Genomic DNA, 109,022 nt, shown 5'->3' with positions numbered 1-109,022 from the left:
GGTTTAGGGTTTCTTTTTGAAAGTGCTATATCTTGTAATATGTGTAACATAGAGGTTGAACAAGCTTTATTTTAAAAAATATTGGCCTATAATACATGTATAGCTCACTAGGCAAATGATCCTGAAAATATGTACTCTTAACATTCATTATTAGCTTAATAAGCAATCAGCTCTGGCTCATGTTTCAGTCAGTATATGGTTTTTAAAAACCGCTACTGTGAAATTAACAATAAATCACTCTATTCCACAATTTACTACTAAATAAAGCACAAGCAACAAGTACACAAAAATATATGTATTTAAAAAAAGACATACTAGAAGTTTAAAAGTTGCACAAAGAGTGGTGCATGATCAGCCAGCCTCCCTCCCTCCCCTCCCCTGAAAAAATAAAAATCAACTCGGTAACAAGAAAGTAGGGTTTAAAAACTGACATTTTAATAGTGGCCAATAATAATTCTGCCTAAAATATACTCTAAAGCACTAATGTGTTAATATTGCTTACAGTGTCAATCTGCTTCCACATATTCATACATCCTAGTTCAGTAGCAAACATACATCATGTAGCCACCAACTGAAGCCCTGACTGAATGAGGTTCAATATCTTGTCTGAGGTCCCTATTTCTGAAGTGAAATGTCAATCCCTTTTTACAAAGCTAAGGCACTACCATTAGTAGTAAAGATTCTGGTTATATACTAAGAAAAAGGATGCTGGCAAAAAAAAAAATTTCAATCAAGTCTAATCAGAACTAAAACTGATAAACAAATGGCACTTTTTCTAAATGCTAGATACACACCACTTCCATCCCCTTAAGTAATGGGATAGGTCTGTCAGAATGTTCTGTGTTGGCAGTTAAGATTAAACTAATTTGCAACACTAACAAGTGGCCTTCCCTGCTGCCAGACTAACAATTCACTGTAGTTCTGAAATTGGTGATATGCATATTCATTTTCCAACAGCTGCGTATATTGACAAACACAACCTAATGGAATTGTCTGTCTCGAATCGCCTTTTCTGGGTGACAAATGTGGCTATGAAGGGTATGATTCTGTGAGATTCTGTGCACCCAAAACTTTTCAGAAGTTGAAGATGCTCAGTTCCACATACAATATGGCCCATTAAGGGAATGGAATCCATTTATCTTCAGCTCAAACTGGTTAAACAAGATCCAGAATAAAGTAACTTCTTTCCACTTGCTTTTTATCTTATGCTTGCTGGTTTAAACTAGTATTAAAGTGTTTCTGTTCTGTTTATTTTGTGCTCTTTTCACACAATGTTTTTCTTTCCTTAAAATGCTTGGGGTGGAGGGAGGAGGAAGCAATACTGAACACATCATTCAACTAAAGATGTAGGTAAGCAATCTGTTTCATAGAAACTAAAGGAAGCAGTCATGAAGCAGAGCTAAAGTCCACTTTGAGATAATATGCTCCTAAACTCAACATCTAGGAGTAGTTTGCAGAATTTGAAAAGGTATTATCCTTATTAATACATCCTTATTTTAATGCCTTTGGAACACAAACACATTTATAAAAACATTATCTTTCAGTAATAAAATTTAAATACATATAAGTATAAAATAGTAAAACTACACCTGCATATTGCTCCTAGAGAAAAAAAAAGTAGGAGCTAATGATAAAATACTGGGAGCAAAAGCTCCTTCAATGGGAGCAACTTTTGTTTCTGTGAAGTATATTTATTTTAACCACTTAAAACCTTGTATGCATCCTCACTACTGAGTGATACTAATGTATTTCATTTTTATTTTTTAATTCCTTATCCAAAAATGACAAGGAAAATGAATATTAGTATTGCGTTAAAGCAAATCTAGCTTGCATTTACACATCACAGTTATTTCTCTTTTGGTTATTAGGGGTATATCAGATTAGGTAAAAGTGGTGTAAGCAATATGCTTTTACTTCACTCCTAAGAGTCCTGTCTTTAAACCTTGGCAATGGGCAAAAAGTCCCTAGCCAAGTACCCAGGTGTAGTAAGTGTGATTAACATTTAACTTGTCGCTTAGGAGGACATAACACACCACGTCACACAACTGAAAAGATCCACTCCACTTTAAAAAATGAAAATTGATATCTGCAAATTTACATTCACTCTCTGACTGCAGACTCACATTGAACTGACACTAGATATAAAACTTCTGGCTGGACTTGACCCACACTTTGGCTGTGGCAGCTGGGAAAGACTGATGCCTACAGATGTGAATATAAAATCTGAAGACTCCTATGCAGTACTTTTTCTATACTACTCAAAAGAAAAACAGCAAGTTAAGAATTAAATAAAAAATTGTGACAAAACATTCTGCACTACTAAATTACAAAACTCCTATATTTCAGGGTCAGCCATTAATTTTGCCTCTTTTCCCTTCACCAGAGTCACAAAAAACACAACAGTTCCAATTTTAACTTGACACATTGGCCAATTAAGCAAGAATAATTTTGTCGATGAGTAATTAAGTTAAATTGCTTCTTATCCAATCTTGATACAGGGAGCAACAATTTAAGCCAGAAAATAGTAAGTTCTTAATACCTTTCATAATGACTTTAAGTCAAAATGAAAAGTATGTACACATTTCCAACAAGGAAGTTTGAATTCTATACTAATTTAAAAAAAAATATTTCAGATTATGGACCAGATAAGATACCACCATTTAGTTCATTTGAAGATCTTCAGGAAGCTGTGTGTAAAATTAAAACCTAGGATTCTATTACAAAATGCACAAAATGTAAAACGGTCGAGCTACCATTTACTTGGCAAAACAGAATGACTGATACATTTGAAAAAAGTTTTAAACAAGGGGTGTGTGTGAAAGTTTAGTAGGAATTGCTTTCTATTTTTTTTATCAGTGTGTCAATTAGCAGTGAAAATTCAAACAATACATTGAGACTTTTTTAAAAAACCAAAGTAAACACAGTTGAGAATAAAACACTTTCAAAACATGTAAAAGTTAATTTAAATGTCTTACTGGCTTCATGAGATTGGTACTGTACAAAAGCAGAGGATTTGTAATGTCTTATAGTAGGCACTAAGTTAAAAATGATTACCTAAGGCATTTCTACAAATAGACAGTAATAAGCCAGCTTTGTACATCCTATTGGAAAGCTTGATGAAAACGTGGTAGGGTGGTGGTTGTGCTTAGACTACTTGCGAAAGCTGCTGACAATGAGTGCAGGGACCCAAGACCTATACTATTGCTAGGATCGTGAGGATCCTGTGTTTGTGGTGGAAGTTGAGCCATTGAAGAATGTGCCTCCTCCTGTGTATAACTCATTCCAAGATTTCCCACTGAAACAGAAGGGTTATAGGGAGGGCCATTTACTGGTATGAAGCTGAACAACTGAGAAAAGTCCAACGGTTGGGTATTTAGAGGTTCACTAATGGAAACAGAGCTTTTAGAAAGGGAAACCTCCCCAGATCCATCATCTAGTGGCCCTACTTGAGGATCCAACCCTAATTTAGATGAAGATGCTTGAGAATCCTGGGATGAAGAAGGTATACCACTTTGCAACTCCATTAAGTAACTTTCAATTTCCCCTTTCAATGGCTGTTCTTTTTCAGGCATAGAAATTGCATATGAGGTAGAACTGAGTGGATATTTCAAAGATAGCTGGTGAGATGGGTGGACAGACTCCATATCTATTGGACAAGGCATTCCCAAGGGTAATGATGTGGTGACCATTTGGTGTGCAGACGCAGAACTCTGCATGGACTGAATTTGAGTGTTGTAGAGATTCAATTGCAAAGTGTTTGTAAATGGCTTTGATGTCAGCTCACTGGAAGGTAAAGACATCACTGGAAGCAGCTCATCCTTTATAGGCACAGAAACATTGCAGGTAAAGGGATCTAGAAGGTCCATTGGCTCTGTTTTGACCTTCAAAAGTTCTTGGTTGTGACTTTTCTTCATATGGCGTGTTAGGTGATCTTTCCGCCCGAATCTCTGTGCACAATACTGACAGAGGAAGTCCTTTCTTCCAGTGTGCACTACCATGTGTCTACGGACATCCTTTCGGGTGTAGAACCGACGATCACAGTGTTCACACTGGTGCTTTTTCTCCTTTACTCCACCCGATGACTTGCCTGCATGAGTTTTTAGGTGCTCCAGCAGCACTCCCGTGCTTTCAAATGTCTGCAAACATACCTTACAGGTGAGGTCACCGCTTGTTGCAGCATGCAAAGCCAGGTGACGCTTAAACCCAAGCTTGGTATTGTAGTTCTTTCCACATTCTTCACACTTAAAGGCCTCTTTGTTGGGATTGTGTGTATGTAGGTGATTCTTTAGGTGATCTTTTCGGTGAAACATTTTCTCACAATAATTACACTTGTGGGTTTTCTCAGGAGAATGAGTAGCCATATGCCTTTAAACACAGATATATTCTGTAAGTAATTATTTTGATCAAAAAGTACAAGTGTTCATTTTTTTTAATGGCAGCTAAATACTACACTAACGTTTCTTCACAACAGAATCTTTTTTAGCTGACAGCAGGACACTACAAAGATAGTTTGACAAATTTAAATATAGCAAAACATGAACATTACATTTAAATTGACACTTTAGTTTTTGGTGGTTTTAGCTACTGGAACACGGATATGGGCAAGTATGAAAGTACTTGTGTAAATGTCCATAGCCAAAATTTTCTCAGTCCACACACTTTTCTTGTTGCAACTCCTAATACAAATGAAAATTCTATTCTCATGTATAAAAACAAACCCAAAGACATTAACTGGTAAACTTACATACTGTAATTTAGAATTCTAGAAACAAACCAATGTCTACTTTAATTAACATTTCCTCTCTGCAAATCAGCTGAAGAATGTGTACACAAATATATACTTTTACAAGGCTTAAAATGGCCAACATAAAATAGATAATATAATCTGAAAGATAAATAGAGTTTAATACCTTAGTAATTTGTACTTAGAAACAAAGGCCTTGGTGCAGTCTTGTTGTGTGCACTTGTAGGGCCTCTCTCCTGTGTGAGAGTATGAGTGAACCTTTAATTTCTCAACACTGTTAAAGGCCTTGTCACACAGTTGGCAAGGAAAGTTTTTTCTTGGTTTGGTTTCACCACGCTTACGTTTCCCTGAAGGGACTTTCTGGGTATCTCTTACTTCTGACAAATCACCAGGGATGACAGTGGCCATCGCAGCCTAAACCAGGCCTTCTTGTTGGACACTTGGGAATTGCCCAACTCCACTAAATGATTTAGCTTTAGATGGCTTCTCAAGTTTCATGTGGTCGTAAAAGAAAGCAAAAGGGGACTGGAAAAAAAAATAAGAAACAACTAGTTTGTAACTAAACTTAATTTTGAAGTTTACTTGCTATGTGATGCTTCTGAATAAAACTTAATAAAATTAGGTTCAGCTGGTCTAATGTAATACCTGTTGGCTTCTTTATGCTATTTGTCACAATTCTTAAAATGCATTGCTCAGGATGAACAGATCCACATGTGCCCTGACACTACACCTTGTAACTTTTCCTTAGGGCACTGATGGAGAATAGCAATGTTTCAGAAAGATTACAGAAGGCATCAAAAATAACTTTACTCAAAACTATACAGATAAAGCTGACTTTTGGCAGCTGCAGATTTTGCAAGGGATTAAACTGTACTTGTGTATATATAAATAAAGTATACACAATGTTCCAGTTAATGCCTAGTGAAATTTTCCTGCAACTGTATACTGTACTAAGTCAAAATTGATATGAATAAAGATATCTATAAATTAGGCTTTTTTCAGCTCAACACTGGAAATATCCATCCTCCCCAAACAATTCCTACATCATAAAATAGAGAAAATGTTGAGAGTTGGATTAGATCAAGATGGAAACACTTATTCATTCATTCTAGCAGGATCACAATCTAGCTTGCGGTATTAAGATCTATGAAATACATGAGAAACCCACTCAGGAGGAGGTCTATCCCATTGAAATTGTCTGTTGGAAAGAGTAGCTCTGAATTCTTAATCTGGTAATATACGGTAGCAACTGATTTTTGGTGATCTCACAGTGTTTTACAATCTTTTATTGCCAAAAGTACTACAGCACTATTTTAAACATCAAAACTCAACTGCGATTTGAAATACCAAAGGATCCAGTGTGACATAGATCAAAAGCTGGATCTACAACAGCATGGTAAAAGGCAGCATGAGAACACCAGAATGAATGACAGAGTTCAATATAAAAGGCAGGCAGGATTTGAAGGAGTTGAATTTGGCATTTCTATCGCAATGAGTAATTTCCAGTTTTTGAAAATCCAATGCACAAGTACCATCAGCTCAGGAATTCTGGCTGAGCAACTGTTCTAGATGCAATTTTGCCACAGACACCAGAGGTCGTTGTCAATAGCCTGAGCTGATGGTTTTGAAGTGCAGCTCTCTGTTGGCATTGGAGGGCACTATTCCCAAGCTTGCTGCCTCCTTCAGTATCTCAGCTCCCTGCTGTGTGCTTCGGCATGCTTGTAGCTTAAAAGAAGCAGCTGTTGGGACAGGTGGGGAAGAGCAGCCAGGAGTCAGGCAAAGAGCACCAGGCAACAGCTGCTCCAAGCTAATGCCCCCTCCCCTAGTGAACAAAATGAACTGTCCCTAGCTGGCGGTGAAGGGAGGATAGCTAGCTTCCAAGGCAGCCTGTCCCCTGGATCAGCTGTCCTCTCCTCCCCATTGCCACTGGGCTTCCGTTTAGGGGACAATGAGGTAGCAAACATTGCTTGGAAAAGGGACTTGAGAACAATCCCCAAGTGAAATGGGGTTTCAGCTTGAAGAGAAAAGCAGAGGGACCTTGCAAAAGTGTCCAGGACATACCACTTAGGAGAGCCAGAGAGAGCGTGAAGGAAATTGTCTCTCCTGTTGGTCAGGAGGAAAAGAAAGAAAGGGTCCTCCTTAAAACGTGTGTTCATTTTATGTACATTTCAGATTGAATTTTAAACCGAAAATGCATTGAGTGTGTCTGCATATGCCTCCTCTCTTAAAGGGCAAAAACATGAATTGACAGACCAAGAAGGTATTATTCTATTTTTTAAATCTCATGATATTTTTGCTGTTGTGCTTTTTTAATTTGAAGGATTAGCAACACTGCAACCTTAAACCATCAGACTGAAAATTTATTATAAAGCTGTATGAGTGGTTAACTACAGCATTATTTTTTTTAAGTTAACCAGTAACGGAAGAGAGGTGTCTTCAAGAATGGTGATTCTTCAAGAGTTGCCTCCATACATTCACACTCATGAGATGGGAGCATTGGGAACCAATTCCTGAGTGGGAACGTACCTAGACATCAAAGAAGAAGCTTAGTTTCAGCCCTCCTCCCCTATCAAATGATGAAATGAATCAGTCAATTGGAAACTTGAGGCCAAATTCTTCTTCACTTACATAAGGGTAAAAGCCCAGACCAATTTTTCCATGACTTAACTGAGTTATTTCTGATTTATACTGATATGAGAGAAGGATCTGGCCCAGCAACTTTAAAGTTTGGTAAATCTTTTTGTCCACAAATTTAACTTAAGTCCCTTTTCCCCCCTTCAAAGCCTCCAGTTCTCTAACCTCTGTCTCAAAAATAAAATCACAGAATGCTGAAAAGGATCAAGCAGAGTTAATAATGTTTAATTTTCCTATGATCCAAACGAATTAAGATGATTTTGAATTCATTGTGCTAAAAACGTACCCAATATGCATTGTTAAAACAAATTAAGAGTGGATTTGACCCTATGATTAGGATAGTGATTTGTTTAAAAATGTTGTTCTGATTGCTATTCCTAGGGTATTTTCAATAGTTAATGAAGAACTTCAGAATTATCTTTCAATATAAAAAAAATTTCACTTTTCACCTGTGGATGTATAGACTGAGCAATGAAGACAAAGTTTAAAAACACTGATGCTCAAATATTACATTTTCCGAAGACCAGCTGAACGAATTTTATATATGAGTAAAAACGCCTGTTTGTGACTCAACATATCACTTAAAATTCTCACTCTCATTGGTGCTTTCACAACTGTAGGATGAATGATGATATACACTATCAAAATCTACTGCATTACATACATCATACATTTTATACCATTTAAAAAGAAGTGCATACTTAAAAATGAATTATGGTAGCCTTTGTTTTAATGCACACCTGATGGTAGCCCAGTAAAGTCCTCAGATTTTGGTCTTAACCAGTTCCGCTGACTCTTCTTGGAGGAAACCAGAATCCAGTACTTCCCATTTTTGCTGGTCTGAAAAACAAGGAAGAAAGAATGAATAAGACTTTAGTGAAACCAATATATTCAGAAAGGCGGAGAGGCGGGAAGAGGGACGAAAAGGGAGCAGGTGGTACAGGAAGAGAAAATTAAGGAGGTAGAGAAATAGCCCAGGTATAGAATTGGATCTAATGCTGATTAAAATTCAATGGATTTATTGCATAACAACAAGTATCAATTAATGACTAAAATTTACATAAGTCCACTTATAGAATTTCAGTTAGTTCTGCATTTGGTAGTAACAATAAAAAGAAAAGACTACATATCAGCAAAGGATTTATCTAAAAAGTAAAAGACTACTATGTATGAATGATTTGGAAATTAAATAAATCCCTGAAATATTGGGCCTAGCCTTAAAGTCCTCACACAGTACTAATCTTAAAAAAAAAAAAAAAGGCTATCTAAGAAAGGACTTCTGGATGGGCCCAACATTGCAAGAACGTAACTCTTTCATCCTGCTTAATTATACAGGAAATATCTCCTTTGAAGTTAATCTGCAAAGGGAGGAAAAAAATAACTCATTCTTTTTTGCTTCTTTATGGTGTATATAAATAAGCCATGACATTTTTTTTCTAGGGATGTCAAGCAATTAAAAAAATTAATTGCAATTAAATGCACAATCTAATGCATTGTTCAACAATAATAGAATACCATTTTATTAAATATTTTTGGATGTTTTCTACATTTTCAAAGATATTTATTTCAATTAAAACACAGAATATAAAGTGTACAGCGCTCGTTTTATATTTAATTTTGATTACAAATATATGCTCTGTAAAAAACAAAAAAAATAGTATTTTTCAATTCATCTAATACAAGTACTGTAGTGCAGTCTCTTTATCATGAAAGTTGAACTTACAAATGTAGAATTATGTACCAGAAAAACTGCATTAAAAAATAAAACAATGTAAAACTTTAGTGCCTACAAGTCCAATCAGTCCTACTTCTTGTTCAGCCAATCACTCAAACAAGTTTGTTTACATTTGCAGAAGATAATGCTGCCTGCTTCTTTTTACAATGTCACCTGAGAACAGGTGTTTGCATGGCACGGTTGTAGCTGGCGTGACAAGATATTTACATGCCAGATGCGCTTAAGAGTCATGTCCCTTGATTTTTCAACCACCATGCCAGAGGACGTGTCCATGCTGATGATGGGTTCTGCTCAATAACGATCCAAAGCAGTGGGGTCCGACATATGTTAATTTTCTTCATCTGAGTCAGATGCCACCAGCAGAAGGTTGATTTTCTTTTTTGGTGGTTTCGGTTCTGTAGTTTCCACATCAGGGTATTGCTCTTTTAAGACTTCTGGAAGCATGCTCCACACCTTGTCCCTCTTAGGTTTCAGAAGGAACTTCAGATTCTTGAATCTTGCGTTGAGTGCTGTAGCTATCTTTAGAAATTTCACATTGATATCTTCTTTGCATTTTGTGAAATTTGCAGTGAAAGTGCTCTTAAAATGAACAACGTGCTGGGTCATATGAGACTGCTATAACATGAAATATATGGCGGAATGTGGGTAAAACAGGGCAGGAGACATACAATTCTCACCCAAGGAATTCAATCACAAATTTAACTAACATTTTTTTTTTAAATGAGCGTCATCAGCATGGAAGCATGTCCTCTGGAACGATGGCAGAAGCACGAAGAGGCATATGAATCTTTAGTACATCTGGCACGTAAATATCTTGCGATGCCAGCTACATCAGTGTCATGTGAACACCTGTTCTCACTTTCAGGTGACATAGGCAGCATTATCTCCCATAAATGTAAACAAACTTGTTTCTCTTAGCGATTGGCTGAATAAGAAGTAGGACTGAGAAGACTTGTAGGGTCTAAAGTTTTACATGGTTTTGTTTTTGAGTACAGTTATGTAACAAAAAAAATCTAAATTCATAAGTTGCACTTTCACGATAAAGAGATTGCACTATGGTACTTGAATGGGGTGAATTGAAAAATACTATTTCTTTTGCTTATCATTTTTACAGTGCAAATATTTGTAATAAAAATAAATACAAAGTGAGCCCTGTACACTTAGTATTCTGTGTTGTATTTGAAATCAATATATTTGAAAATGCAGAAAAAACATTCAAAAATATTTAATAAATTTCTATTGGTATTCTATTGTTTAACAGTGCAATTAATTTTTTTAATTGAGATTAATTTTAGTTAATCATCTGAATTAATTGTGATTAATCGACAGCCTTAGTTTTTTCCTTATAAATATCAAATCTCTCTTCCTGTTTCTTACTGCAAGGCTTCCTGAATGATAATGATGTACTGCAAGCTTACTCAATCCCTAACTGTAAGGACGAGGTGTCGAATCTCTCATCTGTTTTAGTTAAGTAGGTATGAAGCCCCATGTTTTCTGTGGCACACTGTCCCTGAAAATTCTGTGACAGGAACCCCAGGAATTATGTAGCACTGTCTCATACCAAACCTTCTCCCTCTGTACTACCTTGTCCACTCCAGTACAGTATTCTTTATTCGGGTATCCAATTCAACTTCACACAACCCCAACTTTCACTGTGCTGCAAAGTTTTGTATGGAAAATGCATAACTGCATTAAAAAGTACTTGGGGGAGGGGGGCGGAGGAGAGACTGAAGGTTGCTGACACCTGGAAAGGAATATTCGGGGCGTTTCATATCTAGGAAGGTGGGAGAAGCATTTTGGTATGAAAAGGGCAGCTGAAACTTTTGGTACAAAGGAGGGAATACAGCTCTTCTTTCCCACTCTTTCAAGCATAGGTTACTTTAAAGGTGGGGAACAAGATTTAAATTCCTCATTTCCAATCCACGTAGACCTTTACAACCAGCTACTCTAACTTTACCCTGTATTAACATCTGACATTACCAAGAACCAGGAAGAGAGTACGTTAAAGGGAGAGATAGCTCAGTGGTTTGAGCATTGGCCTGCTAAACCCAGAGTTGTGAGTTCAATCCTTGAGGGGGCCACATCAGGATCTGGGGCAAAAATCAGTACTTGGTTCTGCTAGTGGAGGCAGGGGGCTGGATTTGATGACCTTTCAAGGTCCCTTCTAGTTCTAGGAGATGGGTATATCTCCAATTATTATAAAAAATATATATAATCTACTAAAATGATCTGCAGTGAAATAGTTAACAGCTCTCTGCTATCAGAGCTATTGTATCAAGCTGTCTGCAGACAAAAGCAGATATAATTGCATAGATTTACAGAGAAAATAAAATGCACTTCTGAAAGTAGTGAATGCTATAGAGAAGGTAAGTCAGGTGCACTTATTTACCCACTCTCTAAAGAACAAGAACAAGGCAATGTTCCTCCAACAAGAGGAATTTTTAAAATTAGGGCTTTCAATTAATCAGTTAACTCACAAAAATGGATCACGATTAACTGCAGTTTTAATCGCACTGTTAAACAACAGAATACCAATTGAAATTTATTAAATATTTGGGATGTTTTTCTACATTTTCAAATATATTGATTTCAATTACAACACAGAATGCAAAGTTAGAGTACTCACTTTATATTATTTTTATTACAAATATTTGCACTGTAAAAATGATAAACAAAAGAAATAGTATTTTTCAATTCACCTCATTCAAGTACCATAGTGCAATCTCTTTATCATGAAAGCTTTGATTCTAGATCACAGTGACAAGGCAAAATCATGGAGAAGAACAATTATGCTGCAACATGCATAGCTGCACAGACACATTACAGTAAGGGCTTTGTCGGAGTGTTAAACAAAAATCCTGATAATAAAATTAACTGCACTCAAATTTACCAGTTTTTACTTTCTTGGCACTGTGATGCTATAATTCTACTAGTTCTCCAATTTTTGAGAATCTTCCCAGGCAGACAAGACTTGAATTTCTAATATTTGTATTTAAAAAAAAATGGTACAAATCCCTGTTTGCCCTTTACAGGTAACTTAACAGTTTGAAAACTAATTGCATTTTAAAAACATTTTTAAATGACTTGAACTCCAAAAATCTAGGCCAAGACAATTGAATTATTTGATTGAAGAACCAGACAAGATTCCTCAATAGGGCTTGCAGCCTAAATTATTATTTCCATAGGAATTTCAATTATGTTACAAATAATTAGTTTCACTACTTCTTTAAAAAAATATTTATTTATTTTAATATAATTAGTGAGGGTTAGGTCTCCTGAATTTATGAAGGAATCTAAAGGAGATGAAAGAACCTACCAGTTTGTAAACTAGACTTCAGCAGGGGAAAGATCCAGGAAACATTAATTAGAGGTATAATAAGGATGTAATTAATGATACAAATAATGGAATTATAGCAACGTGCCATATTTGAAATATTTTTAATGGTCTGAGGAACAAAAGAACCGCTAATTAATGAGGTTGACATATTTTACTTGAACATCAGGATTCCTAGATATGCTAAAACTACAATACAAAAGAACCCTGCTTTTGTGGATTAAATACTAGTTTATATATATATATATATATATATATATATATATATATATATGTGAAACTCCGGTAAAATGGCTACATATGGGTTGGAGAAAAGAAAACAAAATCCAAGCACATGGGGAGATGAGTGGTATTTGAAATTCATTGTAGAAAATCTGAGTGAAGAATGAAAATATATATTCAATGATCCTAAGAAACAAAAACAGGAGAATGACCTATAGACAGTGAGAGATCAAATTTATGCCTCAGGCAAACTACTTAATAGATAACATATTCCTCTTCCTATTAGGGAATATATAAACATAGGTATCAAAAGTAAAACAGAGAAAATCATTCTAGAATTATATCAGGAAGTAGTGAGAGCATGTTAGCAAGTACATTACTGGATGCATAATTATGGTTGTGCTATTGTTAGTATAATATCAAGTCAGAGTAAGTACAAAATACAGGGATTTTAGAATTTCATTAATTCAAAATTACAGAATTTAAGCTTTTATTACTTGGCAAAAGAGAGATTCACAGTAGACAGAAACAGGTTGAAGTGCACAAAATTTAGGAAGAATAGGAGCTGTGTCTCTTTCAAGCTAACGACAAACAAGTAGCAAGAGAGCACCTCTCTAAGCTGAGGAAAAAGCTGGATTCAAAGTGGCAAGTAGACATTTTTCCCCCCCCACTTCGCTGGTAACATGTAGCTCGGGCTACCAAAGTTAGAATAGAAATAATCTTACAACTAGTAGTTAAGCAAGCCTTTGCCTCCAAAATCCTAAAGTTTTCTATCCTAGCCATGAAAGTATTGGCAAGTTTAAAAAAAGATATTAAGCTTGTTAAACTACAGAGCACCATCTTTTTTATATTAGAAAACAACTCATTTTTACTCTACGTTATAGCAGCATAACAATGAATACTAGCACAATGGTGTACATCACCTTTTCTGAACACAAAGAACATAAAAATTTTGCTATGCATATCTTATTTAGTTTGTGGACATGTAAGAAACGAACTTACCAAACTACCATGAGCTAATATGTTATTATTTAAAAAGCCATAATATTGAAATCTCTTTGTGTGCTTTCAATGTTTAAAATGGACCTAAGTAATTTGAAATCTTCAGAGCTCAGTTTGGGTTACTAGATACCCCAAATTATATACTGAATTAAAGGAAATGAGTTGATTATGGTTAACCAATCTGATCCCTGCAGCGTGTTATGTGGTTTTTTTTGTTTGTTTCTAGGATTTCTCTGGCACCACAGGGATGCTTTTCTGAGAACTTTGCAAAGACTATGGTGCAAACAATTTTGGAGCTGTAAACAACTCCTGTCAATGTGCCTAAAGCCTGTATACAAGTGGATTTTTATATTTCAAGATAAAATTAAAAATAATTTGCACAAATTTATGTTTAATATGGTGGAACTTTAATTCGCTAACAAAGGCAAAGAAACTGCTACTGCAGCAGCAAAATGTTATTTGCATGTATGAAAATGTCACTTTATATACAGAACAAATGATAGGCAATGGTGAATTTTGTATATGCATAAATTAGCATAACCAGAGTGCACAGTAGTAATACCAGAATCAAATTCATTTATGTAATTGATATTTTCCATTTATTATCTTTCACAAAGTGTAATACAATCTTCTCAAAATCTCTTCAGCTTCTAATAGCCATAAGCTATTCATTTCAAAAGAAGTTTTATGTACCTGTTTGAAGTTTACTGTTTGACAAGTATAATTAGGTTGCAGAGCAAGGCAAAGTGGTATAATAGGTTAGCAATAACTTTTCACTTCTTGTGAAGGGGATTCTACTCCTGACCTGGTGCTGAATGCATTCAGTAGTCAATAAAGTCAAATGACATTTTGGTTGTCAGGTTCTAGTCCATTGGTAGAAAGTGAAAATGAAATTGATGAACTCATACTAATCTTTCATTCATGCACTTTATGGCATATAGCAATAGTGGTTTTTTGCTTTTTGTTTTGTTTTTATTAAATAATTTAGCACAACTGACATGTCTCTTCTAGAGGCACCCAGAGCTGGAATTGCATGGAAAAATGCAGCTCCCAGTCATATCACTTCTCTGTGTTCATTTGAGCTGCATTCATAACCATGTGCTGAAAAGTAGAACGTACCAATGATTTTAGCAATTTCACTTTGAAAGTCTGCTATGCAGGCAGCACAAAGGAACTGGCTGTGCTGGAAAAGCTAGCAGGATGCCAAAAGGCAGGGCCAGTTTTTAAGTAGCATGGTCTGAAGAATTAAGCATGGGACTGGGAATGAGGAAAGTCTTGAATTCTAATTGCAACTCTGCCAATGATTCACCATGTGGGCAAGTCATCTTTCTGTCTCAATTTCTCCAACTGTGAAATGGGGATAATATTTACCTTCCTGCCTAACAGGGACATTGTGAGGATTAGCTATTTAATGAGCACAAAGTACTATATAAATGCTAACTAGTAGTATTGAACAGGGCAAGTACAGTACAATGCCCTACACGGGAGAGGTAGACAGACTGCTACAGAAAAAGTTCCCATATATTTGGGACAACTGTACAATTCACAAGTGATAGAAATAACACTACAAACAGAAATTAGTTTTACAACCCATGTATTGAATGTACATGATACATATAAATACAACAGTCAAAAAAAGTGTACTAAGGGCCCAGTTCTGCCCTATGTCAGATGGCAACTGAATACTTCTCTGACTTCATTAAGACTTGGTGTGCACTTAAGACTTGATGTACACTTAAAACTTACACTGACGGTGCTACAGTGCTCAGACTGTGAAAAATCCACAGCCTGAGCACTCTAGCTATGCCCATTCAGAGTGCTGTAGCTACGCCAACACACACTCCGGCATAGACACAGATAGGCTGATGGAAGAATGGTTTGCTGACCTAGCTACTGGCCCTTTGGGAAGTGGAGTTCCTACAGCAATGGAAAAACCCCTTCCATTGCTGCTGTCTGCATCTACCCTACGGGGCTATGGCAGCATAGCTATGGAATTGAAGCTATGCCCCCATAGTGCAGACATGGCCTATGACTGCCTGGGGTGCAAACTGGGGCAGGATTTGGAGAATAGTCTTGTATTTTAGTATGTTTTCTCACTGAAGCTATTCTCATTAGAACACTGCGAGAGAAAGGGTGTATGCGTGTCTAAGATTTTCAGTTGCTATGCAGCAATAAATGTCCTAAAAAACACTCCACTCTCCAAGAACCTGCTATTCTACCCAAAAAGGAAATAACTTTATAGAAAATTGATGATTTATATTAAAGAAAAATTTTCACTTACATTTATTCAAGATGGCCATTGCTACTACTGCTGGAGCTCTGATGCTGGCTGAGTATATCAAGTGACCCTATGAGCTAAAATACAGAAGCCTTAGGAGAGCATAACTAAAGATGCAGCACACTTAGGACAACTCCCCACCCCCACCCTCACCCCACACATTTTTAAAGAGTTCTCATGGCTTTTGTTGCTTTAAGTCTCAAGTAATATTCAATTAATAGTTTAATTATTTTTTTCTATTAAACTTTCGTGGCTTGAATGGGGATTAAAGGGTAGGGTTTGTAAAGAGGCTCAGGTTTCTGTTGCATGCTAAATTGCCTTTTAAAAGGTGAACAAACCACAAAGCTGGTATCAGCAAGCCTTTCTGAACAACACAGAATATAGTAAATTTTTGGCGCAATTCAGTCAAACACGTAAGTAAACCATCATCCCTATTTTCAAGCAACCACCACCCTCTTCAGCTGCTACTTATATCACCTGTGCACCCATTTCGAAGTTTGTGAAGAAACAAAAAAACTACTAGTTGCCCTAGTGCATCTGAAGTGCCTGGGAATACTTATGATACTGCACTGCTGAGAAGAGAACACAAATTTGGGTTTTAAACAAACAAACAAACGAACGACAAATGAGGGATATTTTTCATGCACTGTTTCTTTCTTTGGGAAAAGCCTTCATCCCAGCACGCAACCTGAATATATGAACTGTGCTGTGGAAAAGCTATGTAGGAGGTGAAGGAAGTAGAGTAATTCACACTCCCAGACTTTTGGATCCACTTCATGACCACTGCTGCAGATTGAGGGCTACTGTAGCCATAGCTTCCTGCTGTGCTTCCTCTGTTCCACCAAGTTGGGAAGCGGGATGGTGGAGGGATCCACATATATTAACAGGTCCCTAGTCCCTGTCACAGCCCCACCTCCTAAATCCCTCCATGACTGAGCACAGGGAGCCATCACTAAGAAGTGCTGCATGGCACACAGTGGATGCTGGCTCCCTGCCCTTTCCTGAGGAGCTGCATCCAGTCTGGCTGCATCCAGGCTGCATCCTTGTTAGGAATCCATTCCTGCTGAAGCCTGAACCAGGAACCATGGGCTCCTAATGTGACATTGCTACCTATTTCAGCTATTACAAAATCTTCACTGTTCATCAGTAGCCATGGCACCGGTATGCTCTTCAAAGTTTTCCACCACTTTAATAGAGAGATCAATGCAATAGCCCTCAATCTTGAATTGCAAAAGCCTATTTCCAAGGCTAGAAGCCACTTGTACATCCACTATTATTTATTTTGTTTTATTTTGCTATTAGCTTTTATAACACTGGGATAAACACTGAAATTATAATGCTTTTATATAATTCAGTGGTGTGCCTTCACCTAAAATACAGTGTGCATTTATAGTCACCCCATCTCCAACAGGCTCTAGCAGAAACAGAAGAGACTGAAAGCCAGGCAATAGAATGAGGTGGTGCATAAAAAAACAAAAAACAGTTCATGTTAAGAGACTGAAAAGATTGGGACTGTTTATATTAGCTAGGAGACATAACAGTATACAAAATAACTAATAGTATAGACCAAAACCAAAGAGTCACTCAATGAAATTAAAATTCAGCAAATTTAAAATAATAATAAAAAAACCTTGTTCACACTAAACAAAATTAGCCTGTGAGTTTTATTACCACAAGATATCATTATGATCAAAAGCTTATTGGGATTAAAAAAAGATTGGACATTTACATAGATAACTAGACTACCCAGAATTATAACTAAGGATTATTTTAAAAACAAGTTTTTTTTAAAAGGGCTATAAACTCTCATGCTTCAGGGCATAAACCAAATAAATGTGGGTAGGGAGGGAACTTTCCCTTGGGAAGGTTATCCCGAAACAGCCTATTGCAGGGTTTCTTGTATCTTCCTCTGAAGCATCTGGAACTGGCCACTATCAAGATAGGATGCTAGACTAGATGAAACACCAGTCTGGATTCCTGTGTCATATAATATCAACAAGTCAAATTGATGGAGTAATACCATGTAAACGTATGCATGGAACCCCAAGTAGCAGCCTCGTATCTCCCTGGAGTTTCTTTTGAGACATGCAGTTGAACCTGCCTTGGATATAGTTGAATACGTTTTAAGACCTCAGGCACTGGGATACCTGCCAGATGACAACAAATATGTATACATAATTTCATCTATTTAATCTTTCAGTAGAAATACTCTGCACTCTAGATGTATCCCTGTAGGCTATGAACAGCACACGTGTTTTACAGAAGACTTACTCCTGTACAAGTAATAACTGAGAACTCTTCTCGCATCCGAACAATGCAAACTAGCTTCTCCCAAAATGAAGACTGAATGAAGATTGAAAATCTAGATAAATTACTTACTAAAAACACTTGAAGAGTTGCACAGAACCATCTTATCCTTATGGAACAGTCGGATGGGGGGGGCGCATAGGAGATTGGATCGTGCACTCTTCACGCTTATGTGATAACTATCAAGAATGCAGCCTTTTTAAAGCAATTGTAATGAAATTAATATAGGAAATCACAAACTGAATCAGACCAGTGGTCCACCTAGACCCATATCCTAGCCAACAGTGACCAGTACTGGGGAGGAAAGCATAAGACATTCTTGAGTGGACCATTGCGGGATAATACATAATGAGATGGTAATGTTTTTGCAGATAATAAAATTGCCTAGGATTAGAGAATACTGTGACGAAATGCAGAGGGATTTAACAAAATTAATTGAATAGGTGGCAAGATGGCAGATGAAATTCAGTGTCTATAAAATGCAAGGAAAGAAATAATCTGAACTATTCTCATACCCACTGATGAGTTCTATATTAACTTTAGCCAGAGTGACAAAGTTTCTCCTCTACCTTGGTGGGTCCTGCGCTTATTGGCGGATTTGTTCGCCTCACAGATTCACCCTGTGGGTCGGAAACAGCCCAGAGACCTTCCCTTCTGGTAGAAGCCACAGTCCAGGTCAATTCCTCCTGTGCTTGATCAGGAGTTGGGAGGTTTGGGGGGAACCTGGGCCTGCCCTCTACTCCGAGTTCCAGCCCAGGGCCCTGTGGACTGCAGCCGTCTGGAGTGCCTCCTGGTACAGTTGTGCGACAGCTACAACTCCCTGGGCTACTTCCCCATGGCCTCCTCCCAACACCTTCTTTGTCCTCACCACCAGACCTTCCTCCTGGTGTCTGATAACACTTGTACTTCTCAGTCCTCCAGCAGTGTGCCTACTCACTCTCAGCTTCTTGCACACCTCTTGCTCCCAGTTCCTCGCACGCACTTCCTCTCCTCTGGCTCCCTTTGGCCTGACTGGAGTGAGCCCTTGTATAGCATCAGAGGGGCCTTAATTAGAGTCAGGTGCTTAACAGCCTCACCTGACTCTTAGCAGGTTAATTGGAGTCAGGTGTTCTAATTAGCCTGGAGCAGCCCCTGCTCTGGTCACTCAGGGAACAGAAAACTGCTTATCCAGTGGCCAGTATATCTCCCTTCGACTACTCTGCTGTTCCCAACTGGCCTGGGTCTATCACACCAGTCAGAAGAAAAAACCCCAGGGTGCAATTGTGGACAGCTCAGTTAAAACATATGCTCAATATTCAGTGGCAGTCAGAAGAACAATCAATGTTAAAACGTACAAAGATTGTGAACAAAATAAGTCTATATAGAAATCTATAATGCAGCTTGCTTGTAATACTATTCCGTTATGGTCACTCCATCTCAAAAAGAAACATCAGAAATAGAAGGGGTCCAGAAACAAGCAGTGACAATTAGAAGAATACACAGATTTCTGGATAAAATATTCTCCATCAGCACTGCATTTCTGCCCCACACAGGTCCACCTAACTATTAAAGCCACCTAGAAAATTAAAACAACATACTTTTGTTCTGAAGTAAGGAACATTTAAGGCCTAAAAGTACATGCCCTCTTCTCCTTCAACCATAGGTATGTTACCATTACCACAACTGTAATACACACATTACAGACCACATGCTGCAAACTTAATTCTGCCCCCTACAGATACCAATCTTTAATCCAGTTAAGTTCCTTTCACCAACACAACCAATTACCGCATCAAACATCCACAACTATTGTGGAAAAAAACAATCTTATAAAGGGATGCATGCAAAAGAGGCAGAGATATGGTTATCAGAAGGAAATGGAAGAGAAAGTTCAGTGTTTATAGGAGGAAAAGAAACAGAGGTCTGATGATCTCAAGGTTATCTTTCTGAATGGTTTGTCTTCTCATTGTACATATGGGCCCTTAAATGAGACCCCAGAACACATCAGTCACATTGTTTACCTGCTGCATCCGCAGGTTCGGCCAATCGTGGTTCCCACAATCGCTGCTCCAGGCCAATGGGGGCGGCGGGAAGCAGCGGCCAGCACATCCCTCACCCCATGCTGCTTTCTGCAGCCCCCATTGGCCTGGAACGGCAAACCACGGCCTGTGGGAGCCACAATTGGCCAAACCTGCGGATGCAGCAGGTAAACAAACTGGCCCGGCCTGCCAGGGTGCTTACCCTGGGGAGCCGCGTGCCAGAGGTTGCCGATCCCTGGTATATGTAATATCTGTTCTTAGAGGCAGAGATGCCAATGAAAGTTCAGGCACAATAGGGGATCCAAATATAGGATGTGAATGGCATATTCAAAGGCCCTCTCAGGGATAGAATAGATGGGGTCTGTCCTCTTGGAAGTAGATATGACTTCGGCAGAGTTTAGTCAAAAATACTCTACAGGTTCTAAGATGCTTCCATTATCTGGAATGGCCACCTGCCTACATTGTCCTAGGTTACTGTGAGACTCTAGATCAAGCACCTTTGAAAGCTATCCCAAGATTTCCTCCTTGAAGCTTCTGACAGCATTAGGTGGAGAAGTTACACATTGCCTCATCCTGGATGGTTAAAGGTGGTGAACCCTCAGAAGACTCTTGCATTGCACCCCTCTCATCTTCAGCATCCCATAAATCTGATCAAAGCCTAGGGAAGAAAACACCTGGGAAGACAAATCTGGTGGAAGGCAACTCTTTCGGTGATGAGAATCTGGCTGAAGTCTCTTTTATGATTTCTCAGGAGGCCATTGTCTAAGGGCTGGTCCACACTAAGAAGCGGGGTCGAACTAGGGTACGCAAATTCAGCTACGTGAATAGCGTAGCTGAATTCGAAGTACCCTAGTTCGAACTACTCACCCGTCCAGACGCCGCGGAACCGAAGTCCATGGCTCCAAGGTCGACTCCGCCACCGCCGTTTGCAGTGGTGGAGTACCGGAGTCGACCACGGCGCTTCCGGAGTTCGAACTATCGCGTCCAGATTAGACGCGATAGTTCGAACTCCGAGAAGTCGAACTCACTGCATCGACCCGGCAGGTAAGTGTAGACTAGCGCTAAGCATCTGACCTCAGGATTATTGTGCTCACATTGACCAATATGGACAGCAGTCCCTGTTGACAAGGGAGATGAAAAACAGAGACCCTCCCGCCCCTCTCCAGGATCAGAAGATTGCTTCGCAGTTACGTGGGTCTATTGCAAGATCAGAATACAGACCATCATCCTGACCAGAGAGAGCAAGTCAGGAGGCATAAGCTGCACCTGGCATTTCCAGGTAGTAAAGGACCCTAGAAAGATCTTCAGTGTCTATCACCCAGGCAGTTCTTGACACAAAATCTAGTCTTCCTGCAGAAGAGGGCCCATAGTCAAAGTTTGGATTGCAGAAGTTTCCCTGTTCAGAGTAACAGAAGATGAGGAAGATAAGAGCCAGATACATTATATTAAGGAGAGTGTTGCTTCACCATCTGTTAGGACACCTCTGGGACAAGACCAGAAGGAAATATCAACGCCAAAGAAGCCAATGCTGAAGGCTGACACCTAGGCCTCAAGAATGGTTGAGTCCAAGGAGAGCAATACTGTGACATCTCCCACACTAATGAATTGGTTTTGGTCTTTTTTAATACTGTGGAGCAATCCAGCACTGACAGATATGGCATAGATGATCACTGGATCCTCTGCTCTCAGAATGGCAACAAAGCCAAAGAGGTTCCACATCTGATATCAAAGCTCTCTTTGCAAAAGTCCATGCTGAGGCAGCCTCAGTATAGACCTCCTGATCACCAGTACTGGACTTCAGCACAAAGCTGCTCATGACCAACTCACCTCCCCACCTTAACAACTGCTACTTAAACATCAAGAAATCCCTTAACACTGACGTCTCCAATCAGCACTACAGCTAGCCAACTAGGATTTAGGCCACATCTACACTACAAACTTACACCGGTATAACTACGGCTCTCAGGAGTGTGAAAAATCCACACCTCTGAGCAATGCAGTTATACCAATCTAATCCGCAGCATAGACAGCGCTCTGTTGACGGGAGGGCGTCTCCCATCGACATAGCTATCACCTCTCAGGGAAGTGGATTAAAGTACACCAATGAGAGAAGCTCTCCCACTGGCATAACAGCATCTTCATTGAAGTGCTGCAGCTGTACCGCATTTTAAGCAGCGTTTTAAGTGTAAACCTGCCCTTAGACTCTTTAGAATCCCTATATGTTGATCACATCAAGGGCTTAGCACTGGACTGGAATGAATGAGTCTTTAAAGCTTCCTCAAACAAGGGCTTCTTGAGGCACCTCTGTTTGGGGAGTTGTAAGGACCCACAGGGATTATATCCCTCACCACAGTAGATCAAGCACTGGATTTACTCACCTGTCACCAACATTATAGCTTCAGATGATGCACTGATCTTAGCAGTGGACATCCCAGCTGCTGAGAGCTAACCAACAGGGCCAAACTAAGTCCACATCAGCACAAAGTGTATGTTGTCTAAAATAAAAACAAAACAAAAAACGATAAACCACCTACATCAAATGCTACGCCTAGAAAACCCTACCAGATGCCCAAGAGATCAAGGCAACGGACAGTCCTCAGTTCCAGCTTGCTGCTTCTAAGGCTGTAAGAAAGGACCAAAAGCTTCTAAGCTTCTATACCGAAGGCAGACAACTACAGAGCATGGATCTCAATACAGGGAATTCTCAAAGGCATTAAGCTTTCATTAAAAATAAATAAAAATAATAATAATTTTAAAAGACATCTAGTTGAAGAAAAGCTTCCAAAACATGGAACCAAATGTAAAAAGATGCAGTAGTGTCTTCTTCTGTCTGCAGACAAATTAGGTCAGTGCCTTTACTGCTGCTCATAGTCTAGCCAAGTAGTAGCAATGCCATGAAATTAACAACTCTTGTCAGTTTCACACCTGTTACAGAAAGCCTAGGTGTTTGTGAAACTGTCAGTCACTTCAATTTCTTCTTGTTTCTGCAGACCACAGCAGATGTGCTAGAGTTATTCACAGGGGAAGGAGACCCAAAAACAGAGGCTTGGGAAGAGGAAGAATTCCCTGTAGCAGCTAGAAGTGTATGGCAAGTGGAGAAAACTCCTTGTTCCTTCCAGGAGCCAAAGGGATGAGTGATGTTTGAAGTTGGTCAAATATCTAATAACCAGAGTGATAGAAGAGACGGAGCTCCCAGGCAAGAATCAGGGACAGCACACTGTTAAAAAGCCAGCACTTTCTCCATTCACAAAAAAACATGGTAGCAGAGAAGGGAGACGGGGAGCTCATCAGTTATGATTCCTGAACTTCACTGATCCTGGAAACCACCACCTAATATTCCCCATCTTTTCTATCTACTTAAGCTAGGAGTTTGAAAAATATTTTTCTTTTAACATATTCATTGTTAGGACATTAACCAAGTAAAATTATATTCCATAGAAACAGTTCATTAGGACCAACTACAAAAAAGCAAAGCTCTTAAAAATAAACACCTTGAGGCTAAAAGTTACTAAAGTCTCAGCCTGATGATGGTAATCTGCTAATCAGTATACATCTTTCTCAAACTGACAAAATCTCACTGAAATAAATACCGAAAAAATTCAGAAATTAATACATTAAGAACTGCTTACTTATAACACTCAAACAATATCCAACACGAGAAAAGGCATAATGAACAATTTGAAAAAAATATTTTTAGTTAAACCCAAACAAAAAAAAGTTACCCACCACAAAAATCTTGTAAAGATCCAGTTTGTTCTACAACAGAGCCTTTATCCATAATTACAAACGTATTTGCATGGTGTCTGATTCAAGACAAACATTTTTGCATGATAAAAAAAAACAAACAAAAAAAACAGTGTTATTGTTTTTAATTAGCCTAAAGCTGGAAATAAAACTGAAGCCTTACAGCCAAATGACACAAATTCCTGACTTAAGCAATGAAAGATTTTTACACTGAGAATGTGTAGTTTAGTTATGCCTGGAAAATGTTTTATGTCCTATTTGTGCCTATAGGCTGCAAGGAGTTTTTCTGAAGAAATATCATTCAAAATGAACATCAATCTGCTGCTAACCTCCTCACAAGTTCTGTGATGGCAAAAAAGTGAAGGTGCTCTTCTGGGGTGGGAACAAGTGTCATTGGAAGCCTTTCCCATGCAGGTGGGTGTGATGAGAAGAATGCACTCTACTAGTGGTCTCCACACAAATATTAGGGCTGCAGGAGATGGAAACGGGTAGTTGGCAGTCTTCCCAAGTGAAGTGGACTAACAGTAGCCAGCCTGAGGTACATGAAATGGATAGCAAAGGGATTCAACATGTAGCCATCTCAGACACCAATGTTATCAAACCATATTAGGTCCCAAAATTCAAAGAAAACGGTTTTGATTTTTAAAAATTTCCTATTATAAGACATCCTAGTCTTTAATCAATCCAATAAAGAACAGTGGTGTGAAATGCACTGTGCTTCATCTTGCCTCCTAAGAGGACTGATAAGCCCTGACAAAATAGCTTGTTAAACTTTAACTAAAAGCAGGACAAAAGACAGTTACTCACCGTTGTAACTGTTGTTCTTCAAGATGTGTTGCTCATATCCATTCCAGTTAGGTGTGCGCGCGCCGCGTGCACACTCGTCGGAAGATTTTTACCCTAGCAACACTCGGTGGGTCGGCTGGGCGCCCCCTGGAGTGGCGCCGCTATAGCGCCAGATATATACCCCTGCCGACTCATCCGCTCCTCAGTTCCTTCTTGCCGGCTACTCCGACAGTGGGGAAGGAGGGCGGGTCTGGAATGGATATGAGCAACACATCTCGAAGAACAACAGTTACAACGGTGAGTAACCGTCTTTTTTTCTTCGAGTGATTGCTCATATGCATTCCAGTTAGGTGATTCCCAAGCCTTACCTAGGCGGTGGGGTCGGAGTGAGACGTGGCAGAATGTAAGATTGCTGAGCCGAAGGCTGCATCGTCTCTGGATTGTTGGACCAATGCGTAGTGGGAAGCAAAGGTGTGAACGGAAGACCAGGTAGCCGCCCGACAGATTTCCTGGATGCGAACATGGGCCAGGAAGGCGGCAGAAGAGGCCCGAGCCCTTGTAGAGTGAGCAGTGAGATGGCTAGCCTGAACCTGAGCCAGCTCGTAGCATGTCTTGATACAGGATGTCACCCAAGACGAGATCCGCTGGGAAGAGACTGGCATGCCCTTCATGCGGTCCGCTACTGCCACAAAGAGCTGGGGCGAATGCCGAAAGGGTTTCGTTCGCTCTATATAAAAAGCTAGAGTCCTACGGACGTCCAAGGTATGAAGCTGTTGTTCCCGGCGCGACGCGTGCGGTTTCAGGAAAAAAAACAGGGAGGAAGATGTCCTGGTTTACATGAAAAGCCGACACCACCTTCGGGAGAAAAGAGGGGTATGGCCGAAGGTGCACCTTGTCTTTGTGGAAGACCGTATAAGGTGGGTCAGCCGTCAGGGCGCGAAGCTCTGAGACTCGCCTCACCAAAGTGATAGCGACAAGGAAGGCCGTCTTCCAGGAAAGATATAAAAGGGAACACGTGGCCATAGGCTCGAAAGATGATCATAGATGATCATAATGGTCCCTTCTGATCTTAAGTTCTATGAAAGGGGGGCCCATAAGTTTGGCTAAGACCAGATTTAAGTCCCAGGTAGGGGCCGGGCACCGGATCTGTGGGTACAACCGTTCTAGCCCCTTAAGGAACCGGGAAACCATCTGGTTAGAAAAAATAGAACGGCCACCCTCGCTGGGTCGGAAGGCCGAAATGGCTGCACCTTTAAGGAGGAGACCGCGAGGCCCTGCTCCTTGAGGGACCAAAGGCAGTCCAATATCTTTGGAATAGACACCAGGTGAGGATCGAGGGCGCTCTGATCGCACCAATGGGTGAAACGCTTCCACTTGGCGAGGTAAGTTGACCTAGTGGAAGGTTTCCTGCTCCCCAGAAGCACCTGCTGTACCGCAGCAGAACAACTCCACTCCGCCTGAGTCAACCACGCAGGAGCCAAGCCGTGAGGTGAAGGGACTACAGGTCCGGGTGGTGAAGCCTGCCGAAGTCCTGCGTTATGAGATCCGGCCAGAGCGGCAGGGGAATTGGTTCCGCCACTGATAGGTCGAACAGCAGGGTGTACCAATGCTGCCTCGGCCATGCCGGAGCAATGAGAATAAGGTTGGCTCTGTCCCTCCGGAGCTTGAGCAGCACTCTGTGAATGAGGGGAAATGGTGGAAAGGCATACAGCAGGTGACTCGTCCACGGAAGGAGAAACGCATCTGAAAGGGAGCCCGGGGAGCGTCCCTGGTAGGAGCAGAACCTGTGGCATTTCCTGTTCTCCTTGGAGGCAAAGAGGTCTACTTGGGGAAAACCCCACCTCTGGAAAACTGTGTGAATGACATCGGGACGGATCGACCATTCGTGAGACAGGAATGACCTGCTAAGACGGTCTGCCAGCGTGTTCTGTACTCCCGGGAGAAAAGACGCTAGTAAGTGTATAGAGTGGGCTATGCAGAAGTCCCACAGTTGGATGGCTTCTTGGCAAAGCAGGGAGGAACGCGCCCCGCCCTGCTTGTTTATGTAGAACATTGTTGTTGTGTTGTCTGTGAAGACGGATACACAGCGTCCTTGTAGATGGACTCGGAACGTCTGGCACGCCAGGCGGACTGCCCTCAGTTCCCTGACGTTGATATGGAGGGCCAGTTCGTGGGGTGACCAGAGGCCCTGAGTGTGTAAGTTGCCGAGGTGGGCACCCCACCCCAAGGCCGAGGCGTCTGTGGTCAGCGCTATGGAGGGTTGGGGAGGGTGGAATAGGACTCCCGCGCACACTACCGCTGGGTCTAACCACCAGTTGAGGGAGTTGAGGACTGACCCCGGAATCGTGACCACCGTGTCTATATTGTCCCTGTGCGGGCGGTATATGGACGCGAGCCATGTTTGGAAACTCCGAAGCCTGAGCTTCGCGTACAGGGTCACGGAAGTGCACGAGGCCATGTGACCTAGTAGGCTGAGGCAGGTGCGCACCGACGTTGTCGGGAAGGACTGGAAGCTTTGAATGATTGAAGCCATGGCGTGGAACCGGGGCAGAGGGAGGCAGGCTCTGGCCAGATTGGAGTCCAGAACTGTGCCGATGAATTCTATCCTCTGCGTTGGAGTCAATGCAGACTTTTCGGCATTGACCATAAGGCCTAGCCTGTGGAAGAGGTGTGTGACCATGCTCATGTGCTGAGACACCTGGTGTTGGGAAGTCCCGCGGACCAGCCAGTCGTCGAGATACAGGTAGACGTGTATCCGACGACGGCGGAGGGCTGCAGCGACCACAGCCATGCACTTGGTGAAGACTCTCGGCGCCGTAGCGAGGCCGAAGGGGAGCACCATGAACTGGTAGTGCTGGTGATTGACGACAAAGCGAAGGTAGCGTCGATGAGGCGGGTAAATGGCGATATGGAAGTACGCGTCCTTCATATCGAGGGCGGCATACCAGTCTCCCAGATCCAGGGAAGGGATAATGGTCCCCAGGGTCACCATGCGGAACTTGAGCTTTACCATAAATCTGTTGAGCTCTCGCAGGTCTAGGATTGGTCGTAGACCTCCCTTCGCCTTCGGGATTAGGAAATAGCGGGAATAAAAACCCCTGCACCTCATGCCTTCTGGCACCTCCTCTATGGCACCCAAACTCAAGAGAGTCTCGATCTCTTGCAAGAGGAATTGCTCGTGAGAGGGGTCCCTGAAGAGGTACGGGTAGGGTGGGCGGGAGGGAGGGGGCGAAACAAATTGGAGGTGGTATCCCGCTTCCACCATGCGGAGGACCCAGCTGTCGGATGTTATCTGGGACCAAGCTGGGAGGAAATGGGAGAGGCGGTTGGAAAAAAAATGGGGAAGGATCCGGTAGCGAAACTGGTGGGCCGTCCTTGGGCGTCCCATCAAATGTTCTGCTTCGACTCCGAAGCAGGTTTCGAGGGCGGCTGGTTTTGGTTCCCCTGGTTGCCCGACTGTCTCCGCCGGTTCACCCTGCCACGACGCCTGGTGTCTGGTCGTGGCCTGGGCTGATTGTAGGGGCGGTACGGCTGGGGCCGGAAGGACCTACGTTGGGTCACCGGGGTGTGCATTCCCAACGAGCGCATCGTAATGCAGTTGTCCTTGAGACTCTGCAGCCTTGGGTCAGTTTTCTCCGAAAAGAGACCTTGAGCATCGAAGGGCAGATCCTGAATTGTTTGTTGTAATTCAGGTGGGAGAGTCGAGGCTTGTAGCCACGATATGCGCCTCATTGTTATACCAGAGGCTAAGGTCCTAGCTGCCGAGTCCGCTGAGTCCAAGGAGGCCTGGAGGGCCGTTCTGGCCACCTTCTTACCCTCTTCCAAGAGGGCTGTGAACTCCGGACGGGAGTCTTGTGGCAGAAGCTCGGTGAACTTGGCTACAGACACCCATGGATTAAAACTGTATCTGCTTAAAAGGGCCTGCTGGTTGGCCACCTTCAATTGAAGGCCGCCAGCCGAGTAGATCTTACGGCCTAAAAGGTCCATGTGCCTCGCCTCCTTTGATTTAGGCGCCAGCGCCTGCTGGCCATGCCGTTCACGTTCGTTGACGGACTGGACTACCAGCGAGCAGGGTGAGTGTACAGATACTCATAGCCCTTTGACGGGACCATGTACTTTCTTTCCACTCCCCGAGCAGTCGGTGGGATGGAGGCCGGTGACTGCCATATGGTATCTGCATTATTTTGAATAGTCCGAATAAACGGCAGGGCCACACGAAGGGGGGCATCCGCCGTCAATATGTCCACCACCGGGTCCTCAACTTCCACTACCTCCTCAACCGGCAGGTTCATATTTTGGGCTACCCTTCTCAATAAGTCCTGATGTGCCCGAAGGTCAATAGGAGGAGGGCCCGGGGAGGATGTTCCTGCAACTGCCTCATCAGGGGAGGAGGAGGAGGAAAGGCCCGGTACCAGAGGGTCCTGTGGTGGATCAGCGAGTGACGGAGGAGCCTCTGCAGCGAGAGGAGCTTCAGGTTCCTCAGATGCCAGTGGCGCCTCTTCCACTTCTGTGGGAGGAGGCCTGCTAACAGTGGCTTCTGGAGCTCGATGGTCAGAGGGCCTCGAGCGCTGAGCCGCAAATGGGGCACCTTGCGCCTCGTGGTACGCCCACGGGGTCCAGAAAGCCCATTGAGGAGGGCCTTGGTCCTGGCCTTGAGGTTCGGTCTGCTGGTAAGCAGCACTGTCGGCGTGGGAGGAGACGGATGGTTGTCTCAAAGGCCATGGTGGTGCCGAGAAGCTGTGCGACGGTGCCGCCGATCCAGCCGTTCGGTCCCAAGACGGTACCGGGGAACGGTGCCGGTCTTGTCGGTGCCGGGAATGAGATCGGGACCATCTACCGTGCCGGTGCCGGGAGGTCGACCGGGATCTCGAGTCTCGATGGTGAGAACGGCTGCGAGACGAGCGGTGCCGAGAGCGCTACCGAGAGCCGGACCGGTGCTGATATCGTCTGTCCGGTGACCGGGATCGGGAGCATCTCCGCGAGTACGACCGGTACCGCAATGGAGAGCGGTACCAGGACTGCGAGCGGTGCCGGGATCGAGATCGGTGTGAGTGGGAACGTCTCCGAGATCGAGATCTGGAGTGACGTTTCTCCTGATGGCCAGGGGAAGGAGGCCTCATTATGGCCGGCTTGCCCACTGATTTGACAACTCGCACCGGCGGTACAGGCTGCGTTGGCTCCGTCAACGCAATCAGCTCTCTTGCCGTCGAAAAGGTCTCAGGAGTTGACGGGAGAGCCAGCTCGACCGTGGTGTGCACCGGGAGCAGAGCGGAACCGGACTCGACGGCCCTTGCGGTGCCGGAGTCGATGGTACCGCGCTAGGAGCTTGGACTTGCGGTGCCGGAGTTGGTGGTGCCGACGTAGGTGCCGAAGTTCGGCCTACAGGCCTGGATGTAGGGTCCTTTTTGGACGACATCGGCGCCGCCTTGCGTTTCCCCGAAGGGGAGAGGGAACGGTCCCGGAGAGCCGGTGCCAGCTGTTGTCGATGCCGGGCGTCGGTACCGGAGTGAGTTGGTGCCGAAGGCGCGCTCCTCACCGATGCAGATTGCAGGGCGGTCGGTGCCGGCGCCGCAGGGCTAAGTGCCGACTCCATTAGGAGCTGCTTTAAGCGAAAGTCCCGCTCCTTTTTTGTTCTAGGCTTGAATGACTTGCAAATGCGGCACTTGTCAGGAAGGTGAGACTCTCCTAAGCGCTTCAGGCAAGATTCATGAGGGTCTCCAACCGGCATCGGCTTCTGGCAGGCCGAGCACGGCTTAAACCCCGGTTCCTTGGGCATGAGCCCGCACCGGGTCGGGGGGAGGAAAAAGGGGCTAGTCCCCCAATTCCCCAGTAAACTATACACTAACTACAACTAAACTAGTAAACTAACTAACTAACTATATACAACAACAAGGTAGAAACAAGAGCGAGAAGCTAGGGTTGTGGAGGACAGCGATGCCGCACTCCACTGTTCCAACGACCGTCATGGGCGGTAAGAAGGAACTGAGGAGCGGATGGGTCGGCAGGGGTATATATCTGGCGCTATAGCGGCGCCACTCCAGGGGGCGCCCAGCCGACCCACCGAGTGTTGCTAGGGTAAAAATCTTCCGACGAGCGTGCACGCAGCGCACGCACACCTAACTGGAATGCATATGAGCAATCACTCGAAGAAGAATAATTCTTATACACCTCTATCCCGATATAACACTGTCCTCAGGAGCCAAAAAAAATCTTACCATGTTATAGGAGACATTGCGTTATAGCGAACTTGCTTTGATCCGCCAGAGTGCGCAGCCCACTCACCCTCTCCCGGAGCGCTGCTTTACCGCATTATATCCGAATTTGGGTTATATTGGGGGAGAAGTGTACTATCTTACACAGGATTTCACACTCAATAATATTGATTCCACCTGCCAAAGGCTCAGAAATATCAACCCACTCTATTATAGGCTTATTAAGTTGACTGGCACTTCCCATTATAAGACCCTATTTTCAGTTTCTTTTAACTGTTAAACTATATGGTTGAAATCTTCCAAAAAATTAAGCCTGAAGGCATACACCCAGCATGGCCAATTTCAGCCAAAACAGTTCAGACATTTCCAAGAATGAGGCTACAGAAAAAAAATGTTAAAATTCTGGTGCCTTTTCTTTGAAAAGCTCTTAGCATACCTATGCTTTGGTGTACGGAATTGAAATTCGGGAGGGCGTGGTCTTTGCACCAGTGATGTAATGTGATATAACCCCCTGGAAATATGCCCAATTTGATCTAGTGATAAGCCTTTCAAAAGTTACAGTTCACCGATGATCAGTAGAGACTTCTTAGATTTTAAGATCTGAATTCCCTGAAGATTCTGTCTGCCCTCAGGATGTTCCAGCCTGGGGATGAGCAGGACTTTCCCAGCAATTGCAGGTGTCTGCTATAGGTAGGGCCCTACCATATTCACGGCCCATTCTGGTCTATTTCACAGTCGTAGGATTTTTAAAAATCATAAATTTCATTTCAGCTATTTAAATCTGAAATTTCATGGTGTTGTAATTGTAGGGGACCTACAAAAAGGAGTTGTGGGGAGGTTGCAAGGTTATTGGGGGGGGGTTGTTGTACTGCTACCCTTATTTCTGTGCTGCTGCTGGCAACAGCTCTGCCTTCAGAGTTCGGCAGCTGGAAAGCAGTGGCTGGGAACCCAGCTTTGAAGGCAGAGCCACCACCACCAGCAGCACAGAAGTAAGGATGGCATAGTATAGCATTGCCACCTTTATTTCTGCACTGCTGCCTGCAGATCTGGGCCCTCAGTCAGCAGCCGCCATTCTCTGGTCGCCAGCTCTGAAGACAGCAGCACAGAAGTAAGGGTGGCAGGGTATGGCATTGCCACCCTTACTTCTGTGCTGCTGCTGGTGGGGTGCTGCCTTCAGAGCTGCACTAAGCCAACATCCACCACTCTCCAGCAACCCAGCTCTGATAGTAGCGCAGAAGGGAGGCTGGCAATACCACAACCCCCGCCTAATAACCTTGTGACCCCTCTGCAACTCCCTTTTGGGTTAGGACCCCCAATTTGAGAAATGCTGGTCTTCCCCCATGAAATCTGTATAATATAAGGTAAAAGCACACGACCAGATTTCATGGGGGAGACCAGACTTCATGGCCCGTGACACGTTTTTCATGGCCATGAATTTGGTAGGGCCCTAGCTCTGGGCCATGGCAAGCCTGAGCTCACAAAATGAGAGCTGGGACACACCCCAGAGTGATGCAAGTTTCAGAGCTGTAAAGTGGCAGTGTAGACAGTACACCAGCACGAGGAGCGGTAGCTACTCCCCTCATGGAGGTGGTTTTTTTATAGCACTGTGAGAGCTCTCCCCCAGCACTGGTGCCGCGACTACACAGCCATGTTAAAGCGCTGCCGAGGCAGCACTTTAACACTGGTAGTGAAGACATACCCTAAGTGACTGAGCACTCCTCAACTCCTAATGACTTTAGTGGGAGCCACTTTCCAGATAAAGCCCTTACCACTGTATTCTTAAAAACAAAATGTTTCCAGCCAGAAACCTGAAAGAATGAAACCAACTAGGAACATATATTCATAAAAGCAAAGGGGGTGTGTGTTAAAATACAGAAGACTAGTGTTGATATCAAGAATCATAATGGACAAAAAACAGACATTTACTTTAGGACTTTTCTTTTGTTTAAAGATCCTTTATTTTATTCAGAATTCAGTTAACTGGTTTTAGATGTTTTCTTTTTGATTCTTGATTTAAGTTGTTTAATATCTTGTCCTAACAGGTAACAATGTCTAAAGTTCACTGGCAAACAATAATGGTAACAATAGCTTTAATTCCTATGCCCCAATTTATCGTGGGTGATTATATAATTTGTGTTAAATCTTTATAACTAGACATTAATAAAATTTGCATCACTAACTAAATCAAGTTAGTTCCACCAGTGCAAACTCTTAATGCAGATGAACTGCTCTTGCACAGAGGGGGGCATATACCACCACCACTTAATCTGGCAGTCAATTATGTAGCTCCACAAGTGCAATTAAAAAAATATTTTAAGGCCTAACTTCTACATGCTTTGGTGATGTAGGCTATAGAAATTAAGAGTTAACAGATAAATTTGCCATGAACTTAAGTGATAAAATTATAACGCAAATGTACATTTTAAAAATAAAAAATAAAGTCTCAAAACAGTATTTGCTTTTCCATGATAGAGAAACTGAAAATGTCTGAATTCAGTAATAGAGCCTGGAGGTGATCTGCTTTGCCTTCATTCCGCACTTAGAGAAGCCATTATCAAAGGCCACTGAAGGTCTTTGTAGACCAGGGATTGGCAACCTGTGGCCCGTCAGCAAAAGCTGCTGGTGAGCCAGAACGGTTTACCTGCAGCGTCTGCAGGTTCAACCGATCGCAGCTCCCACTGGCCGTGGTTCGCCGTCCTAGGCCAATGTGGGCTGCTGGTTGCCCTTCCTGCGGCCCCATTGGCCTGGGATGGCAAACTGCGCCAGTGGGAACTGCGATTGGCTGAACCTGCAGACGCTGCAGGTAAACAAACCATCCCGGCCCGCCAGTAGATTTCCCTGACGGGCCGCATGCCAAAGGTTGCCGATCCCTGCTGCAGACCATATTTTACCCACTGGTGGCATTTTTAGTTCAGCCATATCCAAGCTAGTCAGTCTGCCTCTGAATGGAACAGAGTGCTGGTCTCTCACTCTTTGGGGGTGAGAAGCAGGACAGAAGAGGAAGAAAAGGGGGAGATGCTACTAGTTAGATTACCTCAGCATTTCCCTAACTGCTAGATGTGCCCCCCCACCAAATGGTGTACAAAAGATAAGCTGGGGTATTCTTAAAATATATAAATTAAGACAGGTAGACCTTTAACAACACATGGCACAGTTGGGGGAAAAGGGGAGGATTGTGTGTGGAATTTGTTTCATTTTCCTGAAGAGAGGCTCAGCTTTCAAAACATTTGGAAAACACTGCCTTGTTTGAAGCAGCTTGGTTGACTGAATATTTCAGTCCCTGTTCTTTTCTAATATTCACCAACACGTGAGAGGTGAGGTATAGCATATCATGCACAGAGTTATATGTTGCAAAAAATAATTTAAAAAGTAAAGTCATAATATGGTGGATTTGCATACAACACAAAAACAGCTCCTTCCTTGGGAACACTTTCTCTGGGGATTTCTTCTTGACCCTCCATAAAACTGGGTTGCCTTCTGATAGAAAGATATTCCTAGCATCCCTTTCTGGGAATAACCCTTACATTTAGAAGGCATAGCTGCAGCTTGAAAGCAGCCTTTTGGCAACTACCTGTTTGTTTCACTTCACCCTCTTCCAGTTGATAAGTACTCTTGAAGAAATGACATTTTTTGAGAATGCGCCACATAGAAAAAAAAATTATTTTTCTTCAAAATGCTCCTAGATTTGTTGAACTTATGGGCCCAGTCATCCTGTCAGTTGACCTCAACAGTTGCTGTTCAAGCATAACTGATGGAATTATCAGATCCCTTAATTAAAAAATTCCTGTCAAAATGTAATAGAAATTTGATTCCTAAAAATCAGAAGTGCCATTCACTTGAACCTTCAGGCTCAGTCTTGTCCTGCTCTGTGCACATGCACTAGGATGTTTTATAAGAGGGTAGGATGCAGAGAGCCCAGGGGAAAGGACAGACAATCAAGCTAGCTGGTGAACCAAAGCTCCAAGGAAATATGTTCTGTTGCCTAATGGGAACAGTGAAATCCCCAGCCAACTACTGCACAAGCTCCGATCTGCAGCACACCCTTGATGGGATTCAGGCTGTTTCAAGAATCATCTGTTCACACCCTACTGTATATCTTCCCTCATAGCCTGGGGTTTGACAACTTGGATGTTATCTTTTTTCTAGAAGTGACTGAATTCTCACTTCTGACGTTACTTGTCTCAGCAGACCATTCTAGTTCTTCACAACAAAGTTTCCCTCCAGAAATTTTTTTGTTCAGAATCCTGTCCTGGTGTCAGATGGGAGGAATGATGGTTTAGCTGTGTATTAGTCAGGGATAGCTGATTTTATTTATTTATTAATTTTTTGGTAGTTTCAGTAATTGTCAAGCAGTACAATTACTACAAAAGTACTGTAAGTACTTTATTTTATTACCCTTATCTTTCTTCCCCATGTTTGTTGCATCTAGTCTCACGATTACACTGTAGTGTGACGTGTGTGTGTGTTTTTGTACAGCGTCTGGCACAATGGATCCTGATGGCGGCCTGCAGGCACTATCACATTAAAAATAATAAAGGATTCAAGCCATAAAGCAAAGGAGAATAGGTGTATCCATATTTATCACACCCACCAATGTGGTATTTGAGTGTCACTTGAATGGTGTTCTCCAGTGTGAGACTATTTAGTCCAAAAAAGAGGATACCTCCTTCTGATTAAGAAACCTGAAGTTTCAAAAGTATTATTAAATTAGTCATTTGAGAGTAAACAATGAGTTAGGAAGTTATTTTTCCCAATTTTAGTGGGAATTTCCATATGAATGTGCAACAGGGATCACCACACACTATTTATCTGATTGTTTGCATGGTGTTCTTGGCAATTACTCTATACAGTAAATTGGGTGGAATATTAGCTCAGCAGGCTCACAGGACTTGGAACTAGGTGGAATGATTTTGTGGCCCACACTCATAACAAATGGCAGTAAAAAGTCCAGACAGCAAGCAAATAAAATAAGAATGCTTATTACCTCCAGGCACAAATGATGAAGCACACGCAAGGCTAAAAATTAACACTGATGTACAGGCACTTCACACTTTTCTCAGCCATGATGTGCACAAGGTGACACGGGCAGCCCATGGGGTGGAGGGAGTGGCACAGGGGGAAAAAAAAAAGACAGCTGTTGCTCTCGAATTAATGCTGCAACACCCTTGTGCAAGCTCATTGTGACAGAAGCACTATCACTTCCAAAAGCCAAACAGGATTTTCCTGGTCTCCATATCTGGATTCAGAGCTGAAAAATATTCTCTCCAGTGGCACTCTCTGGACATGCTGCGACCAATAGCAACCAGGTGATCACTTTACATTTGCTGTAATCAAAATGTCAAACCATGATTGGGAACAGCTTGCTGGTGTCCGCTTCACTGCTGCTATCAGTAGCTAGACTAAATGGTGAACGCTTTCTACTAGATGGTTTACATCATCATTTGCCATCTCTTTGATGATGGCTGTTTTTGTGTGTACACATTCATATTTTCTGGCAATTTCAAAATCAGGAAATGCAATCATATCTCAGATTTTCTGAAAACTGCTCACCACAACTGGCAAGTTATGCCTGATGAGGAATCCTGTTACCAACATTCTAGTATAGAGCATGCTGTTGTCAACTTCCATGGTGAAGAACTGCTTTATTATATCTGTGCTCTCCTAGCCGCTGTTTTTGCAGTTTCTACATGCTTTTTCATGCCAACGTGAATTTTCGCATAGTTATGACCGGCATGTACAACAGTTTGTCCATGGGACAAAGCTGACAGTATACATATAATCACTGCCCTTTCTTGACGGCTTAATCACATTTGGTTGTATAGTTCATTTTCGAACTTCTGAAACCTTTTTGAGTGTTTTTTTGGCATATTTGGCTCATTTTTATCACCCACCCAGTCGTTTTGATAAACAGCGGTGGTTAAGCTTTGGGGCAAGTAGGGTGTAGAAAGAAAATCGTGCCTACTTGCCCACATGGCACGACTCTCATCCGAATTTTCCCCATTGCACTCCTCACCCCAAACAGGGCGAAGGGGAGGATTGGTCTCAGGACAGCTGCCTTGCTAGGACGTCTGGTGGAATCTCCAGTGAGGTTTTTAAGAACAGGTTAGACAAACACCCATCAGGGATGATCTAGTTATTACTTATTCTGCCTTGAGTGCAGAGGGCTGGACTAGATCAGTGGTTCTCAACCTGGGGCCAGGGGTCCCCTGGGGGGCTGCAAGCAGGTTTCAGGGGGGCTGCCAAGCAGGGCCAGCATTAGATTTGCTGGGGCCCAGGACAGAAAGCTGAAGCCCCACTGCATGGGGCTGAAGCTAAACCCTGAACAACTTAGCTTCACGGGACCCTATGTGGCATGGGACCCTGGGTAACTGCCCTGCTTGCTACCCCCTAACGCTGGCCCTGGCTTTTATATGCAGCGAAACAGTGGTGTGGAAGAAGTGGGCCATGGAGTTTTTACAGCATGTGGGGCGGGGGGACGGGACACTCACAGAGAAAAAGGTTGAGAACCCCCGGACTAGATGACCTACTGAGGTCCCTTATAGTTCTACACATCTATGATTCTAAGGAGGGAGCCTGAGAGGCGTGTGTATGTGTATGGGGCCCCCCCAACCTTCCTAAGGCCAAGCCCCCCCATTGCACCCTGAACCCCAAACTGAAAGAAGGGGAGGATCGGTCCTAGGAAAGCCGCCCTGCTATGCTACCTAGGTTCCTTAATTACCTTGGCCAGCCCCAGGCCCAGACCTGCTTCCTGGGATGATGCTCTTCTCCTCCCTCCAGTGTCCCATTCCCTCTCTCCTCCTCTACCACAACTGCCTCCTTCTGCCCTTCTGGCTTTTCCTCCCACACAGACTGCACAGCAGTAGATCTAATAGTAGGCAAGCCACAATGATTCTGAATTGAGTTTGAGGCATGGGATTCACCACCCAAGTCACAGGTGGCGTGCTGTGCTCTAACTGTCCAGCGTGGATCCTGCCGGCATGCTCTACAAGGTATCTAGAGCACATTAACATAATCCAACAAGTGCACACGGCAGCTAAAGTGCATCACCCAGCCTAGGTGATGGATCTGGCACATCAAACCCCATTCAAAACCGCCACTGCTTGCCTCCTGTCAGACCTGTCACTGCGCAGTCTGTGCATCTGCCATAGGGCTGGTGGTGAAGAAGGTCCCTGCAACACTATTTGCTGTGCTCATCGGACCCGGGTCATGGGGAATGATGCAAAAGTCATGAATTCAGGCCGTAAATCTATAATTACATGTAAAAATTGGGAAGATGACAGAAAATTCAACAGGGCTGGTATCTCCACTATTCCTAACCTACCGCCTCCTATCCATACTAAAGTCTTAGCCTGTCTCTCTGACATCTCCTTGTGGAGGTCTAGCTGTTAGCTCAAGCTCAGCATGACTAAAACAGAGCTCTTAATTTCCCCAACTAGCCATTCCTCATTCACTGTGAACCTCATCATCTTTCTACCTATCACTCTGGTCCATAACTTTGGCATCATCTTGGACTCTGACCTAGTTCTCACATCCAGACTCTGGATTCTTTATGCATAGAATTGCTAAAATATGGCCTCTCCTCTCCACATAGCTAAAACTCTCACCCAGGCTCTCATCTCATATCTTGATTATTGCAACATCCTTTTCTCTAGCCTTGACAAATGCAATCTTGCCCTGTTCATATCCTTTCAGAATGCTGCTGCAGATATTTTCCTAGCACATCACTTTGAACATGTCACCCCTCTCTCTGCATTCCTCCAGTGGCTCCCTCTTCTCTATTGCATCAAATATAAGTTGCTTGTCTTCACTTTCAGGGCCCCTTCGTGACCGATCATCCATCATTCATTATCAAGATATCTACTCCCACTTTGATTGGCCCATGATTAACTCACGCGATTAACTAAAAAAATTAACTGCGATTTAAAAAATTAATCGCTTTTAATCACACTGTTAAACAATAGAATACCAACTGAAATGTACTAAATATTTTTGATGTTTTTCTACATTTTCAAATATATTGATTTCTATTACAACACAGAATAAAGTCTACAGTGCTCACTTTATTTTTATTACAAATATTTGCACTGATAAAATTGATAAACAAAAGAAAATATTTTTCAATTCATCTCATACAAGTACTGTAGTGCAATCTCTTTATTGTGAAAGTGTAACTTACAAATGTAGATATTTGTGTTACATAACTGCACTCAAAAACAAAACAATGTAAAACTTTAGAGCCTACAAGTCCACTCAGTCCTACTTCTTGTTCAGCCAATTACTACGACAAATAAGTTTGTTTACATTTATAGGAGACACTGCTGACGACTTATTTAGAATGTCACCTGAAAGTCAGAACAGGTGTTTGCATGGCGCTTTTGTAGCCAGTATTGCAAGGTATTTACGTACCAGATATGTTAAACAATCATATGCCCCTTCATGCTTCGGGCACCATTCCAGAGGACATGCTTCCATGCTGATGTTTGTTTAAAAAAAAAATAATGAATTAAATTTGTGACCTAACTCTTTGGGGGAGAATTGTATGTCTTCTGTTGTGTTTTATCCACATTCTGCCACATATTTCATGTTATAGCAGTCTTGGATGATGACCCAGCACATGTTCATTTTAAGAATACTTTCACCGCAGATTTGACAAAATTCAAAGACGGTACCAATGTGAGATTTCTAAGGATAGATACAGCACTCGACTCAAGGTTTAAGAATCTGAAGTGCCTTCCAAAATCTGAGAGGAATGAGGTATGGAGCATGCTTTCAGATATCTTAAAAGAGCAACACTCTGATGTAGAAACTACAGAACCTGAACCACCAAAAGAGAAAATCAACCTTCTGCTGATGGCATCTGACTCAGATGATGAAAATGAACATGCTTCGGTCCGCTCTGCTTTGGATCATTATCAAGCAGAACCCGTCGTCAGCTTGGACGCATGTCTTCTGGAATGGTGGTTGAAGCATGAAGAGATATGTGAATCTTTAGCGCATCCGGCACATAAATATCTTGGCGTTCGCATGGTACTGTTGTAGCCAGCATCGCTGTTCTGACTTTCAGGTCACATTGTAAACAAGACGTGGGCAGCATTATCTCCCGCAAATTGTAACCAAACTTGTTTATCTGAGCAATTGGCTGAAGTAGAACTGAGTGGATTGTAGGTTCTAAAACTTTTACATTGTTTTATTTTTGAATGCAGTTATTTTTTGTACATAACTCTACATTTGTAAGTTAAACTTTCATTATAAAGAGATTGCACTGCAGTACTTGTATTATGTGAATTGAAATATACTATTTATTTTGTTTTTACAGTGCAAATATTTGCAATCAAAAATAAATAACGTGGGCACTGTACACTTTGTATTCTGTGTTGTAATTGAAATCAATATGTTTGAAAATGTAGAAAACATCCAAAAATATTTAAATGATATTCTATTGTTTAATCACACAATTAATTGTGATTATTTTTTTTAATCGCTTGACAGTCCTAGTTACACCACTAGACTGCAACAAAAGCAGCTGTACTGCTCCTACAAAAAACCCAAAACAGTACTGCATAGTGTTTAGCACTATTTACACACACAAACACACACACACACACACACACCCCTACCTCTCTTTTACATAGCACTCCTATCACAGGTAGCACTCTGGAGCTAAGCAGAACAGAAATCAGGGCCCTAATGTTTTTCTTTTGAGAGGGTGGAGATAGAGAGTATAACTATCTGAGCAGAGGAAAGAAAAAATGAGATAAGCAAACTCTCACAGGAAAAAGATGCATTAAAACACAAAGGTAATAATGAAAAAAAGCAATGGAAACGGTGAATTATATATATATATATATATATAATAGAATATAAAGGATGAATTGAGGAATAAATGGAAATTTACAAAATCAAATATTTCAGAGAAATATTGAAGACATTGTTTCTTAATGATTATATCTATGTAAAAGGACGTAAAAGAAAGATCAAGAGGAGGAGAGGTTTTTTAAAACAAAAATTCAAAAAAAATCAATGGATGACGTTTTGAAAGGGCAGTTTAGGCGCTGACAAAGTTGTTGGACAGTTTTACCCTATTTTATCATTTTCCCTGTTTAGTATATTAAAGGTATGTATGCAACGGTCAATGAGGAAAAGGTAATAGGTCTTGGAATAAAGCATGAAAGAATAATAATGTATGGAAAAGAAGTCGTCATTAAATAAGGAAGAGAAAAGAGGGAGAAACTCTCAGAAGCAGCAATTAAGTAGCAAAGAAAGAAAAGCAACCTGTTCAATCCACATTAAAAAAAACACACAAATAAAACAAAACAAAAACTAATTTGTCTTCCTGGCATTCCCTCACTACAATGAGTTTATTACAGGCGTGAACTGTTGCCTGTCATGTCTTGTTTAAATATAAACTTTTTCAGTAAGTAGATTCTTGTCTTTAAAGCACAGTTCTGCTCTGAAAATGGAGACTAAAAATAGCACTGAAGCCTCCCATTAATGTCCTGTTTTCTGTCTCAAACTTAGTCAAGTAACAAGTAAAATCAGGGTTTTTCCCCTGAGCTGCTAGCTCTTTTTTTGTTTGTGCTGTTTATTAACTGCAAACTCACCCTGGACTGTGACAATCAAGCTATGTCTTGACTGAAATTAGTTCTGGTGAGGTGTACAGCAATGGATTAAGGCCATTATTACTTGTACAGGCGTATGTAACAATATGGCAATTTGAGAATAAACCCACAAATACTAAATTAAAAATCTATACTTAGTTGCAAAAATATTAGATATAAAGGGCAAGGTATTTAGAAGTATTTAACAGTTTTCCTAAGAAACAAGTTTCTTAATAAAAATAATTTAAACTATGATATTTTTAAGGTAAGGAAATGTTGAGGAATCTCTGTAAAGATAATACATGTTATACTAGCATGGATTAATGTGTCAGGAAACTTTGAGGACACATTAACCTCATAAATTCATACTGATTGGGAAGCCCATCACGAACAATACTTCTGCAAAGTAGCAAGTGAACAAATAAAAAGAATCTGTGTTTATTTTGCCAATTTTTGGATCATTTTAATAATATTTCATGATTTAAACATACCATAAAGTGTTTTTTAAAAAAACCAATCAAGTCTTACTATGAAGAAATCTAATTCACTACAGTGGTCAGAAGTCTTTCCTGGTTGGCAGAGAGACTGCTATTTGCATGGATTAGCGGCTGCAAATAAGCAATAGTTTACTTTAATTTTCTATAAGATTACTGAGAGTGTTTGAGAGATGACAAAAGTCCTAAAGAAGCTCCTGAGAGAAGTGAGTCAGTCTTAAGTTTCCTAACACCTCCTGCCCCTCAACAGAAACAAAGAAACCAACAAGCCAAGCAGACAGATAAACCCTCAGCTACCATTCTAAGTTTATCCAATATCATGCTTTTATTGAGTAAATGCACTTTAGTTATTTTTGGGGAAAGCTTTGATTTAGCATTTATCCTGTCTGCTTAGTAAGGGTATGTGCATACAGTAGTTCTCTGTAATCTTGCTGCAGAGCTGATAATTGAGATAACTCCACTTGCTGCTTTAGGGAGCTACATATACACCACTTACTAATATTAGGGTTTGTCTTCAATGCAGTTAGTTCAAGGTATAACTCAAGTGTTGCCCTTAACCCAATCCTGTCCACACACAAATATCTCTAACTCAAGCTAGCTGGACGATAAAGGAGCATAGGCTGAAGTTTAAGCGCAGATGACACTCAAGCTAGTAACGCAGTTGGGACACGGCTACTCTCTACAGTTAATCCAATTACACTGTGCTGCTCGAGTGTTATTTTGCAGTATGGCCGTTCTCATTTTAGCTAACCTAACTAGAAAGGAGTTAATTTGAGTGTAGATTACTGCAGAATTAGCTTGAGTTAAGATATAGTCTTAGAAGAACCAAACATCCTACCTGCTAGAAAGGTTAGCTGCACAGCTTTGAAACAGAACAGCTTAATGCAATGGCTTTCCCATCAAGACTTTAATTGTAAATATTCAGAATGTGTATTAGTAATAGTCTTAGCCCAGGTCTACCCTAAGAATTTACATTGGTAAAACTACATCACTTGGGGTGTGAAAAAGCCACACCTGAGCGATGTACTTATACTGACCTAACTCCCCAGTTTAGAAGAGTGCTATGTGAACAGGAAGGTTTCACTACCTCTTGCGGAGATGGATTATGCTCTCCCATTGGCGTAATACTATCTTCACTGAAGCACTACTGCTGCACAGCTGTATGTGTAGACAAGTACTATTTCAACAGCCTATTTAAAGACATTTGTTTTACATAGGTTTGTTTTGTTAATAATCTGTCTTTTGCTATTCTTTCTGCTATAACACCATGATATTGGTTTATAAAATGACTAAAGTTAAAATATTTAAATTATCTATATCCCTCTCAACACATTTTAATAAGTATTTTCATATATAACAGATACAGGATTATAGCAAAATACTTTTTAGAACAACATTTCTTAGCTTGTCATTATTTTCTCAGTAGGGGCACTGCAGCTTTACCTTTAAATGTTTATCAATACTTCTACCTCATCTCCCATGTTTTCCCCAACCCTCACGGTTCTGTGATTCCTAACTGAGTGGCAAATGATTGTAGATGAAGGTGATCACTAATTCAAAACACCCATGCTGTGAATGTAGGTGCAGCTCTGAAATAAAATAATAATGAAACATTGTTGAGTTTTTTACTTATTAGCAAAATTCGTAAGGCTTATTTGAAATTTTCTTCAGTTTAAAAATGCACTGCTCTTATTTCAAAAGGAGTGAAGTACATTAGTATGCAGTATATGTCAAATTCATCCTTTGTGTAATTCTGCTGGTTTCTGTGAAGTTACAATAGGGCTGAGTTTGGCTCTATATGCTCCTCAGACCTCTTAGCAATAGCACACCATTGGGGATAATATGACAGCTCACCAATCAGGCAGCAGGAAGACTTCCAAGTTTACTCTGGGGGAATTCTGCACCACTGCGCAAAGCAGAATTGGAACCGAAATTAATGTTTTTTGCACAGAATTTCTGCCCCCCTGAAATGGGCTGCTGACCACCACTAGGGGGCACTAGACCCCGCAGAGCCTAGCTCACAAATAGAAGACACTGCCAGGGGAAGAGGGAGGGAGCTGGAGGGTTCCTGGCAGCTGCAGTTCCCAGCACGCTCTCAAGGAAGGAGAGGGTAGCGCCATGCAGGTAACTCTGTACAAGCCCAGAACCCAGCATCAGGCTGTTTCTCCCTATGGCTGCCTGGGCTCGGAGGGGGGGAGGAGGGGGGGAAGGGAAAGAGAGGGGGAAGGGGTGTGAGTATCTGGGCTGGGGGCCTCACAGATGGGCTATGAGGGGAAGGGGTGCAGGTATCTGGGCTGGGGGCACCCCGCCGGTGGGCTCTGAGTGGTGGGGGGTACCGTAGCCGGGCTCTGGAGGGGAGGAGCTGTAGGTATCTGGCCCTCCTGCTGGGCTCTGGGGGGGAGGGGGTACAAAAACAGGAAGTGGGTTGTCATAGGGGTTTCCTTAACACTCTACTCCTGGAGGAATTTTTTTGTGCCTGTGTTGTTACAGACATAGTTGCTGATAGGTATTCTGAAATTTATTACCAAAATAATTGACACTGGTGTGATTATGTAGTGTTATTTTGACAAATAAAATATGCAGAATTTTGCAAAATCTTAAAATACTGTGTGCAGAATTTTTAATTTTTTGGCACAGAATTCCCCCCAGGAGTAAAGTTATGTACTTTAACCTGTGATTTAGTATGACTAAATCCTACAGACTGCCTACTACTACTATCAAGAAGTAATAACTAATTGAACATTTCTCAGATATTCTGCCTTTTGCTGTTAGATAATTTAGAATGAAAACTGTTCTTGCTAAACTCCTTCAATAGACTTTGCAATCTAAATTAATTTAGGTACATGCTAATGTCCTTGTATTAAACAGCTTAACATCTTGCAGGTTCTAGTTTAAAGGGACAGTCATCTTAAAAAAGAAAGGCACACCAACTCCATTTTTAAATTTTACTGTTGTTACAAGTAACACTCAAAATTCTTGAAGTCAAAAGATGAGGAAAATACCTAATTTTGTACTTTATCCATTTCTCAGAATTTTGTGCATAGTCTGTTTCACTGTTTCCCCATGATGTTTGTTGAGGGTATTTTACACAGCAACAGAAGACACTCTTACAAAAATTAAAAAGAGGAATATGTGATTGAAAGAAACAAAAATATGGAAGATGAACTCTGAGCAGGATCAGTAACTCTACTTCAGATGAGCCTCCAAAACTCTAATATTTCTGGAAAAATTTTAATATACAATATAAGATATTTGGTTTCAGGAATATAACTTATTTAAAATAAAACAAACACTTCACTGCTCACCTGAGCAACGGTACAAATAGTGGGCAGAATCTGAGTGTCTACCAGCAGCAAGTTGCTATTTACAAATTTAGCTTTTAAAAAAATACTGGTTTTAATAACAATTTTGTTTGTAATATCCAGAATGCCTTAATGTAAGCCAAACTACGCTGAGCTATACATTTCATACAATTCCTGGAAATACTGTTTAATTGGCACTACTACTCACTGCACCCTATTGAGACCCTGTAACATAATTCTATCCCCATACAGTTCAAATGTTATAAGTGTATTTCTGTAATAATTTGAAACCACTCAGACAAACCATTGTAAGAGACAATTGCCTCAGTTTAAAAACATTCCACACAGAATGATGTATGGTTTAATAGATTAGCACATTAGACTTAAAAGCATAATCTTTGATGTGGCTATTTTAAAATGGTTTTAGCAAAAGTATAAAATATTAATCCTGTTTTCCAATAAACATAACTTTTGATCTGCTGAATCAGTCATGCTACATACAATAATCAGAGAGGGAGAACAATGTAATTAAATTCATTTGGGGAAATAAGACATTAGCACAATGCTGTATAAACTAAAAATGATGCAATCACAGAACAACATTCCAACAAAGGCAAATACACTGAGTACAGTAATTTTAACAAACAGAAGTTTTTATTTTATGTCCAATCCATAGTATTGTGCAATCAATTCAAGCTATACAATACATATATTAAAATTTGCTTAGAAAAATACTCAGACTATACAGTGTATTTGTTAAGTATTTCTAACTTTAATAACACCACTCAATATTTCCTTTTTATTCTGAAATTTGAAAAAAAATCTAAAATGATTTCAAAAACAATATTAAACTTCTTGAGTATTCTTAAAATACAGCATTAACACATGGCTAGAAAGGTTGCTGTAGCAATATGTAGCTTCAGAATTCAGCAAGTATTTTTTAATTAATTAATTTACTCTTTTTAAATAAAACAATTTCAGGGATATATTTGCTAGGGGAATTATGCTGTTTTGGTTTAATTGTGATGGTTTTCCTACTGAAAACTCATACTTTTTCTTATTTACAAAACAACCAAATTCCTAAGAGCAGTTCCCTACCCATCACTGGTGCCCTCCTGAGTCATGCCTGGCATTATACCAAAGCTGCTTGGTGCAAATGGCAGGAGGTGACCCAAGTTCTCTGTGATAAAAAGATGCCAGTAATTTGACCCATCCTAATGTACAGAGCAGAGAGAGATGGCCAGCCACAAAAAAGAAATCAGTATGCCCTCCACCACAGAAATGAAAATGTTCAGATGGTCAAATGGTTGGACACTCCAATATAGAAAACAAAATGAGATTGGGAGGGCCTGCTGCGGCTCGCCCCAATTGAGGACGGCTAGGCTACACTGGTATAGCTATGTCCAGCGGAGACCTCAAAGTTATATTGGTAAGATGGCCTTTACAAGGACTGTGGACAGAAGACAACCAAGGGGGAGGCCAAAGACTCAGTACATGGACTGGATATCAGCAGACCTTAGAGACACTAATTTGCATGGTAGCCAGGCATACAATTATGAGTTTTGGAAGAACGCTATAAAAGTCACCACCGAACAGGGAAGTGGCAAGAAAGAAGAGGAGTCACTTGCCCATCACTGTGGAAAGAGGTAACCTGTTAAATTATTTACTAAACAAGTTGCTGTATTCTGTTGTTGGAAGCACATGACACCAGTGTTCCTTGATTTGCCCTGGCTGATGATTAGGTTCACAATGTAGTCTGAAGTACTGGTATTGACCCATAAAGCCCTAAATGACTTGGTTCTTGCCTACTTGAGACACGACTTCTCTTCTCATGTCAACAATCAGAAGACATGCAAATTGGAGTCCCTTTGGTATAAAGAGAAGGGGAGCTGTCATGAGAGTGTTCACTATTTTGAAACTAGTTCTTGAACTGAAACAGCATGAAACTGTTGATCTGCAGGGCATACTGTAATGACTATGAATTTACTTAGAATTTGGGAATGAAAAGGGGAGAGTGCTTGTGAGGTAGGGGAGTACTGGTTGGATTTAATTGTGGTTGGATTTTTTTGGCTTGCAGTGAAGAACAGCTGCTGGCTTTACTGCTTGAGGGGACAAAGGGAAACTACGTATTTTTTGTCTAAAAGTTCTGTAGATCAGACCATATATTATTCTTGCCACTGCACCTTGTAAGCAGTCACATGAAACAAAACTGCTTAAGCTACTAACAAGCCTATCCAATGCAGAAAAACATATGAAATAGACTCACATCTAAAGGCAACAACCTCAGTTTCTTGGGCAAAAGGGCAGGACAACTGGGCTAAAGAACTGGGCACGGTCATACACTGCATGGCTGCACACAACAGGCTGTGGATATATTTTGTTCTCTGTCTTCCAATATAAATATCTGAGTTGATATGAAGTCACAGCATGCATTTACAAATATGTATAGCACATTAAAACTTTAAGAGAGATGCAAACATCTTTTTGTCTTTAGTTCCTTTAATTTCTTGCAAAGGCCTCTGATACAGAAAGGCTGGATATACATGTTCTGGGGAGTCACTTCATGCAAATAAAGTGCCTTTAAAGCTTTTTTGGGGGAGGGGGGGAGAAAAAGTTGGGGGCCACCTATTTACCGTGTGTTGGGAGGGAAGAATTCACAAGTCAGCTAAGCCCTACATTCTGCAATGCACATTTCCCACAACTGTCATGAGAGCTGAATATAATTAAGTTTAAGTACTACTTAAGGAGCTAGTTTTAGAGTATTCCACTTCTACTCAAAGAGACGACTGTCTTATTTTTCTTTTCTAAAAAACCATAAATAAAGTTATCAACCCTTTCACTAAAAGGACAGTTTGATAGAAATGATTATTTCATCATATTCAAGGTCAGCTTAACAACGGTCTTAACATGAAACTCTGGACATAAAAGAAGCCTCTTAATTCAGAGAATAAAGAGATTTATCACTAAAATTGGTTTTCTAACATAATGAGTTAATTCCTTCAGAAAACATGTACACATATCGGAAGAAAGCATAATACTGTATAATCTATATCAACGAAGAGGTGTCCATCTGCTTGTCACTCACCCCTATGAGGAACAAAGAATACAATCCTAAAGTTATTACTGAGACAAAACTCTTAGTGACATCAACTTGCCCAAGCAGGGTTTGTGGACTTTGACCCAAGCTAACTGAATATATTGAGAGCTTTATGGCTGTAACTAACAGTGTGATTGAAGTAGTAAAAACTGCTGGGCCTCATTTTTCTCAAAATGTCTATCCCTACCAGATTAAATAGCTAGAGTGCCCTCCCATCAAGTGTCATGAAAAAATCCAACCTCTTTTTATATTCAAGATTTTAAAAACTTCCATGAAAATATCTTAAAAATAGAAGAGACTCATAAATATGCCAAACAACCCCTACTTCTTTTGCAAACAACTGAACTAGTAAACTCTTCAGTTAAAGATTACTCAAAAATCAACTTTCCTTTCAGCATATAAATTTAACCAAGAGAATCAAGTTAGATTTACATGTACACACTGACTTTTTAGTACCATCTGTATCTACTTGTTATCCAAGATATATTTAGCTTACTTTCTCTCTTTAAAAAAAATATTGTAGAGTGGTCCAGTTTTCAAAGGTAGAAAAATTGATTATATTTCAGGGAAACAAGTTACCTATACAAATGATACTTACCAAGTAATGTGTTTCACAGTGCATCTTTTTTTAAAACCACAATCTATTTTTCTGTTTGCTTTCTACAGCAGTTGGTACCAATGAGTATGCTCAAGTATTTCCTATGGGAAATGATACTACATCATATATTTGATTGCAAAGAATACTCCAAGTCTGCAAGAACTCACATCTCTTTCTCAGAGGCTAGTATCAATGTTCATCCAGTCTGGGCTTGCTCCCATCACCCAAATACCAGTGATAGTTAGTCTTTAATATTAGCTTACAATCCAATTTCTATATTTGTAATACTATCAGCACGAGTGATGTCACGCGTAGGAAGAAACTAACAGAGAATAAAAGTCAAGACCACTTTTTGACTTTGATTTCAGGACCAAAGAGAAACATATTACACAAAGCAACATCTTCAAAAATTATTATAAGGAAACAATTACGTTTGAAAAGCATAAAGAAAAAGTGTAACACTAGATAATTATTTTATATGAACTCTTTATGGCAGTTTCTACAGTCATGAACTTTACATCATAAAGAACAATCTGAACAACTAGATTAACATAATATGCTTATCGATAACGTCTTAAGTAACAAATCATGAAGTTTTATCACTTAAGAATAACTTTCCTCTCGATTTCATTGTATTGGTATGCTTATACTTGTATTTAAACACCATTTAAAACAGTATGTAGTAATATCATGCACTCATATGTGCAACAATATTTTTATTACTCTTTCTGAAACTGAAAAGTAGCCCATAATATATTAATTAGAATGGTTTAGTCTATACATAATCCCAGTATTAAGACACTAAAGAAAATTATGTCAGGTCACTAAGAAAAATCCACCAGATTCAAATTAAACTGGCACCTTTTGCGATCAGCCGTGTTTGAGCTGTTTTTTAAGCTCCATGGTTCAGATTTTCTTAAAGTCTCCTGGATGAGATCAATTAAATCTGCATTAACTATAATATCTTCCAGTGAACAAAATCAGCGTTGACAATATCTGTATTTGGCTTTCAGACAAAGTGACTACATTCTAAGGGCTTTTTCATGTATTTTGTTCTCATTCGGCTTAATATTCATTTTGTTTAGAATACTATTGTCCATTTCCTCCAAAAAGTAACTGATAATATTCAGCAATCACAGTATATGAACCCCTTGTAGTATACCATTTGACTAAACACACAAGAATAGCTGCAAGCTGTAGAGGTTAATTTTTTCAACTTTAGATATTGAGTACGAAAATGTAAATCCATACTTACAAATGATTAATACTGTACTCGCTAGAGATTAAACAATTTTATTAAATGTACAATATAAATAAAAATTCCTAAAGTGATATTAAGAGTTTTAAGAAATAATAAAAATTTACCAAGTCTTAAATATATTTTATTATTAAATATACAGTCTTGAAGTTTATTAATAAACTGCCAGAACTCCTTTACTTCTGGGATAGATTTTTTTTTTTTCTTTTTTCTTTTTTTTTTTAAATGGTCCTTTTCAAAAGGTCTGTCTTAGTAGTCTGGAATAGTTTCCTATATTATACATAACTCAACAACTGCAACATCCTCCCTAACAGATCAGAAAAGTCTCATTTTTAAAGAAATTGGTAACAGTCATGATGAATACGTATACCATACTAAGCACTGGCTTATTAAAAGTAGTATTGTAAAATCTCACTAATTTGCATACAAGAAATGGTCTTTGCACTTCTCAAAGGCTTAATAGCATGATGTTGTAGTGATGTCTCATTAATTCAGACTTGAATGCTTTCTCAAAATATGTTACAGAACATTTACTAGTAAGTTAGATACACCACAGTATGCACTTGTCAAATCAACAAACAAGATGAGCTTTGTGATGCGATATCCTTGCTTTTTGTTTGCTTACTTTATGATTTGCACAATTCAGTAACTGAGAATGGGATCCCTGGTCAATGTGAATAAGCAAGATTCTACTATGCAAATTTTATTAATGAAAAATCTCAAGTTTTTGACAGTCTAAAAATATTAAATTTGACCCCACATTAAAAGACATAAGACTGGGTATGTATTACATACACAGAGTAGAACTTTCCATTAATTTTTTTTTAAATTGTAGTATATGTGATAGTAAAGATTTGAAAAGACATTTTTTGAAAATCCTAGGTCGCTATTAGCATGCAAACTACACAACTAGATGACCTGTCTTTTACAGAAACATGAAATTATTTTTAATTACCCTAACATTACTCAAAACAAGTATGATAAAATTCCCATTAAACACTTTCTAATCTGATTTCTAGGGATATTCTCCTCAGAGAGGCATTTGGCATGTTAAGTGCAAAAGAAGATTATAACAATTCAATTTACTGTAACAGACACTTTTTGTATTTTCCAAGTTCTTTACATATTCATTTCTTTCTATGGTCCCATTAAACTTTGCTCTTCTGGGTCCCATTTAGCTTCTTACAATTCAATAAAGTTAGTTTACTTCATAGTTTTGAATAACTGTTCTATGCATTATTAACTACCTTGGGTACATTCACTTGTTTTACCTATTTTAGTCTTCGTTTTTATGCTATATTACTTTGACAACTCTCGCCATCACTTTTAAAAAAAGAAAATCCATGAACATCGGACCATACTCTACCCTCATTTATACCTATGCAACTCCACTGAAATCAGCAGGGTTTTATGGTGCAGCTGAGAACAGAATTTTATCCAATTACTTTTTATTAAAATATACTGGAAAAAATTATTCAGATTCTAAACAGATAAGTGTACTTTAAAGGTAATAAGAGATATTAGGACAGCTTACAAAACAAATTAATTTATCCTATTAACAGGAGTATAATTGCATAAGCTCTCTCACTTCTCAATGATCAAGTGTGCATACATACTTCATATGTAGTCATCTCAGATTCCCCTCACTCACTGTGGGCAGTTTTAATACCATGATCCAGCAGACAAGTTATCCAGGGACTATTTAAATATTAACAATTTTAATATATTCTGTGAGAATGCCTCATCTTTGTAAGCAGTGTCACATCACGATTTTGGGTTTTTTACAGTATTACAGCATGTCTTGTCAACTTTTTTTTTTAAATATGAAATTGTACTCGGAGTTTCTGCGAATATGCCCTAAAAAGATGAGAATGACAGGTGTACACTTTGAGGGTGGCGGAAGAAAAGAATCCAATTAGCAGATTAATATATTTGAAAACAGAACTTAACATGGCATTATTATGATCAAGTCTATTCATTATTAGGTTCTCATAGTTGCAGATTTCTAATTATTGTAATACAAAACAATTAGAACTCTTTTCATATTTGGTGTAGTTATGTTTGATGTTCTGTGGACAACTTGTCATTTAAAATCCATTATTAATTGAAATCTATTCAACTGCAGATAATAGATAATTATGTTCCCCGTTACATTAAAATAATTTAAAGTATAGGAACCTGCATGAGCAAGTCTAATGAGTTATAAGTAATATGTTTTAAGTTCAAGCCCCAAGTTTGCACAATTTATAAATCAATAAACATTTGACTAAGTCCTAGATGTGATTTTTGATTAACAGAAAAAACACACATTTTATTAGCAAGATATTTTACTAACTAAATGCAGCAATCTTCTGCCATACATTAGAACTCCAAAATACTCACTTCACAACTGATCAATATAAAAATGTTACTTTGTTCTCATATTTGAATTATTTTGAAATAGTTCCCTAAAGCTACCTAAACATTTGGTAATTGGTTAAAGATGGTTAGCAGTTCACTAGGCTGATAGAAATATGCAATATCAAAAGTAAAGAAAGTTAAAAGTTCACTCTTCTATTTCAAGAGGATATTCTCACCAAGTATTCTGTCACCTCAGAAGAGGCGGTTGCTAGTTCCTTTTAACACTACAATGCATCTGAGGATGATTTAAGCACTGTTACATGTTTTACATTTTCCAAAATATTATCCTTTGGTAAACAAATTAACTTGTTTAGGATGCCTTCCTAACAATATTTCTCTAATCATGAAAGCTAGTTTTTAAGATCTAACATGCTATAGATACCAGATAAAAACCTTAGGTTTTAGATTCTGAAATAAAACAAGTCTTTCAGTAAAATCATTTAAAACCATTACAATACTGGTTAATACAGAACATAAGAAGTCACCCACTTTATCACATTCATTTTATAAAACATCTGCACTGCACTGAAAGGCGGAGACTTAAGGGCACCATTTTGGCTCAATAGCTCTGGAGATGGATGACCATTTAAAGTAGTTGCACTTTGGATGCAGTGAATTTTTGTATTACATAAAGTGAAAAACTTGAAAAAAATTGTAATTTAGATTTCAAAGATCTGTGCTTGGGGAAACTCATTTTTCAGGCTAATTTACTAAATAAAGTGTGCATGCCAAGAACCATACTTAGATTAAGTGTGCAAGAAAAGTTTAATGTATGAGAATCTATATTCTTGCATTTGTTGAACAATTTTAGAATCAGTGTAGCTAGGAAAAACTATGCAAACATTATCTGATTGGACAGATAAATGCCTACAAAAGCTTGTAATGCATTTAGAACATTCTAGTTTACCTACAGAAACTAGAACAACTTTACCAACAACAAACAGCCCACGAACATTTATTTCCTTAGGTACTTAGAGGGCAAATTTTCAAATGATTTATCATGTATCAAGTCAGAGCTATAGATATTAGAAAAAGGAGTATCTAAATTCTAAAAGCTTCAGTTCCCTGAAATGTTACTTTTATTTCTACCAAATATCACCTCATCACTCTAAGAATAATTCAGTATTCTACAAAATGAGAGCAACTAGGGATATAAAGAATACTATCAAGTAACATTTACCATATAATCAAGTAGAATAATAGAATACAGATAAAACTCAAATTAGAGTGTCTGAATATCTTCCCCCACTGAATTTTGTACTACACTTGGGTGGACTGGATTCACTTCACAATAAGCAGTTGTGAGTCAAGAAAGATACTCAGCAACTGTTACACCACACTTGATGTTATGAACAATGCCTATATCTATATCCAGGATTACAAAAAGTAAATGATAATTTAAGTTTCCAAATAAATGAAATGTCTTACATTAAATACTTCCAATTATCATCAATGCACCATTAGTTTAACTTTTTTTTTTAAAAATCTTGTTTTCAGTATAATAAAGTTACTTCTGTATAACTAAAGAACTAAAAAATTGCACTACACTAAACAGACATAAGACACTTCAAGAATTTTGTCAAATTTCTGTTTTTTCAAGTCAGTATAACTTTAATCAACAAAAAAGGAAAAGGTTTATGGAAAAATAATTGGAGAGGCCCTTCTAAATTTGAATTCTTTTGTAAATATATGAACACTCTCTAAAACATGGAAAGACAGTTTTGTAAAAATGTACAATTTCATTCCTTCATGCTAAGGGATTAATCCTTCCCCCTTAATGAGCTTTTTTCTTGCCTAAGAATAGTTGATGTGATTTAATTTTCAAAGCTGTGAGTCACTGGAAAACTTTGTGATTTCTTCCAAATCTGTAACCACAAGCCTATCCCAGTCAACAATAGTTTTATAGTCACATTTACAATAAAGGTAAAGATTACTTGCAAGCAAAGGCTATTGAACACAGTGGACTATAACAACTTATATTTACTGTCTATAGGGTAAAAGCAGCCATTTGCTGAAAAGGCTTCCCTACAAGTTCAGCCCTTCTCCTATCTCTGGAAGTGGATTCCTTGTATTTAAGTTTTAATTTAGAATTAAATATAAAGGCTACACAAACAAAACAATTGTAATGAAAAAAATTAATAATTTCTGATAAAGATATCTAATTAGTATATTAAGAAGTTATGCTAAGAATTTTAAGTTAGCTGTCTTACTGAGAACTAAAATACATACAAGATAACAGACATATAGACAAGTTGAACAATTCACATCATAGTAGTTAAATATTTACAAATTAAATATACAGCAGGAATCTGTACCAACTACCATACTGATGTTAAATGTATACATATGGAGCTTGAGTGTCATTAAGATTCTGTAAAAAACTGTAGGTAACTTTTCAAGAGATGTTATAATTACACAACTAAGGTGTACATGTAAAAAGTCCCTAGTCTGGCCAATTAAAAGCAAACAGATACTGCACTATTTTCAAAACCTTTTGGAACTGTTCACAGGTTTTAAATACAGAAGAAGCTTTGCACTGCTTTTCAACAGACAGTTATATGTCCCCCATAAAGCTGAAATTACTCAAAGTTAAAATTATGCACTTAATAACTTTTTACAGGATGGCTATGAAATTTTGTTACATAATAACCTTTAGTCTCCTTTCAAGGAATTGAGAAGAAGTATACTATTTTTATATTAATAATGTTAGACTTTTTAATTTCTGCAACATCCATTCCAAAATAGTTTCCAAAACACAGCATTTTAACTAATGCATTAAGAAAACTCTCCTGAAGGCTTGCTACAACAAAAGAAATGCTTGGATCCAAACGAATCTGCAAGTTTATCCCTATTATGTGGCATTAATTTATCATACACAAGTCACTTTAATGTCTTTATCTTAAAAAAAACGGAACCACCCCTTTGCTTTAGGCAGAGGTTCTGCATAGGTGATAGCAATAAGAAAAGAGAAGCTGTCTCTTTAAAATGCCCTGCTCTGTCCCTGATCCCACGTGGAACCAACATCAGCAGCACTTTCGCATTAACTTCGATGTGATGCAAGATGAGGCATCATTTTATATAAATAAAACGAGAAGGCTGCTGAATACATTCTTTATGGGACACAAACAGGTGAACTAAGCATGCCAGTGAAATCACCAGGCATCTCCAGAAGAGGTGCCCTTACTCTGCGCCCTCTACGCCAGATGAGGTGCCCTTACTTTCTCTCTATGAGGAAATGTTCCAATCCAACGCTACACTGAAGAATCCAGTTTAAAAAGAGGATGGAGTCACAAGTAAAATTTGAATTTCAAATGCAACGAAAATGTACTTTATAAACCGGAAAGGTTTACTCTTTGCTTCACACATCCTAATTAGATCAGGAAAGTTACACTACAAAGGCATTACATTCCGGCCAAAAAATAAGAAAAAGAGAAACCAACCGCACACAAAGAGCATTAAAAAGGAAGTTATAGAGGAGCAAATATAGCATTTATCTTATCTAAAAATCACCCCACATTACCCCAAAGTTATGTTTCTGCACTACCATTTCCCCCTACCTCTCACATCTGAATGGGATTTTCACGTTTTCTTATTGTCGGTGGCGAGTTATAAGAGGCTTTTGCCTTTCCAAAGAATTCATCAACAAAAAAAATAATAAATATTAACTCCTTGCTCCCTGAAACGTTAAAAGGGGCATGCGAGGACACGGGGTTTATTCCGTTACCCTTAGGAAGAAAAGGGGGATCAGCCCCGCTTTTTAAGTATTTTTGGGAATTTTTTTCTAATTTTTATTTTGTTATATGCCTCAGTTCTCCCTCCATTTTGGTTGTTTATGATACTGACAACAAGCTGTCCCTGCTCTCTCTCTCCGGATCTCTCCTGCTTTCAGTTAACAAACCCCTCTCCCCAATGCAACAACACTCAGCACTAACTTGGATTCACACTTTCCTCTAAACATACTCGAATGAGGGAAGCAAAAGGTTCCTGGGCGACTCGAAGGGGGGAGAGCAGATAAATTATTTTTCTTTATTATGAAAGGAAAAACTTTAGTCTTCCCCCCACAAAAAAAAACCCGAAAGAAAGGGGGGCTGAGTTCCCCAAAGTGACTCCAGATCCCCCCAAAAGATTGAGCTGCCTACTTCCTAGGACAAACTCTGGAGAGTGGGGTCCACCCAGGAATTTTTTGTGCAAAATGCGCCTGGTTTGATAGTTCGGGTGAATTTATATTAATTTTTCCCTCATTTTTGGGCAACACGGTCTCTAATGTCTTCCGCTCCCTCTCGCTGCTGTCACTCTATTCACAGCAAAGACCCTGGAGAAGGAGGAGGGGGTGCTAGACGATGGGGGAGACTTCTGCAAAAAAACTTTTCAGAATTCCCCAACGAAGCTAAGGGGTGGGGGAGAACCCTTCTCCCTCCTTAAGTTCCCCAGGCAAACTTCTCTCCCTCTTTAACTACTACGGTGCAGGAGGGAAGAAGGGGGGGGGGGTGGACTAAACTCCTAGGATATATTTTTATAAAATACATTTTCCGCGCTATCTATTTTTCTCCCCTACTTTCTGCCTTGGGGTCCCCAGAATAATGGTGGGGGCAGCTCAGAGATGAGAGGGGGCGCGATTAACACAAACTTTTCCTTGCCGCTGCTTGCTGCTGCTCTCTCCGCTCCCCCCTCCTCCTTCTCCTCCTCCCCCTTCATAATTTAAATAACCCTGATATTTCCCTGCTAAACCCCGGCGCCTGCCCCCCAAACCCGCAGCAGACTCACCGCGGGAGCCTCAGCATCCCCTCTGCGCCCCGTTTCCACCCTTTACAGTGTTCTCCGATTTTTCTGTAATTTTTTCCCCATATTTCGGGCTGGACGCGGCGGGCCTGGAAATTGTTTGCTTTCCCCTCTTTCCAGCAGCCATTGTAGTGTATGCGCTGCGGTGCAGCCCAGCCTGCCGCACACGCCGCGCCCACACCGCCCGCCACCCACACGCGCCGCGGGTTGGCCGCCTCCCCCCGTCACTCAGGGCTCCGGCCGCGCCCCGCTGGAGGCGCCTGCGGCCCGCGCCGTCCGCCTGGTTGGTGGAAGGAGACGCCGCTCAGGCCGGGGGAGGGCGGGGCCGAGCGGGGATTGGCGGCCCGGCCGCGGGCTCGGCGCTGTCACTCAAGCCGGCCGGGGAGCCGGGAGTGGGCGGTGGTGGTGTCAGTCCGAGGGGAGCCGCGGGGCCGGGAGCGAGCTAGGCTGCGCCCCTACATAACTGCTGCCGCCCGAGCCGCCGCTGACGTCTTTCGAATTGGAGACGGGGCTCGCGCGCCTGCTTAGCCGCCTGGGAGGTAAGTGCGGGGCCAGGGCGCCGCGGGCCGCTCTCCCCCGCCGGGACGTCCGCGCCGCCTTCCCCCCGCAGCCTGGCCCGGGCGGCTGCCGGGACCCGCCGCTCCGGGAGCGGGGCTTTGCCCTCCCGCCTCAGGAGCGGGGAGCAGGAGCGGGGCCCGCTCGCTTCCCCGCGGCGGCTGCCCTGGCGACAGGGGGCGCCCCCGGCAGCTGGGCCCGGGCGGGGAGGCGGGCGAGCCTGGGCCGGAGTTCAGGCCTCGCTGTCACTGAAACGGGGCGGGGGGTGTCCGCTGGCCGCAGCCCCTCTCCGCTGCGGGCGGCGCCCTGCTCCCCCCCCCCCCCGCCCACCTCAGGAAGCGGCGCCGACCCTCTGCCGGCGAAACGGGGGAACAAATGCGTAAAAGGCCCCCGGGCGCCCTGCGTGTCCCCGGGGCCTCCCGAGACCCGCCAGGTGCCCGGAGCGCAGCGCCCGAGAAAGTGACTTGCCCGTAAGCAGATTTTCGGAGGCACCTTCCTGTCCCCGCTTTGAGACGGGGGAGGGGCAGCCCCCAACCTACTCTCAGCCCCCTATTGTAACCTTCTCCTCCGCTCTCTCAGATCGAGCTGTTAATTCAGCCCTCCTCGTCAGTGACAGTTTTAGGGCTTGACTGTACTAGTTTCCGCTGAAACACTTGGCAATAGTGGGAGCCCTGGAAAATAGCTTGATGGCTCTTGAACTGAAAGTCTGCCCTAGGGTTAAACTGTACTAGGAACAAGTATTTTCCGTCTGTGCTATTATTTACAACTGTTCATTAGTTTAGTAAAACATAATTCAAAACTGTAGTATAAACAAACCCTTGATGTGTTTGTGGTTGGCCCTGTATTCCCAAAGCAGGAGAGTCAGTCTGTGAATGTGTAAAAATCGGGGGTGAGAGGAGAGATTACTTCCTGTTAACTTAACTAAATCAAATAGTAGTAGCATTTGCATGTGACCTACCTGCCTGTCAAGCTAGATAGTAGGTTATGTTCCTAATGTTGTTGAAGCACTTCATAGAAAATTCAGTTCAGGAGCCATCAGATTATTTTCCAGGGTGCCCTTACCTGTGAAATATTTTTGTAGTAGTGCTTAGTATTTTTGCAAATAGACAAGCATATTTAAGTTTTTGCACATTCTAAACCAAATTACTAAACAACTTCATAAGAACAAAACCTACTTTTTAAACATCAGGTTGACAAACAGTACACTTTCTACATTTCATTGTCAATTGGACTTGACAGATTGACAGGCACTGGAAATATCTCTGCTTTAAATCAGCTATTAGTCATTTGTGTACTGACTGACATTAATAGTGTAAACACTAGCCAAAATCTGCTTCCAGTAAGTGACCTTTGGCCTCTTCATTGAAAGGTCACTTTCATGGAGATGTTCTTAAAAGTATACCAGCAATGTGTCCTTAGTGATCCTGCTTTTCTAAAATAAATGCAGCGCACCAGTTACAAGTAATACTTGGGCAAACCTCTGAAATTTCATGTTAATAGCAATTATGTAGATGAGATGTACCATATATACCTGTTCATAAGCTGAATATTTTTGGTAAAAACGTGACGCATCAAAGAGCGGGGATTGGCTTATAAACGGGTCTACACCAAAATTTGATTATTTTAAACTCTATGGAATCATTGAATTGAATATCTAATACATTGTCATTTTGTTTACTTGGAGCGTCTGCAGGCATGGAGCCCCTCAGTTCCCTGTGGCCGCAGTTCGCTGTTCCTAGCCAAGGGGAGCTGCGGGAGCCACTTCCCGCAGCTCCTATTGGCTAGGAACAGCTAACCACGGCCACAGGGAGCTGAGGGGCTCCATGCCTGCAGATGCTCCAAGTAAACAAAATGTCCCGACCCACCATCAGCTTACTTTGATGGCTGGGAGCCAAAGTTTGCCAACCCCTGAAATACAGGGTCGGCTTACGAAAGGGTCATACAGGTTTTGCTGTTTTTACCTAACCATCTTAGGGGGTCGGCTTATAAATGAACGGGCTAATGAACGAGTATATATGATGGGTTCTTTTGGCCTTTTGTGCAATCCCTGGTTATCTAAAAACTAGCATTAGTGTTAGTGTACATCCATTTTATTTTTAAACCCTGTGTGATCGAAAACACTTCTTCTAGCTAAGAAACTAAATATTTAGTTCCAGATAGCAAAGTTACAATATAACTAAAATGTCAAGCTCACTGTGAAAACAGTTGCTAAAAAAACCTTTCAGTATGTGAATTAATATTTATAACTTATGCTGTCTTCCCTCAGCACTAAAATCTGAGAGTTCAAACAAACTAGGAAACCAAATTCTGCCCTCAGAAGCACCTGGGCTACTTAGTTTTCAGAGAGGCTGCCCAAGTGTAACTAAGGGCAGAATTTGGCCTGCAATTGAAACTTAACAGTTCAGTTCATTTACAAAAAGTAATAGAATCCCACTACCTCCTATGTATTGGCTCTGCAGTGGTAAGAACACTACAAAGGACTAAATAGATTTGTTACTGATGTAAGCAGAGTTAGTACAGGGTGCTGTTTTTACTATAGATACTCTTAAATGACATTTGTATTTCTAAGCTTGTCTTTAACAGCAGCTTTTTGCAGAAAAATATTTGAGATCAAGTGTCAAACTGAAACTAGTTTTCTACTTTATTTCACACTGGTTTAGCAATTAGAAACTAGCTTCAATATTAGTATGTAAGCATTGTTTAAAAATCTGATTTTTTTTTTTTAAATGTGGGTTAAGTAGGATATAAGTGGACATTTCCCTAAGGAACCATTTTTATGTCGCGAACATGTCACTAATTGATAATGTAGTAGTAGGTCTAGATGTTTCTGTACTCAAAGCCTAGTTTACATTATGGCCCTGATTCTTGTAGACTGGCCAAGAAGCACTTGACCCAAGCTAGGAGGGGTTTGCATGTGCACATTACTCCTTTTCAATTCTGTGCCCTCTGGGTGCTAGGCTGGTCACCAGTTAAAATTAGAGCAGTTTGAGAGTTCTCTAAATATGTAGTGGCTGTTAAAAGTCCCCAGGGCCTTTTGTAGTATCTGGGAAGTTTGGGAGTGTAGGACTGTGAGACATACTCCTTTCCTCAGCCAAATCCCTACACTAATAGTCAGGAGTTGGCATAGGAGTTACTATGTAGCTAGGAAAATGGAATTCTAGTGGCTTGCTAAACTGGTCTGAATTGCTTTGTACTATCAGAGTAGCATGAAGCATCCTAATACAGTAGAAAAACAGGCCTCTTGTATGCAGAAAACCAAACAAGTTTCTATATTCCTGTTTTTTCTAAATTATATGTTTAAAAAAATCTCTGCCAGATCTTGCATGTATGTACTATGGTAGAGGTTTCTGTGTTAAACCACTTAAAATGGAAATTCAAACTGAGACTCTTAACATTAATGGCACTCGTGGGTCAAATATAAAAAAATTCTTTCTTTCCTGCTTCTAGCTGCAGTAAGACATTTTAGGATGTCCAGCAATGTGCAGCGACTTAGAGACCACGATACAAATCCATGTCTAGCGGTAAGATTGGTCAGTTATGATTTAGTCTGAAGCTGCATTACTGTAGGGGTATGAAAACTACCCAAATAGTTCCTTCTAAAAGCAAGTATTTTATAATGCTTCATCTTCCTTCTGAAGGGGTGTATGTGTGGGTAAGCATCAGAAATATTTGGACCTTTTAAGTTGAAAATATTAAGTTCAGAAACTAATAGCTCTTCATGAATGGATGGGGTAGGCTTCTGGTTATCAGGTTTGGAATTCTGATTGTGGTTTCAAGGACAGACTTAAATCCTTGTAGCTTGGATTTGTTCCCCTCTCTTTTAATTACCTTAAAACAAATTGTTTTGCAGTTTATTATGTTGGATACCTTTTGAAAGAACCAAACAGAACTTCTATCTGTGTTCTGCAGACAGATGACTTGATGATTTCCTCCCCACTTTCCTCCTCATTTCTTCCCCCCACCTGAGGTGCTGAGCAGCCACAACTCCTAGTTCAAGTCTTTGCTTTCAGATTCCCTGGCCCTTTTTGTAAGAGCAGGAGTTTGCCCTCGTATCCTTGATGCAAAGTTTCTCCTATTTCCCCAACTATTATTTGTAGCACTCAGACAGGTTGGCTGCCTCCCTTAATCTTAATTTATAAAATACTTTGGGGATTTTTTTAGAATGAAATAATACACTAAAATGTGTAAATATATTTATCCCCACCAGCTCTTAAGTGTGACATGTCTTCCATATTAAAGGAAACAGATGCCTCTAGACAATGTATGGATAACAATAACTACAGAAAGGATATGTGTGCCTCTTATTTTTTAAAGTACAAAAACTGCAGAAAATTTTGGGTAAGTAGGCTTGAGCAAAATTCTCAATCAAACAATATTTTTGTTTAACAAAACAGTCCGTTGGGTTTATCATGGTAACTAATGCCTAACACTAATCAAACTTTTTGCACTAGATTATACCAGTTTATACTGTCAATACTCTAACATGTATTGAGATTATAGTATTTTCATTTCAATAATGCTAAAACGGTAATGAAAGAACAAAAGTAATTTTAGTTTTGCCTCAGTGTAATTTTAAGAACAATGACTATACTAAGTAATTTTCAGATGTTAAAGTAATGCATATGTGCAAATCTTAAACTGCTAGATTTGTCCTTTTTTTACAAATCTGAGTGGGTCTACTCAAATGTTTTTTTGCAGTGTTAAATACGCCCAGTCTCCTTCTGAATCCTCAGAATTTAGTACTGGTACTATATCCTGACCCAAATCTCATGGATATATTAGATCAAAAATTTTAAACCATATAAACAGGGAGTTTTCCTTCCTATGTTAACTTCCCTCACCATTCTATTCACTTTCACCTGGTCTACACTTTGCGGGGAATTGAGCTAAGTTTAGTCACGTAGCTGAAGTCGACGTACTTAGATCGACTTACTGCGGTGTCTTCACTACAGTGAGTCGTCTGCTACTGCTCCCCCGTCGACTCTGCCTGCGCCTTTCACTGAGCTGGAGTACAGGAGTCGAGTCGATGGGAGAGTGCTTGGGGATCGATTTATCGCATCTAGACTAGACGCGATAAATCAGTCCCCACTGGATTCATTGCTGTCTGCTGATCCGGCCGGTAGTGAAAACATACCCTTTGTCTTCCCTGACATTGTTCTCCTATACTTCATTTTGCCTAACTTCTTCTTATTTAATTCCCCCTCATGGGATGTTCTGCTGCTGCCACTTACGTTTCCTTCTAACTCCAGCTTTTTCTTGTTCAGACAAAACATTCTGCAGTGGGGAATAGCAGCAGAGAAATCACTCCTCCTGTGCTCTGCTAGCAACACCCTTTAGCTAATGACTTTCAATAATACTTGTCTGCAAACAGTTTTTTGGTGGGTTGCACAATTATGCAGTTAATCTGACATTTCCAGGAGAATACTGTAGTTCTTAAAAAGTATTTGCTTTCACTGTCTACTGAAACGATAAGGTGGATTATCTGATGTTACTTAACTAATACCAGTGCATTTAACTGAAGTTATCAACTAATCAGATTTTAAGTACCTAGTTTCTGCTATAAAGTACTTCTGAGAAGTACATTCACTAGAAGCTAAATCAGAGGCAGAGACTTCTGAGAAATCAGTGTGTTCTCATACTCACTTTCTTCTGTTTACAGCATGCCATTATGATACAAAGGAGAAGAGATGGTGTGAAACCAAATATGCCTACAGCAGACGAGAGAGAGAATATATTGAAGTCAATAGGAGGAACACCATACTGATCACACAATCTTTATTGTTTACTATTTAATATTATGTACATATGAAGATTTCTGTCAGCTAGGCATTAAATTTTTTTAACATTGCCTCTGTTTATTTAATCATAAGATGTTGCCAACTGAAAAAGAACATTACCTTAGATTGTAAAGCCCTTGGGGGGTTGGGGGACATGGTGCAGTAGGGACAGCTTTTCTTCTGTTTGTACAGTACCTAGCACAATGGGGTCCTGGTCAGAGTAGGTTTTCTAGGTGCTACCATGATGCAAATAAATAGTAATTACTATGTGCCTAAAAGGGTCACTACAGACATGTACAAAGATGGCCTCGAGGCAGTTATGGAAGTAATTCTTAAACTTCCACTTAATGCTGAATACCACATAACTGGCCTTGATATTTGATGACAACTTCAAAACAAGTTTTGGCATAGACATATCTGTGGCAGGGGACAGAGCAGCTGCCTAGAGTGAGAATTACAGAGGAAGAGGAACTAAGATGACTGGTTTGGTGCAACTTAACCAATCGCTACTACTCTTATTGTTTTGCATAATGGTTAAAGTAGCAAGTCCCTATTCTGGGTTTTTTCGTATTTATGTACAAATACCAATGTTGACATGAGTCACACTTATCACCGCTCTAATTGGAGGCATCTGCCAATACTATCACTGAAGTTACAACTTAAAAAAAACAAACAATACAACCTACTACTGCAAAAAATCATAAATGGATTTCAATGAAAACTAATTTCTAGTTAAAGCAAAAAATAAATCAGGTTTGTACAGTAGCCATCTGCTTCTCTAGGGAAAGGCTTGTGAGGGAAGAAGTTGAACTCCATTGCTCTTAATAAGGTGCTTTCTGATTAACTGTTTACTTTTAATGAAATACTTTTTTTATACCACCACCAGTAGTGGATAGTAGTAGATGTTAACAAATAACTGACTGAAAATGCTTAACCTACAATTACTGTAAGATAAGATTTAATATCTTATCTTACAGTATTTAATAGCACTGTGGGTAGCCAGTTCCTCCTCTCTATGGAACCTTCAAACAGCACCAGAAGCACATTTAAAAAAAAAAAAAAAAAATCTGTGAAGCCACAACTTGAGTATGTAAAGTACATAAAAGCACCTGCCTAATCAACCACCTTATCTTACCACATTAAGTAAATCCCCCAGTGTTGGATTTAAAGTGTGAGCCGTGGTCCCATTCTGTCAGAGGGAGCAACTTCTACAATGTGGAATCGTTCGTTAAGGCTCCTGTTGCAATGGACTTAGCAAGAATATCTTGGCTGACTTCCACTCATGCTGCATATGTGTTCCAGTTGATAGGATGGATGCTTTTGTCTGTAATGTAATGGACTAGTGTATCCTGGCAACACTTCATGGTCTCCAGTTTCTCCCTGCAATTGGCTGCTGTTTCTCACTACTCTTCTGTTAGAAGCCTAGCTCTTCTTCATCCTGGCTTTCTTCACATTTGCACGGTTAGTGACTGTCTGATATGTCCCATTTTTGTGTGCCTTTGAGTGTATTGGTGACCCTTGCCTTGTCTTTGCTAAGCATTGCTCTTACTGTGTGTATTTCCTTATCACTTCATGTTCCTGGATGCTGCTTGTTCCTTCCCTGCATTTGTCTGTTTGGGGATGGAGAATAACGGATGTGATTGAACTGACTAGTCTGCAGCTCTTAATACCTTTCTCGCTGCCTTTCCTCTTAGTGCTATTTACCACATGTTCTGCTGCACTTTGCTGCCTCCTCACTCCCTGGTATCCCAAATCCACAGCTTTGGTTGTTTGCTGTTGCTAAGTTGTAGAGCATTTCTGCTAAGAGTCCAAGCTCCCATACAGCCTTTCTGCCCTATAAGCTTGCCTTTTTTTAACCTGATAACGCTGTTCCCTTTCTAAACAAGTCTACTCCTGCATCTCTTCCCCACCTTTGACTCAAACTTCACCATTTTTCATAATAGCTTTTAGGATAGAATTGACCCTATCCAGAGAATTCTCCTGGTTGTAGTCTACCACCACCTCCAACTACATTTTAGTGTCCTTCCTACTTACTAACCTTTTCTTTTTCCCTGCTTGTTACCAACTTTCCTTCCTACTACCTTCTAGCCTTTTGACCTCATCTGTCCTCATTCCACTTTTCTCCTGCCCCTTTTAGGGAAAGCAGATACAAGGACATACTTCTGGGGACCTATGTGGCCTCTCCAATTGTTGGACCATTTCCCTCTTGCCTTCAGTGTGCTTGTGCATGTTTCATACATGCTTTAATACTCACTGTCTCTCCCTCTCTTGGTTTACTTGAGAGCTGGGTTCTGTTCCCTTTGCTAGTCACACTTAACATTAGCACTCTGCCTCATAAGGCAAGGGCCTTGGGTTGGTACAAATCTTCCTGTTTGTCCACAGTTTTGAAAGAGTTGACTGCTCCTCTTGGCTTTGTCATGTAAGCTGCCCTGGTCCACTAAGCTCTTCACCCATTTCTTCAGTGTTAAGTCATCTTCCAGTGTGACCACTAGCATTTTGTCATGGCTTCTCCACTCTGTCTCTTTGGGCAAGATGCATCTGCTCTTATGGCTTCAGCTACTACTCTCTGCACTTTCCTCTCCCAGTCAGTGCAGTCTTGTGTTTTGAATTGCCTCTTTGCTGCCATCTGCTATGTTTTACTAGAATTTTATTGTCAACGTAGTCTTTCCTCAAAGAAAGACCAGGACATTTTTCTCACCTACATCACACAGAACTTTCTTCCTCATTCCTATAGCTTAAAACCCTTTCACTAAATTATGATGATCTCTTATCTCTTCTCTGCCACCCTGCTTCAGTTAATACAAAACCTTGCTACCCATCTTACTCTTCTTTAAATGCCATTATTGATTTCTTCTTTCCTTTTGCATGAAGTTCAGCTTTCTCATAGTTGCCTTTACCTCCCCCTCCTGACTTTAATAAAAAAAAAAAGGCTTGAAGTTTGGATCTTCAGTAGCTATTTGTGTCCTACTATGCCCACAAAGCTTAACAACTGAATTTAAAAAAAAAAAAATCAAACTTGAGACAGATTGTTGAGAGCACATGCCCCTCTCTTTCCCCCTCCCCCTTGCCAATTGTATTTTTTGGATGGCTGGAGACATGACCTAAGATGGCTTTTCAAAACTGAATAAAATACTCTTCATGGTTTGTTGAATTAAAACACCAACTGTAAAACTGTTTTGTGGGGGTTTTTTTTGCCAAGGGCTATATATTACATTTTAAAGTGATTTGGGCAGGAGTTGTGTCTGCCTCTTTTTCTTCACTATCAAGCAAACCACTGCTTAAATGTTTACTTAGCTCTTTTGGGACTCCACTAATAAATTTGTTTCTAGTATTACACCAGTGTGCTAGGTGCTTTCCAAACAGAAAAGAATGCGCTGTCACTGCCCTGAGGCGCTCATAAAAGGCAGACACAATGGAATGGAATGTGATAGGACATAAGTGGCTAGTTTGTTTTTGGTAATAAAAGGATTGTTGTAGACATCCCAATTATCCATCAACTATCCATTGTGGACAACGTAGCTTCGTGGAGGTGTCATGGCAAAACTGGATCTACAGGTAAGATTTGAATGCAGAGACTGTATCTACAAATGGCCTTGTAGAAGATAGCCAGTCATCACTTCTAGAAGTATGATATAGTGATGCATCGAGGTGTCTACCACTAGTTATTGTCAAGAAACCGCCCAGCTTTTTATATGAAAACTGCTTGAAGAAATCAAATGCTTTTACATTACATTATGCCTTTCAATAGTTCTCCATAAGTTTAGTCTCAATTGTGATATATATTTCCTCACCAGGGGCTGCTGTGTTCTTTTAATGCAGTAGACTGATGAATTATGTGTGCAAAACAGCCTTGAGTTTGAGTTTTTCCACTCATTTTTGTTATGTGATTAGCTTTGATGGTGAGCCAAGGATATTGGCCTTTTCTTTACATCACAAAGCTTACATTCCATTTTTTTAATTAAGTGAGTTAGGGCATAGTGTTGGGGATGGAGGGTTAGGTGGTGGTTTGTTTTTTTTGTTTTTTTTAAATATAAACTGAAATAAAGGGCCATAGCATGTTTGCCCCTGCTTTTAACTGTGTCAAGTTCTAGAAATGTGTTTTGAATTTGTAGTACTACACCCTCTTCTCTGTAGTCTATTTTTACTCTGAAGAGTTATAATGTCTAGAAAGTGCTTTATATTTAAGATGTTTCACCATTTTGTTTTATAGCTGGATGGTGCTGTTGCACAACAAAATAACAAAGTCCTAATAAAACACCCTTTTATATTGTAGTATTAACTCCTTAAATATGCTTCCATGTCATGTAGTGCAAGGCCTCAGATGTGAAAAGATCATACATTGGAAATGAAAGTGATGCATAAATTGATAAAATGTCAAATTTAAAAAAACCTCAATGTGGACAAAATTGTAGATGCTCTAAACATTTATATGGTTTGTGTAAGACCTGATTAATTTAGCAAACATTCCAAACTGCAGCATGTATAGTAATATAATCAAAATGATCAAACTTCAAAAGGGAAAATAAAAATATGTCCAAGTAAGCTCTTTATTCTACAGGAATGAGCCTTCATAGCACACCATTGTAGGCTTTGTATATTGTTTAAATTAATATCAAACTATAGTAAGATATTATCCATAACTGATTAGGACTAGATAAAAGCTGAATTAGGCCACCTTCACAATGCTGAATGAGTAATAGGGAACCATCAGCTTGGGTTCTGTCTCCTCTTTACATTCTTATTTCTGCATGACCTCATAATTAATACATTTACAGTGATGATCCATCAAATCTCTTTGTACCTCTGACTTCTTCCCCTCTGTTTAGACTCAAGTATGTAGCTATCTTTGATATTCCTTCTTGGATGTCCAGTTGTCAACAGATGCTGAATATAGTTAAAAATGGAATTCTACATCTTTCCTCTCCCATCTTCTCTTCATCATTTTTTAGTAATTCTACCTTTTTCATAGCAGAATCCTCTTTCCTATCCATGCTCCTTCAGTGGGGCTGGTGCTAAATTCTCTTCCATGCCAGCCCATGTGCTAAAATATTGGCTTTCTTGCCTCAGCTACTGCAGCCATTTCTGTTCTTCTGGTTTCTATATTATGTCCCCAGTAGATGCGTCTGTTTAAATATACTACAACCAAAATTGTTCTTGCCTGCCACTGCAGCTGCCATTCTTTACCTTGAATCCCTGATTTCCCTTAGGATCAAATTCAAGCTTCTTATCCTAGAGGTTCTGCTGCTGCCTATACCTTGCCTTTTTCTTCCCTACTGTTCTTTTTGTAAAGCTTATATGCAATCTTTTAAAGCCATCTCAACATCTAATATCTTTCTGATTCTCTGTTCTGCAACCTCATTTTTCCTCCTTCATATCCCGCCGTGGCTTTTTTTTCCAGCTAGCCTTACACCATTGATCTCCATGCCTGCACAACTCTGCTCCTTCTAGCTAATATGTGAACATTATAGTAGCTTTACATTTTTATATTAAAAAATCCTATTTGTATGCACACAAAATATTAACTGTGCATAACAAAAGCATATGATTTTTTTTTATTATTATTGTAGCCCTCCTACTTAACATACCTTCCACCCTCACTTGTCATACCGTCTGGGTCAGTCTGCCTAATCTGGATTGTCAACTCCTTAAACAAGAATCTGCCATTTCTTATTAGTTTGTAAAGTGCCATATATATAGCTGTAATACTGTAGAAAAAATAAAAATAGTTAAGTACACTGAAGACTGGAACAGATTTCAGAATCTTTGACATTCACAAGTAATGGGTCAGATATCTGGGTGCTTGTTAGTGGTCCCTCCAAGGGAATCTTGCAAAGAAAAGAAGGTGGAAATTATATTAAGTGCTCTCTCTCCCCATAGTCATATGGAACTGTCTGATTCAATTGAAAAAACTATTCTTGGGAGTGTATGCAAGTTTAAGAGCTGAAATAGCAATAGCATGTCCCATTTACCATAAGCATGTAGGTAAAATTTCAATCTTGGTTTTGTTCTTTAAGCTGAAGCTGGTAAAAATTCCACCTAGCACTTACACAGTAGACTTATTTTGTGGAAGGTCATTTTTGTATGCATTTGTATGCATTATGTATTCAAGATTTAATTTTTTGCTATTACTGAGCAGACAGCTTTGTAAGAAATTTACAATAACTCTTCGGTCTTTTTCTTTAGAGGATCATTCATATGCAGAGCCCATCAGTTTATTGAGTAGTGGGTTTTTTTTGCTGATTTGTATTATTACCAGTTAAATTTCATCTGGACGTGTCTGATGCCCAAATCCATCTGGCATTTTTCCACAATGCTCAATTACTGCCAACACCTCAAATTTATCATTTGGAAATTTGATGTCACTGTACTTTTCCTCTAAATGATTGATTGATTGAAATGTTTTTAGAAGTCCCAATACCATCATCTAGGTTACCTATCTACTTATCTTACTCAGATAAGTAGTAAACAGGTGTTTGTTTCCTAATGTTTAAAAACATTTTAATACATGACAGGACTTGGATCCTTACCATTGTCCCTTATGGTCCTTCAGAAAGATAATCAAAAATCTTTTAATAAAGATACTGTCCCCAGAGCGTTGTCTTTATTAGATTTTTCCAAAGTTCAACAGGCATAATTTTCCCATTACTGAAGTCATGCTGGCTGCTATTAGAATAATCTTGTAACTATCCAAGTGTTGTACTACTGTATTCTTAATTACATTGTCATTTCCCCTTAACCGAGGTGAGACTCCATGAGATAATTCCTAGGATCTCCGCTGGTTTCTTTTTCTGAAGATGAACCCCATTCTAGAGATGTTTTTAGGAACAGGTGCTGTTTTTAAGGATTCTCTCATATTCTTGCTATTTCACATCTCCTTTAGATCTCCTTAGTGGGTTTCATCCAGTGCTAGTGAGTCAACTGTTTAAGTCGCTTCATAACTTCAGTTTGTTAAAGCCATGCTCTGATTTCACATGAAAAATATCCTTGGACATAGACTAACCATTTATGGTAAACACTGCTACAAAATTGCATTCTCTGCTATCTTATCATGCTCTAATTGTCCCCCCTTAGTCCTTTCACTCCTTTGTAATGAGGAGAGCTTACTGCCTCTAGTATTAATTTATTTATTTAGGGATTTTTTTTAAATTAGCTTTAGCTACCTATTCTTCATGTTTATCTGTCTGCACTGTGTATTTTCAGTATAACGCTACCCTGATATATTGTGTATTCTGCTCTCAGTGGCTACTGAGAACAGTTTTTGCTTTTTGAAAGGTGCATTTTTAACTGTTAAATTCCTGTATGTCAGCACTTAACTATGCTGTTTTTTGTAAACTTCAGATGACAGTTCCCCTGCACAAAACAAACACACACCCCTTGTGCCAGCAAAGAACATTGCCACAACTTACTGCCCTATAAAATAAGCATGACTACCACCCTCACTGCAGTTAGAAACTCTCTTTGACTTAGCCAAAACCCACCTCTTTCACTTAGCTTGGTGGCAGCAGCCTTCTCAAACTTAGCCACATTCTCACACTTTATAGATTTTATTTAAAAAAAAAACATTTAAGGTTTTTCCAGCCCTGCCAGCAAGAACAGAGAATTTTTTTGATTTGTTTCTCCTGGAATGCACTCAAATACTAGAGTACAAACCTCGATATAGAATGTAAGCTCTACATAGATGGATAGCACTTTGCAGCAGGGCTAATCTTTTCGTTGTTTTTATGTACCAAATCTACAACAATGGGGCCCTGCTCCCTGATTGGCATGGGCTGTATGTCCAGACAATCTTGTGTCACATAATGGCTACAGATGACAAACTTGAAAATACACACACACGCTCACTCTCTTGATAATTGTTCCCAAAAATCAAAAACAAAGGTGAATAATCCTCTGCATGCAGTACTTTTATCCTGTGCAAAAGCAAACAAGCAACTATATGTTCTGTGTGCCCAAGAAGAATATCGTATAGATCAAAGACAAATTAAATATAATGAAGTCAAGTAATGCCTCTCAAAAAAAGTTAGACCAACAGTGGAAATCAAAAGCATCATCTTGAGCTTGGATGTTGTAGCAAGCATGAGAGAGACTTCAGTATTCTCCTTTGAAGACAAAGAACTGAAGCTGGTTTGTCAATAGCCTCACCTAAATTTGCAGATAATTGTTCTCATTAAAATATTCAGGTGTAATTTTTTTTACTATTGTAGGTCATCTGTAGTAATGTCTTTCTTTATGTCATCAAAGCATGCTGAGTCCTACACAATCTTAGGCTCTATTACTGTATATGTCTATTTGAGGAGTCCCACTGCGAGCTAAAATCGTAGAAATTTGGTTTAAAAAAGTCTTGAGAAATGGTTTTCACCCTGACTGGCTACATCTTGCACTGCGGGTCTGTGCACTTTACAGTAAAGTATATACTTCATTCTATGGGTAATAATAGTTGAGGTTAAGGATAAAGAGCCAGATTTTGAGGTAGGACATATACTAGTGTAAATCTGAAGTAATTCCATTAATATTAATATTCAGTTCCTCAGCTTTAGGAAATTTAACGACAAGTGGACTAAGTTAGGGCGAAATGATTGTATGGAAGGGACAGCAATACACTAGCATTTTTTATCCAGTGGGCTGATGGAAGCACTTATTGTGAAAAATGTATTTTTGATTAATTTTAAAGATAATCCCATGATGGTTTCTCAAATCAATATGTATTTTTACCTGCTGCAACCAACACAAAGTGTGATCAGTAAAAAGCAGCATGCGACTTATTGAAAGGATCCACCTGTACATGCATCAAAAGCAGTTTTCAAGAGTAAATATTTGCCATTTCAATTTTATTTTTAAAAATACTAGATTTGATTACACCAAAAAGTAGAATAATATTTCAGTTGATTTGTAGTATTGCAACACCACCACCAAAAAGTTTGCAAAATGTTGTTTTTACATGTGTAGAAAAATTGGTAGCTAGGGACTGGCAGAGTGTATCTGCCCCTCTCTTTGCCAATTGGCCCCCAATGTGCCCACTGCAGTATGAGCTGGGATAAAGTTTGCTATTCTGGCTTTAAAAAAGGCAAATATTCCCCATGCTCAGAGAATCCATAGCTGCCCTATTTTGCATTGGTCCAGTAGGACAGGGTGACTTGTGACTATTGGGCATACAAGGTGTACCTCTATTGTAAGTAGTATTGAAAGTTCATAAGATGTTACAATAACCATGAAAAACAGTCCAGTTGTTTATCACTGTTGAATACTGTTACAAGTGCAAAAGACCTGGACAAAAGAAGCTGAATTAGTCTAAACCAAAAAGGCCCCCTGGATGTAATTCAAAGACTGTTAAAATTGTTTGGTAAAAACAAAAAATGTGGAACTAGAAATTAATAGACCTAGATTGGTGTGATGAATATTAGGCCTAACTGGAGGACAAAATAATGAGGGAAATGAACTGACTACCACTTCCCCCCTTTTTGGGTTCCTTAAAAACAGACTTTGAAAAAAGACGACATGATCAATTCAGATCAACTCTCCCTCTCCTCCCATCCCACCTTGCATCCCAGTCATTCCCGCCTGTCCCCCCCCCCCACCTCCCAGCACTGCAATTCATCTCAACTCATCTAACAGACTTTTTTTTCCTGAGAAGAAGGCTGGCTGGCCTTAGTCTTGTTTAAAGAACTTCGTTTTCATCAGTGAGTACTGAAAGTCACCACATTATCATGACATCCAATCCTCAGCACATCACTACAGAGGCATGTAAGATCCTGCATTGTTTTTCCTTTCCTTGTGTTATTTTCTTTCCTTCTACCCTATCTTTCACTTTCTTGGCTTTTCATGAAATCCTGAAGTCAACTATTTATCCAAGCTAGTCTTGTCTAAGAAGAAAAGATCCAATCAGATGACCTCCCTGACCAGATTGTAAACCAGGATCCAAGCAACAGGTGCTGGGGTTGACTTGCCAACCAAAAAGCATCCCCTTGTAACTAAACAGTGGTCCAGTAATTCAAAGATATCAACAAAAGCTGTATTTTGCCCATCTTTTCTATCCTGCCTTTCCAGCTTTTGTCTGTCTGTTAAGAACAGGATAAGTAAATACCCTCTATGCATCAGAAGAGAAAGTGAAATTAACCCTTTCCTTTTCATCGAAGAAATGTTAGTCTGAAAATAAGAAACTGATTTTGCTTCCAAAACGAGAGAGGCTTTAAAGGTTTTGATTGTTTACTTTGCATAATCACTCAACACCAGTCCCAACAAAAATGCCTGTTTTGATTTCTTGGTTTTTTTTGTTGTTGTTTGTTCAATAAACTTTTAATGTGAATGAGTGCTTTTGGGTGTTTCCCAAGTAACCGAGTAAAACCCCAAGGTCTCTGTTTTAAATGATCTGGAACCTACCTATCACTGTTTAAAGTTGGATAGGAAAAGAGTTTAATTTTAATTGTTTGAGCCTTTAAAATCAATATCCATAAAAATGTTAGGCTAGATCCCTGGCCCTGATAGTGAGTCTGTTTATTTTATGGATATTTTGTCAATCATTATTATTGCAAAATAACCTCCTAAAATAATAAGTAGTGACAGATAGACATTGTTCCTGTTATTAGCACACACACAGAAATTACCTGCTTATTTGAAAGACATTGCTGGATTAAATTATGGTTAGGCTTGGCAGAATGTGATTTTTATTTTTTTTATAATTTTGTCATAGTATCTATGTTAATTTTTAATTTTAATGGATTTAAATTTTCACAGTTGTGCAAAATTATGAGTTTTAAATTGACAAAAAATGCTTAACTTTTCATGGTTGCAGGAAATTATGGGTGAGTCAAACAATGGGGAGAGGAGTCAGAGTAATTATTTAATGACAGTAAATGTTGAGATTTAAAAAGTTAAAGTTTTATAACCATTAAAAGTTATCAACACCATGTATCAAAATATACAAAGTAAATAGTCTTAAACTAAGTTCTCAAGCAGCATTTTTTTAACTTTGCCTGTCTGTAAATTTTTATTATGGATGGAAATAATTTTGGTCAGTTGTATGTTCACTGAAATTGACGGTTGCCAACATCTGCCAATAAAAATTTATCCTTCCGAGCCTAATTATGTTTTGTTTGTGTCCTCTACTAACTGCAGTTGCTGAACACTTGTATTAAACTATTATTAAAAATAAAGCCAAATAATTCATCTTATTTTTGATGATTTGTTTGCAGCAGTCTCACTTTGTGCTAGGTTCTATACAATCATAAGAAGTCACATTTCCTACCCATTAAAATTTGACATTATTGATAAAATTTACTTCTTAATGCAGCAGGTTTGCAAAAGTTCCTTTAAAAAAAAATTAAGATTCTTTATACTTTCACAATATGTTTGGTATTACAAATAAATACTGTATATGTATTCAACCAATTGTAGTAAATTTAATAAGCCTCTTTTCATCAATTTACTTAAGGCAAATTAAGATAGATTAATTAAAATTAAATATTTAGTTAAAAGGCATTTCTTTTTATTAGCAGAACATTATGTAATCATGGAACAGTTTCTCTCAAGTGTAATATTCTTGAATTAAAAGAGCTGCATTGTCCGTGTTTGGAGATTTCCTACCAAAAGGGGCCATGATCTGAATCGCTCATCTAGAGGGTACTGTGTAGCATGCTTCATTCATCTTGTCATTACCCGATGATATCCTGGTACGTGCTAAGTCTTTTGAACAGGAACAGATGCATTTACAAATGGTCTGTGATAAGGTCAAGAATGCCAATTTGAAAATGAACCCAAAGAAATGTGAGCTATTTCAAGTGCCCAGATCACCTTTTCCAACTGATTAGCGGAGCAGGAATTTTGATTGACAAAAAGAAAATTGAGGCAATACTGGCTCAGATGTACTGAATTTTCAAGGGCTCTGCTCCTATTAAAGATTTCTTTCTAGGTTTGCTAACAGCACAAATCCATTTCCTAAATTAAATGAAAAATAAACCGCATTAAGCGGGCATGGATGCAGTTTGGCATTTGCAGAGTTCAGAGCTACTGCCCTTCTTTCAAACTCCTTACATATCTGAAACAGATGTAAGTGCTTTCAAACTGTGAGCAATTTCTCTGTAACTCCAAAGAATCAGAATAGCTGGAAAAGGTAGTGGCCACATTATAGCCAAAGTGTCAGTTCTGCAGAGAGAAATTATTGCACTATTGGAAAGAAACTTTAGGCAGTAATTCCATCTCAGTACTGCTTTCACCAATATTTGTATAAGGAGAAAATTGTGTTCAGAATGGGCCATGGATTTTTACAGTGGCTCTTCAAATCTGAGACTGCTGTTGATGTGCTTAGAATTGTGTGTGAACAGAGTCTGTCAGGCACCAAACAGATGCTGTTTACCTGGCACTATTTAACCAAACGGCCTAATGTTGACCCAGTAAAAAAATATAGTTAGGTTATAATTATAGGTGAAGGACACGTACAGCTTTATAATTTCAAAAACCAGATCTGATGGGTTACACACAGATGAATTTTCTTTGAGAGAGAGATCCCCTCTTTTCACCTAGCAGGCATTACAGGCTATGTAATTTACCTGGCCTTGTTTAGTGTGGTGGCAGGATTTTGTTATTGTTGCTATTTCCACTTCTATTGTGTAATGTGTGAGAGATCCCAGCAAGCGCCCCTTCCTGGTCAGCCTCTAGAATAGCTGTGAGGGAAATCCAGGACTCTGTGCTCTGGATTCCCTGAGGGTGCTTTAAGCTCCTGGAGCCTGAACAGAGTGCCACTGCCCCAGTCTTGCAGTTACTAGGCACAGTCTCAGGGCATAGACCTTCTTACTAGCACCCCTCCCTTCTGAGTATTGAACCTACTGTCCAGCTACCTAGCCCTTCCAGGCACAGTGCTGACCCTTCAGATTCCCCAAAGCTCCACCCCAGAAGGTATGATGCTTCTGGTTTACAGTTTAACTCTCTCGGGGTGTGCACCAGTTGTGAAGCAGTCAATGCACGCACCGCGCGCGCGCACACACACACATACACAAACATTTTGTTCAGTCTATCAACTTTATGTTCTTTACTTAACAGATAAAGCATAGGAGAATACAGCTCATGCAACACAATAAAACGTCCTAAACACAATGTCCCTCACTAGCTCATCCTTCCCTTGGGAGATCAGCTGCGTTCTGGCAGAAAGGCTCTTCTGCCCTTTGCCTGCCTTGCCCCTGTAGCAGACTCCCTCATTTTAATCTGGTGCAAAATGGCACTCTCTCCCAGTTCCCCTCTGTAAGTCCCTTTGTAGACCCCTGCTGGGGTCACCTGTCTTTTTTTGTTCTATTTGGTAATTTTCCATTGCTCCCAAACCCCCTCCCTTCAGATAAGAGGAGGACATTTTTCTCCCAGGTAGAGCAAACTTATTGTCCCTAAGGTGCTTTACTTTGAATAGAGGATAGTTGAGCACTGATCATTCACCACTGTCTCTGGCTTGATGAAGACAATAGATGCCTTACAGTGAATAAGTACAGAGGGCTCCATGCTCCCACATTGCTTATTAAACATTTGCATTTTTATGGTCCAGTGTGGCTTTCAGGAGCTGCAAAGCAGAAAAATCCATAGATTTAACCAAATTTGCTATTTGTATGTGGTCTCTGCCTCCCTGTCTTTCTAAAGTACTTGGGAATCTTGAGTTTGTATTTGGTGTTTTGTAACTTTCTCAGCATATTTTAAAAATACAGATCACAGTATAAAGCAGGGGCCTGATAGGTGTCTGGGTGGGTTTCCGCATGTTTTGGTGCCATTCCAATGGTAAGGTCTCGAACAGGTCCTGTACAGCCATGACTAAATTCTGCTGCTGAGTATTTACCTAGGACGCTAGTACAGTCAGGACCTGGCATTACTTTTTTAGGCTGAGATAGCAGCTAAAAGTACCTTATTTCTTTATTTACAATCACTTAAGTACCTGACTTCTAGCTCCAACTGCCAACCCAGTCAAGTGGGATGGTGAGCCATCCTGTTCAGCTGGGGGTAGTACTAAGTCTTGCTTGGCATTCTGTGGAATATTGAACAACTATGCTCAGTTCCTCCAAGCGCTGAACACACAATATTGAGCCCCCCTCTCTCCATGTGACTGCAAAGAAACATTCAGCAGGAATGGCAGTAAGATGGGACCATTCGAAACCCTTCCGCTGAGAGCAAGCATTATTTAAGACCAAGATTTAAGATGTGCACAAGAACGCCCCATTTTTGTTTGAGCATCAGAGCGAAGCTGTAAATGAGCTTTGAGGCAGTTCACTTCCTAGAGCAGGATATTGTCTGTAGGCTTCCCCTACCCCACAATAAAAAATAATCCTACAATTTACTTTTTGAAAATAGTATCCCTTCATAAGAACTACAAAGTATAGGAAAGACACCAAGCTGAGAAGATTTCTTTAAAACGGACTAATTTCTCCATTTTATTGTCTGAAGTGGCCACTCACGATTAGTAAGCTATTGAAATGCACGTTGTGTTAGAGGACTGAAGTTATACTGTAAAATGCATTGTGTCTTGACTAGACCAGTTTGCGGAGTTTATCTTTGGACTTCTCAACATATACATTCTTCTGGTTGTTCCATCATTTCCTGGTGATTGAAGCTGAAACAATGCTTTTTTGTTCCTGATCACATGGTTTTTATTAAGAGGGACCTTTGATTTTGTTCTCTGAAAATCAGAAGCATGTTTTGATTAAATTTTAGTTATTTTTTAAGTTTTAAAGTTATGTTGCAGAGTTGCTAACAGACCCTCCAAAAGGAGACTTTAGAGGGCCCACAGGTCTTGTAAAACAACAAACAAGCAAAAAAAATCTTTAAGCAGAGTCATTCTGGTTTAATTTCTCTCCTGTCTCCTTTGAAAGTGGTGTACCTTACTGGAACTTCTCGCTGTATTGGGTTACCACCTTTATATCCCTGAAATGGTTTTGACTGACACTTACATTTGTATTCCTATGATTATAAATCCTAACTAAGGTCCTGACCCTGCAATGTGTACTCACACAAGTAGTCTTTATTCGTACAGCCAGTCTCATTGACGCTGATGGGTCTACTTGCATGAGTAAAGATTATTGATGTGAGTAATAGCTGCAGGATTGAAGTTTTATTTATGACTCTAGTAAGGGCAAGTTTACTGTCATAAAATTAATGCAGAAAATTAAACCCACCAGAAATATATTAATAGTTTTAAAAATTGTATTTATAGTTCAACATGGAAACATGAAAGAAAAACCTGCCCAAGGTTCTAGGCACCCTGACAGAATTAAAGTACCTTCCAATTAAGACAGAAATGGCATTAGCAAGCTAACAACTTTTCTATGTAGAAAAGAAGCCAGTCCCAACCTCAGCTCCTGCAAAGCGCTAATCTCCCTCCTGAAACCCCCACGTCTCAACACTCGCTAAACTCTTACCCAAATAGATGAGTATTCTGCAAAATCTGAAACGTTAACAAATCTGGGCTATTTTGGAGAGTAAATCCCAAAACCATCAACGGACTCTCACAGAAAATATTCTACCAGCAGCTCCCTCTGTGGTACGCTAAGAGAATTACAACTCTAGCAGCTCTATGCATCTCAAAGGTGGCAGGCTCACATCTGGAGAAAGGCAGTTCCTCAGATAGGGATGCGGATGTATCAAATAATTGGTGGCTTTATAGGACACAACGAAGCTTGGCAGAATGTGAATTTTTTATAATTTTAATGGATAATAAAATTGATATTTAAGACTTTAAAATGCTAGCGGCAGAAAACTGCTTGCTTATTTGTTCACTCTCTCTGTCAGATAGAACATGTCCTGAAGTTGCTTTATAACTTGGCAGTGGTAAGTTCAACATGTTGAATGCCACCTGAAAACCAACAGGTAGCCAATGTGCACACTGGAGCACTAATGTGCACAAGGTGAGATACACCAATTAATGAGCAGACTACCACTGCCACTTACTTATTTAAAAACCTCTGGATTTGTTCAGTATGACACGGAGAGTGAACAAATAAGCAAGCAGTTTTCTGCTGCTAGGATTTTATTTACTTTGGGCAATTCTACCACCTCCATACTACCCAAACATTCTTGAATACATTTGGCAACCGCAATGTAACAATCATAGGACCTGATCTTGTGACTGACTGCATGATATACACTTCCGCATCACTGCAGAGCTCCACTGAAATAATTGGTTACATAGGCCCAGAAGCACAAAGGTATTTAGGTATTCAGTGGAAGTTAGGAGCCCAAATACCTTTGCAGATCTGGGCCTCAGCAAATTGCAGGACTTGGGTCAAACTAGGGAAGAGACAACACTAGGCTTCTGTAGGGATTTACTTATTTGGAAGTTATATGGCCAAAGTGTACCAGGATACAGTAAAGAGAACAGGGTGTGGTGCAGGGATGGGGAAACAGAAGATAAATAGAACATTTAATGAACTTTTCAGCCTTTAAAATATATAATTTTTAATGAAAACTGAACTGTTTTCTTTAGTTTAATAATGTGTGTGTGGGGGAGGGTAATTAAGTTTCACTTTAATTTAATTTTTAAAGCCATACCAATCATATTTATATTATTTTATAAACCAGCTGCAAAATACATGTAGTTAAGATGTAAGTGAAATAAAGCAAATAATTCTCATAGGTAATATAAAAATGGAATTGTCTTTAAGTTCCACCATACTCTGGTGCATGCCAATAAAGTGACATTATTTGAAACTGCTTTTTTTAAAACTAGCTCTAGTTAATGCATTTGCTTTTTGAATGCTTCAGGTGACTTTTTTGTAATGTCTTTTATAAATTGGCTTATGCCTTTCATTGAGTATTTTTATTGCTGCTATAAAAGCCAGCTTTCTTCAAAGATGCATATGTAGGCTACAATCCCACAAACGCTTGTTTACTTGAGTAACTTTAAGATGCACATAGTCCCAGCAAGTTCCAGGAAACCACTAGTGTCTATACAATTACTCAGGTGTGCACTTGTTTGTAGCATCGGGACCCAAGGTTGTATGTTAGCAGATAGGTAAAAATTTCAAGATTACTTTATGGGTGAACTATTTCAGGCCACAATTTTTCCTTTTTCAATCATCTGAAAATGCTACTCTTTGTTTGTTTGTATATATCAGATCCATGGTGATCTCTCACTTCCATTTTCCTGCGTTCATCAAAGCCCTGTATTGCAGTGACTTTCCTTCCAAAGGAGTATGGCTCCATAGAAAACTGTGTGTCCATCTATGCTATTTTATGTGTCTTCCAGTTAGAAAAATCTTTTGCCACCATCTATGTGCCTTTGCAGAAGTGGAACAAAGCTTACAGCCCTGCAGGGTTGGGAGCCAGGGACCCAGTTCTAGCCCAGGACTTTTGTTTAGTTTGAATCTTTATTTGTAGAAAAACTTTACTGTGTATTTAATTTTTTTCATACTAAAAAACTCTGTTCTGAACCCAAGTCATTAGCCATGAATGTTAAGTGTCTAATGAAATGCAAAGGGGGTTCTTTCCTGGTAGGAACTACAGAGCAATGGAGATTTTCAGTGTTTACTGCTTTCTGTTGTATTTTAGAACAGTGGTTCTCAACCAGGGGTATGTATACCCGTAGTGGTATACAGAGGCATACTCAACTCATCTAGATCAGTATTCTTTAACCTGGTGGTTGCAACCCCCAGGGGGGCTGTGGGATGGGTTTAGGGGGGTTGCAAGTACAGGCTGGCATTAGGGGGTGGTAAGCAGGGCTTCAGCCCTGCCGCCTGGGGCTTGGGCTTCAGACAAGGTTCACAAGTGAAAACCAGGCTCAAGTATTACACTGAAATGTAAGTACAATATTTATATTCCAATTGATTTTTTTATAGTCATATGGTAAAAAAGAGAAAGTCAGCATTTTTCAGTAACAGAGTGCTGTGACACCTTTGTATTTTTATGTCTGATTTTGCAAGCATGTAGTTTTTGAGAGATTAAACTTGGGGGTACCCAAGACAAATCAAACTCCTGAAAGGGGTAGTCTGGAAAGGTTGAGAACTGCTGTTTTAGAATACCTGGTTAAATCATTGTGTGCATTGCCAAGGAGGCTCCCAGAATTGCACCACAGGATTAATGAATAATTCAGTGTATACGTTTACTTTCAGTCTGCTGGATAAGTTGATATTTGATAGTTTGTCTCACCAGAAAAAAACCTCATAACATTGTATATTAACAGTGCCATGTTCTTTTTTTTAAGAATGTCTTAAATAAATAAGATGCATACACAACAATTATCTCATAAATAATTCCATATAACCCTAGCAAATCATTGCATTACAAAAATAAATATTAAAGAAACAAACATTCATGAGATACATTTACTGAAGCTGAACCCAGAACATTAGTGAGATTTGAAGAAAACAAATGATAGTAATTCTAACAAAGAATCTCCTTCCCCACTGAACTAAAGTAGCAACCAGCACTCTGCACACAAATCCAGCACTTTGCACACAAATCTGGGGGCCTTCAACTGTAGTCCCAATCCTGAGAACACTTACACATGTTTCATTTTACTCATGGGAGTAGTCCTATTAGCTTCAATTGGTCTATTCACTTGCATGTTTACAGGATCAGGACCTATGTTGTGAAGATAATAAACACAAACTTAGCTCACGGGCCATATATTCTGTGGCCCTGAATTCTATGGGAAAGTGGCACAGGGAAATAGAAAAATATTTTTAAACTGAATTCTATATAGCAGGATAGATTGTGTTTTGAATCTATTAAAAGCCACTTGAAAGGGTGTTTCCTCCCCATGTTTCAGGCTGCCACTTAATTTCCAGTTTTCTTCAGAATGACTGCATGCCACGAAGCACCAAGGATGTCAGGGGTGGGGATGGGGATGCAGATGGAGTATAATGGGATATGGCACTCAGACAGTGGGTAGGAAAACAGCACTGAGTAAAAGTGGGAAAGAATACAGAAAGAGGAGCAGTTTGGAAGGGGAGCAGAGCAAAAGGGAAACAAGGAACTCAGGGCTAGTCTTCACTAGAAGTGCTACACTGATGCAGCTACATCACTATAGTGTGTCTGGTGAAGAGCATCAGCATAATAAAACCATCTCTGCAAGTGGCAGTAGCTATGCTGGTGGGAGATACTCTCCTGCCAACATAGTGCTGTCCACACCAGCGCTTAGTTCAATGTAACTTACGTCGCTCAGGGGGATGGCTTATTCACACCCCTGAGTGACATACATTATACTGACATAAGTGGTAGTGTGTACCGGCCCCCAGGGGATGGAGATATAGGGCAAGTCTACACTACAAAATTGTCGACATAAGTTATGTGGACATATAGCCTTTGCAATAATTAAATTGCTTTTACATGTTCACACTATGCTCCTTGTGTCAGCGGTGTATGTCCTTACCAGGAGCGCTTGCACCGATTTAACTGTCAGTGTGGGGCATTGTGGGACAGCTTCTGAAAGGCAGCAAAAGTCGATGTAAGCAATGCAGTGCCTACACTGACACTGTGTCGACCTAACTACATCGCCCTAACCCCTACACCTTTCGTGGAAGTGGAGTTATTAAGTTGGTGTAGTGGGCGAGTTACATCAGCGGGAGCTACATTTTAGTGCAGATGCTTAGAGTTAGGTCCACATAAGGCAGCTTACAACAACCTAAGTCTGTAGGCTAGACCAGGCCATAGAAAGGCTTCATGGAGCATGAAGGTAGAGAGACAAGATGGGTGAGGTAATATCTTTTATTGGACCAACTTCTGTTGGTGAGAGAGACAAGGTTTCAAGTTTACACAGAAGCTCTTCTTCAGGTCTGTGAAACTAACTCCATGTTACTCCATGTCACAGCTAAATACAAAGTGGAACAGATTGTTTAGCATAAGTAGTTAACACATATTTCAAGGAACCATTCAAGGTGAAGTGGCCCATTAACACCCCTCCAGTCATAGGGAGGAAAGGAAGAGGGCCAAGGGAGGGGAAGAGTTGACAGTTTTACAGATTGTTGTAATAAGCCAGGGGTAGGCAACTTATGGCACGGGTGCCGAAGGCAGCACGCGAGCTGATTTTCAGTGGCACTCACACTGCCCGGGTCCTGGCCACCGGTCTGGGGGGGGCTCTGCATTTTAATTTAATTTTAAATGAATCTTCTTAAACATTTTAAAAACCTTATTTACTTTAAATACAACAATAGTTTAGTCATATATTATAGACTTATAGAAAGAGACCTTCTAAAAATGTTGAAATGTATTACGGGCACGCGGAACCTTAAATCAGAGTGAATAAATGAAGATTTGGCACATCACTTCTGAAAGGTTGCCAACCCCTGTAATAAGTAATAAATCCAATGTCTCTATTCAGTCCATGGTTTTTAGTGTCTAGCAAAATTATGAATTTAAATTCCAGGTTCATTTTTTGAAAGTGTTGTGCAGGTTCCCTTTGAGGATGAGGACTGAGCAGTCAGATATAGTGTGATCGCTTTGTGAAAAATGTTCACCCGCAGGTGATCTGGTGTTTTTGTCTTTTATCATTATCTATTTGAGAGCATAGTGATTGCTTGGTTTCACCCATATAGTTGTGATTGGGGCATTTAGTGCACTGGATGAGGTACATCACATTTTGTGAGATGCATGTGTAGGTCCCATGGGTCTTGAAGAGTGTGTTGTGGGGTGGTGTTGATCATTGTAGCAGTGGACAACTGTCTGCAGGTTTTACATCTGTTGTTCTGGCAGGTTCTGGTGCCACTTTCAGTTGGTATGGCCTGGTCTGTGGGAAGCTTGCTTCTGATTATGAGCTTAGTGAGGTTGGGGGGTTGTTTGAATACCAGAAGAAGGGGTTCAAGAAAAAAATTCTTTCATATGGGGGTCCTCATCAAGAATGGCTTGTAGTTGTTTGATGATACCCTGTATGGGTTTCAGTGTAGTGTGGCAGGTGACAACTCAGGGTGTGTGGTCAGAGGGGGTTTTATTTCTATATTGAAGCAGGTTCTTTTGTGATATTTGGGTATCCAGTCTATGATGGGACCTACTTCTCTGGGGGAGTGTCCTTGTTTGGTGAAGGCAGTTTTGAGTGTATACCCTAGACTTTCTCTGTGGAGCATATTCTCTTGTATCTGAGTGCCTGGTAGGGTGACCAGACAGCAAATGTGACAAATCGGGACAGGGGGTGGAGGGTAATAGGAGCTTATATAAGAAAAAGATCCCAAAATCAGGACTGTCCCTATAAAATCGGGACATCTGGTCACCCTAGTGCCTGTCTACCTGGAAGGTAGACAGTCTAGGAATGGGGGAATGGCCAGCAGTCACAGTTTCTCTGCCTATGCAACTTCTCCAGCCTTAGGCTTATCACTGATTAGTGATGACTCATGGACATTAAAAAGAGTTGAACTCCCTCTAGAGGAAGATAGAGGTAGACAGGCAGAGGAAACCAAAATTGCAGCAATGGTTAGATAAAGCTGAATTTCCAGGAAGACTAGATTTCTGTAGCTGGGGAGATTTCTGTGCTCGCTAGCCAAATGATAGATTTTGCCTCTGCAGAATTTAGAAGAGCTGGCTAACCACCCTCATCTGTATGGAATATATATTTTCCACACAGATAGTGAAAAATCACAAGACTCACTGAATCATTGAATAATCAAACTCTTCCAGTGCAACTTCTTACTCAAGATAGTGAAGCCAAATGTGTACTGTATGGCACACTAGATTTTTCTTAACAAAATAGCAACCCTTGAATGAGTTGTAATTGGAGAGGGCATTATTTTCTACTTGGCCAATGGATCATAATGGGACATCTCTACGTGAACTCAAGGTCCTTGGTGATTGCCACTTAAGAAATCAGTACTGAAATAGCATTCTGATAATTGGTTATTCCACTCATTCAGCTGAGTTTTTGTTTGTTTGGTTGCTCTTGTTTTGTTTTTTGTGCATGGGGGAGGGAGGACTGGAGAAAACGAGGGAAAACTCAGGTCCTTTCTTATGTTGAAAACCTGCTTGATCATCTGACTAGGGATGAACAACTGGTAGGTATGGAGAAAAGCAAGGAGAACATAATATGATAATTATGTAATCTGTCCAGGAGCAAACAACAGCTCTTTGCTAACAGAACAGCAGCTCCAGAAGAGGGCTACTACAGCCACAGCTCATTTCTAACTAATTTGATCAAGGCACAGGTGTTTTTCATGGACCCACCTCCATCACAAGCTATGTTTTCACAACAGACTCAGCAGAGCAGCACCACCCTAGCTAGCTCTCTGTCTTCAATAGTGGTGATACTGACTATCCCTGCAGACAGATCAGCAGATGTTGTGAAAAGTTTACGCAGGATGGTCTCTAGGTCATTCAACTGAACCTGCAATCTCAGGAGGAGGGAGTGCATTCTGTTCTGCACCTACCAGGTGGAAAAATCACTGAAACCTTACAAGGGGACAGCAGATAATTTTTTTCACTTACTGGTGTTTTAAAGGAAATTTGGTCAGCACTTGCAGCTTTAGCCACTAAATATCTTGGCTACCCACTCTCCACTCTCTGCTCCAAAAGACTAATTTGTCAGTGACAAAAGAACAAGACTGAAATTGGAAAATGTGCAGAAAAATTTACCTTTCTGAACATCGTTTTCTATTTTTGCCTACCAATGACTTAAGGCCTCAGTCCTGCAGGATGCAGAACACCCAGGCTCCAATCCAGCAAAACACTTAAGCACGTGCATAACTTTCATGTCAATAGCATTGGACAATTTATGTACTTAACGTTAAGCCCATTCTTCAATACTTTGCTGGCTAAGGGCCAGAGTACTCAGCATCTTGCAGGATCAAGCCCCAAATGAGGAATCCTATGACCCTTATAAGTGCACTTAGTCTCAGATCATAATTCACAATTTTATATGGCATAGCCCATCTTATTAGAGAAATAGCAAAATCCAAAATTTAGGCGCGCACTCGCTATCTCTCTCTGTGAATCCTAAATTAGTTTGAATCAGCCATTTTTATTGAGACAAGATCTAACAAGTGCCCTCTGCAGCATTTCCAGTCATCATACCTACATGTCTACTCTAGCCCATGTCTTCAATATTAAAAGCTGTCTGTTCCATGGTCTGGGTAACTGGCTTTGAGAGTCGTCATTGTAATGATCATGGGGTTCATTAAATAGCAAGCCAGTGAATCAATGAGAAAGGAATACAGCTTTAATAAAACAAGCTGGAGAGCTTCTGCAGTGAGCTGCTGCACACAGCCATATGATGTTCCCAACCTCTGCCTCTGGGGCACATCTCCAAATTTCTATGTTCACAATACTGTCCTTATGAAGGAGCATCTCTAAATGATAATCTCCTGCAAACCTATCTCCACATCTTCCTTCTTAAAGAAAAACAAATTAACTATTCTATACATATATAAAATCAGCTTTCTCCTTTGTGCGCTGATGATAAAGGATCAGTTAGATGGGAAATGCCAGAATCCACATCTACTAGCAGTGTGTTGGAACTTTCTGGGATTACTCATAGAGCCCTTTGATTACATCAAAATGGTCCCCTGGTCGGGCTGGACTATATCAGACCTTGGAGGCAGCTATTCTTTAATGGTACCTCTTTAGCCCCAAGTATTAGAGGTGTGATTCTAAAAGCACACTCTAGCACCTGGGTTAAGAGATGGGAGATCGAGGGCCCTTTCGTCAAAATAATATTTCTGCTTCCACCTATGATTTTCTTTCATTTTCCATAAGGTTTCATTGTTATGCGATTTCAGCAAGTTATCAGTGATTGGAAAATCAGATCTGATCCTTCTTCCCATTAAGAGGTAAGCTGGAAAAAGCCATTCTTCAGAGGTGTTCTTCAGTAAACCAGTAACTAGGTTGTCAACTTTCTAATCATGCAAACCTGAACACCACTGCCCTGCCCCTTCTTCAAGGCCCCACCCATGTCCCACCCCTTCTCTGAGGCCCTGCCCCCACTCCCTCCATGCCCCTTCCCTCCATCAGTCATGCTTCCCCACCCTCCCTCACTTTCACCAGGTTGGGGCAAGGGTTGGAGTGTGGAAGGGGGTAGGGGCTCTGGGCTGGCATGCAGGCTCTGGGGTGGGGCTGGGGATGAGGAGTTTGGGGTGCAGGAGGGGGCTCCAGGCTGGGACATGGGGTTGGTGTGTAGGAGGGGTTGTGGGGTCCCGGCAGCGCTTACCGCAACTCTGAGGAAGTGGCTGCCAGGTCCCTGAGGCCTCTAGGCACATGGGTGGCCAGGTGACGTGCTGCCTTCGCACCCATAGACATTGCCCCCTGCAGCTCCCAATGATAGCAGTTCCCAGCACTTGGGACAGGGGGCAGCACATGGAGCCTCCCAGTCCCTGCCCACCCTAATGCCTAGGGGCCGCAGGGACCTGGTGGCTGCTTCCAGGAGCAGCACAGAGTCAGGGCAGGTAGGGAGCCTGCCTTAGTCCCGGACCCCTGCTGCGCCGCTGACCAGACTTTTAATGGCCCGGTCAGTGGTGCCGATCAAAGCTTCCAGGCTCCCTTTTCAACTGGGCATTCCAGTTGAATACTGGACCCTTGGCAACCCTACCAATAACGCTGTATACGAATCACCCCCACTGTCAAAAGTCTTTTTCATAAGGTTCTTTACTATCTGTATAGACCTTTCCACAAGTCCATTTGATTGGGGGTAATTTGGACTTGATGTTTTGTGATGAAAATCCCAATCAATGGCAAATTGCCTAAAATCTGCACTGGAAAATTGTGGCCCATTATCGCTAAAGACTTCATCTGGAATTCCATGTCTGGAGAAGATTTCCTTTATGCTGGCAATCACTGACTTACTATTAGTACTGTGCAGTGTGCACATTTCTGGATACAGAGAATAATCATCTGTGACTGTGACAGGATCCCTGGGGTGCAGCCTGGGACTGTGGGAACGCTGTACCCCTTTAACTCTCCAGCCTGGGCTGTTTCTCGCAATGCTTTGCTAGTGACAAGCAGCAAACCCCTCCAGGTGTTGTTATCACTCAGTACAACAGATTGTGGAGCCCCACACCCAGCTAGATGCATGAATGCTCCCAGGGCTACTCAGGAATCACACAGAGAAAGGCACCAGCCAAATCCCCCCAACTCCCAGCCTCATACCTCAGGAATATACCATTTTGCAATGCTCATCCTGAGCAGTGCAAGTTTATTAATTGGTTCATCACTTCATCAGTGGAAAATGGCTATACACCAGCCTTTGCAAACCTGAGCAAAGACCCTTACCAACATGTCAGGCAAACTCACTGGTAAAGATAAACACTTAAACAAATTTATTGATTACAAAAGATAGATTTTAAGTGATTATAACTGATAGGCAAAAAGTCAGAGTGGATACCAAAATAAAATAAAATATAAGCACGCAGTCTAAACTCTCAACCCTATTAGACTGGGCAACATCTAAATTAAGCAGTTTTTCTCACCCCTCTGGATATTGCAGTTCATAGTACTCAGATCTCACCCTTAAACCTGGGCCAGTCTCCTCTGTTGGAGTCTTCAGTCTTCTCAGTGTCTTTGTTACTTGCAGTGTAGGTGGGGGGAGGAGAAAGGCCAAGCATGGGGCCCCCGTGTTATATTTTATACCCTTAGACCATGTACTTGGAGAACACAAGTCCAGGCATGTCTGGTGGGCATTACTGAGTCACAAGGTGAAGCAATACCCTGATGTGTCTCGAGTGAATCATTGAATTGTAATTCCTCTTGTGGACAATGGCTGGTGATGTCTGTTCAGCACCCATCTGGGCATTGGTTACCTATTCCCTTGTCATTGTCTCTGAAGAGCTGGTATCTGGGCACTTCCCAAACCCACAGCATGTTTTAGTGAAACCATACAACATAATACTTATCATTTCATATGCATTAATGATTTACATATTTAGATAGAATAGTGACTTTCACAAGATCATAACCTTTCCCCCGATACCTTACATGACATGCTTTATATGCAAGATCGCAATTATATATATAAATGAGGAATATGGGGGTTACAGGGCGCTCCCCCAAGGTACAGAATGTCACAGTGACTATTGAATAATCCTTTGACTGCCAGGTAAATAAGTCTTTGTCTACCTTCTCACAAGGCCTTTGTGGAACTGGGTAAGAACATAAGATGGCCATACTGGGTCCAACCAATGGTCCATCTAGCCCAGTAGTCTGTCTTCTGACAGTGGCCAATGCCAAGTGCTTCAGAGGGAATAAACTAAACAGGTAATCATCAAGTGATCCATCCCTTGCCACCCTTTCCCAGCTTCTGGCAAAATTCATGGATGAGGTCTCAGTGGCTCTGCCTGCTGGCATGGCTTGTATTTCAAGCATGAAAGGCAGTTTCTTATCACATTAGTAATGTCATGATTGATCTGTGGCCAATACAGTGTTGAGATGAGTTCCTGTCTGCATCCTGTAAAACTTGCCCATACCGGTATTGCCCTGGCCTCTTCGTTTGTCATTCAGTGTTGAACGCATTCTAAGACAATATGCATTTCCTCACCTTTTGGGGGCGAAGCCAGACTTTAAGGCACCTGCTCCCCTACATGGTGTTAACTTCGCTTGTGCCAATCAGAAACAAACACAAACAGGTTTTGGGCCCCGTCCCCTATGACACTTCTATGATGTCATAGTGGGTACTTTATGGCCTGCCTGCCATGTGCAGGCAGGGAGAGGAGAAAGAAAAGCGAATCCTGTGTATACCCGTGTATCCTGTGTATACCCGTAACTGAGCCTGATCACCTCGAAGCCTCTCTCTCAGCTCACGTGTTTCAAACAGAGCTTCTACGTTTGCTGGTCGTTATGCGTTGGTTTGTATTTGTAAGTATCAGTTATTACTAAATGCTGCATCTTTGTTTATAAATATTGTTAGTAGATATTTTAGTCATTGTGTGTTTTAAGTTTCATTAACTCTATTAGCTAATCATACACTGTTCCCTTACCCCTTGTAATTATCCCCAATAAAACTTTTAAATTAATTAAGTTTAGTGTGTGTGTGTGTCTGCAGTTTGCATCGTGACCCACACTCTCCTTGCATCCCTTACCAATATAGTCTGTTGCCACGTGCAGCCTGGTAAATAACAGGCCTGCATTTTCTTTCGCCCCTGCGAGTCCGTGGCAATCTACATACAGTACCTCTCACACTCACTGTTTGCACTACTTAATTCCTAAAATGACCTTCATGGATCTTCCATAGCATTTCTTTATTGAGGCTTATTGGAATTACAACTGTACTGCCCTTGAAAATCACCCCATCTATTACAATAAGGTCATGTCTGCAGTTCCAACAGTCTTTTACTTGGACAGCAACTGCTTATTTCTTCAGGCCAGCCCTTAACAATCACTTCTTTAAGGATTCCCAACAATTCATCTTTCTCCATTTCCTCTCTTATTTGTTACAGTTTCCTGTTAGCTATGGGAATTGACTTTATAGTCAAATCTACATAGGCTTGCATCCAGGGCCGGCTCCAGGCACAAGATGAGAAAGCACGTGCATCTGCAGTGAACATGAATTTACCGGGCATGTAGGTCACAACCAAATCATACTTTTGCAGCATTATAATCATTCATTAAATCCTTAAGATACAGTCATTTAGTGGTTTGCTAAATAACACTCACAGGGGCTTTTTGGTCCATTTTAACTTCCACTGTCTGGCCAGAAATATACTGATTGAATCTCTCACAGGCAAACAATATTCCTAAAAGCTCCTTGTCAATCTGTGCCTCAGTCAGTGATTTGGATGCATATGCCAGTGGCTGCCAACAATCCTCATGCTTCTGTAAAATCACTGCACCTAGCCCAGACTGTGAAGCATCTACTGAAATTTTAATAGGCCTTCCTGGTGCACAGAACTTCAACACTGGTTCTTGTATGAGTAGTTTTTTTAAATCTCCCCATGGTTCCTCCTGTACTGCACCCCAATACCATTCATTTTTATTCTCTAGGAGTTCTCAAAGATGCTGTTTTGGTAGACAGATTAGGTATGAATTTTCCAAGATAATTAACCACTCCCAGGAACTGTTGGACATCTTTCATTGACTGGGCTTGTGACATCATTTCAATGGCTAAAAATCTCTCTTATTGGGTTTTACATGTTCGCTGGAAAAGAAGTCTCCAACAAAAGTCAGTTTTGTAACCCCTAAATCACATACCTCCCTCTTTAGTTTGAATTTGCAGCTCTAGTTGCATCCAGGACTTCCCAAAGTCTGATCAGGCTCCTCTTTTGTTGAACCCCAGAGGATGATGCCATCCAATCAGGTACCAACAACATGAATATGCTCATAGAGTATATGTATGGTTTTGTGGTACACTTCTGGTGCTGAAGCTATGCAGAAGGGTAAGAGTAAGAATCTCTATCTTCCAAATGGGGTATTAAATGAGCATAGAGAGATATGTGCATAGGGAGAGATTCCAGAGGACTGGCAAAGGGCAAATACAGTGCTCATCTATAAAAAGGGAAATAAGGACAACCTGGGGAATTACAGACCAGTCAGCTTAACTTCTGTACCTGGAAAGATAATGGAATAAATAATTAAGCAATTAATTTGCAAACACCTAGAAGATAATAAGGTGATAAGTAGCAGCCAGCATGGATTTGTAACCACACACACACACACACACACACACACACACCAAACCAACCTGATACAGTAGAACCTCAAAGATACGAACACCAGAGTTACAGACTTACTGGTCATCTGGACACCACATGGAACTGGAAGTAATCAATCAGGCAGCAGTGGAGATAACCCGCCCCCAGCAAATACTGTGTTGCCTCGCGGCTTTAGCCCTGGGGCTCAGGGCTTCAGCCACAGTGTGGGGGCCCCTCAGGGCTTCTGCCCCATGAGTGTACCAGGGCTCAGGGCTTTAGATCCAGGGAGAGCACTGGGGCTCAGGGCTTCAGCCCCACAGCTCCATTCCCAGCTTCAGCCCTGTGGGCTCAGGGCTTTAGTTATGAGAGGAGCGTCGGTTTCAGCCCCAGTGCTCCCCCTGTAGCTAAAGCCCAGAGCCCCAGCGTCCCCCACGAGACTGAAATTGGGAGCAGAGCCATAGAGCTGAAGCCCCAAGCCCCAGTGCTCCCCCCAGATATAAAGCCCTGAATTCTTGTGCTTCCACAGGGCAGAAGCCCTGAACCCCCCACCCAGAGCCGGGGGCGGCTCTAGGCATTTTGCCACCCCAAACACAGCAGGCAGGCTGCCTTCGGTGGCTTGCCTGCAGGAGGTCCCCGTCCCGCAAATTCGGCAGCAGCCTGCGGGAGGTCCGCCGAAGCCGCGGGACCAGCGGACCCTCCACAGGCATGCCGCCGAAGGCAGCCTGCCTGCCGCCCTCGCAGCAACTGGCAGAGCACCCCCCATGGCTTGCCGCCCCAAGCATGCGCTTGGCGTGCTGGTGCCTGGAGCCGCCCCTGCCCAGAGCTCTGGTGTCCCAGGGGCCAGAAGCCCCCTCCCTTCCCAGAGCTTTAACACCCCCCGTCATGGCTGGAGACCCAACCCTCTGTGGCTGAAGTCCGTAATGTCTTGTTCAGAGTTACGAACGACCGCCATTCCCAAGGTGTCCGTAACTCTGAGGTTCTACTGTAGCTTTCTTTGGCAGGGTAACAAGTCTTGTGGCTAGAGGGGAGTGGTATATCTTGACTTTAGGAAGGCTTTTGCTACGGTCTCACATGAACTTCTCAGAAACAAACTAGGGACATACAACCTAGATGGAGCTACTATAAGGTAGGTGCATAATTGGCTGGAAAAATCATTCCCTGAGAGTAGTTGTCAGTAAGGCTACGTTTTAGTCATGGGTATTTTTAATGAAAGTCATGGTCAGGTCACGGGCAGAAAACAAAAATTTATGGCCCATGATCTGTCCATGACTTTTACTAAAAATACCTGTGACTAAAACTTGGGCAGGGGACCGCAGGTGCTCGGGGGGGGGGGGGGGAGAGGTTGTCCAGGGGCACTGTGGGTGTCAGGGGAGGTGGCCCGGGACCCCGCTGGTGCTGGAGGGTAGAGGGCTGGGCCGCAGCACACTGCCTGGGACCCCCACTGATGCTGGGGTGGGGAGGGTTGGCGGAGCTGGCAGGCGCTCCCTATCTGGCTCCACGTCCCTGCAGCTCCTACACGGCAGAGAGGCACAAGCGCCAGCTGCCACAGCTCCCATTGTTTGGGAACCACAGCCAATGGGATCTGCGGGGACAGGGTCTTCGGGTGCAGGCAGTGTGTGGCACGGCCTCCCACTCCACTGTCTAGGAGCTGCAGGACCATGCCAGGGGAGTCCCCTCACCCCGCGGTAAATAGCATTAAATAGCAAACCAGGGAATAAGAAAGGAATAAAACTTTAATAAAACAAACTGGAGAGCTTCTGTAGCGAGCTGCTGTGCACAACGATGTGGTGTTCCCAACACCCCCCCTCCAGGTCACACTTCCAAATTCCTATGTTCATAATACTGTTCCTTATGAGGGAGTCTCTTTCTAAATTATAATCTCCTACAAACATATCTCTACATTCATCATTTGCAAATTCACAGATAAAGTTCTGCCACATGACAAAATCCCTGACATCAAAAGAAAAGCGTGGACACCCAAAATACTCCCACAGAAACTTGGTGCATGGAGATGCATTGCTTCTGTAGTAGCACGTGGCATGGTGTACTTAAATTCCATTCTATTCATGATATCGCTGCTGCCAAATGATTTTTTTCAGTGGTTGACACAATACATAAAGAAATCTCAGATTTGCATAAGCATAATCAGTGGGTTGTCAATTATAATGTCTTTTCTGCCTTTCTACCTTTGCTCCTTTTCAAGCTGTCAACTGCTTTAGCACAGGGAGTCCACCCCCCAACTTCCTCAGTAATCTACCACAGCTCATTCTATAAAGTCACTCCCTATCTTTAATTACACATATATTATGCTTTCCTCCAGGCTGCCTGTGGTAGGTTTACACACACTTATTTTCAAAATAGTTATCTTAATTAGGTGCAACCTTTATTGCTGTGTGGGTTTATCAGCAGCTACTTTATCTCTTTCAGAGATTTTATCTCTCTCTCTCACACACACACACACACACACATACACAAATTTGCTGGGTTTTCCTGTTCAGCAGGGGGAGGGATAGCTCAGTGGGTTTGAGCATTGGCCTGCTAAACCCAGCATTGTGAGCTCAATCCTTGAGGAGGTTACTTAGGGATCTAGGGCAAAAATCAGTACTTGGTCCTACTAGTGAAGGCAGGGGCTGGACTCAATAACCTTTCAAGGTCCCTTCTAGTTCTAGGAGATATAGGTATCTCCATACATTATTATATTTACAACTCAAATTTAACAGTGGTAATTGGATGACAGCCATAGAATTACCAGAAGCTTTGAGAAGGATTAGAACCACCAGTCAGACAGCATCCACTGGGCTGCTGAAAAATCAGTGTGGGACAATTATGCCCTTGGTTAACAGATATTATCAATGCCTACTACACAAAAGCAAACCTGCCAGCCTCCTTGAAAAATGTAATAGTCTTCCCTATAAAAACAAACAAAGAAACCAAAAGTCCCCCCCAAGCCCGCTCAAAACACAACATACAGTGCAAAAGACGTTTCCAACTAAGGTCCTGTATCTGACCTCCCCTTATTCCTTGGCACTGGATTGGTTTTCACTTGTTTCACATTTTAAAGATTATATTTCTAGCCCTAATGGTTGTGAAGACAATTAAAACCAACCAAACAACTAAGTATAGATTGTGGAGATCAGGCAGCAAAGGTTAGATTCAGAGGGAAATTCTGTATCTGTCAAAGGCATGGGGATTATAACCAAATATATAAATAAAATGCATCCTTTCTTTAATAGTTTTTGGTCAGTCACAGAGGAAGATGCAAGAAACCTTACATTAGGCTGCTGTGGGATAATCTTATTAGATCTTCTCCTAAATCCTTTACTTAGAGATTGGCTTAAATCCTTATACTGCAGTACTCTACTCACGGCTGGGTGATGCCACCTGCTGGCAATTCTGGGGATTAACTCCATCCAATTCAGCTTCTCTTCCACTGTGCAGCTCTCCTCCCACTCACCAAGTCTCAGTACTGCTACCTTGTGACTTGACTCGCCAGCCAGGTCATACTGTAATTTCCCCTTCTGGAGAGAGCAGATCTTTCAAAGTTTCTCTGCACAAGCAGCATCAGGCAGTCCTCCCACTCTCTGCCCTGACTATGTCACTCCCACAATGACTCAGTCAGTCTACCCATTCACTGCCCCTACCAATACCACTCTGCAGTGGTTGGTAGGGGAACCCAGGCCCAACCTAGCATTGCCAACTTTCTAATAGCAGAAAACTGAACACCCTTGCCTGCTCCTGCCTTGCGCCTGTCCTGAGGCCCCGCCCCAGCCCTCCCACTTCTCCGAGGTCCTGCCCTGGCCCTCCATCCCCTCTCCCTCTGTCCCTCGCTCTCCCTCACCCTCACTCACTCGCTCATTTTCACTGGGCTGGGGCAGGGGGTTGGGGCATAAAATGGGGTGAGGGCTCAAGCTGGGGGTGCGGACTCTGGGGATGAGGATTTTGGGGTGCAGGAGAGGCTCCAGGCTGGGGCCAAGAGGTTCAGAGTGTGGGAGGGGGCTCTGGGCTGAGGCAGGAGTGTGGGAGGGGGTGTGGGCTCCAGGTGGCACTTTACCTCAGGTGACTCCCGGGAAGTGGTGACATGTCCCTCCAGCTCCTAGGCGGAGGTGTTGCCAGGGGCTCTGTGCACTGCTCCCCAGCATGGGAGTTGCAGAGCCGGTGCTTGGGGTGGGGGCAGCATGTGGAGCCCCCATGGCCGCCCCTTCACATAGGAGCTGGAGGGACATGCCGGCCCCTTCCTGGAAGCAGAGAGCCTGCCTACCCTGCTGTGCTGCCAATCAGACTTTTAACGGCCTGGTCAGCGCTGCTGACCCGAGCCACCAGGGTCCCTTTTCGACTGGGTGTTTCAGTTGAAAACCAGACACCTGGCAACCCTAGCCCACCCTCTACTCTCAGTTCCAGTCCAGGGCCCTACAGGGAGCAGTTAAAGTCTGATATTCACCAATCCCACTGTTCTCTTCCCTGGAGTACTTCCTACTGTTCTTCGTTAAGATTCTCCTTCACCAGCCTTTCCAGTCAGGACCCTCTCCAAGGTCTATTAGCTAAACCTCCTGGATTCCTTTCCCCCTTCCTTCTCCCTTATCTTAGGAAGGGAGACTGGAGGCTTCCTTCAGCCACCCACCACTGTTGCCGGCCTCCTGGCTTTATAGAAGCCCTGCCTGTCCCGTCACAGATGAGCTTCCTTCTAATTAGTGCCCTCCACACAGCCTAAATCTCCCCCTTTTGCAGCTTAATTGGCTGATCGGGCCCACCTGGTCTAATTCAACTCGTTGAGGGCAGTGTGAGGAGTACATCCCATCACAATCATGAAGCATGAGATTTAATATTAATTCCAAAATTTATGTTAGCATTAACTATCATAATTATCTATGAAGTTGTGTTTTTCAGGGACCCATTTCACATGCAAATAGAAAAGGCTCTATTTGAAAAATTCAGAACAAAAGAGACTTATGTTAGGGCAATGTCTGCTAAAAGTTTATTCACATCCCCAGATACTAGCATATCAAGATAAAGAGAAGCCTAGATCTATACAAGAAAACATTAAACAGACCTCCACACGCTGAAAATAAAGCAACAATTCCTATTTTGGAAATGAAAATCTGTTGCTAATCTGTGACATACTGAAAAATAATGGCTAAAAGACTAGCATAGTCTCTGACTAAACAGAAAAAAAACAGTTACTCACCTCATAACCGTTGTTCTTCGAGGTGTGTTGCTCATGTCCAGTCCAATTAGGAGTGCATGCACCACGTGCAGTTGTCAGAAAGTTTTTCCCTTAGCAGCTCCTGTCGGGTCAGCTGTGGAGCCCCCTGGAGTGGCTCCTTCACAGCACTGAATATATGCCCCTGCCAACCCGGCCCCTCTTCAGTTCCTTCTTGCTGGCTACTCCAACAGAGGGGTAAGAGGGTGGGTATTGGAATGGATATGAGCAATACATCTCAAAGAACAACAGTTACTAGAAGGTGAGTAACCATTTTTCTTCTTCGAGTGATTGCTCATATCGATTCCAATTAGGTGACTCCCAAGTCCTACCTAGGCAGTGGGGTTGGAGTAATGGAATTGCTGACTGGACCACTGCTCTGCCAAATGCTGCATCATCGCTAGCGTGCTGGATGATGGCATAATGAGAGGTGAACATATGCACCGAGGACCATGTTGCTGCCCTCCAGATCTCCTCTACTGGAACCTGGGCTAGGAACGCTGCCAAAGAAGCCATAAGGGCCGGGGATGGAACCTTGGCTAGCTCGTAGTACGTCTGGATGCAGGACGTAATCCATGATGAGATCCTCTGAGATGAGATTAGGAGCCCTTTCATCTGGTCCACAACCTTCACAAACAGCTGGTTCGACTTCCTAAATGGCTTTGTGCGCTCAGTGTAAAAGGTTACTGCCCGCCGAACATCCAGAAAGTGGAGCCTCTGTTTTAGGACATTAGTGTGAGGTTTGTCCTTATAGAAGACTGTGGGGGGAGGGGGTTGGAAGTGAGGGCCTTTAACTCTGACTGAGGTAATGGCGACCAGAAAGGTTACCTTCCACGACAGGTAGAGAAGGGAGCAAGTCACCAGTGGTTCAAAAGGGGGACCCATTAGCATGAAGAGGACCAAGTTGAAGTCCCACGCAGGGAGCGGTTATCTAATTAGTGGGTATGACCACTCCAGGCCCTTGAGGAAATGGGCAACCATAGGGTTGGCGAAGATTGAATGTCTGGCCGCTCCAGGGTAGAAGGTCAAAATGGCTGCAAGGTGCACGTTGATGGATAGTGCGAGACTGGGCTGTTTCAGGTGCAGCAGGTACTTCACGATGATTGGTATAGGTGCCTGGAGTGGAGACGTGCAATGCTGAGCACACCAGAATGCGAACCTTTTCCATTTTGCTAGGTATGTGGCCCTAGTAGAAGGTTTTCTCCTACCGAGTAGGACTTCTCTTACCAGTTCCAAGCACAGGAGCTCCATGGGGTTTAGCCATGAAGCTTCCAGGCCATGAGGTGGAGGGACTGGAGATTGGGGTGATGAAGACCTGAGTGGTCCTGAGTGATCAGGTCAGGGAGGAGTGGCAACATGTTCGGGGCATCCACTGACAGCTCCAGGAGCTTGGTGTACCAATGTTGGCGAGGCCACTCTGGTACTACCAGAATTAACTCCTCCCTGTCTCTGTGGACCTTGAATAGGACCTTGTGTGCAAGGGTAATCAGGGGAAAGGCATACAACAGGCGGCCTCCCCAGGGTAGCAGGAACACGTTCGTGATCGAGCCCAGGCTGTGTTTCAGGAAGGAGCAGAACATTGGACACTTTCTGTTGCTCTGGGTGGCGAACAGGTAGACCTGGAGACAACCCCACCTTTGGAAGATGGAGTGTATGACATCCAATCAGTCATCCGGTCGTCATTCCGGAAAGATCTGCTGAGGTGGTTGGCTAGTGCGTTCTGGTAGATAGGATGCCTCCAGGTGAATGGAGCAGGCTATACAAAACTCCCACAGCTGGAGGGCTTCCCGACAGAGGGGAGAGGAATGGGGTCCTCCCTGCTTGTTGATGTAAAACATGGCAGTGGCGTTGTCTGTCATAACTGCCACACACTGTCCTTGTAGTCGGGCCTGAAAGGTTTGAAATTCTCAGGGCTTGCTTTATGAACTGCGGGGCCCGATTCAAATACCTGGCGGCGATCTGGGGCTTCGGCAGCACTTTGGCAGTGGGAGATCTGCTCCAGGTCTTCCACAGCACCGAAGGACCCCCCGACCGCCGAAATGCCACCGAAGACCTGGAGTGGACCGGGTGAGTAAAAAAAATTAAAAAGGCGCCTAAGGTGCGGGGCCCGATTCCGGGGAATCAGCCTAAAGCCGGCCCTGGACATTCTAGTCACACCGCCCTCAGCTCCTTGATATTGATATGGAGTGAGAGTTCATCCTGCGACTCCAGGCCCTGCATTTGGAGGTCTCCCAAGTGTGCATCTCGTCCCTGGTAACTGACGCATCAGCTCTGGGATAAGGAGGGCTGGGGGCTGTTGAAAATGACTCCCTCCCACACTGCTTGAGGGTCGAGCCACCATCGGAGGGACTCAAGCACCTGTGGAGGCACGGTGACCACTGAGTCCAGGCTGTTGCTCTCCGGATGATAGGCTGAAGCAAGCTACGCTTGGAGGGGTCTGAGCCTCAGTCTGGCATGCCAGACCATGTAAGTGCAGGCTTCCATGTGGCCGAGGAGACTCAAGCATCCCCTTGCTGTAGTGGTCGGGTACCTTCTGAGGCCTTGAATAATGTCTGTCATTGCCTGGAATCAGGCCAGTGGCAGAAACGCTCTTGCCTGTACCGAGTCCAATACTGTCCTGATTAACTCTATTCTTTGGGATGGTGACAAGGTTGACTTGTTCACGTTGATGAAGAGACCCAGTGTCTCGTATATGGCTCTGACCAATCAGACCTGAGACTCCACCTGCTCCCTCAGTCATCGAGGTAGGGATATACCTGCACTTGCCTCCTTCAGAGGAAGGCTCCTACGACTGACATGCACTTGGTGAACACTCGGGGGCTGTCAACAGGCTGAAGGGGAGGACCGTTAACAGATAATGTTTGTGGTCGACCACAAACCTTAGGAATCATCTGTGTGCAGGCCAAATGGCTATGTGAAAGTATGTGTCTTTCACGTTGAGGGTGGGGTACCAGTCTTCCGGAGCCAGAGAGGTAATAATTGTACTTAGGGAGACCCTGAAGAACTTCAACATGAATCTGTTGAGTCCTTGCAGGTCTAGAATGGGTCTGGGACCCCCCTTGGCTTTGGGGATTAGAAAGTATCAGGAATAAAATCCATTGCCCCTGAGGAACCTCTTCCACCGCTCCTATGGCGAGGAGCGCCTGCACCTCCTGGAAAAGGAGTTGCTTGTGAGAAGGGTCCCTGAAGAGGGACGGGGAAGAGGGGTGGGAGGGAGGGGAGGAGCAGAATTGGAGAGAATATCCCACTTCTACCATACAAAGAACCAAGCGGTCCAATGTTATTTGGGACCAAGCACAGTAGAAGTGGGATAGACGGTTCATGAAACAGGGGGAAGGATCCAGTGCTGAGGCAGGTGCGCCATCCTCGGGTGCACCTTCAAAAGGCTTGCTTTGAGTCTGATGATGGCTTGGCTGGGCCACGGCTTTGCCTGAGTGGGGGATGGGAAGGCTTGTGCCTGCCCTTCCTGCCCCTGCAACTGTAAAAGTCCTGCCTCAGGTGAGGAGGATAGGGGCATTGCTGCTGGGGTTACAGCTTAAAAGGCCTGCATTGGGTTGCCGGGTGTGCATAACCAATGATTTCATAGTTACCCGGGAGTCCTTTGGGCTGTGCAGCCTGGAGTCCATCTGCTCTGAAAAAACTCTGCCACATCAAACAGTAGGTTCTGCAGGGTGTGCTGCCTTCAGGGGGCAACCCGGACGCTTGCAAACATGAGCCCCGTCTCATGGCAATTCCGGAGGAAAGGGTGCAGGCGGCAGAATCCGCAGCATCTAGCGAGGCCTGCAAAAAGGTCCATGCCACGGCCTTTTCTTCATCAATTATAGTCGCAAACTCAGCTCTGGAGTCTGGTGGAATCAGCTCCTTAAACTTCACCATGAAGCCCACAAGCTGAAGTTGTATCTACTGAGGATAGCTTGTTGGTTGGCTATCCTCAGCTGCAGGCCTCCCAGTGAGTAGACCTTTCTGCCGAAACGGTCCATTTGCTTTGACTCCTTCGACTTGAGAGTTGGTCCCTGCTGCCAGTCTCTCCTAATTAACGGTGGCCACTACAAGGGAGCATGGCTGCGGGTGCGAGAATAAGTACTTGTACCCTTTAGGGCACAAAGTACTTACGTTCCACATCTTTAGCAGTAGGCGGGATCAATGCTGGGGTCAGCCACAGAGTCTTAATGTTGTTCTGAATTGTTTTTATCAGGGGCAGAGCTACCCTGGTTGGCCCCTCTGGTGCCAAGATGTCCAACATGGGGTCATCAGGTTCCATTACTTCCTCTGCCTGCAACCCCATGTTGTGGGCGATCCTCCACAGTAGGTCCTGGTGTGCTCTGTGGTCTATCGGGGGCAGACCCGAGGTAGATGCACCTCCGGGGGATGAGAAAGATGAGGCCAGAGGTAGCAGGGGGTTCTCCTAACCCGCTAGCTCTATGACCTCCTCCTGCTCAGTGCCGGGGGCCTCTGCACTGACTGTTGTCCCAGTGGCTGTGTCCTGGCTCGGTGGTGGGCCTTGTGCTGATGCCATCTCAGCGGTGGCCTGGAAAAGGACCCCTGAGCTTGTGGAGAAGCCCAGGGGATCCAAAAGGGATACTGTGCAGGTGGCTTCCACTGGGGGTGCCAGGGTACCACTCCTGCCTCATTTCAGCGCCTGTCAGATCTGTGCCAGCTGCAATGGGAGTAAAAGGAATCCCATCAGAGTCCGACGAGACTGACCTCGACCATGATGACCACGGCGGTGCCAATGGGTAGTGCGCCGGGGACCGATGCCGTGTGTCTGGTGCCGAGGACTGGTACCGAGTTCACGATGCTAAATTGATCATGTGGGTGACTGGTGCCGCTCCATCGGTGCTGGGGACTGGAGCCACTCCACCCTCACTGTTGGGGAAGAAGATCATCGCCCCAGAGGTGCTGGGGAACCCCGGCTGGAACCTGTCCCAGTGAGCGGTGCCTTGATGATGGCAATCGGGAGTGGTGCAGCTGGCAGCAGTGCCAAACTGCAGAGGGCAACCGCCGCATCATGGCCAGCTTGCCTCTAGACAGTGCTGGTCATGGCAGCACTGGAGGCTTGTCTTTGACTGCCAGCGGCTGAAGTGCCATCATGGCAATCAGATTCCTGGCAGCTTCAAAAGTGACTGGGGTGGAGGGCAGCTCTAACTCCTCCACTGGCACTACCAGTCTGGAGAGTCACTGGGCGCTGGACTTGACGGTCCCCTCAGGGGAACTGAAGACGACAGCACCGACTCCTGCGCTCTCGGTGCCGAGTGCTCCTGTGTAAGACGCACAGTTGTTGCACCTGCCTGCACTGCTGTCTTCGAACAGGGGAACAACCTCTATCAGTTTTCCTATGCCACTTGTGCAGCACTGAGGAGTGGGAGCGGTGCCAGGTTATCTCCGCAGCCTGCAGTGCCGGGGAGCGCCAGTGCCAAGGGTCTCTTAGATCAGAGTCCTTCCCTGGCACCGTGTCGTGTATGGAGGCTGGGGCGCTCTGCATGGACATGCTCGGTGCCAGGTCCTGATGGTCCGCAGCAGGCTGGGGGTGAAGAGCGGAGTCCATCAAGAGTTGTTTTAGATGGAAATTGTGTTCTTTCTTCATCCTGGGGTGGAAAGCTCTGCAAATTTTGCACCTCTCTGGTGCACCTTCCCCAGACACTTCAAGCACGAATTGTGGGGGTCGCCTGTTGGCATAGGCTTGCGGCAGGTTCTGCAGGGCTTAAATCCTTGAGACTGAGGCATGCCCCAGAACCCAAGGGAGGGGTCAGGGATTGGGGAAACCCCACTTCCAAACCTTCTCTATCAACTATATAACTATAACTAACTGTGAACTGGAAACTACAACTACAAACTAGAAGATACGCTAAGGGAAGCACTTGCTATTTCACAAGCAACTGCAGTTCCGATGACTGTCACTGGCGGTAAGAAGGAACTGAGGAGGGGCCAGGTGGGCAGAGGCATATATTCAGCACCATGAAGGCGCCATTCCAGGGGGCTCCACAGCCAACCCAACGGGAGCTGCTAAGGGAAATACTTTCCACCGACTGCATGCGGCGCGTGCACACCTATTTGGAATAGATATGAGCAATCATTCGAAGAACTGATTTCAATATAGAAAGGTGGGGGTCCACAAGGATTTTAAAAATTAATACTTGCCACTCCAGGCTTGTATTAAACTCCCAAGGTTACAGCTTTTCTTTGACCTTGGCTTGATAAATGCTGCCACCACCCAAATGCAAAAAAAACAACAACAAAAAAACCCCCTTTGGACCCAGGAAGGAGCACTTGGGAATTCCTTCCTGTGGGGTACCCTCAAGTCCTTTCACCCCCCCTCTCTGGGGAAGAGCTGAGAAAGAAAACAAAGAAAATTAGCTGTTGCTACCAGCTACTCCGACAACAAGCACAAGCCTCTTAGGACTCCCAAAACCCAATCCTGTTAAAAAAGGTGAATTTTATTAAAAACAAAAAGAAAGAAAATATACCTGGAACTTAGGCTTTTGCTAGATTCCAAAAATTAAGCACCCAGAATAGCTTTCTTGGGGGTTCAGCTTAAAGGTTACAAACAAACAAAAGCATCTGAGGTTAGCACAGAGGAGATCCACAAGACAAATAAAGGAAGAAACTTGATCGCATCTAGCTAAACATTCCTAATTTACTTACATATTTGGGTGGGTTCAAATAAGTAATTCTAGGTATGATCTGATGGATTTTCATACTTGGTTCAAGCCTTACACAGCATTCCTGCTTATAGCATTGCTGCTCCGTCCCTCCAGCCCAGAGAACAACAGACAAAGGGAAAGTTTCTTTCCCAATTTTAAAAAGTTTTACCTTCCCATTGGCTCTTTTGGTCAGGTGCCCACTTCTTTTCTTTTACCTGTGGGCAAAAGGGCCAAGTTCCCAACATAAAACTTTCTCTGTCCCATAATGCCATTCTTAACTCATATTTTTCACACTTTAAAAAAAAATGCCATAAACCTATGCAGCACCTTTTGCTGTCTGCCATCTCTGACAGATGCATGGAGCCTGCACAGCCCTGCACTGTTATCATGAAATACAGTTGAACTTGCCCTGAATCGAGACACTGTGGTTTTGTTATATTACAACAAGGATCGGCAACCTTTGGTGCTGGCTGCCGCTTCCCGCAGCCCCCATTGGCCTGGAGCGGCGAACTGCAGCCAATGGGAGCCACGACTGGCTGAACCTGCGGACGCGGCAGGTAAACAAACCAGCCCGGCCCGCCAGGGGGCTTACCCTGGCGAGCCACGTGCCAAAGGTTGCCGATCCCTGTATTACAAGTAATGTGTGCTTTTGAGGAGCGCTAGGTATTCTGCACTATATGTTATCAAGCAATAGAGATGAATTTATTTCCAAACAACTACAACAACTTATTGCATACCAAAAACAGTGCAAAATAATTATGTGCAATTAAAAACAAACAATACAGTGCAAACTTAAAAAGTTACAGGACAGAACCTTAAAAATAGAATGGAGAATCGTGCCATTTCAGTCCCTTTCTGCCAAACATACAGCAACCATGACTCTCACATGTCAGTGTATGTGAAGCTATGGTTTTCTTTGCTATCTCCCAGGATGGCCTCGGAGGCAAGCACATGGCTGTTGGACCTGTAAGTCAACAAGAGCCTGCAGCATTTGTGTTTGCTGCCTGAGAAGCACCATTATGTCCTGGTGCATCTCCCTCTGCTTTTCCCGCTGGGACTCTTGGGCCTTTCTCCTATCCGTGCTTTCCTTCTCCAGGCTGTCTGCTATATTCACTCTCCAGGCCCTCTGTTCACAACTGGACGCAGCACTGGCTTGCAGGATCTTGGTGAACACATCTTCCCCAGTCCGCTTTTCTCCTTCTCCTCCTCTTCAGGGTCAGGCATTCCATGGGTGTGGAGGGGGCACCCCTCAAAGCTGCAATGGCAGCAGCTACAGATAAAACAGACAGATGTATCATCGTATTTACAGTCACAACGGAGAGCATTTAAACAAGATAGGCTCTGCACAGCACTGCTTTCCAGCCACAGGCACGGTGAGTATGTACCGCCACAGGTGAGGGCTGGGGAAATGAGGAGGAAATTGTTTGATTAAAACAAAATTTAGGCCTCTAGTTTCCATGGGCATGAATATAGGCAATAGCACTGAGCAGTGGCACTATTTTCCACAGGCATTGGTGATTTTAGCTGATATCTCACTTCTGAGGGTCACAAAGGCACAGAGCACACAGGTACCCAGTCTGTATGCCACTGACCTGTTTACTGCAACGATGCCTGCTGCAGTCATTGCAGAGTGGCATCAGAAAGTGTTCCACCAGAGGAAGAAATAAGGTAGCTGCCAAGGTTCCTCCCCCACTCTGAACTTTAGGGTACAGATGCGGGGACCTGCATAAACACCTCTAAGCTTAACTACCAGCTTAGATCTGGTTTCGCTGCCACCATCCAGATTTCTGAGTGTCTGGAACACCCTCTTTCCCCCAAAAACCTTCCCCTCTCTGGGTAGCCTTGAGAGACTTCCTCACCAAGTCCCTGGTGAACGCCGATCCAACCCCTTGGAACTTAACACAAGGAGAATTTAACCATCCCATCTCCTTTCCCCCACCAATTCCTGGTGAGTCCAGATCCAATCCCCTTGGATCTTAAAACAAGAAAAAATCAATCAGGTTCTTAAAAAGAAGGCTTTTAATTAAAGAAAGAAAGGTAAAAATCATCTCTTTAAACTCAGGATGGAAAATAACTTTACAGGGTAATCAGATTCAAAGAGCCCAAAGGAACCCCCTCTAGCCTTAGGTTCACAGTTACAGCAAACAGAGGTAAAATCCTCTCAGCAAAAAGGAACATTTACAAGTTGAGAAAATAAAAATAAGACTAACATGCCTTGCCTGGCTGTTACTTACAAGTTTGAAATGTGAGAGACTGGTTCTGAAAGATTTGGAGAGCCTGGATTGATGTCTGGTCCCTCTTAGTCCCAAGAGCGAACAACCCCCAAAACAAAAAGCACAAACAAAAGACTTCCCCCCACCAAGATTTGAAAGTATCTTGTCCCCTTATTGGTCCTTTGGGTCAGGTGTCAGCCAGGTTTCCTGAGCTTCTTAACCCTTTACAGGTAAAAGGATTTTGGTGTCTCTGACCATGAGGGATTTTATAGTATTGTACATAGGAGGGCTGTTCCCTTCCCTTTATAATTATGACAGCAGCTATCCCTAGAAACCTTCAGGAGAGCACTGCAGGGTATCTCCATGAAAGTTTTATCAAGCTCACTCAGGAGGATACAAGGGACATCCCTACATGCATAAACAAACTGTTCCACATGGTCCCACCACCTAATCCCACAGGGGAATGAAAAACAGATGAGGTAGAGTTGTTTGTATGAGTAAAGCGATGAAAAGTAGATACCGGTGTCCCTGGTAACTTGGGGTTGGGCCAGGAACCATTTCTACATTTAAACATTGTAAGGGAGACGTCATGCACACGCTTACCCAAGGTTTGCTCCTCTGGATTGAGCTTATCCATGCTTGGCTGGACTGGCTAGACTCTGGTGGAGGCTCAAAAAATCCTGGCTCACAGAATTAGCTGGACTGCCTCCCTCCTCCCCCTCCTCGTGTCCCACCTCCTTGCTGTTCAGAGTAGAAGTCTGTGTCTTGGGTTCCTTGAAGGTATGCCTAGTGGTCTGCAGGATGCTGGTGGGATCGTGACCACATACGGCTTGTAGCTCATTGTATAAGCAGATCTGTGGCTTGGCACCAGACTGACTGTTGGCCCCTCTGGCCATGTGTTATGCCACAGCTCCTTCGCTTTCACGCAGCACTGGTACTGATCCCTGTTGTTCCCCTTTGCCTGCCTCCCCCCGGCAATCTCTTCATAGATGTCCACATTTCTATGACTGGGCTGTAGCTGTGCCTGTACAGCCTCTTCTCCTCATAGGCCCAGGAGACCCAATACCTCCTGGCTACTCCAGGCAGGAGCACGTCTAGAGCAGTTGAACAGTTGCACACGACAAGGAAGAGCGGATAGGCGTGCTCACCAAACTGGGCACTCAGGAAAAGGGGTGGCTTCCAGTCTCCATGACCCCATGGCAGTGTAGTTCACCTTTGTGACCAAACTGGTCACTGTCAGGCATTGTGGGACTGCTACTTGAGAACCCTTAGGGTTGCCATAGGTTACAGAGTGTCTACACTCACTCAGTGTCTACCACAGTATGTCAACTATAGCTCAACATTGTTTGGGGAGGTGGTGTTACTGTGTTGCCATAATGGGATACTTCGATTGCCAGGAGACAAATTTCAGTGTAGAGACACACAAATAGGTAGATGCATGGTGACTTTCATTGACTTACTTCTGTAGCCTAGACTAGATCTGCCAAAGCCTTTAATCCTAAATCTGCAAGTTTTGTACAATTATAAGTTAAATCACATATGTTGCATTCTTTGTTTTACTAGGTATTTTGTGAAAATAGACTTAAATAATAACTTTTTTGGTTTTGGATAGTCAATTTAAACTATTAGCTCCACACTCACTCTCCTACTGAAGATTTAGATGCCATAACCATGAAGTGATAAACATTTCCTACAGGATGCTTTGAAGGAGAGCACATCACACAACCCACTTGGCTTTCACTCTAACTTTGAGTAAAACTGTAAATCATCTGAGGTACAATTATGTAGCATTGGCCGCCTATCCATATAAGCATACACCTTTTTGTATGGATACATAAGCATACACCTTTTTGCTGCAAAAACAAACGAACAAGCATTGATGCTCAAGTCAAATTTAGAACTTGATTAAGTTTCTGGTCAAATGGTGCACTTCATCTCTGGGATAACCCAGTTTTTTTCCTATAAGCCAGTCCTTGTTTAAGGTGAAACGTGACTCAGATTTGTGTTTCTCTGGTATGTTTAAAGTTTACTACCAGTGGGAACAAGTTTAAGCTCTGCAGCTGGTAGTCTACACCTTCAGAAGGTTCACATTTACAAAAGAGGCTTTTAGTTTCATAACTAGAAGGCCATTGCAAAATACTGAGGACAGATCATCCTTCCTTCCTAAGTTTTAAATACATGGTTTCTTAATTATCTAAACTTTGGTATATCTACACTGCACACTCTTTGGCACCCCAGGGCCAGCACAGGTATAAACAGCTGTGTACATGATGAGGCACAGCTTAGGCAAGTAAAGACAATCCTGAACTCTGGGTATGTACCCTGCAGGGCTTTCTACTCCCCTAAGGAGAACCTTCCCATCTAAACTATTTTTAGCAGTGTAGTGTCCTGCTGTTGGAGTCTTTCCCCATCACAGGGGGAGTCTTTCCCCACCACGGGCAAAGGTTCAAGCAGCTGAGAGGCAGCAAAGAAATATAGTGCTCCCCACTACCCCCCCGGCAGAGCCTTTCACTGATACATGTAGCTACATACCAGTGTGGACTCAGCCTGTTTTTCATCATTGCATGTAGTTACACCTACCTTACATGCTGTCGCAAGAGGTGTACA

At 41.9% G+C, this 109,022-nt stretch overlaps 2 protein-coding genes across 11 annotated transcripts; one reads left to right on the top strand and one right to left on the bottom strand.

The window, feature by feature from the left end:
* Positions 1 to 403: 403 nt before the first annotated feature.
* On the bottom strand, positions 404 to 59,159 carry PLAG1 (PLAG1 zinc finger). 9 transcript variants are annotated; one of them, XM_045004799.1, is made up of 6 exons: positions 57,528 to 57,668; positions 22,653 to 22,769; positions 15,953 to 16,026; positions 8,119 to 8,218; positions 4,911 to 5,269; positions 404 to 4,365 (listed from the first exon to the last, which is right to left on the bottom strand). In XM_045004799.1, the coding sequence occupies exons 5-6, from the start codon at positions 5,150 to 5,152 to the stop codon at positions 3,102 to 3,104; spliced, it is 1,506 nt and encodes a 501-aa protein (XP_044860734.1). In that variant the 5' UTR covers positions 5,153 to 5,269; positions 8,119 to 8,218; positions 15,953 to 16,026; positions 22,653 to 22,769; positions 57,528 to 57,668; the 3' UTR covers positions 404 to 3,101. The 9 variants fall into 9 exon arrangements, with proteins under 9 accessions (XP_044860734.1, XP_044860733.1, XP_044860738.1 ...); XM_045004798.1 differs by lacking the exons at positions 22,653 to 22,769; positions 57,528 to 57,668 and adding an exon at positions 59,056 to 59,159; XM_045004803.1 differs by lacking the exons at positions 15,953 to 16,026; positions 22,653 to 22,769; positions 57,528 to 57,668 and adding exons at positions 43,552 to 43,697; positions 59,056 to 59,136.
* Positions 57,940 to 63,945, top strand: CHCHD7 (coiled-coil-helix-coiled-coil-helix domain containing 7). 2 transcript variants are annotated; one of them, XM_045004807.1, is made up of 4 exons: positions 57,940 to 58,081; positions 61,545 to 61,618; positions 62,337 to 62,435; positions 63,757 to 63,945. In XM_045004807.1, exons 2-4 carry the CDS (start codon positions 61,565 to 61,567, stop codon positions 63,859 to 63,861), a joined length of 258 nt encoding a protein of 85 aa, XP_044860742.1. In that variant the 5' UTR covers positions 57,940 to 58,081; positions 61,545 to 61,564; the 3' UTR covers positions 63,862 to 63,945. The 2 variants fall into 2 exon arrangements, 1 of the variants encoding a protein (XP_044860742.1); XR_006576835.1 differs by having other exon boundaries at positions 57,995 to 58,081; positions 62,305 to 62,435; positions 63,757 to 63,806.
* The last annotated feature ends 45,077 nt before the right edge of the window (positions 63,946 to 109,022 follow it).

This window comes from Mauremys mutica, chromosome 2 (genome assembly GCF_020497125.1).
Source record: "Mauremys mutica isolate MM-2020 ecotype Southern chromosome 2, ASM2049712v1, whole genome shotgun sequence".
Classification (NCBI taxonomy): Eukaryota; Metazoa; Chordata; order Testudines; family Geoemydidae; genus Mauremys; species Mauremys mutica.
This window is presented reverse-complemented; position numbering and strand designations above follow the sequence as displayed.

What these genes read in the sequence shown, in the direction of transcription:
- PLAG1 (XM_045004798.1), bottom strand. Translation starts at nt 5,152, where the DNA reads ATGGCCACTGTCATCCCTGGTGATTTGTCAGAAGTAAGAGATACCCAG. An exon ending in TCTAAGTACAAATTACTAAG is followed by an intron (nt 4,366 to 4,910) that starts GTATTAAACTCT and finishes CTGTGTTTAAAG; the next exon opens with GCATATGGCTACTCATTCTC.
- CHCHD7 (XM_045004807.1), top strand. Translation starts at nt 61,565, where the DNA reads ATGTCCAGCAATGTGCAGCGACTTAGAGACCACGATACAAATCCATGT. An exon ending in ATACAAATCCATGTCTAGCG is followed by an intron (nt 61,619 to 62,336) that starts GTAAGATTGGTC and finishes TCCATATTAAAG; the next exon opens with GAAACAGATGCCTCTAGACA. An exon ending in AAAACTGCAGAAAATTTTGG is followed by an intron (nt 62,436 to 63,756) that starts GTAAGTAGGCTT and finishes TTCTGTTTACAG; the next exon opens with CATGCCATTATGATACAAAG.